Below are 144,179 nucleotides of genomic sequence, written 5' to 3' on the forward strand. Positions count from 1 at the left end.
CAGCCGTCTTCATCGACCTCGCCAAGGCTTTCGACTCTGTCAATCACCATATTCTTATCGGCAGACTCAGTAGCCTCGGTTTTTCGGATGACTGCCTTGCCTGGTTCACCAATTACTTTGCAGACAGAGTTCAGTGTGTCAAATCGGAGGGCATGCTGTCCGGTCCTCTGGCAGTCTCTATGGGGGTGCCACAGGGTTCAATTCTCGGGCCGACTCTTTTCTCTGTGTATATCAATGATGTTGCTCTTGCTGCGGGCGATTCCCTGATCCACCTCTACGCAGACGACACCATTCTATATACTTTCGGCCCGTCTTTGGACACTGTGCTATCTAACCTCCAAACAAGCTTCAATGCCATACAACACTCCTTCCGTGGCCTCCAACTGCTCTTAAACGCTAGTAAAACCAAATGCATGCTTTTCAACCGGTCGCTGCCTGCACCTGCATGCCCGACTAGCATCACCACCCTGGATGGTTCCGACCTAGAATATGTGGACATCTATAAGTACCTAGGTGTCTGGCTAGACTGCAAACTCTCCTTCCAGACTCATATCAAACATCTCCAATCGAAAATCAAATCAAGAGTCGGCTTTCTATTCCGCAACAAAGCCTCCTTCACTCAAGCCGCCAAGCTTACCCTAGTAAAACTGACTATCCTACCGATCCTCGACTTCGGCGATGTCATCTACAAAATGGCTTCCAACACTCTACTCAGCAAACTGGATGCAGTCTATCACAGTGCCATCCGTTTTGTCACTAAAGCACCTTATACTACCCACCACTGCGACTTGTATGCTCTAGTCGGCTGGCCCTCGCTACATATTCGTCGCCAGACCCACTGGCTCCAGGTCATCTACAAGTCTATGCTAGGTAAAGCTCCGCCTTATCTCAGCTCACTGGTCACGATGGCAACACCCATCCGTAGCACGCGCTCCAGCAGGTGTATCTCACTGATCATCCCTAAAGCCAACACCTCATTTGGCCGCCTTTCGTTCCAGTACTCTGCTGCCTGTGACTGGAACGAATTGCAAAAATCGCTGAAGTTGGAGACTTTCATCTCCCTCACCAACTTCAAACATCAGCTATCTGAGCAGCTAACCGATCGCTGCAGCTGTACATAGTCTATTGGTAAATAGCCCACCCTTTTCACCTACCTCATCCCCGTACTGTTTTTATTTATTTACTTTTCTGCTCTTCTGCACACCAATATCTCTACCTGTACATGACCATCTGATCTTTTATCACTCCAGTGTTAATCTGCAAAATTGTAATTATTTGCCTACCTCCTCATGCCTTTTGCACACATTGTATATAGACCCCCCCTTTGTTTTCTACTGTGTTATTGACTTGTTAATTGTTTACTCCATGTGTAACTCTTTGTTGTATGCTCACACTGCTATGCTTTATCTTGGCCAGGTCGCAGTTGCAAATGAGAACTTGTTCTCAACTAGCCTACCTGGTTAAATAAAGGTGAAATAAAAAAAAAAAAAAAAAAAATATGCATACGTATATACTGTACTCTATATCATCGACTGCATCCTTATGTAATACATCTATCACTAGCCACTTTGACTATGCCACTTGTTTACATACTCATCTCATATGTATATACTGTACTCGATACCATCTACTGTATCTTGCTTATGCTGCTCTGTACCATCACTCATTCATATATCCTTATGTACATATTCTTTATCCCCTTACACTGTGTATAAGACAGTCGTTTTGGAATTGTTAGTTAGATTACTTGTTGGTTATTACTGCATTGTCGGAACTAGAAGCACAAGCATTTCACTACACTCACATTAACATCTGCTAACCATGTGTATGTGACAAATAAAATTTGATTTGATTTGATTTATTCTTTGGTCGTAAATTCTTTTTGGAATCTGACAACGCAGTTAGATTAAAAAGAAGTTAAGCTTTTAAATGATATAAGACACTTGTATGGTCATGAATGTTTAATATTACAAATATTTACTTGAATTGGGCGCCCTCCAATTTCACCGGATGTTGTCGGCTTTGTCCCGGGACACCTAGCCCTAATTAGCAAACATAACCATATAACCTGCATACAGATTCATATGAAGGGATTTAATACAAAGACCAATATTATTAATATGAATAGTAAAGAGAACTGGTCCCAATACTAACCCCTGTGGTACACCTAATATCCTGGAAACTAGACTCAACACCATCAGAACGCACACATTGTGTCCTGTCTGTCAGATAGCTCTTAAACCATTTGCAAGACTTATTGTCTGGCCATGCCTTCCTCCTGGCTACTCCAACCTCGGCCAACAGCTCCGCCCCCCCCGCAGCTACTCGCCCAAGCCTCTCCAGCTTCTCCTTTACCCAAATCCAGATAGCAGATGTTCTGAAAGAGCTGCAAAACCTGGACCCGTACAAATCAGCTGGGCTTGACAATCTGGACCCTCTATTTCTGAAACTATCCGCCACCATTGTCGCAACCCCTATTACCAGCCTGTTCAACCTCTCTTTCATATTGTCTGAGATCCCCAAGGATTGGAAAGCTGCCGCAGACACCCTGGACCCAAACTGTTACAGACCTATATCCATCCTGCCCTGCCTATCTAAGGTCTTCGAAAGCCAAGTGAACAAACAGATCACTGACCATCTTGAATCCCACCGTACCTTCTCCGCTGTGCAATCTGGTTTCTCTCAAGGTTCTAAAGATATCATAACCGCCATCGATAAAAGACAGAACTGTGCAGCCGTCTTCATCGACCTGGCCAAGGCTTTCGACTCTGCCAATCACCATATTCTTATCGGCAGACTCAGTAGCCTCGATTTTTCTAATGACAGCCTTGATCCCGGATCTGGTATAATTATCATCAGCAACGCTGAATAGCATAGCGCCACAGTCAAATAATATTACTAGAACATATTCATATTCATGAAATCACAAGTGCAATATTGCAAAACAAAAAACACAATTTTGGAAACTTTAGAGTGTTTCCTATCCTAATCTGTCAATTATATGCATATTCTAGCATCTGGTCCTGAGAAATAGGCTGTTTACTTTGGGAACAATATTTTTCCAAACTTAAAAATAGTGCCCCCTAGCCTCAAGAGGTTTTAAGATCTTTGTGGATGGAGCCTCCTGAGTGGCGTGGTAGTCAAAAACACTGCAGTGCAAATTGTGTTGCCACAGATGCTGGTTCAAGACCTGTGTTGTAGCTGGGGAGAGTGTGTTCCACCTGCTGATATCACAGTATTGTGTTGCTACAGATGTTGGTTCAAGACCTGTGTTGTAGCTGGGGAGAGTGTGTTCCACCTGCTGATATCACAGTATTGTGTTGCTACAGATGTTGGTTCAAGACCTGTGTTGTAGCTGGGGAGAGTGTGTTCCACCTGCTGATATCACAGTATTGTGTTGCTACAGATGCTGGTTCAAGACCTGTGTTGTAGCTGGGGAGAGTGTGTTCCACCTGCTGATATCACAGTATTGTGTTGCTACAGATGTTGGTTCAAGACCTGTGTTGTAGCTGGGGAGAGTGTGTTCCACCTGCTGATATCACAGTATTGTGTTGCTACAGATGTTGGTTCAAGACCTGTGTTGTAGCTGGGGAGAGTGTGTTCCACCTGCTGATATCACAGTATTGTGTTGCTACAGATGCTGGTTCAAGAACTGTGCCGCCACCAGGACACCCATGAAGTGATGCACAATTGGAGTCGTCTGAGTTAGGGAAGGGTTTGGTCGGCAGGGATGTCCTTGTCCCATCACTCTTTAACAACTCTTATGGCTGGCTGGGGGCATGCACACTGACACTGCTGAAAACACAGTATGGTGTTGTAGCTGGGGTGAGTGTGTTCCACCTGCTGATACCACAGTATGGTGTTGTAGCTGGGGAGAGTGTGTTCCACATTCAAGATGAACATTCAAAAGGACATGGATCTTCAACTCTCAGACTCCTTACTACACACCATAGTTTACTGTGGTACTGTGTCTGGTGAGTCCACATGTATTAGTTGAGCTGTAACTCCACCTACAGGAAAGACATGATATCATACCATACTGTATCATGGTCTCCTGTATATCAGAGGGAACCTCCCTTTCTGTTAGACCAGCTGGTGAGTGTTTTGGCATTGAATCAGAGTCAGATACAGTGTGATGTTAATACAGGTGTGATTAGTCTACAGTACACCAGTGAGGAGGTTTTTGTAGAGCAGAGAGGGAGATCTAAGGCACTGTGTAAACTAGCAGCACAGTAATACACAGCACTGCTATTTGGAGTTAGTTGTTTGATGGTTAAGGTGCTGGTACCACCTGCACTAGCATCTCCTACTATATCAAATCCAGCCTCAGGAGATCCAGATGTCCCGATCATGTATCCTAAAAACACAAATTCTCTGTTTGATTGCTTGTACCAGAGGATACGATTGTAGCCTGATATACTATGTGAACACTCCATTCTAGCTGACTCTCCCTGGTTCTTGTACAGGTCTGCAGGTGTTTGGTGAACCTGATTACTGAGAGAAGAACCTTTAGGGAGAGAAAGAGAGAGAGAGAAAGAGAGAGAGAAAGAGAGAGAGAGAGAGAGAGAGAGAGAGAGAGAGAGAGAGAGAGAGAGAGAGAGAGAGAGAGAGAGAAAGAGAAAGAGAGAGAAAGAGGTGAAACAACAAATAAAGAAAATGTTCACTTAAAACACGATCAAGTGAAGATATTAGTAGTTGATTAAATCAATGATCTGAATACCTGCAGCCCAGGCTGTGTAACCCATGGTGATGGAGATAAGAATTCTGATCATGTTGACTCACTGTTAAGGAGACAGAAAGAATGAGACAGACAAACCACTCTACATGAATTAGAGGTGGCTTCTCATCAACTCATCTCAGTGATCTTATAGAGGGATGCTGCCTCCTTATGAGAACATCTAAAACATCAGAGACCTGAGATGAACCCTGCAGGAGGAGTCTATGTGGGACAGGAAGCAGGGTTTAGTAGAGCAGAGAGGGAGATCTGATGCACTGATATCTGGAGGTAGTTGATTGATGGTTAAAGGAAATATTCACCCATTCTGAATGTTCTATTATTTTATCTCTGAGTGAGGTCCTATCGATGCCATGGGTCATTTCATGTTTTAATGTGTATCTGAGTTGTTGGCATTCAAGCAGGCAGACATTGGTCTGGTATGACGAAGTACTGTGATAAAGTGATAAAGAGTGGCCCACCTCCCGGCCCGCTCAGTGATCACTTGGCTACACAGCTGATGCCTTCCGGACTCTTCCCCAACACTGCATGAACTACACTAGTCCACCGGATCCTTGCAGTAAGCTCTGGACGGTTGCATCGGATCATCGCTGTGGCTAACACCCCTGTCCTGAAGCTAGCACCAGTTAGCCGTGAGCCAGGCGCATCTCACAGCTAGCAAACAAAATTACTACAACCACAATACTTCTTTCGCCAATTGGCCTGAACCCTTTGTCGACACGAAGCCCCGCCGTTCCACCACAACTGGTCTGCCGACGTAACTCCATCCGCTGTGCCCCCAACCGGCCTTTGCCAGACGTCGGAGCAGGCGCTTCTACTAGCCCCAGCCTGCTAACTTTAAACGCTGTGTCTCCCGCTTGCTAGGTAGTAACGACTACCCAGCGGCTTCCCTGTTCCATCTATTGCTGTTCACTGGACCCTATGATCACTTGGCTACATAGCTGATGGCTGCTGGACTGTTCATTAATCACAGTACTCCATTTTGTTTATTTGTTGTTTATCTGTTGTCCCCAGCCTCCAACTCAGGCCCTGTGTGTAGTTAACTGACCCTCTCTGCTCTTTCATCTCCATTTTACCTGTTGTTGTTGTCTTAGCTGATTAGCTGCTTTGGTCTTACTCGTTGTTGTCTTAGCAAATTAGCTGCTTTTGTCTTAGCCGTTGTTGTCTTAGCTAGCTCTCCCAATCAGCAGCTGTGATTGCTTTATGCCTCGCATTATGTCTCTCTCAAATGTCAACATTCCTTGTGTATTGTTGTTTAGGATAGTTATCATTGTTTTAGATTACTGTGGAGCGCCTAGTCCAACTCAACATGACTCTGATACCTCCTCCCAGCCATACTCATGTCTCTACCTCTCATTCATCCTCAGGTCTCTACTACTCAGCCATCCTCAGGTCTCTACTACTCAGCCATCCTCAGGTCTCTACTACTCAGCCATCCTCAGGTCTCTACTACTCAGCCATCCTCAGGTCTATACTACTCAGCCATCCTCAGGTCTCCACCACTCAGCCATCCTCAGGTCTCCACCACTCAGCCATGATATGGTCTCTACTACTCAGCCATCCTCAGGTCTCTACTACTCAGCCATCCTCAGGTCTCTACTACTCAGCCATCCTCAGGTCTCCACCACTCAGCCATCCTCAGGTCTCTACCACTCAGCCATCCTCAGGTCTCTACCACTCAGCCTGGCCCAGGTTCCCTAGGTGCCTCCCATACCACATTCCATAGCCCAGGCCACCTAGGGCCCTCCAACACCACCGGCACTGCCTCAGGCCCCATAGGGCCCTCCAATACTACCAGCCCTGGTCCAGGCACCCATACCTAAACCATCTAAACTAGCCACTTATAACAGTATCATTACCATCTGTCTGATATCTAATGGTTCATAGCAAAGTGTTGTTGAAGTGGTTGAAGACAGGTGCAGGTGTATAGAGCTGTAGTCAGTATTATATGAGAGGATCAGAGAGGGTTTTTGTAGAGGAGAGAGGGTATAGTGAAACACTGTGCTTCACTAGCAGCACAGAAATACACTGCACTGTCTTCAGCTTCTGTGACTTTGGGAAAATGTAGATACGCCATTTTATTAGCTGCAGCATCTCCACTGACATCAAAACGCCCTTTAAAGGAATCTTCCACTGTTAGACTGGTGAATCTCACATACCCAATGAGTTTCAGAGCAGTGTTTTGGCCTGCCTGTTGGTACCACAGTATCATGTAGTAATTTGAATCAGTGTGGCTGCAGGTGAGATTAACTTTGTCTTCAGGTCCTTTTAGTATTGCAGTAGGAGTCTGGTGAACTTTGTCTGTTTGTGACAGCCCTGTGGATGAAAACAGACCATCTGAAATATACAGTATTACTCAGCATATTGACAGCAATATATTTCAGTAGTAAATCTATCTTTCATGAGGGATTTAGTACCTGTCACCCATAGTGGTAGAGTTGCTACATGTATGAGAAGCTTGATCATGTTGATGGTTCTGGAGAGAAGAGTCACATGGACAAGGAGAAAGGGTTTTCAGATAGTCAGAGATGTCATGTCATCTAGTGGGAGTGTCAAACGTATGCCAGCATCCCAAATGGCACCCTATTCCCTTTCTAGTGCACTACTTTAGACCAGAGCCCATAGGGGGGAGAGGAGAATAAGTCAACAGAGAAGGGCAGCTGAACTGAGCTGCTGGAGGGGAAGGAAATGACATCACTTTGATGTCAGAACTTGTGTTGATATTCAAGCAGATCCCTTGTTCACCTACAGGTCTCCTGTTCAACTTAAAGGTGTATTGTGGAACATACCGGTATCTACATCATTAAAGGATTTCTCTTTTTATATAGATAGAAATGGAGCAATAGAATTGACATTGTAACATTGCATAATGTATGTTAATGAGTGGTGACAGTAAACTATAAATACTGGTATACTGTACCAGGACAGATATCACCTTATGCCATCATCCATCTGTGTTTATTTATTGGCCCTGAGTCAAAGTCAAACCTCAGATGCAGGTGTTCTGAGCCGTGGTCTAATATTACCATCAGACAGGGTTTTAGTAGAGAACAGGAGGAAGTCTACATCACTGTGTTGGCTGGATGCACAGTAATAAACTGCACTGTGTTCAGGTCCTCTCAGACTCACTAGATGAAGATAAGCCTCTTTCCCACCATCTCCACTCACATTGAAGTGCTTTTCAAATGATTTCTCCATGGTTATTGACTTGGTATATGCATAACCAATGAGTTTCATAGCAGTGTCTCCTGCTGACTGTTTGTACCATAGTATCACGTAGTAGTTAGGGATCGTATGGCTGCAGGTGAGTTGAACGTCTCCTCCAGGACCTTCTGTTAGTGCCACAGGCCTCTGATGAACCATGCTACTAAACAACTGCCCTGTGGACAGAGAGAGAGAGGAGATAGTAGAGAGGGAGAAGGTGACCGAAGGAGAGGAGATACGGAGAGAGAGAAGAGAGGTTAGAGAAGGTGACAGCGAGAGAGAGGAGAGAGAGAGGAGAGAAGGTGATGAAGAGAGAGAAACATAGAGAGAGAAGATGCGAGAGAAAGGATATTTTATTCAGTTTGATGACATTCGTAGCATCGTTAGGCTTCTCAACTTAAGTGATTTAATACCTTTAACCCAGAGTGGTAGAGCTGCCAGGTGAATCAGAATTCTGAATATTATGATGAAGAAAAAGATAATGATGAAGATGATGAATATGCTGAGGAAGACGATGATGATGTGATATGAGTGTCTCCTGGATGAAGCTCTGAGGTAAAAGGAGATTGGCTGTTGTAGTAGCATGTTTCCTTCAGGGTGGTGGATAGTGACAGTGTTAGAGGGAGTGTCAGGAAGCCTGTACTGTAAAGCTTGCTCATAGGACCTCACTGTGAACATGACTGATTACATGATCATGACAATGAAACCATCAGACATTAGAAGAACTAGAGTTAGAGGTCCCCCTACAGAATGTGATGAGACCATCAGACATTAGAACAACTAGAGTTAGAGGTCCCCCTACAGTATGTGATGAGACCATCAGACATTAGAAGAACTAGAGTTAGAGGTCCCCTGCAGTATGTGATGAGACCATCAGACATTAGAAGAACTAGAGTTAGAGGTTCCCCTACAGTATGTGATGAGACCATCAGACATTAGAAGAACTAGAGTTAGAGGTCCCCTACAGTATGTGATGAGACCATCAGACATTAGAAGAACTAGAGTTAGAGGTCCCCCTACAGTATGTGATGAGACCATCTCTTTACATATTATATTACATCCTTTTGAAATACTGGGGTTTGTGTGCAGCTGTACATGTTGTCTGTATCACTGTGTTCACTCACAGCACAGAAGTACATTCCACTGTCTCCTGTCTCCAACTTCTTCACTGTGAAAGATCCACTCTTAGCTGTAGTTTTAACTTTTGGATATTTGTCTTCACTGAAGGCTCCATAGTCTGGTGTGTTATAAGTACTTGTGTAAACTACCTGCTTCATTCCCTCTCCTGGAAGCTGTCTGTACCAGTACATCTGGTAGTAGCTAGATCCCTTAGTGTGACTGCAGTTCATCAGAGCATCACTGTCTTTCAGTTTCCAGAGTATGGTGGGTGTCTGAGTGACTTCACTCCCCTCAACAAGACCTGTAAGGACACAGTGGGAATGAAATCAATAGAGTTAGGTACAGTTAGACCTGAATACATCAAGACTCAGGTGTAGTGAACATACGCTTGGAAACATCAATATCAATAACTAGAGAAGTCCTTCATTGTAAATAATCATGTTGTTCTTAACTTTCCTGGTTAAATAAATGAAACCTTATGAAACTACCTGCAGCACAGAGCAGTGAGACAGTAACAGAGAAGAGACATGTGAACATGTTTGATCACGTTATATGTGAGAGTGCTGGAAAGAGTCTGGTATCAATGTATATAAAACAAGAGGAGTGTCACATAGATGAATAGATGACAATCAGTAGACCAGGTTCCACCATATTCAACATGTCAGTGAAGTGGGAGGGACTGATGATCTGAATACATCATGCTAATTAGTGGTTCAGACTGTAGAGACATTCACATTATTAAAGTTAGAGGTCCCCCTACAGTCCATGATGAGACCATCAGCTCTTTACATATTATATTCTATCCTATTTTTATTTTATTTTATTTCACCTTTATTTAACCAGGTAGGCTAGTTGAGAACACCTTTATTTAACCAGGTAGGCTAGTTGAGAACAAGTTCTCATTTGCAACTGCAACCTGGCCAAGATAAAGCATAGCAGTGTGAGCATACAACAAAGAGTTACACATGGAGTAAACAATTAACAAGTCAATAACACAGTAGAAAACAAAGGGGGGGTCTATATACAATGTGTGCAAAAGGCATGAGGAGGAAGGCAAATAATTACAATTTTGCAGATTAACACTGGAGTGATAAATGATCAGATGGTCATGTACAGGTAGAGATATTGGTGTGCAGAAGAGCAGAAAAGTAAATAAATAAAAACAGTATGGGGATGAGGTAGGTGAAAAGGGTGGGCTATTTACCAATAGACTATGTACAGCTGCAGCGATCGGTTAGCTGCTCAGATAGCTGATGTTTGAAGTTGGTGAGGGAGATAAAAGTCTCCAACTTCAGCGATTTTTGCAATTCGTTCCAGTCACAGGCAGCAGAGTACTGGAACGAAAGGCGGCCAAATGAGGTGTTGGCTTTAGGGATGATCAGTGAGATACACCTGCTGGAGCGCGTGCTACGGATGGGTGTTGCCATCGTGACCAGTGAGCTGAGATAAGGCGAAGCTTTACCTAGCATAGACTTGTAGATGACCTGGAGCCAGTGGGTCTGGCGACGAATATGTAGCGAGGGCCAGCCGACTAGAGCATACAAGTCGCAGTGGTGGGTGGTATAAGGTGCTTTAGTGACAAAACGGATGGCACTGTGATAGACTGCATCCAGTTTGCTGAGTAGAGTGTTGGAAGCCATTTTGTAGATGACATCGCCGAAGTCGAGGATCGGTAGGATAGTCAGTTTTACTAGGGTAAGCTTGGCGGCGTGAGTGAAGGAGGCTTTGTTGCGGAATAGAAAGCCGACTCTTGATTTGATTTTCGATTGGAGATGTTTGATATGAGTCTGGAAGGAGAGTTTGCAGTCTAGCCAGACACCTAGGTACTTATAGACGTCCACATATTCTAGGTCGGAACCATCCAGGGTGGTGATGCTAGTCGGGCATGCAGGTGCAGGCAGCGACCGGTTGAAAAGCATGCATTTGGTTTTACTAGCGTTAAAGAGCAGTTGGAGGCCACGGAAGGAGTGTTGTATAGCATTGAAGCTTGTTTGGAGGTTAGATAGCACAGTGTCCAGAGACGGGCCGAAAGTATATAGAATGGTGTCGTCTGCGTAGAGGTGGATCAGGGAATCGCCCGCAGCAAGAGCAACATCATTGATATACACAGAGAAAAGAGTCGGCCCGAGAATTGAACCCTGTGGCACCCCCATAGAGACTGCCAGAGGACCGGACAGCATGCCCTCCGATTTGACACACTGAACTCTGTCTGCAAAGTAATTGGTGAACCAGGCAAGGCAGTCATCCGAAAAACCGAGGCTACTGAGTCTGCCGATAAGAATATGGTGATTGACAGAGTCGAAAGCCTTGGCAAGGTCGATGAAGACGGCTGCACAGTACTGTCTTTTATCGATGGCGGTTATGATATCGTTTAGTACCTTGAGTGTGGCTGAGGTGCACCCATGACCGGCTCGGAAACCAGATTGCACAGCGGAGAAGGTACGGTGGGATTCGAGATGGTCAGTGACCTGTTTGTTGACTTGGCTTTCGAAGACCTTAGATAGGCAGGGCAGGATGGATATAGGTCTGTAACAGTTTGGGTCCAGGGTGTCTCCCCCTTTGAAGAGGGGGATGACTGCGGCAGCTTTCCAATCCTTGGGGATCTCAGACGAGATGAAAGAGAGGTTGAACAGGCTGGTAATAGGGGTTGCGACAATGGTGGCAGATAGTTTCAGAAATAGAGGGTCCAGATTGTCAAGCCCAGCTGATTTGTACGGGTCCAGGTTTTGCAGCTCTTTCAGAACATCTGCTATCTGGATTTGGGTAAAGGAGAACCTGGAGAGGCTTGGGCGAGGAGCTGCGGGGGGGGGGGCGGAGCTGTTGGCCGAGGTTGAAGTAGCCAGGCGGAAGGCATGGCCAGCCGTTGAGAAATGCTTATTGAAGTTTTCGATAATCATGGATTTATCAGTGGTGACCGTGTTACCTAGCCTCAGTGCAGTGGGCAGCTGGGAGGAGGTGCTCTTGTTCTCCATGGACTTCACAGTGTCCCAGAACTTTTTGGAGTTGGAGCTACAGGATGCAAACTTCTGCCTGAAGAAGCTGGCCTTAGCTTTCCTGACTGACTGCGTGTATTGGTTCCGGAATTCCCTGAACAGTTGCATATCACGGGGACTATTCGATGCTATTGCAGTCCGCCACAGGATGTTTTTGTGCTGGTCGAGGGCAGTCAGGTCTGGGGTGAACCAAGGGCTGTATCTGTTCTTAGTTCTGCATTTTTTGAACGGAGCATGCTTATCTAAAATGGTGAGGAAGTTACTTTTAAAGAATGACCAGGCATCCCCAACTGACGGGATGAGGTCAATGTCCTTCCAGGATACCCGGGCCAGGTCGATTAGAAAGGCCTGCTCACAGAAGTGTTTTAGGGAGCGTTTGACAGTGATGAGGGGTGGTCGTTTGACTGCGGCTCCGTAGCGGATACAGGCAATGAGGCAGTGATCGCTGAGATCCTGGTTGAAGACAGCAGAGGTGTATTTGGAGGGCCAGTTGGTCAGGATGACGTCTATGAGGGTGCCCTTGTTTACAGAGTTAGGGTTGTACCTGGTGGGTTCCTTGATGATTTGTGTGAGATTGAGGGCATCTAGCTTAGATTGTAGGACTGGCGGGGTGTTAAGCATATCCCAGTTTAGGTCACCTAACAGAACAAACTCTGAGGCTAGATGGGGGGCGATCAATTCACAAATGGTGTCCAGGGCACAGCTGGGAGCTGAGGGGGGTCGGTAGCAGGCGGCAACCGTGAGAGACTTATTTCTGGAGAGAGTAATTTTCAAAATTAGTAGTTCGAACTGTTTGGGTATGGACCTGGAAAGTATGACATTACTTTGCAGGCTATCTCTGCAGTAAACTGCAACTCCTCCCCCTTTGGCAGTTCTATCTTGACGGAAGATGTTATAGTTGGGTATGGAAATCTCGGAATTTTTGGTGGCCTTCCTGAGCCAGGATTCAGACACAGCAAGGACATCAGGGTTAGCAGAGTGTGCTAAAGCAGTGAGTAAGACAAACTTAGGGAGGAGGCTTCTGATGTTGACATGCATGAAACCAAGGCTTTTTCGATCACAGAAGTCAACAAATGAGGGTGCCTGGGGACATGCAGGGCCTGGGTTTACCTCCACGTCACCCGCGGAACAGAGAAGGAGTAGTATGAGGGTGCGGCTAAAGGCTATCAAAACTGGTCGCCTAGAGCGTTGGGGACAGAGAATAAGAGGAGCAGGTTTCTGGGCATGGTAGAATATATTCAGGGCATAATGCGCAGACAGGGGTATGGTGGGGTGCGGGTACAGCGGAGGTAAGCCCAGGCACTGGGTGATGATGAGAGAGGTTGTATCTCTGGACATGCTGGTAGTAATGGGTGAGGTCACCGCATGTGTGGGAGGTGGGACAAAGGAGTTATCAGGGGTATGAAGAGTGGAACTAGGGGCTCCATTGTGAACTAAAACAATGATAACTAACCTGAACAACAGTATACAAGGCATATTGACATTTGAGAGAGACAATCAGCGAGGCATACAGTAATCACAGGTGTTGAATTGGGAAAGCTAGCTAAAACAGTAGGTGAGACAACAGCTAATCAGCTAGCACAACAACAGCAGGTAAAATGGCGTAGACTAGGCAACGGGGCCAACAGATAAAACAAACAAGCAGAATGGAGTACGGTGATTAATGGACAGTCCAGCGTGCATCAGCTATGTAGCCAAGAGATCAGTGTCCAGGGGGCAGCGGTGGATGGGGCAGGGAAGCTGGACTGGCGAGTGTTATCCATGTAAAAAAACTAACAATGACTAAATAGCTTGTAGCTAGTTAGCTGGTTAGCTTCTGGAGGTTCTTGAGTGTGTTCTAAAAATAAATAAAAAATAATAGCGATTCCGTATCACATTGGGTGAGGCAGGTTTCCGGAAGGTATAAACAAATTAAAAGTCAAAAGAGATAGAAAGTAAATATGGGTCCGGTGGGCGTTTGGGACGCGGCGATTCAGGCGGTTAGCAGGCCTGTGCTAACAAGCTAACAGTTTGTAGGCCCGGGCTAGACAAGGTAGCAGTTAGCGGACCGGAGATGGACAAGCTAGCAGTTAGCAGGCCGAATTAGCAAGCAGGGAGATAGCGAGGGCTAGAGAGTTAGCCTTTGGGGGACGTCGCGATGGGGTGAGTCTGTTTATTCCTCTTCATGCGGTGACATCGATAGACCGGTCGTGGGCCCGGGTATTGTAGCTCAGGAGTATGCTACGGTGGTAGCGCAGGCCGGGCTAGCTTCAAGCTAAGTGGGTGGAAACGCTAGCCAGGGGTAATCATCCGGGGTTGCGGTTTAGCTAGATAGCTAGTTGTGAAGATCCAGCGTATTTGGAAGCTTAGGTTTAGCAAAATGTTTTTAAAGGGATAGCTATGTAAAAAACGAAAAATAAACGAAAAATAAACGAAATATACAGGGACACGACACGACAGGACGACAGGACGACAGGACGACTTACTGCTACGCCATCTTGGATGGTCCATCCAAGTCAAGTCAAGAGCTCGCCAGCTTGTAGTCCTAAAACACTGAAATGAGTCAGCATTTTCTACCTCTGGTTTGTTGACCATTGCTATGGGAGAAATGAAGGGGAAAATAATGGGGTTTTGGGATATAAGGTCTGAAGTTAACACAGGCTTTGGAGATCTTGTACGTTTTGGTCTGTACAATAACTTCACATTTTTTCAGCAGTACAGTAACCTAAAACACAAGGCCAGATCTACACTGGAACGTACCTTTCAGCAGTACAGTAACCTAAAACACAAGGCCAAATCTACACTGGAGTTGCTTTGCTTACCAAGAGTACAGATAATGTTCCTGAGAAGCCAAGTTACAGTTTTGACATAAATCTGCATGAAAATCTATGGCAAGATCTGAAAATGGTTGTCTAGCATTGATTAACATGAAGAAGGAACAGTGATGCCGAAACGTTTGTAAATCCCCAATAAATGACTGGGAGATTATATATGGAGTGTGAGACTCAGGGGTGTTGATACAGAAAAATCTAATTTACATAAGTATGTCATTTACAATGCATTTGCAAACATTTCTAAAAACATGTTTTCACATTGTCATTAAGGGGTAATGGGTGCACATGGGTGAGAAGAAAAATCTATTTAGTCCATTTTGAAATCAAGCTCTTACACAACAAAATGTGGAAGAAGTCAAGGGGTATAAATACTTTCTGAAGGCACTGTAGCTTTAACGGTCAGTTCTATGGCATACATAACCATATCATCTGCATACAGATTAATATGAAGGGATTTAATACAAAGACCAATATTATTCATATGAATAGTAAAGAGAACTGGTCCCAATACTAACCCCTGTGGTACACCTAATATCCTGGAAACTAGACTCAACACCATCACACACATTGTGTCCTGTCTGTCAAATAGCTCTTAAACCATTTGCAAGACTTATTGTCCAGGCCCATTACAGATAGTTTATGAATGAGTAGGGAATGGTCAATGGTGTTGAATGCCTAGGGAAAGTCTATTTTCCCCGAAAGTATGTAATGTCACGTATTACTTATGGCTAGGATGTGGGGATTGATATCGGGCTGATTCCGGTGAGAGTAATCTGGCCCAAATGTATTACTTGGTGCTCGGGCATTTCATTATTTATTTTTCCATATTTTCTCATTGTCTCTGTGATCCAAAATAACAATTAACATTTCAATTAAATTCTTTAAGAGTCCTGTGTAGTATTTTAGTATGTTGATACGTTGAGCAAGGCAATTGATAAACATTAAGAACTTTTTGGAGTGAGCCTCCCGAGTGGTGCAGCGGTCTAAGACACTGCTATCAGTCTCTAGGTTTACCCCATCATGGTAGATATATCAGAGCAGCTTCACCTGCCGATACCACAGTATGGTGTTGTAGCTGGGGAGAGTGTGTTCCACCTGCCGATACCACAGTATGGTGTTGTAGCTGGGGAGAGTGTGTTCCACCTGCCGATACCACAGTATGGTGTTGTAGCTGGGGAGAGTGTGTTCCACCTGCCGATACCACAGTATGGTGTTGTAGCTGGGGAGAGTGTGTTCCACCTGCTGATACCACAGTATGGTGTTGTAGCTGTGGAGAGTGTGTTCCACCTGCTGATACCACAGTATGGTGTTGTAGCTGTGGAGAGTGTGTTCCACCTGCTGATACCACAGTATGGTGTTGTAGCTGGGGAGAGTGTGTTCCACCTGCCGATACCACAGTATGGTGTTGTAGCTGGGGAGAGTGTGTTCCACCTGCTGATACCACAGTATGGTGTTGTAGCTGTGGAGAGTGTGTTCCACCTGCTGATACCACAGTATGGTGTTGTAGCTGTGGAGAGTGTGTTCCACCTGCTGATACCACAGTATGGTGTTGTAGCTGGGGAGAGTGTGTTCCACCTGCTGATACCACAGTATGGTGTTGTAGCTGGGGAGAGTGTGTTCCACCTGCTGATACCACAGTATGGTGTTGTAGCTGGGGAGAGTGTGTTCCACCTGCTGATACCACAGTATGGTGTTGTAGCTGGGGAGAGTGTGTTCCACCTGCTGATACCACAGTATGGTGTTGTAGCTGGGGAGAGTGTGTTCCACCTGCTGATACCACAGTATGGTGTTGTAGCTGGGGAGAGTGTGTTCCACCTGCTGATACCACAGTATGGTGTTGTAGCTGGGGAGAGTGTGTTCCACCTGCTGATACCACAGTATGGTGTTGTAGCTGGGGAGAGTGTGTTCCACCTGCTGATACCACAGTATGGTGTTGTAGCTGGGGAGAGTGTGTTCCACCTGCTGATACCACAGTATGGTGTTGTAGCTGGGGAGAGTGTGTTCCACCTGCTGATACCACAGTATGGTGTTGTAGCTGGGGAGAGTGTGTTCCACCTGCTGATACCACAGTATGGTGTTGTAGCTGGGGAGAGTGTGTTCCACCTGCTGATACCACAGTATGGTGTTGTAGCTGGGGAGAGTGTGTTCCACCTGCTGATACCACAGTATGGTGTTGTAGCTGGGGAGAGTGTGTTCCACCTGCTGATACCACAGTATGGTGTTGTAGCTGGGGAGAGTGTGTTCCACCTGCTGATACCACAGTATGGTGTTGTAGCTGGTGGTATATGGGGCTTTGGTGACAAAACGGATGGCCCTGTGATAGACTGCATACAGTTTGCTGAGTGGAGTGTTGGAGGCTTTTTTGTAAATCACATCACGGAAGTCGAGGATTGGTAGGACTGTCAGTTTTACGTGGGTATGTTTGGCAACATGAGTGAAGGAGGCTTTGTTACGAAATAGGAAGCCGATTCTAGATTTAATTTTGGATTGGAGAAGCTTAATATGAGTCTGGAAGGTGAGTTTAAAGTCTAGCCAGACACCTAGGTATTTGTAGTTGTCCACAGATTCTAAGTCAGAACCGTCCAGAGTAGTGATGCTAGTCGGGCGGCCGGGTGCGGGCAGAGATCGGTTGAAGAGCATGCATTTAAATTTACTCGCGTTTCAGAGCAGTTGGAGGCCACGGAAGGAGTGTTGTATGGCATTGAAGCTCGTTTGGAGGTTTGTTAACACAGTGTCCAAAGAGGGGCCAGATGTATACAGAATGGTGTCGTCTGCGTAGAGGTGGATCAAGGAATCACCCGCAGCAAGAGCGACATCATTGATGTATACAGAGAAGAGAGTCGGCCCGAGAACTTAACCCTGCGGCACCCCTATAGAGACTGCCAGAGGACCGGACAACAGGCCCTCCGATTTGACACATTGAATCCTATCTGAGAAATAGTTGGTGAACCAGCCGAGGCAGTCATTTGAGATACCAAGGCTGTTGAGTCTGCCGATAAGAATGTGGTGATTGACAGAGTCAAAAGCCTTGGCCAGGTTGATGAAGATGGCTGCACTGTCTTTTATCGATGGCGGTTATGATATCGTTTAGGACCTTGAGCGTGGCTGAGGTCCACCCGTGACCAGCTTGGAAACCGGATTGCACAGCGAAGAAGGTAAGGTGGGATTCGAAATGGTCAGGGATCTGTTTGTTAACTTGGCTTTTGAAGACTTTAGAAAGGCAGGGCAGGATGGATATAGGTCTGTAACAGTTTGGGTCTAGATTGTCACCCCCTTTGAAGAGGGGGATGACCAGCTTTCCAATTTTTTGGGAATTTCAGACGATACGAAAAAAAGGTTGAACAGACTAGTAATAGGGGTTAGAACAATGGCGGCGGATAATTTTAGAAAGAGAGGGTCCAGATTGTCTAGCCCAGCTGATTCACACAGGTCCAGGTTTTGCAGCTGTTTCAGAATATCTGCTATCTGGATTTGGGTGAAGGAGAAGCTGGGGAGGCAAGTAGCTGCGGGCGGTGCAGGCCTGTAGACCGGGGTAGGGGTAGCCAGGAGGAAAGCATGGCCAGCCGTAAAGAAATGCTTATTGAAATTCTCGATTATCATGGATTTATCGGTGGTGACAGTGTTTCCTAGCCCTAGTGCAGTGGGCATCTGGGATGAGGTGCTCTTATTCTCCATGGACTTTACAGTGTCCCAGAACGTTTTGGAGTTAGAGCCACAGGATGCAAATTTCTGTTTGAAAAAACATGCCTTTGCTTTCCTAACTGACTGTGTGTATTGGCTCCTGACTTTCCTGAAAAGTTGCATATCACGGGGGCTATTCGATGCTAGTGCAGTACGCCACAGGATGTTTTTGTGCTGTTTGAGGGCAGTCAGGTCTGGAGTGAACCAAGGGCTATATCTGTTCTTAGTTCTACATTTTTTGAAAGGGGCATGCTTATTTAAGATGGTCAGGAAGGCACCACTGCAAACTGTATGCTCTCGTTGGCTGGCCCTCGCTTCATAATTGTCGCCAAAGACACTGGCTCCAGGTCATCTATAAGTCTTTAATAGGTAAAGCCCCGCCTTATGTCAGCTCACTGGTCACCATAGCAGCAACCACCCGTAGCATGCGCTCCAGCAGGTATATTTCAACGGACACACCCAAAGCCAATTCCTCCTTTGGCCGCCTTTCCTTCCAGTTCTCTGCTACCAGTGACTGGAACGAATTGCAAAAATCGCTGAAACTGGAGACTCCTTCCTGTTGGAAGGTGAGCCTTTTCCCCAGTCTGAGGTCCTGAGCGCTCTGAGGCAGGTTTTCATCACTTTCTTTTTTTTCTATTGAGTTATTGTACGCTTGTTTAACTCTGTGTTGTTGTTTCTGTCATACTGCTTTGCTTTATCTTGGCCAGGTCGCAGTTGAAAATGAGATCTTGTTCTCAATTAGCTTACCTGGTTAAAAAAAGGTGAAAAAAATAAAATAAATAAATAAATACAGCATCTTCTAAATGTGTGTTGAGAAACACTCCCTCCTGGTGGAGAACTGAGGAAGTGCACCTAAACCATCTAAACTAGTCACTTATAACAGCATCATTACCATCTGTCTGATATCTAATGGTTCATAGCAAAGTGTTGTTGAAGTGGTTGAAGACAGGTGCAGGTGTATAGAGCTGTAGTCAGTATTATATGAGAGGATCAGAGAGGGTTTTTGTAGAGGAGAGAGGGTATAGTGAAACACTGTGCTTCACTAGCAGCACAGAAATACACTGCACTGTCTTCAGCTTCTGTCACTTTGGGAAAATGTAGATACGCCATTTTATTAGCTGCAGCATCTCCACTGACATCAAAACGCCCTTTAACGGAATCTTCCACAGTTGGACTGGTGTTCCACACATACCCAATGAGTTTCAGAGCAGTGTTTTGGGCTGACTGTTGGTACCACAGTATCATGTTGTAATTTGAAACAGTGTGGCTGCAGGTGAGATTAACATTGTCTTCAGGTCCTTTTAGTATTGCAGCAGGAGTCTGGTGAACTTTGTCTGTTTGTGACAGCCCTGTGGATGAAAACAGACCATCTGAAATATACAGTATTACTCAGCATATTGACAGCAATATATTTCAGTAGTAAATCTATCTTTCATGAGGGATTTAGTACCTGTCACCCATAGTGGTAGAGTTGCTACATGTATGAGAAGCTTGATCATGTTGATGGTTCTGGAGAGAAGAGTCACATGGACAAGGAGAAAGGGTTTTCAGATAGTCAGAGATGTCATGTCATCTAGTGGGAGTGTCAAATGTATGTCAGCATCCCAAATGTCACCCTATTCCCTTTCTAGTGCACTACTTTAGACCAGAGCCCATAGGGGGGAAAGGAGAACAAGTCAACAGAGAAGGGGAGCTGAACTGAGCTGCCGGGGGGGAAGGAAATGACATCACTTTGACGTCAGAACTTGTGTTGATATTCAAGCAGATCCCTTGTTCACCTACAGGTCTCCTGTTCAACTTAAAGGTGTATTGTGGAACATACCGGTATCTACATCATTAAAGACTTTTTTAGTCTTTAGATCTGATCTGTGTTATAGATTCTGCAGCCTTCAAACTAGACACAGGATGTAATTTGAGGTTTGATATCAACTTCCTCCATGTGCTCAGACATCTACAGCGGTGGACAGCAGGTGTGCTGGGTGTTGATGTACACTGCAGTTATGGAGGAAAGGATCAGAAGGGGCTTTTGGAGAAGAGAGAAGGGGATCTACATCACTGGACTGACTTCAGATCAGAACAGTAATACACTGCACTGACTTCAGGTCAGAACAGTAGTACAATGCACTGACTTCAGACCAGAACTGTGAGAGTGAGAGAGAGAGAGAGATAGAGAGAGAGAGAGATAGGGGAGAGATAGAGTGAGAGAGAGAGAGAGAGATAGAGACCCTCTTCAACATATATATCAACGAATTGGCGAGGGCACTAGAAAAGTCTGCAGCACCCGGCCTCCCCCTGCTAGAATCCGAAGTCAAATGTCTGCTGTTTGCTGATGATCTGGTGCTTCTGTCACCAACCAAGGAGGGCCTACAGCAGCACCTAGATCTTATGCACAGATTCTGTCAGACCTGGGCCCTGACAGTAAATCTCAGTAAGACCAAAATAATGGTGTTCCAAAAAAGGTCCAGTCACCAGGACCACAAATACAAATTCCATCTAGACACTGTTGCCCTAGAGCACACAAAAAACTATACATACCTTGGCCTAAACATCAGCACCACAGGTAACTTCCACAAAGCTGTGAACGATCTGAGAGACAAGGCAAGAAGGGCATTCTATGCCATCAAAAGAAACATACATTTCAACATACCAATTAGGATTTGGCTAAAAATACTTGAATCAGTCATAGAGCCCATTGCCCTTTATGGTTGTGAGGTCTGGGGTCCGCTCACCAACCAAGACTTCACAAAATGGGACAAACACCAAATTGAGACTCTGCACGCAGAATTCTGCAAAAATATCCTCCGTGTACAACGTAGAACACCAAATAATGCATGCAGAGCAGAATTAGGCCGATACCCACTAATTATCAAAATCCAGAAAAGAGCTGTTAAATTCTACAACCACCTAAAAGGAAGCGATTCACAAACCTTCCATAACAAAGCCATCACCTACAGAGAGATGAACCTGGAGAAGAGTCCCCTAAGCAAGCTGGTCCTGGGGCTCTGTTCACAAACACAAACACACACTACAGAGCCCCAGGACAGCAGCACAATTAGACCCAACCAAATCATGAGAAAACAAAAAGATAACTACTTAACACATTGGAAAGAATTAACAAAAAAACAGAGCAAACTAGAATGCTATTTGGCCCTACACAGAGAGTACACAGCGGCAGAATACCTGACCACTGTGACTGACCCAAAATTAAGGAAAGCCTTGACTATGTACAGACTCAGTGAGCATAGCCTTGCTATTGAGAAAGGCCGCCGTAGGCAGACATGGCTCTCAAGAGAAGACAGGCTATGTGCTCACTGCCCACAAAATGAGGTGGAAACTGAGCTGCACTTCCTAACCTCCTGCCCAATGTATGACCATATTAGAGAGACATATTTCCCTCAGATTACACAGATCCACAAAGAATTCGAAAACAAATCCAATTTTGAAAAACTCCCATATCTACTGGGTGAAATTCCACAGTGTGCCATCACAGCAGCAAGATTTGTGACCTGTTGCCACGAGAAAAGGGCAACCAGTGAAGAACAAACACCATTGTAAACACAACCCATATTTATGCTTATTTATTTTATCTTGTGTCCTTTAGCCATTTGTACATTGTTAGAACACTGTATATATATATAATATGACATTTGTAATGTCTTTACTGTTTTGAAACTTCTGTATGTGTAATGTTTACTGTTAATTTTTGTTGTTTTTCACTTTATATATTCACTTTGTATGTTGTCTACCTCACTTGCTTTGGCAATGTTAACACATGTTTCCCATGCCAATAAAGCCATTGAATTGAATTGAATTGAGAGAGAGGGGAGAGATAGAGAGAGAGGGGAGAGATAGAGAGAGAGAGAGGGGAGAGATAGAGAGAGAGAGAGAGAGAGAGAGAGAGAGAGAGAGAGAGAGAGAGAGAGAGAGAGGGGAGAGATAGAAATGGAGTAATGGAATATGACATTGTAACATTGCATAATGTATGTTAATGAGTGGTGACAGTAAACTGTAAATACTGGTATACTGTACTAGGACAGATATCACCTTATGCCATCATCCATCTGTGTTTATTCATTGGCATTGAGTCAAAGTCAAACCTCAGATGCAGGTGTTCTGAGCCGTGGTCTAATATTACCATCAGACAGGGTTTTAGTAGAGAACAGGAGGAAGTCTACATCACTGTGTTGGCTGGCTGCACAGTAATAAACTGCACAGTGTTCAGGTCCTCTCAGACTCAATAGATGAAGATAAGCCTCTTTCCCACCATCTCCACTCACATTGAAGTGCTTTTCAAATGATTTCTCCATGGTTATTAACTTGGTATATGCATAACCAATGAGTTTCATAGCAGTGTCTCCTGCTGACTGTTTGTACCATAGTATCACGTAGTAGTTAGGGATCGTATGGCTGCAGGTGAGTTGAACGTCTCCTCCAGGACCTTCTGTTAGTGCCACAGGCCTCTGATGAACCATGCTACTAAACACCTGCCCTGTGGACAGAGAGAGAGAGAGAGAGGAGAGGGAGAGAGAGGGAGAGAGAGAAGAGGGGAGAGAAGGAGAGAGAGAGGAGAGAGAGGGAGAGAGAGAGACAGAGAGAGGAGAGAAGGTGATAGAGAAAGAGAGGAGAGACGGAGAGAGGAGAGAAGTTGAGAAAGATGGAGCAAGAGAAAGGATATTTTATTCAGTTTGATAACATTCGTAGTATCGTTATGCTTCTCATCTTAAGTGATGTAATACCTGTCACCCAGAGTGGTAGAGCTGCCAGGTGAATCAGAACTCTGAACATCATGATGAAGAAAAAGATAATGATGAAGATGATGAATATGCTGAGGAAGACGATGATGATGTGATATGAGTGTCTCCTGGAGGAAGCTCTGAGGTGAAAGGAGATTGGCTGTTGTAGTAGCATGTTTCCTTCAGGGTGGTGGATAGTGACAGTGTTAAAGGGAGTGTCAGGAAGCCTGTACTGTGAAGCTTGCTCATAGGACCTCACTGTGAACATGACTGATTACATGATCATGACAATGAACCCATCAGACATTAGAAGAACTAGAGTTAGAGGTCCCCCTACAGTATGTGATGAGACCATCAGACATTAGAAGAACTAGAGTTAGAGGTCCCCCTACAGTATGTGATGAGACCATCAGACATTAGAAGAACTAGAGTTAGAGGTCCCCCTACAGTATGTGATGAGACCATCAGCCATTAGAAGAACTAGAGTTAGAGGTCCCCCTACAGTATGTGATGAGACCATCAGACATTAGAAGAACTAGAGTTAGAGGTCCCCCTACAGTATGTGATGAGACCATCTCTTTACATGTTATATTACATCCTGTTGAAATACTGGGGTTTGTGTGCAGCTGTACTTGTTGTCTGTATCACTGTGTTGACTCACAGCACAGAAGTACATTCCACTGTCTCCTGTCTCCAACTTCTTCACTGTGAAAGATCCACTCTCAGCTACAGCCTTTCTGGCTGAGAATTTGTCTTTACTGAATTCCCCTGAATAGTCAGGTTGAGAACTGGGAGTAATGAAGACTACCTGCTTCATTCCCTCTCCTGGAAGATGTCTGTACCAGTACATCTGGAAGTAGCTAGATCCCTTAGTGTGACTGCAGTTCATCAGAGCATCACTGTCTTTCAGTTCCCAGAGTATGGTGGGTGTCTGAGTGACTTCACTCCCCTCAACAAGACCTGTAAGGATACAGTGAGAATGAAATCAACAGAGTTAGGTACAGTTAGGCCTGAACAAATCAAGACTCAGTTGAAGTCCACATATGCTTGGAAACATCAATATCTATAACTAGAGAAGTCCTTCATTGTAAATAAGAATTTTGTTCTTAACTTTCCTTGTTAAATAAATGAAACCTTATGAAACTATACCTGCAGCACAGAGCAGTGAGACAGTAACAGAGAAGAGACATGTGAACATGTTTGATCACGTTATATGTGAGAGTGCTGGAAAGAGTCTGGTATCAATGTATATAAAACAAGAGGAGTGTCACATAGATGAATAGATGACAATCAGTAGACCAGGTTCCACCATATTCAACATGTCAGTGAAGTGGGAGGGACTGATGATCTGAATACATCATGCTAATTAGTGGTTCAGACTGTAGAGACATTCACATTATTAAAGTTAGAGGTCCCCCTACAGTCCATGATGAGACCATCAGCTCTTTACATATTATATTCTATCCTATAGAGCTCACCAGCTTGTAGTCCTAAAACACTGAAATGAGTCAGCATTTTCTACCTCTGGTTTGTTGACCATTGCTATGGGAGAAATGAAGGGTGAAAATAATGGGGTTTTGTGATATAAGGTCTGAAGTGAACACAGGCTTTGGAGATCTTATACGTTTTGGTCTGTGAAATATCTTAAAACCTCTCTGGTCTAGGGTCTAGTTTCCTGAATATCAGTAAATCAATCTTTTGGCGTGCGAGCAGATGTTGCGCTAATGAATTTGCCTTTCCTATTGAACATACTTCTTTCCGTATGAAACATTATATTTTATTTAAATTTTAGATAGATGAACAGAAACATCGTTTGACTTGTTTGGACGAAGTTTAGTGGTTGCTTTTTGGACTCCTTTGTCTGTCTGTTGAGAATTACTGAAATCAATGCCGCCAACTAAATTGACTTTTTGGGATATAAAGATGGATTTTATCGAACAAAACAACCATTCAGGTTGTAGCTGGGACCCTTGTGATTGCAAACAGAGGAAGATCTTCAGAGGTAAGTGATTTATTTTATAACTATTTGTGATTTTGTGAAGCTTGTGCTGGTTGAAAAATATGTTGATGTGGGGCACCGTCAACAGACAATTGCATATCTCAATAGATAGATAACAATAGATGCAATCACACAAGCAGGATTAAAAGTAAAATAATTCACTAACCTTTTGAAAATCGTATATTCTGTACTCTATATCATCGACTGCATCCTTATGTAATACATCTATCACTAGCCACTTTAACTATGCCACTTTGTTTACATACTCATCTCATATGTATATACTGTACTCGATACCATCTACTGTATCTTGCCTATGCTGCTCTGTACCATCACTCATTCATATATCCTTATGTACATATTCTTTATCCCCTTACACTGTGTATAAGAAAGTAGTTTTGGAATTGTTAGTTAGATTACTTGTTGGTTATTACTGCATTGTCGGAACTAGAAGCACAAGCATTTCGCTACACTCACATTAACATCTGCTAACCATGTGTATGTGACAAATAAAATTTGATTTGATTTGATTTATTCTTTGGTCGTAAATTCTTTTTGGAATCTGACAACGCAGTTAGATTAAAAAGAAGTTAAGCTTTTAAATGATATAAGACACTTGTATGTTCATGAATGTTTAATATTACAAATATTTACTTGAATTGCGCACCCTCCAATTTCACCGGATGTTGTCGGCTTTGTCCCGGGACACCTAACCCTAATTAGCAAACATAACCATATAACCTGCATACAGATTCATATGAAGGGATTTAATACAAAGACCAATATTATTAATATGAATAGTAAAGAGAACTGGTCCCAATACTAACCCCTGTGGTACACCTAATATCCTGGAAACTAGACTCAACACCATCAGAACGCACACATTGTGTCCTGTCTGTCAGATAGCTCTTAAACCATTTGCAAGACTTATTGTCTGGCCATGCCTTCCTCCTGGCTACTCCAACCTCGGCCAACAGCTCCGCCCCCCCCGCAGCTACTCGCCCAAGCCTCTTCAGCTTCTCCTTTACCCAAATCCAGATAGCAGATGTTCTGAAAGAGCTGCAAAACCTGGACCCGTACAAATCAGCTGGGCTTGACAATCTGGACCCTCTATTTCTGAAACTATCCGCCACCATTGTCGCAACCCCTATTACCAGCCTGTTCAACCTCTCTTTCATATTGTCTGAGATCCCCAAGGATTGGAAAGCTGCCGCAGACACCCTGGACCCAAACTGTTACAGACCTATATCCATCCTGCCCTGCCTATCTAAGGTCTTCAAAAGCCAAGTGAACAAACAGATCACTGACCATCTTGAATCCCACCGTACCTTCTCCGCTGTGCAATCTGGTTTCTCTCAAGGTTCTAAAGATATCATAACCGCCATCGATAAAAGACAGAACTGTGCAGCCGTCTTCATCGACCTGGCCAAGGCTTTCGACTCTGCCAATCACCATATTCTTATCGGCAGACTCAGTAGCCTCGATTTTTCTAATGACAGCCTTGATCCCGGATCTGGTATAATTATCATCAGCAACGCTGAATAGCATAGCGCCACAGTCAAATAATATTACTAGAACATATTCATATTCATGAAATCACAAGTGCAATATTGCAAAACAAAAAACACAATTTTGGAAACTTTAGAGTGTTTCCTATCCTAATCTGTCAATTATATGCATATTCTAGCATCTGGTCCTGAGAAATAGGCTGTTTACTTACTTAATTTTTCCAAACATAAAAATAGTGCCCCCTAGCCTCAAGAGGTTTTAAGATCTTTGTGGATGGAGCCTCCTGAGTGGCGTGGTAGTCAAAAACACTGCAGTGCAAATTGTGTTGCCACAGATGCTGGTTCAAGACCTGTGTTGTAGCTGGGGAGAGTGTGTTCCACCTGCTGATATCACAGTATTGTGTTTCTACAGATGTTGGTTCAAGACCTGTGTTGTAGCTGGGGAGAGTGTGTTCCACCTGCTGATATCACAGTATTGTGTTGCTACAGATGTTGGTTCAAGACCTGTGTTGTAGCTGGGGAGAGTGTGTTCCACCTGCTGATATCACAGTATTGTGTTGCTACAGATGCTGGTTCAAGACCTGTGTTGTAGCTGGGGAGAGTGTGTTCCACCTGCTGATATCACAGTATTGTGTTGCTACAGATGTTGGTTCAAGACCTGTGTTGTAGCTGGGGAGAGTGTGTTCCACCTGCTGATATCACAGTATTGTGTTGCTACAGATGCTGGTTCAAGAACTGTGCCGCCACCAGGACACCCATGAAGTGATGCACAATTGGAGTCGTCTGAGTTAGGGAAGGGTTTGGTCGGCAGGGATGTCCTTGTCCCATCACTCTTTAACAACTCTTGTGGCTGGCTGGGGGCATGCACACTGACACTGCTGAAAACACAGTATGGTGTTGTAGCTGGGGTGAGTGTGTTCCACCTGCTGATACCACAGTATGGTGTTGTAGCTGGGAAGAGTGTGTTCCACCTGCTGATACCACAGTATGGTGTTGTAGCTGGGGAGAGTGTGTTCCACATTCAAGATGAACATTCAAAAGGACATGGATCTTCAACTCTCAGACTCCTTACTACACACCATAGTTTACTGTGGTACTGTGTCTGGTGAGTCCACATGTATTAGTTGAGCTGTAACTCCACCTACAGGAAAGACATGATATCATACCATACTGTATCATGGTCTCCTGTATATCAGAGGGAACCTCCCCTTTCTGTTAGACCAGCTGGTGAGTGTTTTGGCATTGAATCAGAGTCAGATACAGTGTGATGTTAATACAGGTGTGATTAGTCTACAGTACACCAGTGAGGAGGTTTTTGTAGAGCAGAGAGGGAGATCTAATGCACTGTGTAAACTAGCAGCACAGTAATACACAGCACTGCTATTTGGAGTTAGTTGTTTGATGGTTAAGGTGCTGGTACCACCTGCACTAGCATCTCCTACTATATCAAATCCAGCCTCAGGAGATGCAGATGTCCCGATCATGTATCCTAAAAACACAAATTCTCTGTTTGATTGCTTGTACCAGAGGATACGATTGTAGCCTGATATACTATGTGAACACTAAATCTTAGCTGACTCTCCCTGGTTCTTGTACAGGTCTGCAGGTGTTTGGTGAACCTGATTACTGAGAGAAGAACCTTTAGGGAGAGAAAGAGAGAGAGAGAAAGAGAGAGAGAAAGAGAGAGAGAGAGAGAGAGAGAGAGAGAGAGAGAGAGAGAGAGAGAGAGAGAGAGAGAGAGAGAGAGAGAAAGAGAAAGAGAAAGAGAGAGAAAGAGGTGAAACAACAAATAAAGAAAATGTTCACTTAAAACACGATCAAGTGAAGATATTAGTAGTTGATTAAATCAATGATCTGAATACCTGCAGCCCAGGCTGTGTAACCCATGGTGATGGAGATAAGAATTCTGATCATGTTGACTCACTGTTAAGGAGACAGAAAGAATGAGACAGACAAACCACTCTACATGAATTAGAGGTGGCTTCTCATCAACTCATCTCAGTGATCTTATAGAGGGATGCTGCCTCCTTATGAGAACATCTACAACATCAGAGACCTGAGATGAACCCTGCAGGAGGAGTCTATGTGGGACAGGAAGCAGGGTTTAGTAGAGCAGAGAGGGAGATCTGATGCACTGATATCTGGAGGTAGTTGATTGATGGTTAAAGGAAATATTCACCCATTCTGAATGTTCTATTATTTTATCTCTGAGTGAGGTCCTATCGATGCCATGGGTCATTTCATGTTTTAATGTGTATCTGAGTTGTTGGCATTCAAGCAGGCAGACATTGGTCTGGTATGACGTAGTACTGTGATAAAGTGATAAAGAGTGGCCCACCTCCCGGCCCGCTCAGTGATCACTTGGCTACACAGCTGATGCCTTCCGGACTCTTCCCCAACACTGCATGAACTACACTAGTCCACCGGATCCTTGCAGTAAGCTCTGGACGGTTGCATCGGATCATCGCTGTGGCTAACACCCCTGTCCTGAAGCTAGCACCAGTTAGCCGTGAGCCAGGCGCATCTCACAGCTAGCAAACAAAATTACTACAACCACAATACTTCTTTCACCAATTGGCCTGAACCCTTTGTCGACACGAAGCCCCGCCGTTCCACCACAACTGGTCTGCCGACGTAACTCCATCCGCTGTGCCCCCAACCGGCCTTTGCCAGACGTCGGAGCAGGCGCTTCTACTAGCCCCAGCCTGCTAACTTTAAACGCTGTGTCTCCCGCTTGCTAGGTAGTAACGACTACCCAGCGGCTTCCCTGTTCCATCTATTGCTGTTCACTGGACCCTATGATCACTTGGCTACATAGCTGATGGCTGCTGGACTGTTCATTAATCACAGTACTCCATTTTGTTTATTTGTTGTTTATCTGTTGTCCCCAGCCTCCAACTCAGGCCCTGTGTGTAGTTAACTGACCCTCTCTGCTCTTTCATCTCCATTTTACCTGTTGTTGTTGTCTTAGCTGATTAGCTGCTTTGGTCTTACTCGTTGTTGTCTTAGCAAATTAGCTGCTTTTGTCTTAGCCGTTGTTGTCTTCGCTAGCTCTCCCAATCAGCAGCTGTGATTGCTTTATGCCTCGCATTATGTCTCTCTCAAATGTCAACATTCCTTGTGTATTGTTGTTTAGGATAGTTATCATTGTTTTAGATTACTGTGGAGCGCCTAGTCCAACTCAACATGACTCTGATACCTCCTCCCAGCCATACTCATGTCTCTACCTCTCATTCATCCTCAGGTCTCTACTACTCAGCCATCCTCAGGTCTCTACTACTCAGCCATCCTCAGGTCTCTACTACTCAGCCATCCTCAGGTCTATACTACTCAGCCATCCTCAGGTCTCCACCACTCAGCCATCCTCAGGTCTCCACCACTCAGCCATGATATGGTCTCTACTACTCAGCCATCCTCAGGTCTCTACTACTCAGCCATCCTCAGGTCTCTACTACTCAGCCATCCTCAGGTCTCCACCACTCAGCCATCCTCAGGTCTCTACCACTCAGCCATCCTCAGGTCTCCACCACTCAGCCATCCTCAGGTCTCTACCACTCAGCCTGGCCCAGGTTCCCTAGGTGCCTCCCATACCACATTCCATAGCCCAGGCCACCTAGGGCCCTCCAACACCACCGGCACTGCCTCAGGCCCCATAGGGCCCTCCAATACTACCAGCCCTGGTCCAGGCACCCATACCTAAACCATCTAAACTAGCCACTTATAACAGTATCATTACCATCTGTCTGATATCTAATGGTTCATAGCAAAGTGTTGTTGAAGTGGTTGAAGACAGGTGCAGGTGTATAGAGCTGTAGTCAGTATTATATGAGAGGATCAGAGAGGGTTTTTGTAGAGGAGAGAGGGTATAGTGAAACACTGTGCTTCACTAGCAGCACAGAAATACACTGCACTGTCTTCAGCTTCTGTCACTTTGGGAAAATGTAGATACGCCATTTTATTAGCTGCAGCATCTCCACTGACATCAAAACGCCCTTTAAAGGAATCTTCCACAGTTGGACTGGTGTATCTCACATACCCAATGAGTTTCAGAGCAGTGTTTTGGCCTGACTGTTGGTACCACAGTATCATGTAGTAATTTGAATCAGTGTGGCTGCAGGTGAGATTAACTTTGTCTTCAGGTCCTTTTAGTATTGCAGTAGGAGTCTGGTGAACTTTGTCTGTTTGTGACAGCCCTGTGGATGAAAACAGACCATATGAAAGATACAGTATTACTCAGCATATTGACAGCAATATATTTCAGTAGTAAATCTATCTTTCATGAGGGATTTAGTACCTGTCACCCATAGTGGTAGAGTTGCTACATGTATGAGAAGCTTGATCATGTTGATGGTTCTGGAGAGAAGAGTCACATGGACAAGGAGAAAGGGTTTTCAGATAGTCAGAGATGTCATGTCATCTAGTGGGAGTGTCAAATGTATGCCAGCATCCCAAATGGCACCCTATTCCCTTTCTAGTGCACTACTTTAGACCAGAGCCCATAGGGGGGAAAGGAGAACAAGTCAACAGAGAAGGGGAGCTGAACTGAGCTGCCGGAGGGGAAGGAAATGACATCACTTTGACGTCAGAACTTGTGTTGATATTCAAGCAGATCCCTTGTTCACCTACAGGTCTCCTGTTCAACTTAAAGGTGTATTGTGGAACATACCGGTATCTACATCATTAAAGGATTTCTCTTTTTTAGTCTTTAGATCTGATCTGTGTTATAGATTCTGCAGCCTTCAAACTAGACACAGGATGTAATTTGAGGTTTGATATCAACTTCCTCCATGTGCTCAGACATCTACAGCGGTGGACAGCAGGTGTGCTGGGTGTTGATGTACACTGCAGTTATGGAGGAAAGGATCAGAAGGGGCTTTTGGAGAAGAGAGAAGGGGATCTACATCACTGGACTGACTTCAGATCAGAACAGTAATACACTGCACTGACTTCAGGTCAGAACAGTAGTACAATGCACTGACTTCAGACCAGAACTGTGAGAGTGAGAGAGAGAGAGAGATAGAGAGAGAGAGAGATAGGGGAGAGATAGAGTGAGAGAGAGAGAGAGAGATAGAGACCCTCTTCAACATATATATCAACGAATTGGCGAGGGCACTAGAAAAGTCTGCAGCACCCGGCCTCCCCCTGCTAGAATCCGAAGTCAAATGTCTGCTGTTTGCTGATGATCTGGTGCTTCTGTCACCAACCAAGGAGGGCCTACAGCAGCACCTAGATCTTATGCACAGATTCTGTCAGACCTGGGCCCTGACAGTAAATCTCAGTAAGACCAAAATAATGGTGTTCCAAAAAAGGTCCAGTCACCAGGACCACAAATACAAATTCCATCTAGACACTGTTGCCCTAGAGCACACAAAAAACTATACATACCTTGGCCTAAACATCAGCACCACAGGTAACTTCCACAAAGCTGTGAACGATCTGAGAGACAAGGCAAGAAGGGCATTCTATGCCATCAAAAGAAACATACATTTCAACATACCAATTAGGATTTGGCTAAAAATACTTGAATCAGTCATAGAGCCCATTGCCCTTTATGGTTGTGAGGTCTGGGGTCCGCTCACCAACCAAGACTTCACAAAATGGGACAAACACCAAATTGAGACTCTGCACGCAGAATTCTGCAAAAATATCCTCCGTGTACAACGTAGAACACCAAATAATGCATGCAGAGCAGAATTAGGCCGATACCCACTAATTATCAAAATCCAGAAAAGAGCTGTTAAATTCTACAACCACCTAAAAGGAAGCGATTCACAAACCTTCCATAACAAAGCCATCACCTACAGAGAGATGAACCTGGAGAAGAGTCCCCTAAGCAAGCTGGTCCTGGGGCTCTGTTCACAAACACAAACACACACTACAGAGCCCCAGGACAGCAGCACAATTAGACCCAACCAAATCATGAGAAAACAAAAAGATAACTACTTAACACATTGGAAAGAATTAACAAAAAAACAGAGCAAACTAGAATGCTATTTGGCCCTACACAGAGAGTACACAGCGGCAGAATACCTGACCACTGTGACTGACCCAAAATTAAGGAAAGCCTTGACTATGTACAGACTCAGTGAGCATAGCCTTGCTATTGAGAAAGGCCGCCGTAGGCAGACATGGCTCTCAAGAGAAGACAGGCTATGTGCTCACTGCCCACAAAATGAGGTGGAAACTGAGCTGCACTTCCTAACCTCCTGCCCAATGTATGACCATATTAGAGAGACATATTTCCCTCAGATTACACAGATCCACAAAGAATTCGAAAACAAATCCAATTTTGAAAAACTCCCATATCTACTGGGTGAAATTCCACAGTGTGCCATCACAGCAGCAAGATTTGTGACCTGTTGCCACGAGAAAAGGGCAACCAGTGAAGAACAAACACCATTGTAAACACAACCCATATTTATGCTTATTTATTTTATCTTGTGTCCTTTAGCCATTTGTACATTGTTAGAACACTGTATATATATATAATATGACATTTGTAATGTCTTTACTGTTTTGAAACTTCTGTATGTGTAATGTTTACTGTTAATTTTTGTTGTTTTTGACTTTATATATTCACTTTGTATGTTGTCTACCTCACTTGCTTTGGCAATGTTAACACATGTTTCCCATGCCAATAAAGCCATTGAATTGAATTGAATTGAGAGAGAGGGGAGAGATAGAGAGAGAGGGGAGAGATAGAGAGAGAGAGAGGGGAGAGATAGAGAGAGAGAGAGAGAGAGAGAGAGAGGGGAGAGATAGAAATGGAGTAATGGAATATGACATTGTAACATTGCATAATGTATGTTAATGAGTGGTGACAGTAAACTGTAAATACTGGTATACTGTACTAGGACAGATATCACCTTATGCCATCATCCATCTGTGTTTATTCATTGGCATTGAGTCAAAGTCAAACCTCAGATGCAGGTGTTCTGAGCCGTGGTCTAATATTACCATCAGACAGGGTTTTAGTAGAGAACAGGAGGAAGTCTACATCACTGTGTTGGCTGGCTGCACAGTAATAAACTGCACAGTGTTCAGGTCCTCTCAGACTCAATAGATGAAGATAAGCCTCTTTCCCACCATCTCCACTCACATTGAAGTGCTTTTCAAATGATTTCTCCATGGTTATTAACTTGGTATATGCATAACCAATGAGTTTCATAGCAGTGTCTCCTGCTGACTGTTTGTACCATAGTATCACGTAGTAGTTAGGGATCGTATGGCTGCAGGTGAGTTGAACGTCTCCTCCAGGACCTTCTGTTAGTGCCACAGGCCTCTGATGAACCATGCTACTAAACACCTGCCCTGTGGACAGAGAGAGAGAGAGAGAGGAGAGGGAGAGAGAGGGAGAGAGAGAAGAGGGGAGAGAAGGAGAGAGAGAGAGGAGAGAGAGGGAGAGAGAGAGACAGAGAGAGGAGAGAAGGTGATAGAGAAAGAGAGGAGAGACGGAGAGAGGAGAGAAGTTGAGAAAGATGGAGCAAGAGAAAGGATATTTTATTCAGTTTGATAACATTCGTAGTATCGTTATGCTTCTCATCTTAAGTGATGTAATACCTGTCACCCAGAGTGGTAGAGCTGCCAGGTGAATCAGAACTCTGAACATCATGATGAAGAAAAAGATAATGATGAAGATGATGAATATGCTGAGGAAGACGATGATGATGTGATATGAGTGTCTCCTGGAGGAAGCTCTGAGGTGAAAGGAGATTGGCTGTTGTAGTAGCATGTTTCCTTCAGGGTGGTGGATAGTGACAGTGTTAAAGGGAGTGTCAGGAAGCCTGTACTGTGAAGCTTGCTCATAGGACCTCACTGTGAACATGACTGATTACATGATCATGACAATGAACCCATCAGACATTAGAAGAACTAGAGTTAGAGGTCCCCCTACAGTATGTGATGAGACCATCAGACATTAGAAGAACTAGAGTTAGAGGTCCCCCTACAGTATGTGATGAGACCATCAGACATTAGAAGAACTAGAGTTAGAGGTCCCCCTACAGTATGTGATGAGACCATCAGCCATTAGAAGAACTAGAGTTAGAGGTCCCCCTACAGTATGTGATGAGACCATCAGACATTAGAAGAACTAGAGTTAGAGGTCCCCCTACAGTATGTGATGAGACCATCTCTTTACATGTTATATTACATCCTGTTGAAATACTGGGGTTTGTGTGCAGCTGTACTTGTTGTCTGTATCACTGTGTTGACTCACAGCACAGAAGTACATTCCACTGTCTCCTGTCTCCAACTTCTTCACTGTGAAAGATCCACTCTCAGCTACAGCCTTTCTGGCTGAGAATTTGTCTTTACTGAATTCCCCTGAATAGTCAGGTTGAGAACTGGGAGTAATGAAGACTACCTGCTTCATTCCCTCTCCTGGAAGATGTCTGTACCAGTACATCTGGAAGTAGCTAGATCCCTTAGTGTGACTGCAGTTCATCAGAGCATCACTGTCTTTCAGTTCCCAGAGTATGGTGGGTGTCTGAGTGACTTCACTCCCCTCAACAAGACCTGTAAGGATACAGTGAGAATGAAATCAACAGAGTTAGGTACAGTTAGGCCTGAACAAATCAAGACTCAGTTGAAGTCCACATATGCTTGGAAACATCAATATCTATAACTAGAGAAGTCCTTCATTGTAAATAAGAATTTTGTTCTTAACTTTCCTTGTTAAATAAATGAAACCTTATGAAACTATACCTGCAGCACAGAGCAGTGAGACAGTAACAGAGAAGAGAAATGTGAACATGTTTGATCACGTTATATGTGAGAGTGCTGGAAAGAGTCTGGTATCAATGTATATAAAACAAGAGGAGTGTCACATAGATGAATAGATGACAATCAGTAGACCAGGTTCCACCATATTCAACATGTCAGTGAAGTGGGAGGGACTGATGATCTGAATACATCATGCTAATTAGTGGTTCAGACTGTAGAGACATTCACATTATTAAAGTTAGAGGTCCCCCTACAGTCCATGATGAGACCATCAGCTCTTTACATATTATATTCTATCCTATAGAGCTCACCAGCTTGTAGTCCTAAAACACTGAAATGAGTCAGCATTTTCTACCTCTGGTTTGTTGACCATTGCTATGGGAGAAATGAAGGGGGAAAATAATGGGGTTTTGGGATATAAGGTCTGAAGTTAACACAGGCTTTGGAGATCTTATACGTTTTGGTCTGTACAACAACTTCACATTTTTTCCCCTCAAAAATGAATAATCTTTGAAATGCAAGACAAATGCCATAGTTTCAGATTGGAGTCTAGCTGTTATTTGGATTTTTGCCACCAGATGGCAGTTGTGTGTGTGCAAAGTTTCAGACTGATCCAGTGAAGAATTACATTACTGCACAATATTTTCTATCAAGTCTGTCAGGAGTTTGACCGAATGTGCCATTTCAATGTGCCATTGATACATTTTCAAGTACATAACTATAGAGATCATAGAACAATTATATGGTAATAACAACTGTAAGTTTACAGACTCCCAGAAATGTCATACATGATGGATCATTAGCTTATACACTAACACATCTAGATGGCCGGACGGGGTGGGTTTGGAGCCAGAGACAGCAATGGGGTCAAACTGTCGAACATAAAACTGGATTTTATCAAACAAACCTATTCTATATTTTATCTCTGGGACCCTCAGGATGAACAATCAGAGATAGATTACTCAATGTAAGTACATTATTTACCTCCAGAGGTGAGCGTATCAAACCAGTTGCTGTGATAGAAGTGTTTTGTTGTTGTGGACTCTCCTCAAACAGTAGCATGGTATTTTTTCACTGTAATAGCTGCTGTTAATTGGACACTGTGGTTAGATTAACAATAATTTAAGCTTTCTGCCAATATAAGACATGTCTATGTCCCGGAAAGTTGGCTGTCATATACAACGTCATTCTAGTCACATTAGAGCACGATAGCAACAACCGTGTCATGTTTGGGGCAAATCCAAATAATACACATTACTGAGTACAACTCTCCATATTTTCAAGCATAGTGGTGGCTGCATCATGTTATGGGTATGCTTGTAATCATTAAGGACTGGGGAGTTTTTCAGGATAAAAATAAACGGTGTGGAGCTAAGCACTCACAAAATCTTAGAGGAAAATCTGGTTCAGTCTGCTTTCCACCAGACACTGGGAGCTGAAACGTACCTTTCAGCAGTACAGTAACCTAAAACACAAGGCCAGATCTACACTGGAACGTACCTTTCAGCAGTACAGTAACCTAAAACACAAGGCCAGATCTACACTGGAACGTACCTTTCAGCAGTACAGTAACCTAAAACACAAGGCCAAATCTACACTGGAGTTGCTTTGCTTACCAAGAGTACAGATAATGTTCCTGAGAAGCCAAGTTACAGTTTTGACATAAATCTGCATGAAAATCTATGGCAAGATCTAAAAATGGTTGTCTAGCATTGATTAACATGAAGAAGGCACAGTGATGCCAAAATGTTGGTAAATCCCCAATAAATTACTGGGAGTTTACATATGGAGTGTGCGACTGTCTTTATTTGATAGTTTATAGCATTGATTAACAACCAATTTGACAGAGCTTGAAGATTTTTGAAAATGATAATGGGAAAATATTGCACAATATGTTGTGGATTGTAGAGAGTTACCTAGAAAGAATCACAGCTGTAATTGCTGCCAAAGTTGCTTCTACAAAGTACTGATACCTAGAAATACTCAAAGCTGTAAGGTGCTTTTACAAAGTATTGATTCAGGGGTGTGGATACTTACGTAACTGGGATATTTCATTTTCAATGCTTTTGCAAAATATTTCTAAAAACATGTTTTCGCTTTTTCTTTAAGGGGTAACGTGTGTAGATGGGTGCAAAACAAAATATATTTAGTCCATTTTGAATTCAGGCTCTTACACAACTAAATCTATTTAGTCCATTTTGAATTCAAGCTCTTACACAACAAAATGTGGAAGAAGTCAAGGGGTATGAATACTTTCTGAAGGCACTGTAGCTTTAACGGTCAGTTCTATGGCAATTATTAATATGAAGAGTAAAGAGAAATGGTCCCAATACTGAGCCCTGTGGTACACCTAATATTGAGAAAACAAGACTCAACACCATCACACACATTGTGTCCTGTCTGTCAGATAGCTCTTAAACCATTTGCAAGACTTATTGTCCAGGCCCATTTCAGATAGTTTAGAATGGTCAATGGTGTTGAATGCCTAGGGAAAGTCTATTTTCCCCTAAGTATGTAATGTCACGTATTACTTATGGCTAGGATGTGGGGATTGATCTCGGGCCGATTCCGGTGAGATTAATCTGGCCCAAATGTATTACTTTGCTCGGGCATTTCATAATTTTTTTTCTCCATATTTTCCCATTGTCTCTGTGATCAAAAAATACAATTAACATTTCAATTAAATTCTTTAAGAGTCCTATGTAGTATTTTAGTATTTTGATACTTTGAGCAAGGCAATTGATAAACACTAACAACTTTGTGGAGGGAGCCTCCCTAGTGGGGCAGCGGTCTAAGACACTGCTATCAGTCTCTAGGTTTACCCCATCATGGTAGATATATCAGAGCAGCTTCAGTCTCTAGTATACCCCATCATGGTAGATATATCAGAGCAGTTTCACCTGCCGATACCACAGTATGGTGTTGTAGCTGGGGAGAGTGTGTTCCACCTGCTGATACCACAGTATGGTGTTGTAGCTGGGGAGAGTGCGTTCCACCTGCAGATGCCACAGTATGGAGTGTGTGAACAGGACAGCAGTTTCTCCAGAACTCTGAAATACTGAAGATGGAGACTGAAGAACGCTGGAACAGAGCAGTTCACCTATTACAGAAGAGGAGAGAGAGACCTGTTTGTTATAACTACTGTAGTCATTCAGGAAATATATGGAATTATACATTATTTTAGACGGTATCTAATCTGTACAGTGAAAGATTGTTAGTTCAAGATGAACATTCAAAAGGACATGGATCTTCAACTCTCAGACTCCTTACTACACACCATAGTTTACTGTGGTACTGTGTCTGGTGAGTCCACATGGATTAGTTGAGCTGTAACTCCACCTACAGGAAAGACATGATATCATACCATACTGTATCATGGTCTCCTGTATATCAGAGGGAACCTCCCTTTCTGTTAGACCAGCTGGTGAGTGTTTTGGCATTGAATCAGAGTCAGATACAGTGTGATGTTAATACAGGTGTGATTAGTCTACAGTACACCAGGGAGGAGGTTTTTGTAGAGCAGAGAGGGAGATCTGATGCACTGTGTAAACTAGCAGCACAGTAATACACAGCACTGCTATTTGGAGTTAGTTGTTTGATGGTTAAGGTGCTGGTACCACCTGCATTAGCATCTCCTTCTATATCAAATCCAGCCTCAGGATATCCAGATGTCCCGATCATGTATCCTAATAGCACAAATACTCTGTAGTTGGACTGCTTGTACCAGAGGACGCGATCATAGCCTGATATACTATGTGAACACTTCATCTTAGCCGACTTTCCCTGGATCTTGTAAAGCGATGCAGGACTCTGGTGAACCTGGTTACTGAGAGAAGAACCTTTAGAGAGAGAGAGAGAGAGAGAGAGAGAGAGAGAGAGAGAGAGAGAGAGATAGAGAGAGACAGAGAGAGAGACAGAGAGAGAGACAGATGGAGAGAGAGAGAGAGAGAGGTGAAACAACAGATAAAGAAACCTATTCACTTAAAACAAAAAAACTATCAAATGAGGATATTATTAGTTGATGAAATCAATGATCTGAATACCTGCAGCCCAGGCTGTGTAACCCATGGTGATGGAGATAAGAATTCTGATCATGTTGACTCACTGTTAAGGAGACAGAAAGAATGAGACAGATAAACCACTCCACATGAATTAGAGGTGGCTTCTCATCAACTCATCTCAGTGATCTTATAGAGGGATGCTGCCTCCTTATGAGAACATCTAAACCATCAGAGACCTGAGATGAACCCTGCAGGAGTAGTCTGTGTGGGACAGGAAGCAGGGTTTAGTAGAGCAGAGAGGGAGATCTGATGCACTGCTATCTGGAGGTAGTTGATTGATGGTTAAAGGATAATATTCACCCATTCTGAATGTTCTATTATTTTTATCAGTAAGAAATTCGGTGGGTAGTGCTGTGGTAAAGTCTCTCTCAGTATGACGTAGTACTGTGGTAAAGTCTCTCGCAGTATGACGTAGTACTGTGGTAAAGTCTCTCTCAGTAGTACTGTGGTAAAAGGTCTCTCAGTATGACGTAGTACTGTGGTAAAATCTCTCTCAGTATGACGTAGTACTGTGGTAAAGTCTCTCTCAGTATGACGTAGTACTGTGGTAAAGTCTCTCTCAGTAGTACTGTGGTAAAGTCCCTCTCTCAGTATGACGTAGTACTGTGGTAAAGTCTCTCTCAGTATGACCTAGTACTGTGGTAAAGTCTCTCTCAGTAGTACTGTGGTAAAGTCCCTCTCTCATTATGACGTGGTACTGTGGTAAAGTCTCTCTCAATACACTGGAAGTTAATAGGAATATGAATTGGAGATCACTAAAACGTCTATCATACATGTCAGATCACAATACTGGCTGATGTCATCACTCAGGAGAATGTCTTCTCTAAAATGAGCCGTTGATCATATTTTTTGGCGCTATTCCTACCTGGAGAGATGTGTAATTTACCGTGTCATTTCTCCTGCACATTTCTCCTATTTGTCTGTCTCTTCAGTCCAGGGTGCATTGCATGGCGCCGCTGCCAAAGATATTAGAGAAAGGAGATAGGAATCCCATTGGGCAATGAATGGAGGAACGTATATCACCCCACCCAGCAAACTGTCGATTGGTCTGGACGCTTTTACTGCCGACATGGAGCCCCGCCGATCCATCACGACTGGTCTGCCGACGTAACCGTACGAGGGGGTTTCTACAGGCTCTTCGGTTGCGATGTCGCCCGCAAGCCCCATCTGCTAGACTGCTAGCCATAGCCTGCTAGCTGTTACCGTGTCTCCAGCTCGCCTAGCTACTCACTGGACCTTATGATCACTCGGCTACACATGCCCATCCCTAATGCCTTGTCTATTTCTGTTTTGGTTAGTGATTATTGTCTTATTTCACTGTAGAGCCTCCAGCCCTGCTCAAAATACCTTAGCTAACCCTTTAGTTCCACCTCTCACACATACGATGACCTCACCTGGCTTAAATGGTGCCTCTAGAGACAAAACCTCTCTCATCATCACTCAATGCCTAGGTTTACCTCCACTGTATCCACATCCTACCATATCTTTGTCTGTACATTATGCTTTGAATCTATTCTATCGCACCCAGATGTCTGCTCCTTTTACTCTCTGTTCCGAACGCACTAGACAACCAGTTCTTATAGCCTTTAGCCGTACCCTTATCCTACTCCTCATCTGTTCCTCTGGTGATGTCGAGGTTAACCCAGGCCCTGCAGCCTTCTGTAACCATAAAAGCCTTGGTAAAAGCGTAAAAGCCTTGGTTTCATGCATGTTAACATTAGAAGCCTCCTCCCTAAGTTTGACCCGGATCCTAGCCGTGTCTGAATCTTGTCTTAGGAAGCCACCAAAAATCCTGAAATTTCCATCCCTAACCATAACATTTTCCGACAAGATAGAACTGCCAAAGGGGGCGGAGTTGAAATCTGCAGAGATAGACTGCAAAGTTCTGTCATGCTATCCAGGTCTGTGCGCAAACAATTCGAGCTTCTACTTTTAAAAATCCACCTTTCCAGAGACAAGTCTCTCACCGTTGCCACTTGTTGTTATAGACCCCCTTCAGCCCCCAGCAGTGCCCTGTACACCATATGTGAATTGATCACCCCCATCTATCTTCAGAGTTCGTACTGTTAGGTGACCTAAACTGGGACATTTAACACCCCGGCCATCCTACAATCTAAGCTAAATGCCCTCAATCTCAAACAAATGATCAAGGAACCTACCTGGTACAACCCTAAATCCTTAAACAAGGGCACCCTCTTAGATATCATCCTGACCAAATTGCCCTCTAAATACACCTCTGCTGTCTTCAACCAGGATCTCAGCGATCACTGCCTCATTGCCTGCGTGCGTAATGAGTCCGCAGTCAAACAACCACCTCTCATCACTGTCAAACACTCCCTAAAACATTTCAGCTATCAGGCCTTTCTAATCAACTTGGCCCGGGGATCCTTGAAGGATATTGACCTCATCCTGTCAGTAGAAGGTGCCTGGTTACTCTTCAAAAGTGCTTTCCTCACCATCTTAAATTTATTTCACCTTTATTTAACTAGGTAGGCTAGTTGAGAACAAGTTCTCATTTGCAACTGCGACCTGACCATGATTAAGCATAGCAATTTGACACATACAACAACACAGAGTTACACATGGAATAAACAAAACACAGTCAATTATACAGTACAAAAAAAGAAAACCAGAAGTCTATATACAGTGAGTGCAAATGAGGTAAGTTAAGGGAGTTAAGGCAATAAATAGGCCATGGTGGCGAAGTAATTACAATATAGCAATTAAACACTGGAATGGTATATGTGCAGAAGATGAAGGTGCAAGTAGAGATACTGGGGTGCAAAGTAGCAAGATAAATAAATAAATACATTAGGGGGATGAGGTAGGTAGATAGATGGGATGTTTACAGATGGGCTATGTACAGGTGCAGTGATCTATGAGCTGCTCTGAAAGCTGGTGCTTGAAGCTAGTGAAGGAGATATGAGTCTCCAACTTCAGAGATTTTTGCAGTTCATTCCAGTGATTCCAGTGATTGACAAAGTCGGAAGCCTTGGCCAGGTCAGTAATGCACAGTAATGTCTCTTATCGATGGTGGTTATGATGTCGTTTAGAACCTTGATCGTGGCTGAGGTGCACCCATGACCAGCTCTGAAACCAGATTGCATAGCGGAGAAGGTATGGTGGGATTCGAAATGGTCGGCAATCTGTTTGTTAGCTTGGCTTTCGAAGACCTTAGAAAGAAGACCTTAGGGTAGGATAGATATAAGGCTGTAGCAGTTTGGGTCTAGAGTGTCACCCCCTTTGAAGAAGGGGATGACAGCAGCAGCTTTCCAATCTTTGGGAATCTCAGATGATACGAAGAGAGGTTGAACAGGCTAGTAATAGGGGTTGCAACAATTTCGGCAGATAATTTTAGAAAGAGAGTGTCCAGATTATCTAGCCCTGCTGATTTGTAGGGGTCCAGATTTTGCATCTCTTTCAGAACATCAGCTATCTGTATTTGGGTGAAGGAGAAATGGTGGGGGCTTTGGCGGATTGCTGTGGAGGGTGCCGGGCAGTTGACCGGGGTAAGGGTAGCCAGGTGGAAAGCATGGCCAGCCGTAGAGAAATGCTTATTGAAATTCTCAATTATAGTGGATTTATTGGTGGTGACAGCCTCAGAGCAGTGGGCAGCTAGGAGGAGGTGCTCTAATTCTCCATGAACTTTACAGTGTCCCAGAATTTAAAAAAAATAATACTACAGGATGCAAATTTCTGTTTGAAAAAGCTAGCCTTAGCTTTCCTAACTGCCTGTGTATATTTGTTCCTAACTTTTTTAAAGGGGCATGCTTATTTAACCTGTCTGGGGACGGGGTTCCACTAGCCCCTCGAAAATTCCAAAAAGTTTGATTACTGGTCGTAGAAACACATCAAACGATGTATAGAATCAATATTTAGGATGTTTTTATCATACATGTTCAATAATGTTCCAACTGGAGAATTCCATTGTCTGTAGAAAAGCCATGGAACGAGAGCTTACTCTCTCGTGACCGCGCGTCATGAGTCTGTAACACTCTGCCAGGCCACTGACTCAAAGAGCCATTATGAGCCCCTCCTTTATAGTAGAAGCCTAACACAAGTTTCTAAAGAAATTTGACATCTAGTGGAAGCCTTAGGAAGTGCAAATTGACCCCATAGACACTGTGTTTTCGATAAGCCAAGCTTTGAAAAACTACAAACCTCAGATTTCCCACATTCTGGTTGGATTTTTCTCAGGTTTTCACCTGCCATATGAGTTCTGTTATACTCACAGACATCATTCAAACCGTTTTAGAAACTTTAGAGTGTTTTCTATCCAAATCTACTAATAATATGCATATATTAGCATCTGGGACTGAGTAGGAGGCAGTTTACTCTGGGCACGCTTTTCATCCAAAAGTGAAAATGCTGCCCCCTATCCCAAAGAAGTTTTAAAAGTGCCTTCCTCACCATCTTAAAGAATAGCCAGGCATCATCTACTGACGGGATGAGGTCAATGTCATTCCAGGATATCCCGGCCAGGTCGATAAGCATGCCCCAAATAAGCATGCCCCATTCAAAAAATGTAGAACTAAGAACAGATATTGCCCTTGGTTCACCCCAGACTTGACTGCCCTTGACCAGCACAAAAATATCCTGTGGTGTTCTGCATTATCATCGAATAGCCCCCGCGATATGCAACTTTTCAGGGAAGTCAGGAACCAATATACTCAGTCAGTTGCTTGTGGACTCTCCTCAAACAATGGCATGGTATTTTTTCACTGTAATATCTACTTTTAATTGGAGACTGCAGTTAGATTAACAACAATTTAAGCTTTCTACCAGTATAAGACATGTCTATGTCCCGGAAAGTTGGCTGTTGTATACAACGTCATTCTAGTCACATTAGAGGACGATAGCAACAACCGTCCCGATTTAGGGACACAGATCCCATAGAGGATAATGTTAGTCAGTTAACATGACCTTTATGAATTATGAAGCCTTTCTGTGCTCAAAATAAGCATGTTGTTAACGGGTCACTAACTGTCAAAGAAATGGAACAACCACATTAGTCACACTATTTTCACATCAATACGCTGACCACGCAAACTAGTCTTCTACAGTCTTCCAAAAAGCTAGTTAACTTAGTTAGTTCCTTCGAACGAAAATGCAAAGATGGTACTGTAAACTGTTTTGTTCCAAGTTGCAACCATAACTCTCCAGAGGAAAGGTGCTCATTTTATCAGTTTCTGATTAATAAAACTGTGTTTTGTTGTATTATATCAACACTGGGGGTTTAGTGCAGATGTTCTTGTTATATTCTATCAACACTGGGGGTTTAGTGGATTTATTTAGGATCCAGATTAGTTCCTGCCAAGGCAGCAGCTACTCTTCCTGGGGTTTATTGTGGATCCCCATTAGTTCCTGCCAAAACAGCAGCTACTCTTCCTGGTGTTTATTATGGATCCCCATTAGTTCCTGCCAAAACAGCAGCTAGTCTTCCTGGGGTTTATTATGGGTCCCCATTAGATCATCCCATGGCAGCAGCTACTCTTCCTGGGATCCAGCAAAATTAAGGCAGTTATTTACAATTAAAAACATGACATTACATTTCATAACAGATTTCACAGCACATTAAGTGTGAGCCGTCAGGCCACTACTTTGCTACAACACACACTATGTGTGACTCATTTCAGGAAACTAGGTGTATGTCACGCGTCATTTCCTGACATGAGAGGCATTTGAAAGTATACATTTTTTTTCAATCAATTATTTTCATTTATTTTACTATATCAGGGCTCGCCGCCATTGGACTCTGGAGCAGTGGAGGGATGGAAGTGATTCATATGTAGACTGTGCCTTTAAACAGCTTGGAAAATTCAAGAAAATTATGTCATGGCTTTAGAAGCTTCTGATAGGCTAATTGACATCATTTGAGTCATGTGTTTGTATGATTTTTTTTAAACCCTGAACTACCAAAAAGGTGACTCTCCCAATTCTCTGAAAAGGTTTCCGTAGTAAGAGTTTAAACACATAAATGCATTGCTTTTACTTTCACATATTCAGGGCTCTCTGTTTTAGAGGTCATTTAAGAGTAATGGTTAGACATATTATCAAGACAAACAAAAGAAAAAAGAAAAGTATTAAATGTGGTAACACTACTCCCACATTAATTTGCCTTTTTACATGAATGATAGATTGTCAAGTGTACAAGCCGAACGGTTTTTTTCTTCACATTTGTGTCTTCCCTTAATTATTCAGCCTTGAACATACAGGGTAAACATAAACGGCCTAATTCAGGGTAATATACAGTTAGTCGGTTAGTCGGAAGTTTACATACCCTTAGGTTGGAGTCATTAAAACTCATTTTTCAACCACTCCACAAAATGTCTTGTTAACTAACAAACTATAGTTTTGGCAAGTTGTTTAGGACATCTACTTTGTGCATGACACAAGTCATTTTTCCAACAATTGTTTACAGACATATTATTTCACTTATAATTCACTGTATCACAATTCCAGTGGGTCAGAAGTTTACATACACTAAGTTGACTGTGCCTTTAAACAGCTTGGAAAATTCAAGAAAATTATGTCTTGGCTTTAGAAGCTTCTGATAGGCTAATTGACATAATTTGAGTCAATTGGAGGTACCTGCCTCTTTGCTTGACATCATGGGAAAATCACAAGAAATCAGTCAAGACCTCAGGAAAAAGAATTGTAGACCTCCACAATCTGGTTCATCCTTGGGAGCAATTTCCAAATGCTTGAAGGTACCAAGTTCATCTGTATAAACCATAGTTGGCAAGTATAAACATCATGGGACCACGCTCAGGAGGGAGACGTGTTCTGTCTCATAGAGATGACCGTACTTTGGTGTGAAAAGTGCAAATCAATACCAGAACAACAGCAAAAGACCTTGTGAAGGATGCTGGAGGAAACAGGTACAAAAGTATCTATATCCACAGTAAAACGAGTCCTATATCGACATAACCTGAAAGGCTGCTCAGCCTAGAAGAAGCCACTGCTCCAAAACCACCAATAAAAAGCCAGACTACAGTTTGGCACTGCACCTGGGGACAAAGATCATACTTTTTGGAGAAATGTCCTCTGATCTGATGAAACAAAAATCGAACTGTTTGGCCATAATGATCATCGTTATGTTTGGAGGAAAAAGGAGGATGCTTGCAAGCTGAAGAACACCATCCCAACCGTGAAGCACGGGGGTAGCAGCATCATGTTGTTGGGGTACCTTGCTACAGGAGGCACTGGTGCACTTCACAAAATAGATGGCATCATGAGGTAGAATATTATGTGGATATATTGAAGCAACATCTCAAGACATCAGTCAGGAAGTTAATGCTTGGTCGCAAATGGGTCTTCCGAATGGACAATGACCCCAAGCATAATTCCAAAGTTGTGGCAAAATGGCTTAAGGACAACAAAGTCAAGGTATTGGAGTGGCCATCACAAATCCCTGACCTCAATCCTTTCGTAAATTTGTGGGCAGAACTTATAAAGCATGTGTGAGCAAGGAGGCCTACAAACCTGACTCAGTTACATCAGCTCTGTCAGGAGAAATGGGCCAAAATTCACCCAATTTATTGTGGGAAGCTTGTGGAAGGCTACCCAAAACGTTTGACCCAAGTTAAACAATTGAAAGGCAATGCTACCAAATACTAATTGAGTGTATGTAAACTTCTGACCCACTGGGATTGTAATGAAATAAATAAAAGCTGAAATAAATAATTATCTACTGTTATTCTGACATTTCACATTCTTAAATAAAGTGGTGATCCTAAATGACCTAAGACAGGGGATGTTTACTAGGATTAAATGTCATGAATTATGACAAACTGAGTTGAAATGTATTTGGCTAATGTGTATGTAAACTACTGACTTCAACAGTAAATGCCTGGATTATTTTAATTTCGGTGAATCTCTTGGGTTACAGCAGCCCCAAGTGTAAAATAGGAAATAATGGTTAACTTTCAGAAAGTATTGAGTTTTTAAGAGGAGTACAACAAGGCTGTCCATTGTCTCCATTCCGATTTATTATGGCCATTGAAACGCTAGCTATTTAAATGAGATCCAACAAGAACATAAAGGGGTTAGAAAACAAAAGTGTCAGTGTATTATGTATTGGATTGTTAAAATACAGTTTTTACACTACCTTGTAGTTTACCAATAAAATGGGCGGATGGTGAAGTAAACATACTGGGCATTCATATCTCAAAAAACATAAACGAACTTCAAGTCAATTTTAATAGAAAGTTAGCAAAAATTTAAGAAATAATCTGCAACCATGGAGAGGTAATTACGAGTCTGTTTAAGGAAAAATCACATCGATTCACTCTTTGCTCCTATCATAGTTCCCTTACAGTGGGGCAAATAAGTATTTAAGCAGCCACCAAAAGTGCAAGTTCTCCCACTTAAAAACATGAAAGAGGCCTGTAATTTTCATCATAGGTACACTTCAACTATGACAGACAAAATTAGGAAAAGAAATACAGAAAATCACATTCTAGGATTTTTAATTAATTAATTTGCAAATTATGGTGTAAAATAAGTATTTGGTCGACAAAAGTTAATCACAATACTTTGTTATATACCCTTTGTTGGCAATGACAGAGGTCAAATGTTTTCTGTAAGTCTTCACAAGGTTTTCACACACTGTTGCTGGTATTTTGGCCCATTCCTCCATGCAGATCTCCTCTAGAGCAGTGATGTTTTGGGGCTGTTGCTGGGCAACACGGACTTTCAACTCCCTCCAAAGATTTTCTATGATTTTCTACTTACTACTGGCGCTGCCTACTCCAGACGGCTAATTTTTGAAATCGTATAAGCAAAAAATATTTCACTTTATCTGGAATGCTAAGCCAGAAAAAATTAAATGTGTATATTTAAAAATATGCCGGAATCAGTTGAGGACAAAAATGTTTACAGCTGCGCCATGAAGGTGAAAAATAAATGGAAAGAGATTTTGAATGTACCAATTCCATGGCACATGGTATAAAAACTGATACAAATACAACACTTGATTCAACACTTTCAATTTAAATTATTATACGAAATCCTTGCCACCAACAGAATGCTTTATATATATTGCGCATACAACAATCTTAGCTCGGGTAGATTTTACTGAGAAGAGACAGAATCACTGGATAATTTATTCTGGTATTACCCCCATGTAGCTGGTTTCTGATCATAGGTTCAGGAATGGTTAAAAAAAAACATTCACTCAAAATGAACCTTACAATTTGCAGTGTTGGGCGATTTGGAAAGACATAGTCAGTCAATAAATATATATATGGCACATGGAAACCAAATGAGGGTGGTCTATGGTGATAGGTGGGATGGGCTGAGTGGCTGAGGGACGGGATTAAAGAGCTGAGGTCTATGGTGATAGGTGGGATGGGCTGAGAGTGGCTGAGGGGCGGGATTAAAGTGCCGAGGTCTATGGTGATAGGTGGAATGGGCTGAGAGAGGCTGAGGGGGCTGGATTAAAGAGCTGAGGTCTATGGTGATAGGTGGGTTGGGCTGAGAGTGGCTGAGGGGCGGGATTAAAGAGCTGAGGTCTATGGTGATAGGTGGGATGGGTTGAGGGGTGGGATTAAAGAGCTGAGGTCTATGGTGTTAGGTGGGATGGGCTGAGAGAGGCTGAGGGGCGGGATTAAAGAGCTGAGGTCTATGGTGTTAGGTGGGATGGGCTGAGAGAGGCTGAGGGGCGGGATTAAAGAGCTGAGGTCTATGGTGATAGGTGGGATGGGCTGAGAGAGGCTGAGGGGTGGGATTAAAGAGCTGAGGTCTATGGTGTTAGGTGGGATGGGCTGAGAGAGGCTGAGGGGCGGGATTAAAGAGCTGAGGTCTATGGTGATAGGTGGGATGGGCTGAGAGAGGCTGAGGGGCGGGATTAAAGAGCTGAGGTCTATGTGTTAGGTGGGATGGGCTGAGAGAGGCTGAGGGGCGGGATTAAAGAGCTGAGGTCTATGGTGATAGGTGGGATGGGCTGAGAGAGGCTGAGGGGCGGGATTAAAGAGCTGAGGTCTATGGTGTTAGGTGGGATGGGCTGAGAGAGGCTGAGGGGCAGGATTAAAGAGCTGAGGTCTATGGTGATAGGTGGGATGGGCTGAGAGAGGCTGAGGGGTGGGATTAAAGAGCTGAGGTCTATGGTGATAGGTGGGATGGGCTGAGAGTGGCTGAGGGGCGGGATTAAAGAGCTGAGGTCTATGGTGATAGGTGGGATGGGCTGAGAGTGGCTGAGGGGCGGGATTAAAGAGTTTATGTTTGGTAATGAATTATTGTTTTGTGATTGCTGTATATAAAAGTCCCATCCATGCTGTATCACATCTGGCCGGGATTGGGAGTCCCGTAGGGCGGTGCACAATTGGCCCAGCATCATCTGGGTTTGGCCGGGGTAGGCCGTCATTGTAAATAAGAATTTGTTCTTAACTGACTTGCCTAGTTAAATAAAGGTTCAATAAAAAATAAGCAATTATGTAAGTAAAACATGTATGTAAAACGTCATGTAAAATGTATGTACTGTATGTGCAGCAGAAAAGCTGTAAAAATCTATCAAGATATGTGTCATCCGAAGAGGGGGGTTGGTGGATGGGTTAATAAAAAATAAAAAAAAAGGCCCTTTCCTGTTTCAGCATGACAATACCCCTGTGCACAAAGTGAGGTCCATACAGAAATGGTTTGTTGAGATCGGAGTGGAGGAACTTGACTGGCCTACACGAGCCCTGACCTCAACCCCATCGAACACCTAGGATGAATTGGAACGCCGACTGCGAGCCAGGCCTAATCGCCCAACATCAGTGCTTGAGCTCACTAATGCTCTCATTGCTGAATGGAAGCAAATCCCTGCAGTAATGTTCCAACATCTAGTGGAAAGCCTGCACAGAAGAGGGGAGGCTGTTATAGCAGCAAAGGGGGGACTAACTGCAAATAATCAGCTTGCATCAAGAACATTTTGATTGAAAAGAGTTAAGAACAGAGGTTCTCTACCAGCTGTGAGTCAATCCCAGCAGTTGTTTACCTTTCACTACTTGCCAAAATGTGGAAGGATTAATCATATTATCAGCAGTAGATTAGAGGTAGTGATCTGCTTTCAGCTTTCAGGTCCTAGCCTCACCCTGATTCAGAAGGCAGTAGAGGTAGTGGTCTAATTCCAGGTCATAGCCAGACTCTGATTCAGAAGGCAGTAGAGGTAGTGGTCTGATTTCAGGTCCTAGCCTCATCCTGATTCAGAAGGCAGTAGAGGTAGTGGTCTAATTCCAGGTCATAGTGACACCCTGATTCAGAAGGCAGTAGAGGTAGTGGTCTGATTTCAGGTCCTAGCCTCACCCTGATTCAGAAGGCAGTAGAGGTAATGGTCTGATTTTAGGTCATAGTGACACCCTGATTCAGAAGGCAGTAGAGGTAGGGGTCTGATTTCAGGTCATAGCCAGACTCTGATTCAGAAGGCAGTAGAGGTAGTGGTCTGATTCCAGGTCCTAGCCTCACCCTGATTCAGAAGACAGTAGCGGTAGTGATCTGATTTCAGGTCATAGTGACACCCTGATTCAGAAGGCAGTAGAGGTAGTGGTCTGATTCCAGGTCATAGTGACACCCTGATTCAGAAGACAGTAGAGGTAGTGATCTGATTTCAGGTCATAGTGACACCCTGATTCAGAAGGTAGTAGAGGTAGTGGTCTGATTCCAGGTCATAGTGACACCCTGATTCAGAAGGTAGTAGAGGTAGTGATCTGATTTCAGGTCATAGTGACACCCTGATTCAGAAGGTAGTAGAGGTAGTGATCTGATTTCAGGTCATAGTCACACCCTGATTCAGAAGGTGTTTAAAAGCCAGCCAATCATAGTCCACACAGCATTCAGGGGTTGTCTCTGCCCTTCATTCTGTATTGCTTGAAAGGGGCATTTATTTTTGCATATATCCTGGAATGCTTTGTGGAAGTAAGAAAAGGCACATTCAACATCAGGGATGAATGCAACTGTATTCCAGGCAATGTTAATTAAAAACATAATGTAAAAAACCTTGAATATCAAACTGTTTCCCGTTTATTATCATGATGATACATAGAGGTAGTTTAGTGATCACAGCGATCACTTCTGTGTTTAGACCAGAAGCATTAAAACGAGTGTTGGTTAAAACAAGCTTAATCAAAGAGGATTTTAGAAGACACTTTTCATTCAACCTGGTCACATTGTTAACCTGAGTTGTTAACAACCTGAGTAAGATTCTAGATATTACATAAATTGTTGAGTTGGTCAGAGTTAGATGTCAACCAGACTAGGTTCAGGTCAGTTGCAAACGAGAGTTTCTATTGGACAAATTCAGGTATGTTTATCCCCATTTCGTTCCATGTGCTTCCTTTTAATAAGAACTTTTTTTTTTCAACAGAATCGACGGAATGAATACACCCCTGATCACCCGCAAACACAGTTCACTGTCATAGCAGCCACATACAAATAGCATGATCCCAGAAAACAAAATTCAAGCCAAACCTTCATATTGTAACTGCTAAGTGCTACACACAGCCTACATCTTTGTCACCATATTAGCTAACATCGTAGTCAACATAGCTACTAGAACTAACGTGTTATTAAACCCACTACAATCAAGCAGTATACAGCAAGCAGTACAGTATACAGCAAGCAGTTACCAGCAGGCCCCATTTTTTTATTTTTTTATTTTACCTTTATTTAACTAGGCAAGTCAGTTAAGAACAAATTCTTATTTTCAATGACGGCCTAGGAACAGTGGGTTAACTGCCTGTTCAGGGGGCAGAACGACAGATTTGTACCTTGTCAGCTTGGGGGTTTGAACTTGCAACCTTCCGATTACTAGTCCAACGCTCTAACCACTGGGCTACCCTGCCGCCCCAGTGGCAGTAAATGAATTAAACCAAAAGCTTACCTTGACTTGGAAGACTTCCAGTGTTGGAGAACCATAGCCAGCTAGGTAACATAGCATCCCTCTCTGTTTAAGCTGGATGTTTGAGTAGGCTAAACTAACTAGCTGCATTCGCTAGCTAAGTAAGTGAAAGTGAAAAAAAAGACAACTAAATATAGCTATCTCTCAATCTGACTTGCTTCTCCTTCATTATTTTTGAATTTGTTCAAAACTGTTAAACTATTGTCTTTCTCTCTCTTTGAGTCAACTATACAACACATTTTATGCACTGCAGTGCTAACTAGCTGTAGCTTATGCTTTTAGTACTAGATTAATTATCTGATTCTTTGATTGGGTGGACAACATGTCAGTTCATGCTGCATGAGCTCTTATAGGTTGGGTGACGTCCTCCGGAAGTTGTTATTATTACTGTGTAAGTCTATGGACTGGGGTGAGAACCATTAGCCTCCTGGGTTTTGTATTGAAGTCAATTTAACCAGAGGAGGATGGAAGCTAGCTGTCCTCCGGCTACACCATGGTGCTACCCTACAGAGTGCTTCTGAGGCTACTGTAGACATTCAGTGCAAAACAGTGTGTTAATCAATTATTTGGTGACGTGAGTATATTTAGTATAGTTAATAGTACAGTCTGTGTCGCTTCGCTGAGGGGTCTGGTGACGTGTTGTGATGGGATTTTCCATCGCTGGGCCTAACAGTGGCCAGTCTTTCCTCCGTCACCTGGTAGTATGCAGGGTGACAATGCGGAGAAGCCCACTAAACACACTAATTTAGAACTAGAAAGCATTTGTTTTAGAAAAACAAATCGGCGAAGAGGCAGGTTAGTGAGTGTTTTGCTTCAGTCAGCATGCTAGCATTAGTATTAACAAGCGTTTTTGTGCTTCTTCAGTTTGGTGTGAAACGTGTCATCAGGGGAGATTCTCTACGCGATGTGATAGGAGTTGTTTTGGTAGAGGTAGGTCTACAGACATGGCCCATTATAAATCAGCTAGGCTTTATAACATCATTCCCCCGAAGGCCTCGGTTACAGCATAACGGGCATCATGTAAAGAGAATAAGTACGCAGCAGCACCATCCATGCATGTAAAATAGGCACTAGATATTCCCTCACCTAGACAGACAGATTGCATCACTCTTAAGCCCTGGACAAAGATGGCCTGATTTATAATCCTACTGATTACTATTCACTCCATTCCTCTACATTAATCATTCCCCCATCCCCCCTCCATCCCTCCACCCCTCCATCCCTCTGTCCCTCCATTCATCCATCCATTGGTTGACCCGTCAGAGGACCAGCTATGGTTGACCCGTCTGATACAGAGGATCAGACCAAGGGGAAAGGCCCACAGATGGATGTCCCAATGGTGGCCTCTGAAGCCCAAAGACTACCAGACCAGGCCTCTGCACCCACAAGACCAGACCTCTGTACCCACCAGACCAGGACTTTGTACCCACAAGACCAGGCCACAGTACCCTCCAGACTACCAGACCAGGACTCTGTACCCACCAGACGATCAGACCAGGCATCTGTACCCACCAGACTAGCAGACCAGGCCTCGATACCCACCAGACTGCCAGATCAGACCTCTGTACCCACCAGACCAGGCCTCTGTACCCTCCAGACTACCAGACCAGGCCTCTGTACCCACCACACCAGGCCTCTGTACCCTCCAGACTACCAGAGCAGGCCTCTGTACACACCAGACTACCAGACCAGGCCTCTGTACCCACCAGACCATGCCTCTGTACCCACCATACTACCAGACCAGGCCTCTGTACCCTCCAGACCACCAGACCAGACCTCTGTACCCACCAGACCAGGACTCGTGTACCCACACCAGACTACCAGACCAGGCCTCTGTACCCACCAGACAACCAGACCAGGCCTCTGTACCCACCAGACAACCAGACCAGGACTCTGTACCCACCAGACTACCAGACCAGGCCTCTGTACCCTCCAGACCAGGCCTCTGTACCCACCAGACCAGACCTCTGTACCCACCATACTACCAGACCAGGCCTCTGTACCCACCAGACTACCAGACCAGGCCTCTGTACCCACCAGACTACCAGACCAGGCCTCTGTACCCACCAGACTACCAGACCAGGCCTCTGTACCCTCCAGACCAGGCCTCTGTACCCACCAGACCAGGCCTCTGTACCCACCATACTACCAGACCAGGCCTCTGTACCCTCCAGACTACCAGACCAGGCCTATGTACCCACCAGACTACCAGACCAGGCCTCTGTACCCACCAGCCTACCAGGCCAGACCTCTGTACCCACCAGACCAGGCCTCTGTACCCACCAGACCAGGCATCTGTACCCACCAGCCTACCAGACCAGGCCTCTGTACCCTCCAGACTACCAGACCAGGCCTCTGTACCCACCAGCCTACCAGGCCAGGCCTCTGTACCCACCAGACTACTAGACCAGGCCTCTGTACCCACCAGACCAGGCCTCTGTACCCTCCAGACTACCAGACCAGGCCTCTGTACCCACCATACTACCAGACCAGGACTCTGTACCCACCAGACTAGCAGACCAGGCCTCTGTACCCACCAGACCAGGCCTCTGTACCCTCCAGACTACCAGACCAGGTCTTTGTACCCACCAGACTACCATACCAGGCCTCTGTACCCACCAGACTACCAGACCAGGCCTCTGTACCCACTAGACCAGGCCTCTGTACCCTCCAGACTACCAGACCAGGCCTCTGTACCCACCATACTACCAGACCAGGACTCTGTACCCACCAGACTACCAGACCAGGCCTCTGTACCCACCAGACTAGTAGACCAGGCCTCTGTACCCACCAGATTACCAGACCAGGCCTCTGTACCCACTAGACTAGAAGACCAGGCATCTGTACCCACTAGACTAGCAGACCAGGCATCTGTACCCTCCAGATTACCAGACCAGGCCTCTGTACCCTCCAGATTACCAGACCAGGCCTCTGTACCCTCCAGACTACCAGACCAGGCCTCTGTACCCACCAGACTACCAGACCAGGCCTCTGCACCCACAAGACGATCAGACCAGGCCTCTGTACCCACCAGACTACCAGACCAGGACTCTGTACCCACCAGACTAGCAGACCAGGCCTCTGTACCTACCAGACCAGGCCTCTGTACCCTCCAGACTACCAGACCAGGTCTCTGTACCCACCAGACTACCATACCAGGCCTCTGTACCCACCAGACTACCAGACCAGGCCTCTGTACCCACTAGACCAGGCCTCTGTACCCTCCAGACTACCAGACCAGGCCTCTGTACCCACCATACTACCAGACCAGGACTCTGTACCCACCAGACTACCAGACCAGGCCTCTGTACCCACCAGACTAGTAGACCAGGCCTCTGTACCCACCAGATTACCAGACCAGGCCTCTGTACCCACTAGACTAGCAGACCAGGCATCTGTACCCACTAGACTAGCAGACCAGGCATCTGTACCCTCCAGATTACCAGACCAGGCCTCTGTACCCTCCAGATTACCAGACCAGGCCTCTGTACCCTCCAGATTACCAGACCAGGCCTCTGTACCCTCCAGACTACCAGACCAGGCCTCTGCACCCACAAGACGATCAGACCAGGCCTCTGTACCCACCAGACTACCAGACCAGGACTCTGTACCCACCAGACTAGCAGACCAGGCCTCTGTACCCACCAGACCAGGCCTCTGTACCCTCCAGACTACCAGACCAGGCCTCTGTACCCACCATACTACCAGACCAGGACTCTGTACCCACCAGACTACCAGACCAGGCCTCTGTACCCACCAGACTAGTAGACCAGGCCTCTGTACCCACCAGATTACCAGACCAGGTCTCTGTACCCACTAGACTAGCAGACCAGGCATCTGTACCCACTAGACTAGCAGACCAGGCATCTGTACCCTCCAGATTACCAGACCAGGCCTCTGTACCCTCCAGATTACCAGACCAGGCCTCTGTACCCTCCAGATTACCAGACCAGGCCTCTGTACCCTCCAGACTACCAGACCAGGCCTCTGCACCCACAAGATGATCAGACCAGGCCTCTGTACCCACCAGACTACCAGACCAGGACTCTGTACCCACCAGACTAGCAGACCAGGCCTCTGTACCCACCAGACCAGGCCTCTGTACCCTCCAGACTACCAGACCAGGTCTCTGTACCCACCAGACTACCATACCAGGCCTCTGTACCCACCAGACTACCAGACCAGGCCTCTGTACCCACTAGACCAGGCCTCTGTACCCTCCAGACTACCAGACCAGGCCTCTGTACCCACCATACTACCAGACCAGGACTCTGTACCCACCAGACTACCAGACCAGGCCTCTGTACCCACCAGACTAGTAGACCAGGCCTCTGTACCCACCAGATTACCAGACCAGGCCTCTGTACCCACTAGACTAGCAGACCAGGCATCTGTACCCACTAGACTAGCAGACCAGGCATCTGTACCCTCCAGATTACCAGACCAGGCCTCTGTACCCTCCAGATTACCAGACCAGGCCTCTGTACCCTACAGACTACCAGGCCTCTGTACCCACCAGACTACCAGACCAGGCCTCTGCACCCACAAGACGATCAGACCAGGCCTCTGTACCCACCAGACTACCAGACCAGGCCTCTGTACCCACCAGACTACCAGACCAGACCTCTGTACCCACCAGACTACCAGACCAGGCCTCTGTGCCCACCAGACTACCAGACCATGGTGAAGGGAAAGCAACAGAGGAGGGTGAGGGTGTGGGTGGCAGTGACGTAGAGACCACATCTATACACTTTGGGTTGGGAAGAGGATGTCAGCCCCTCCCCCAGTTGGACAGGAGTCCAGCCCTCCCAGTCCATTCACCCAGCCCCAGCTTCGTAGCCCTCCAGACAGGCAGCTTCAGCCTCCTCCAGTCCTACAGCCACCCCCTCCACACACCCAGCTTCAGTCTCCTCCCCCTCCAGACACCCAGGTTCAGCCTCCTCCCCTCCCCCTCCAGACTTCCCCCACCCTCCTCCTTAGAGCCCTCCGGTCTGTCAGGAGACAGCAACCCCCACTCTAGACATCAGCCAGCCTCCGAGCCCAGCACATCCAGACCTCAAGCCTCCTAGCAGCGACCCAGAGCCCAGAGAAAAATCCCCAGGCTGCACCTGGACCTGTATAACTTTGACACCCCAGAGGGAAGTGGCTACGTCCTGACCAGTCTTCGCTCCCTGGAGGCCTCGGCCCGCTGTGGGGTCAAACCTGTGGATCATATAAAAGTCTCTACCCTGGTCCTGGTCCTACTAAACGTCCTAAAACCTCCTCGTCCTCAGAGCTAACCAAGGCACCCCGTCCTGTCTCAGGTCCACCACCGGTAGTCAGAAAGGTTCCCAGCAGCACTAAAGCCTCCAACACTTCCCTAGATCAGCCTGCAAACCCTCTACCGTCCTGTCTCAGGTCCACCACCGGTAGTCAGAAAGGTTCCCAGCAGCACTAAAGCCTCCAACACTTCCCTAGATCAGCCTGCAAACCCTCTACCTTCCCCTGACCAGCCTCCAAACCCTCTTTCTTCCCCAGATCAGCCTCCAAACCATCTTCCTTCCTCAGATCAGCCTCCAAACCCTCTTTCTTCCCCAGATCAGTCTCCAAACCCTCTTCCTTCCCCAGATCAGCCTCCAAACCCTCTTCCTTCCCCAGAACAATTGCCCCTATGACCTCCACCATATCCAAAAGTTCCATGCAGAGCCCAGTCACCCGGACTACAGCAGTTCTCATTGGCTGGGGGTTTAGGAGGGCCCATCACTCTCCACATTGGCCATCCTCCACCCCATCCGGAAGGCAGAGGAAATATCCTTAGAGTCCTTGCAGACTGGATACCATCTCCACCTCCACTACCATATCCACATCATTTCCCTTCCTCATGATGCCATCTATTTTGTGATGTGTACCAGTTCCTCCTGCAGCAAATTGATTTTCACTTTTCGCACCAAAGTACGTTCATCTCTAGGAGACAGAACGCGTCTCCTTTCTGAGCGGTATGACGGCTGCGTGGTCCCATGGTGTTTATACTTGCGTACTATTGTTTGTACAGATGAACATGGTACCTTCAGGCATTTGGAACTTGCTCTGAAGGATGAACTAGACTTGTGGAGGTCTTGGCTGATTTATTTGGATTTTCCCATGATGTCAAGCAAAGAGGCACTGAGTTCGAAGGTAGGCCTTGAAATACATTAACTCAAATTATGTCAATTAGCCTATCAGAAGCTTCTTAAGCCATGACATAATTTTCTGAAATTTTCCAAGCTGTTTAAAGGCACAGTCAACTTAGTGTATGTAAACTTCTGACCCACTGGAATTGTGATACAGTGAATTATAAGTGAAATAATCTGTCTGTAAACAATTGTTGGAAAAAATACTTGTGTCAAGAACAAAGTAGATGTCCTAACCGACTTGACAAAACTATAGTTTGTTATTAACAAGAATATTGTGGAGTGGTTGAAAAACGAGTTTTAATGACTCCAACCTAAGTGTATGTAAACTTCCGATTTCAACTGTACATATAGTAGCAGCTGGAATCCTCCTCTTTTTAGCAGCAACCATCAAAACACTGCTTTCACAACAACTGTACTACCACTGGTGGAAACACGTCTTTGTCTGTGCAGCTGTCCGACACGTGCGTGAATAAACTTGGTTTGAGCTTTACTACTACTTTACTGTGGAACTTTAGAACTGTTTTACTTTAGAACCTACCATATAATACATGTGTTCAGTAATATTATTCCTCCTCACTATATTCTTGACCAAACACACACCACACACACACACGCGCTACACACACACACACACAAACACAACCTGACATTGTAGCCAATAGGCTTTAGAGGCCTGTGTACTAATCCCCAATCTCTGATTAAAACAGAAAGAGAAATACAAATGAGGTTGCTTTGGCCTCTGATGTAGGAGGTACCATGGTAACAGCACCAGGGGATTGAGCGGAGCTGAGGGTTAGCAGAAGTTGGTGAGAGCGAGGGAGGGAGGGAAAGAGAGAGAAGCAAAAAAAACATAGCAAACTTCAATGCTATTTGGCCCTAAACAGAGAGTACACAGTGGTATAACACCTGACCACTGTGACTGGTACAAAATTAAGGAAATATTTGACTATGTACTGTCGTGTCTTTGGCTATGCCGGATGAAGTGATATGACATGCTATTCTATAAAATCCTTTCTCTGTAATTAATATTACCTGATTGAGCTAATCATGTAAAATGTAATTAACTAGAGAGTCGGGGCACCACAAAATAATATTTATAGAGCTGTTACCTTCCAAATAAACTCTTAAAGACCTGGTAATATTTTACATCAATAGCAGTCAATATTAATCGTCACCTTAATTCAGTCTCATCTGAAAGTTGTAAATTCTTGGTTATCTTCACGAACCCTGGCTAACAAGTTGAATCAGCTGGTTACACAAAAGAAAAGGGCTGGGTTTGAGTGAAAGAGCGCGAAGACTGAGGGGCAAAGCTAGAAGCTGTGCTATCGTAAATACAGTATCTTATGCATTCTAAATTACCGCCCATTTGGAAAATGAAAATGCAATAAATATTTACTCTGAGCTGCGCTTCGGTAGATTGGTTGGTGGTAGATGGAAGGCCGTGTTGCCAAACTGAGTCCTTTGAAGAATGTCTCTGGTGGTCAATTGGATACGTTGTAGTAACCTTGTTGTGTGATAGACGGGATACTCTGTCTGTTCCTTCCTAACCCTCGTTTGCAGCTGCTGTCGCTAACTCAACGGCTAGGAGGTATCACTTCTGTAGTGAATAAGAATTCAAAGTTCATACCATTCGCAACCAGAGCTCACGCTGAGGTTGGCTTAGTTCTGTAGTTGACATGTTCGTCATTTTAACGCAGAGGCTGCAGACCTCACGTACTTGGAACAGGAGGTTACATTTTCGTCAAGGGCTTATTTTAGAAGCTAAAATAACATTTCATCCCATCACAAATAATTTCATATTCAAACATTTAAATTGAACAACAATTCCATGTGAATCCGATAACTCTGATGTGTAGACTTTCCACTGTAGAGTTTGTCATCTTATCATTGATGAGAATGTCTCAGATGACAACCGAACTGACATCATATTCATTAAGTACCTCCGCATATGTTCAATTGGTTTACCAGAATATAGTTCATTTCCCCCACCTTCTGATGTTCCCAGAATCTCTATGTTAACCAAGTGGTTTTCAAATGTAACATCATTAGGGTAGAGAGAGGAAAAGGGGGGGAGAGGAATTTATGACTGTCATAAACTTACCCCCAGGCCAACGTCATGACAGTACAGACTCAGTGACCATAGCCTTGCTATTAACAAAGGCTCTCAAGAGAAGACAGGCTATGTGCACACTGCCCACAAAATGAGGTGGAAACTGAGCTGCACTTCCTAACCTCCTGCCAAATGTATGACCATATTAGAGACACATATATAACTTAGATTACACACACCCACAAAGAATTCGAATAACAAATCCAATTTTGATAAACTCCCATACCTACTGGGTGAAATACCCAGTGTCCATCAGAACAGCATGATTTGTGACCTGTTGCCACAAGAAAAGGGCAACCAGTGAAGAACAAACAAATACAACCAATATTTATGTTAATTTATTTTACGTTCTGCTTTTCTGATGTATCAAATACTTATGTCATGCAATCAAATGCTAACTAATTACTTAAAAATCATATAATGTGAATTTCTGGATTTTTGTTTTAGATTCCGTCTCTCACAGTTGAAGTGTACCTATGATAAAAATTACAGACCTCTACATACTTTGTAAGTAGGAAAACCTGCAAAATTGGCAGTGTATCAAATACTTGTTCTCCCCACTGTATCTAAACTTGTAGTAATCATGGCCAAATACAGACCGGGTACGCAGGGCTCATGCCCAGGGACCCCTGACCTCCAGTTGGCACTGACCTCCAGGGGGCCCAGACCTCCAGGTGGCCCTGACCTCCAGGTGACCCCTCCAGGGGGCCCAATTGATTTTGTTAGTAACTCTCACTCACCTACAGTGGGCCCTGACCTCAAGGGGGCCCTGACCCCTGACCTCCAGGTGGCCCTGACCTCCAGGGGGCCCTGACCCCTGACCTCCAGTTGGCACTGACCTCCAGGGGGGCCGGACCCCTGACCTCCAGGTGGCCCTGACCTCCAGGTGGCCCTGACCCCTGACCTCCAGGTGGCCCAATTGATTTAGTTAGTAACTCTCACTCAGATATCATTAACATGGCATAAGCCAAGGCAAAATGCATAGAATTACATGAAATTCATTTTTAAACTTTTTAAAATTTCTCTCCAACTCATGGCAAAATGAGTAAAATTGCATGAAATTTGTTAAAAAATTACACACCTTTTTTCTGCCCATTGGCAAAATGTGTAGAACTGTAGAAAAGCTTGCTTTAAAATTGCAACATGTTGTCTATGCCCCCTAATGTGTTGACTTGCAGGAAATGTACTTTAAAACATCAAAAATATGCCCGCTTGTTGGGCCCCCCCCCCCCAACCAAATCTCGCTTAGGGCCCTAAAAAGGCTAGAGCCTGGCAGGCTGGAAAGAGAGGGAGGGCATTTCATTTCAGCACACAGCAGAACGTGTGCTTCTCCCAACTGGCATACAGCTGCAGATTTCTCTCATCTAGCTAGCGCCCCAAGAGGACCCCTATTCTCTATTTAGTGCACTACCGTTGACCAGGGCCAATGGGACTCTGGTCAAAAGTAGTGCACTATGTGGGGAATAGGGTGCCATTTTGGACACATCCCGATAGCTAGCAGATTCCTAAAGGACATTTATTGGAGACAAGGCAAGCTAATAGTGCAATAATCATATTGACATGTGTGGCTCTCTCTCAGCTCTCTCGCTCTCAGCTCCCTCTCAGCTCCTGCCAACCATTATCAACATTGTAAATACTGAGAAAAATCTGCCCAAAAAGTTTGTGAGCTGTTCCCTGCAGCATTAGGCCGGCCTGGCAGAGAGAACTGTGCTAGGCTTACTGCAATGAACGCAGATCTCTGTTTACATCCCAAATCAAACCCTATTTAGTGAATCACTTTTAATCAGGGCCCATAAGGCTCTAATCAAAAGTAGTGTACTATGTAGGGAATAGGGTGTTCTTTAGCTAGCCGTCGGTGAGGTGAGGTGAAATGGAAGAATTAGAAACGTGAGCTTTTTATCTGCCTGTGAGAAAAATATATTTAAAGGGAACATCATGTTATATTCAGTATTAAATGTCATAATGAGGTGTTGATGCGTTACAGATCCTGGCGAGGGTGGAAAGGGCGATGACTTCCTCCACCTGCCTACTGGCCCCACCACCACCTACAATGGCCTACAGAACACTACAGTTACCAAGATAACTATGTCCTACAGAACACTACAGTTACCAAGAGAACTATGTCCTACAGAACACTACTGTTGCCAAGATAACTATGTCCTACAGAACACTACAGTTACCAAGAGAACTATGTCCGACAGAACACTACTGTTACCAAGAGAACTATGTCCTACAGAACACTACTGTTACCAAGAGAACTATGTCCTACAGAACACTACTGTTACCAAGAGAACTATGTCCTACAGAACACTACTGTTACCAAGATAACTATGTCCTACAGAACACTACTGTTACCAAGATAACTATGTCCTACAGAACACTACAGTTACCAAGATAACTATGTCCTACAGAACACTACTGTTACCAAGAGAACTATGTCCTACAGAACACTACAGTTACCAAGATAACTATGTCCTACAGAACACTACTGTTGCCAAGAGAACTATGTCCTACAGAACACTACAGTTACCAAGATAACTATGTCCTACAGAACACTACTGTTACCAAGAGAACTATGTCCTACAGAACACTACTGTTGCCAAGAGAACTATGTCCTACAGAACACTACAGTTACCAAGATAACTATGTCCTACAGAACACTACAGTTACCAAGAGAACTATGTCCGACAGAACACTACTGTTACCAAGAGAACTATGTCCTACAGAACACTGACCTAATGTAGGGGGTCATGTAGGGTTCTCATGTAGGGTTCTAATGTAGCGGGTCATATAGTGGTCTAATGTAGGGGGTCATGTAGGGTTCTCATGTAGGGGGTCATGTAGGGGGTCATATAGTGGTCTAATGTAGGGGGTCATGTAGGGTTCTCATGTAGGGTTCTAATGTAGGGGGTCATGTAGGGTTCTCATGTAGGGTTCTAATGTAGGGGGTCATGTAGGGTTCTAATGTAGGGTTCTAATGTAGGGGGTCATATAGGGGTCTAATGTAGAGGGTCATGAAGGGTTCTAATGTAGGGGGTCATATAGTGGTCTAATGTAGGGGGTCATATAGGGTTCTAATGTAGGGGGTCATATAGTGGTCTAATGTAGGGGGTCATATAGTGGTCTAATGTAGGGGGTCACATAGTGGTCTAATGTAGGGGGTCATATAGTGGTCTAATGTAGGGGGTCATATAGGGTTCTAATGTAGGGGGTCGGTCATATAGGGGTCTACTGTATAGTACCAGACCAGAACAAGGCCTCGTTTAGGTTTAGGGTTATAGAGCTGTAGAGTATAGTACCAGACCAGAACAAGGCCTCGTTTAGGGTTATAGAGCTGTAGAGTATAGTACCAGACCAGAACAAGGCCTCGTTTAGGGTTAGAGAGCTGTAGAGTATAGTACCAGACCAGAACAAGGCCTCGTTTAGGGTTATAGAGCTGTAGAGTATTATACAAGACCAGAACAAGGCCTCGTTTAGGGTTATAGAGCTGTAGAGTATTATACAAGACCAGAACAAGGCCTCGTTTAGGGTTAGAGAGCTGTAGAGTATAGTACCAGACCAGAACAAGGCCTCGTTTAGGGTTAGAGAGCTGTAGAGTATAGTACCAGACCAGAACAAGGCCTCGTTCAGGGTTAGAGAGCTGTAGAGTATAGTACCAGACCAGAACAAGGCCTCGTTTAGGGTTAGAGAGCTGTAGAGTATTATACAAGACCAGAACAAGGCCTCGTTTAGGGTTATAGAGCTGTAGAGTATTATACAAGACCAGAACAAGGCCTCGTTTAGGGTTAGATAGCTGTAGAGTATAGTACCAGACCAGAACAAGGCCTTGTTTAGGGTTAGAGAGCTGTAGAGTATTATACAAGACCAGAACAAGGCCTCGTTTAGGGTTAGAGAGCTGTAGAGTATAGTACCAGACCAGAACAAGGCCTCGTTTAGGGTTATAGAGCTGTAGAGTATAGTACCAGACCAGAACAATGCCTCGTTTAGGGTTAGAGAGCTGTAGAGTATAGTACCAGACCAGAACAAGGTTTAACACAGCTTTAATAACAAGGCATTTCGTTTCATTACTACAACAATATTAAGTTTTGCTGCCCAAATACATGAGGACATATTTTCCACAGGGCCACGTGTTGAATAATATTGGTTAATCTTTTCCACAGAGCCACGTGTTGAGATATATTGGTTAATCTTTTCCACAGAGCCACGTGTTGAGATATATTGTTTGTGTTGTCTTGCCAACTCCTATGGTCATTACCTAGCCTGGTCCCAGATCTGTGTGTGCTGTCTTGCCAACTCTTATGGTCGTTACCTAGCCTGGTCCCAGATCTGTGTGTGTTGTCTTGCCAACTCCTATGGTCAATGTCAAGGAAGACAGAGCAAACCGATCTGGGACCAGGCTAACCTGGTTTCAAATCAGATAAAAACATCCATATCATATGGAGCAGTTTCATCAACCTGCAAATAAACTACAGTTTTTAAACGAACCAAAGCCATCTGTGTAAATACAATCAACACTTACAGTCACATTTTCTGACATTTTGTGTCGACTTGCAGTGTGTGTGTGTGTCGACTTGCAGTGTGTGTGTGTGTCGACTTGCAGTGTGTGTGTGTCGACTTGCAGTGTGTGTGTGTCGACTTGCAGTGTGTGTGTGTCGACTTGCAGTGTGTGTGTGTGTGTGTCGACTTGCAGTGTGTGTGTGTGTGTCGACTTGCAGTGTGTGTGTGTGTGTCGACTTGCAGTGTGTGTGTGTGTGTGTGTGTGTGTGTGTCGACTTGCAGTGTGTGTGTGTGTGTGTGTGTGTGTCGACTTGCAGTGTGTGTGTGTGTGTGTCGACTTGCAGTGTGTGTGTGTGTGTGTTGACTTGCAGTGTGTGTGTGTCGACTTGCAGTGTGTGTGTGGGTCGACTTGCAGTGTGTGTGTGGGTCGACTTGCAGTGTGTGTGTGGGTCGACTTGCAGTGTGTGTGTGGGTCGACTTGCAGTGTGTGTGTGTGTCGACTTGCAGTGTGTGTGTGGGTCGACTTGCAGTGTGTGTGTGGGTCGACTTGCAGTGTGTGTGTGGGTCGACATGCAGTGTGTGTGTGTCGACTTGCAGTGTGTGTGTGGGTCGACTTGCTGTGTGTGTGTCGACTTGCAGTGTGTGTGTGGGTCGACTTGCAGTGTGGGTGTGGGTCGACTTGCAGTGTGTGTGTGGGTCGACTTGCAGTGTGTGTGTCGACTTGCAGTGTGTGTGTGGGTCGACTTGCAGTGTGTGTGTGTGTGTCGACCTGCAGTGTGTGTCGACTTGTAGTGTGTGTGTGTGTCGACTGCAGTGTGTGTGTGTCGACCTGCAGTGTGTGTGTGTGTGTGTCGACTTGCAGTGTGTGTGTGGGTCGACTTGCAGTGTGTGTGTGGGTCGACTTGCAGTGTGTGTGTGGGTCGACTTGCAGTGTGTGTGTGGGTCGACTTGCAGTGTGTGTGTGGGTCGACTTGCAGTGTGTGTGGGTCGACTTGCAGTGTGTGTGTCGACCTGCAGTGTGTGTGTGTCAACTTGCAGTGTGTGTGTGTGTGTGTGTGTCGACCTGCAGTGTGTGTGTGTCGACTTGCAGTGTGTGTGTGTGTGTGTCGACTTGCAGTGTGTGTGTGGGTCGACTTGCTGTGTGTGTCGACTTGCAGTGTGTGTGTGGGTCGACTTGCAGTGTGTGTGTGGGTCGACTTGCAGTGTGGGTGTGGGTCGACTTGCAGTGTGTGTGTGGGTCGACTTGCAGTGTGTGTGTGTGTGTCGACTTGCAGTGTGTGTGTGGGTCGACTTGCAGTGTGTGTGTGGGTCGACATGCAGTGTGTGTGTGTGTCGACTTGCAGTGTGTGTGTGTGTCGACTTGCAGTGTGTGTGTGGGTCGACTTGCAGTGTGTGTGTGGGTCGACTTGCAGTGTGGGTGTGGGTCGACTTGCAGTGTGTGTGTGGTGTCGACTTGCAGTGTGTGTGTCGACCTGCAGTGTGTGTGTGTGTGTGTGTGTCAATTTGCAGTGTGTGTGTCGACCTGCAGTGTGTGTGTGTGTGTTGACTTGCAGTGTGTGTCTGTCGACCTGCAGTGTGTGCGTGTGTGTGTGTGTCGACTTGCAGTGTGTGTGTCGACCATATGGTTGATTTACAATTGAATTCCTATTTTAAAGGGTACATCTTTGGTGTTACCCAGGGTCAGGTTTAAGGCTTCTGCCTGTGCTGTACTGTAAACCATCACATTGTCATATCGTGTTGGTTCAATAACTATATGCATTATTTTTCCGACCGTCCTCCAAGCTGTAGGACAGTAAAGAGAGCTGCTACATCTTTAACAATAAACATTAATTTTGTTTGAATAAAAATATTTTGCATAAAAGTCTTGTAATGCAGTTTGAACACAACCAGGCTGTTGAAGAGATGACATCATGTTGAAGAGATGACATCATGTTGAAGAGATGACATCATGTTGAAGAGATGACATCATGTTGAAGAGATGACATCATGTTGAAGAGATGACATCATGTTGAAGAGATGACATCATGTTGAAGAGATGACATCATGTTGAAGAGATGACATCATATTGAAGAGATGACATCCTAAAGATAATCCTGACCCAGCTACAACACCGTGGGAGCAGACGACAGGACTTGACACTATTACACTGAGGAATCAGTCTCTCTCTCTCTCACACACACACACACACAATCCCTCCCGCAATCCATCCCTCCCTATCTCTGTCAGTCATCTTTCTTGGCGGAGGCCTCCTGGTCGTGGCGTGTGATGATCTTGTAGACGCTCTTCCTGAAGCAGCTGTCGGAGGTCAGTCGCCGGGCAGTCTCCCTCAGGTCCTCCATGCTGGCGCCGTCGCCACGGGCAACCACAAATGACTGGGAGTGTTTCACTGCAGAGGAAAAGACATGAGTGTTTGTGTGTGTGTGTGTGTGTGTGTGTGTGTCACAGGAGTTTGGTGGCACCTTAATTTGGGAGGACGGGGTTGTGGTAATGGCTGGAGGGAAATTAGTGGAATGCTATCAAACACATCAAACGCATGGTTTCCATGGTTTCCCTGTGTTTGATGCCATTCCATTCGCTCCGGTCCAGACATTATTATGAGCCGTCCTCGACCTCAGCAGCCTCCATGCATATGTGTGTACTCACACCAGTGGTGTTTGGAGGCGCGTCTCTGGATCCGACAGCTCTTAATGCGTCGTGCTGTAGCCTTGTGGAGATACACAGCATTCTTCATTATAGAAGGGAGCTTGGCCTCGATCTCTGCAGCACAGATACACTCCTCAAAGAACTCTGGGTGAAGAACGCACACACACACACATATCCCATGTAGCTATACTGAACAAATATTAAACACAACACGTAAAAGGTTGTTCCCATGTTTCATGAAATAAAAGATCACAGAAATGTTCCACACGCACAAAAAGCGTATTTCTCTCAAGTGTTTGTGCTCAAATATGTTTACATCGCTGTTAGTGAACATTTCTCCTCATTTCTCCAAGATAAGACACCTGATAGGTGTGGCATATCAAGAAGCTGATTAAACACATTTTGGGCTGGGGACAAAAAAAAGGCCACTCTAAAATGTGCAGTTTTGTCACACAACACAATGCCACAGATGTCTCAAGTTTTGGTGCAGCAAGCAATTGCATTTCTCTACCAAATGCCGCCTCCAAACGTTACTTTAGACAATTTAGCAGTACGTCCAACCGGCCTCAAAACTGTAGACCTCATGTAACCACGCATGCCCAGGACCTCGGCTTATTAGTTATTTTCCACCATAATTTGCAAATAAATTCATTAAAAATCCTACAATGTGATTTTCTGGATTATTGTCTGTCATAGTTGAAGTGTACCTATGATGAAAATTACAGGCCTCTCTCATCTTTTTGAGTTGGAGAACAATTGGTGGCTGACTAAATACTTTTTTGCCCCACTGTATGTGTGTGTGTGTGTGTGTGTGTGTGTGTGCAGTAAGTGTAACTCACTCCTGAGGTTGTTGACGTCTCCCTTCATCTTGTCATCCTTCTCTTTGGAGCGTTCCAGAGAGCTCAGACCTTTCTCCAGGTTCCGTAGAGCCTCCTCAGCCTGCTTCAGCCTCCGCTCCAGCTCCATACGAGACTCAATCTCCACCTGGGACACAACAGGAGGTCAGGGCCCGTATTCACAAAGCATCTCAGAGTAGGAGGCCTGATCTAGGATCAGCCTTTTGGATAATAATGTGTTCTGTTAACCTCTTGAAGCTATGGGGGCGCTATTTCATTATTGGATTAAAAAAAAACGTGCCCGTTTTAAGCGCAATATTTTGTCACGAAAAGATGCTCGACTATGCATATAATGGACAGCTTTGGAAAGAAAACACTCTGACGTTTCCAAAACTGCAAAGATATATCTGTGAGTGCCCCAGAACTGATGCTACAGGCGAAACCAAGATTCAACTTCAAACCGGAAGTGAGCAAAATTTGAGGCGCTGTTTTCCATTGTCTCCTTATATGGCTGTGAATGCGCCAGAAACGAACCTACACTTTCTGCCATTTCCCCAAGGTCTCTGCAGCATTGTGACGTATTTGTAGGCATATCATTGGAAGATTGGCCATAAGAGACTACATTTACCAGGGGTCCGTCTGGTGTCCTTTGTCTAAATTGGTGCGCAATCTTCAGCTGCAAGCATTTTTCCATGGGATTCAGAGGAGAAAGCACACTTCCAAGAACGATATATCATCGAAGAGATATGTGAAAAACACCTTGAGGATTGATTCTAAACAACGTTTGCCATGTTTCAGTCAATATTATGGAGTTCGGCGTTTTGATGACTGAATTTTCTGTTTTTTTTGGTAGCCAAACGTGATGTACAAAACGGAGCGATTTCTCCTACACAAAGAATCTTTCAGGAAAAACTGAACATTTACTATCTAACTGAGAGTCTCCTCATTGAAAACATCCGAAGTTCTTCAAAGGTAAATGATTTTATTTTCTTGTTTTTGTGAAAATGTTGCCCACTGAATCCTACGCTAAATGCTACGCTAGCTATCAATAATCTTACACAAATGCTTGTTTTGCTATGGTTGAAAAGCATATTTTGAAAATCTGAGATGACAGTGTTGTTAACAAAAGGCTAAGCTTGAGAGCTAGCATATTTATTTCATTTCATTTGCGATTTTCCTGAATAGTTAACGGTGCGTTATGGTAATGAGCTTGAGGCTGTATTCACGATCCCGGATCCTGGATTTAACAATGAAAAATTAAAATCTCTTCTTGAATAGGATCTTAACATTTTTATCCATATATTGACGTCATTTTTTTGGTCTACGAGGAGGAACGAGAGAAGAGCTGTAAAATCGAATTAGCATAATTAAAACATCCCCATAAAAATCTGTCAGTTTAAGCTATCTGTTGTTTTTTTTTAAATTGGATGTGTTACAATCCACAGACGTGGCACGAGGGCAGGGGGCCACAGAGACACAGAAGACAGACCTATTTTGGTTTCAGTGCATTTTCTTTAAATGTATATTGCCTATCAATATGTAGGCATACTGTGTAATAAAATCAATAAATAAATAAAGGTGTACTAAAAACGTGAATGTGTTTTTGCAGAGCGTACAACCATGCCAGAGATCAGTGGACAAAGAGCTGGACAACAGGGCCGTGCCGAAAAAACGTATGGTTGCCAAGAAAGCTGTTCGTTTTGCTAGATTCTTAAAATGTGCACGCAGCATTTGTGTGAAATCCTCCCTTTGCTCTGCAAGGGCCGCGGCTTTTGTGGAGCGATGGGTAACGATGCTTCGTGGGTGACTGTTGCTGATGTGTGCAGAGGCCAAACATCAGTCATGTTACCTCATTGGCTAGCTAGCTAACAACCTGGTAACTTGACCAGTATATCCAAACATCAGTCATGTTACCTCATTGGCTAGCTAGCTAATCAACCTCTGCACACATCAACAACAGTCACTAGCTAGCTAACAACCTGGTAACTTGACCAGTATATCCAAACATCAGAGCAGCATGTGTGAAATCCTCTGAATTCAAAAGTTGCAAGTTCAAATCCAGCGATAGAAAGTTGTTTTTGAGATTTTCGTTTTTAGCCTATCCAAAACCTTAACCCTTACCATAACCAATCAGAGTTAGACTTAACCTTAAAAACTTTGAAATGTTACGCTGAACGTGGATGAGCGTCTAATTCTGACATGAGACTGTGAGAGCTAGTTGCGTATGTGAAACGGCTAGCTTAGTTAGCGGTGGTGCGCGCTAAATAGCGTGTCAATCGGTGACGTCACTTGCTCTGAGACCTTGAAGTAGTGGTTCCCCTTGCTCTGCAAGGGCCGCGGCTTTTGTGGAGCGATGGGTAACGATGCTTCGTGGGTGACTGTTGCTGATGTGTGCAGAGGCCAAACATCAGTCATGTTACCTCATTGGCTAGCTAGCTAACAACCTGGTAACTTGACCAGTATATCCAAACATCAGTCATGTTACCTCATTGGCTAGCTAGCTAATCAACCTCTGCACACATCAACAACAGTCACTAGCTAGCTAACAACCTGGTAACTTGACCAGTATATCCAAACATCAGTCATGTTACCTCATTTGCTAGCTAGATAACAACCTGGTAACTTGACCAGTATATCCAAACATCAGTCATGTTACCTCATTGGCTAGCTAGCTAACAACCTGGTAACTTGACCAGTATATCCAAACATCGGTCATGTTACCTCATTGGCTAGCTAGCTAAGAACCTGGTAACTTGACCAGTATATCCAAACATCAGTCATGTTACCTCATTGGCTAGATAGCTAACAACATGGTAACTTGACCAGTATATCCAAACATCAGTCATGTTACCTCATTGGCTAGCTAGCTAACAACCTAGTAACTTGACCGGTAATGTAAACTCACCCCATTCCATACAAATGTGCGCAACCGCAACATTCAAACAAGGCAACAAAGAAAACGAATGGGACTGTAGCGACTGTGTTGACTTCAAAATCGGGGGTGTGAACTAGGTTTCTATTCAAGCGTAGATCGACATAGTAATGGCTCTATAGTTTTGGAGAAAAGTTGAAAAAAACAGACCCTGCGTTACATACTGACGTGTCATGTCGTAACGTACAGCACGCATAAAGCAACTATTTCTGTCTTACCACCTCTCTTCACCAGGTGTAGCACTTTTCTCATCGTTTAAAAACAAGAAATGGACAGTGATGGGGGTCAGGGGGGGATACCTACTCATATTTTGAGTCATCATTACATGCGATCATCATTCTCAAAGCCGCTGTTTACTTCTAAGATCACTTTAGCATCGCCCTAAACCCGATTCAAATTCGACACAAACCTTCCAATAGGTTGTAATGACACATGATATAAACTCTTTAATAGGTATGTAATGACACATGATATAAACTCTTTAATAGGTATGTAATGACACATTATATAAACTCTTCCAATAGGTATGTAATGACACGTTATATAAACTCTTTATAGCGTTTTATTTACATTTTAGAGCCGATAAGGTGATAAGTTGGACAGATTGAGTGAAAAAAAAGCATTTTTCCCCCGCAACATCTCTCCTTCTCACTATCACGCATTAGTTTCGCTTCCCAACCCGCCATTTTCAAAAAGACCCAACGGGGCTCATTGCCTGCTTGAATTATGCAGAGACGGGCAGTGTTTAGGTCATGTAATTGATTCTGTTGGAAAGGGGAAAAATTGTGCTTTACAATAGTATTGACATTACAGTTGATCTGGAAGTATTACGTTTTTTGGGGCGCTAAAATAAGGTAAATTGTACGGACAAAGGCGATGTACAGAAGTAAGTGAGTGAGTTTACGTTATATCAAACATCTGATGACACAGAAAGGAAAATAGATATCTTCTTCAGGAGATCAATGATCACAGCAATGAATGAATGACTGATCACTTGCATGTTGTCATCACAAACCTGACGTTTTTAAAGAGACAGTGTACAATTTTAAATGTAATGAATCTCAATAGCAAAATAGTGCTTTTACACAGAAACATAATATTCTACAAATTACTTTAACTTCCTTGACAGGCATTCCTATCAAACATTTATATTTTATAATATTTACATATATTTATATATTTATATATATTTACATATTAGTTGTATTTACAGTGTTACATATTAGTTTCTAGGGCACAACATGTGCTTCAAAAGTAGCTAGAATTCATATAGATCAAATATTCCCGGAGTGTACAAAACATGCCCTTTCCATGACATTGACTGACCAGGTGAAAGCTACGATCCCTTGTTGATTTCAACTAAATCCACTTCAATCAGTGTAGATGAAGGGGAGGAGACGGGTTAAAGAAGGTTTTATAAGCTTTGAGACAATCGAGACATGAATTGTGTATGTGTGCCATTCAGAGGGCGAATGGTTAGTCAACTCACATTCCAGTACAACATGTGTGCCCAAACTAAACAATGCACAACTCGTCGTACCTTGACACAAATGGGCTATGGCAGCCGACGATCTTACAGGGTTCCACTTCACAAGTTCCACTTGTGTTTTCATGGCACATATTGGGCACCTGGATAAAAAGTGGACCAACGTTTGAATGCCACAGGATATCGAACCATCATCGCTAATCAGGTTCATCCCTTCATGGCAGCAGTGTATCCATCTGAGATGGATTTTTTTCAGCAGGATAAATCCCCCATGCCACAAGGTTAGGATCGTCCAGGAATGGTTCCACGAACATGACAGTGAATTCAGTTTACTGCAGTGGCCTGTCCAGACACCAGATCTCAATCCAATTGAACATCGGCGGAATGAGATGGAACGAGCTATTCGGAGTAGAGATCCACTACCAGCCAACACGGGCATCCTTGTGGAACGCATTCTACACTTCGTAGAGTCCAAATTAATTGAGGCTGTTCTGAGGGCAAAAGGGGGTGCAACTCAATATTAGGAAGGTGTCCTTGTCATGCCTTGGTCATGGTGTTTTGTGTTTTCATTATATATTTTGGTCAGGCCAGGGTGTGACATGGGTTATGTGTTGTGTTTTGTATTGGGGTTTTGTAGGATTTGGGATTGCTATGATTAGGGGTGTGTCTAGTTAGGCTTGGGCTGCCTGAGGCGGTTCTCGATCAGAGTCAGGTGATTCTTGTTGTCTCTGATGGGGAACCGTATTTAGGTAGCCTGGGTTTCGCTTTGTATTTCGTGGGTGATTGTTCCTGTCTCTGTGTAGTTTCACCAGATAGGCTGTAATTAGGTTTCACGTTCCGTTTGTTGTTTTTTGTATTCATAAGTTATTTCATGTATCGTCACTATTTCATTAAAATCATGAGTAACCACTACGCTGCATTTCGGTCCGACTCTCTTTCAACAAACGAAGAACGCCGTTACAGAATCACCCAAACACACACGGACCGAGCGGCGTGGTAACAGGCAGCGACCGCAGGAAAAGCGAAAGGAGGAATGGACATGGGAAGACGTATTGGATGGCAAAGGTTGTTACACTTGGGAGGAGATACTGGCTGGAAGAGATCGCCTCCCATGGGAACAGGTGGAAGCACTGAGGAGAGCAGAGGCAGCCGGAGATAAGAGCCGACGATACGAGGGAACACGGTTGGAAAGGAAACCCGAAAAGCAGCCCCAAAAATGTATTGGGAGGGGGGCTCAGAGGGAGAGTGGATGAGTCAGGTGTCAGACCTGAGCCAACTCTCCCTGCTAATCGTGAAGAGCAGTTGCAGTGGGAGAGGCTGCATCACTTGGAGAATTGGACATGGGAGGAGGAACTGGACGGAAAAGGACCCTGGGCTCAGCCTGGAGAATATCGCCGTCCCAAGGAAGAACTAGAGGCGGCTAAAGCGGTGAGGCGCTGGTATGAAGAGGCAGCACGGCGACGCGGATGGAAGCCTGAGAGTCGGCCCCAAAAATGTATTGGGGGGGGGGCTTACATGGAGTATGGCTATGCCAGGTAGGAGACCTGCGCAAACTCCCTGTGCTTACCGGGGGGCTAAAGAGACCGGGCAGGCACCGTGTTATGCTAGTGAGCGCACGGTGTCTCCAGTGCGGGTGCATAGCCCGGTACGGTTCATACCAGCCCTTCGTATTGGCCGGGCTAGAGTGGGCATCGAGCCAGGTAAGCTTGGGCAGGCTCGGTGCTCAAGAGCTCCAGTACGCCTGCACAGTCCGGTCTATCCAGTGCCACCTCCACACACCAGTCCTCCGGTAGCAGCTCCCCGCACCAGGCTTCCTGTGCGTGTCCTCGCTCCAGTATCACCAGTGCCAGCACCACGCATCAGGCCTACAGTGCGCCTCGCCTCTCCTGCGTTCTCCTCTCCTGCGCTACCGGAGTCTCCTGTCTGTGCAGCGCTATCAGAGCCTTCCTTCCCTCCTGCGCTGTCGGAGTCTCCCGCCTGTTCAGCGCTATCAGAGCCTTACTCCTCTACAGCGCTGCCGGAGCCTCCTGCCTGTTCGGAGCAGCCTGTGCTGTCAGTCTGCAAGGAGCTGCCAGTCTGCAAGGTGCTGCCAGCCTGCATGGAGCAATCAGAGCTGTCAGCCTGCATGGAGCAGTCAGAGCTGTCAGTCTGCATGAAGCAGCCTAAGTTGCCAGTCTGCAGGGAGCTGTCAGTATGCATGAAGCAGCCAGAGATGTCAGTCTGCAAAGAGCTGTCAGTCTGCAAGGAGCTGTCAGTCTGCAAGGAGCTGTCAGTCTGCAAGGAGCTGCCAGTCTGCAGGGTGCTGTCAGCCTGCATGGAGCAGTCAGAGCTGTCAGTCTGCAAGGAGCTGCCAGTCTGCAGGGTGCTGTCAGCCTGCATGGAGCAGTCAGAGCTGTCAGTCTGCATGAAGCAGCCAGAGCTGCCAGTCTGCAAGGAGCTGTCAGCCTGCATGGAGCAGTCAGAGCTGTCAGTCTGCATGAAGCAGCCAGAGCTGCCAGTCTGCAAGGAGCTGTCAGCCTGCATGGAGCAGTCAGAGCTGTCAGTCTGCATAGAGCAGCTAGATCCACCAGTCAGCCATGATCTTCTAGATCTGCCAGTCAACCAGATTCTTCCAGATCAGCCTGTCAACCAGATTCTTCCAGATCAGCCTGTCAACCAGAATCTTCCAGATCTGTTAGTCAGCCATGATCTTCTAGATCTGCCAGTCAACCAGATTCTTCCAGATCAGCCTGTCAACCAGAATCTTCCAGATCTGCTAGTCAACCAGAATGTTCCAGATCTGCTAGTCAACCAGAATCTTCCAGATCTGCTAGTCAACCTGAATCTTCCAGATCCGCCAGCCAGCCAGGATCTACCGGAGCCTACTACCTACCTGAGCTTCATCTCAGTACTGGGCTTCCTCTCAGTACTGGGCTTCCCCTCAGTACCGGGCTTCCCCTCAGTTCCGGGCTGCCCCTCAGTTCCGAGATGCCCCTCAGTTCCGAGATGCCCCTCAGTTCCGAGATGCCCCTCAGTCCCGAGATGCCCCTCAGTCCCGAGATGCCCCTCAGTCCCGAGATGCCCCTCAGTCCCGAGATGCCCCTCAGTCCCGAGATGCCCCTCAGTCCCGAGATGCCCCTCAGTCCCGAGATGCTCCTCAGTTCTGTGGGGTTCTGGGTGAGGACTATTAGGCCATGGTCGGCGGCGAGGGTGGATTATCCCAGGACGCGAAGGGGAGGAACTATGACATTTATGGAGTGGGGTCCACGTCCCGAGCCGGAGCCGCCACCATGGACAGACGCCCACCCGGACCCTCCTTATGGTTTTGAGGTGCGTCCGGGAGTCCGCACCTTGGGGGGTGGGGGTTTCTGTCACGCCTTGGTCATGGTGTTTTGTGTTTTCATTATAGATTTTGGTCAGGCCAGGGTGTGACATGGGTTATGTGTTGTGTTTCGTATTGGGGTTTTGTAGGATTGCTATGATTAGGGGTGTGTCTAGTTAGGCTTGGGCTGCCTGAGGCGGTTCTCGATCAGAGTCAGGTGATTCTTGTTGTCTCTGATGGGGAACCGTATTTAGGTAGCCTGGGTTTCGCTTTGTATTTCGTGGGTGATTGTTCCTGTCTCTGTGTAGTTTCACCAGATAGGCTGTAATTAGGTTTCACGTTCCGTTTGTTGTTTTTTGTATTCATAAGTTATTTCATGTATCGTCACTTTTTTCATTAAAATCATGAGTAACCACTACGCTGCATTTCGGTCCGACTCTCTTTCAACAAATGAAGAACGCCGTTACAGTCCTAAGGTTTTGTACACTCAGTTTTGGCTGTACCTACGTCAAAAAATTCTAACAATCTTATTTTCTGATGCTCCTAAATTTTATGCCGTGCTCCGAACCTTTGGAAGCACCAGTGGTAATTGAGGGAGCTTTTTTTACTTATTTAGAGCCCTGTTTGAATGCCAGAATTACTGTAGCTGTAGTCAATGTAGATAGTCAGTGTAGCTTTTGTTGAACTATTTAGTAGTCTTATGGCTTGGGGGAAGAAGCTGTTCGGGGTCCTGTTGGTCCCAGACTTGTTGCATCGGTACCGCTTGCCGTGTAGTAGCAGAGAGAACAGCCTGTGACTTGGGTGGCTGGAGTCCTTAACAATTTTTTTAGAGTCTTCCTCTGAACCGACCTGGTATATTGGTCCTGGATGGCAGGCAGCCTGGCCTCAGTGTTGTACTGGGCCATACGCACCACCCTCTGTCAAGCCTTACGGTCAGATGCAGATCAGTTGCCATACCGGGTGGTGATGCTCTCGATGGTGCAGCTGTAGAGATCCTTGAGGATCTCGGGACCCATGCCAAATATTTTCAGTCTCTCGAGGGGGAAAACTGTGTTGTCGTGCCCTCTTCACAACTGTCTTGGTGTGTTTGGACCATGATCATTTGTTGGTGATGTGGACACAAAGGAACTTGAAACTCTCGACAAGCTCCATGACAGCCCCGTCGATGTGAATGGGGACCTGTTCGGCTCTCCTTTTCCTGTAGTCTACGATCATCTCCTTTGTCTTTCTCACATTGAGGGAGAGGTTGTTGTCCTGGCACCACACTGCCGGGTCCCTGACCACCTCCCTATAGGCTGTCTCATCGTTGTCGGTAATCAGGCCTACCACTGTTGTGTCTTCAGCAAACTTAATGATGGTGTTGGAGTCATGCTTGGCCGCATAGTCATGGGTGAACAGGGAGTACAGTAGGGGACTAAGCACGCACCCCTGAGGGGTCCCAGTGTTGAGGGTCAGCGTGGCAGATGTGTTGTTACCTACCCTTACTATCTAGCAAGAACTCTCTTGGTCTTCAGCTTATCATGAGGTACTCTACCTCAGGTGAGCTTTTATCTCAAGACTTCTTTAATATTAGACATAGCACATCATGTTTTTGACAAATGGACACACCCCCTCCCACCCCTCGTCTTACCAGACGTAGCTGCTCTGTCCTGCTGATGCACAGAAAACCCAGCCAGCTCTATTTTATCCGTGTCGTCGTTCAGCCACGACTTGGTGAAACATAATATATTACAGTTTTTAACGTCCCGTTGGTAGGATAGTCTTGACCATAGATCATCCAGTTTATTCTCCAGTGATTTGCTAATAGAACTGATGGTAGTGGTGATTTAATCACTCACCTATGTCCAGATGCTCTTTCCGGTCATAAGAGATGGTAGCAGCAGCTTTATGTACAAAATAAGTTACAAACAAAAAAGTAGTGCACTAATATAGGGAATAGGGTGTCATAGCTCTGGCCAAAAGTAGTGCACTATATAGGGAATAGGTTGCCATAGCTCTGGCCAAAGGGTGCCATAGCTCTGGCCAAAAGTAGTGCACTATATAGGGAATAGGGTGCCATAGCTCTGGCCAAAAGTAGTGCACTATATAGGGAATAGGGTGCCATAGCTCTGGCCAAAGGGTGCCATAGCTCTGGCCAAAAGTAGTGCACTATATAGGGAATAGGCTGCCATAGCTCTGGCCAAAAGTAGTGCACTATATGGGAGAGTCTCATTGATTGTGTCGGAGTGTTTGTATCGACAGAAATCCCTCAATAGAGAACTGTGATCAATCAAGAAAACCTACTCCTGGCTCGTTTATTCCACCTTTCCTCTTTAGAGTAACACCAAATTACTTGGTCTGCTCACAATAGGGAATAGGATGCCTTGGGGCTCTAGCCAAAATGTGTATGCTAGTGTGTGAGGCTCAGGTCAAAAGTAGTGTACATTTTAGGGCAGGGCTCTCCAACCCTGTTCCTGTACCCTATTGCAGATTAATCGCTCCAACCCCGGCCATCACATGGCTGCTCAGTGAAATTACCTGTCCTGATTTGTCATAGACGCTTGCTTAAAATCTTTAATGAGTAAACCTTCCTTCATGTGTTGGACTCTGTAAAATGGTATATAATCAGCTTGATCCCCTCTGTCGAAGACGCTTGGACCTTCTTTAAAAAAAATATTTTCAGTGGTATTGTTAACGAACACGCCTCTATGGTAATCGCTCCTCTTTTACCCCAGCTGCCAAACTAACACTGATTCAGATGACCATCCTACCCACGCTAGATTACGGAGACATAATTTATAGATTGGCAGGTAAGGGTGGTCTCGAGTGGCTAGATGTTCTTTACCCTTCGGCCACCAGATGTGTCACCAATGCTCCTTATAGGACCCATCACTGCACTCTATACTCCTCTGTAAACTGGTCATCTCTGTATACACGTCGTAAGACACACTGGTTGATGCTTATTTATAAAACCCTCTTAGGCCTCACTCCCCCCTATCTGAGATATCTACTGCAGCCCTTATCCTCCACATACAACACCCGTTCTGCCAGTCACATTCTGTTAAAGGTCCCCAAAGCACACACATCCCTGGGTCGCTCCTCTTTTCAGTTCGCTGCAGCTAGCGACTGGAACGAGCTGCAACAAACAGTCAAACTGGACAGTTTTATCTCAATCTCTCATTTAAAGACTTAGTCATGGACACTCTTACTGACAGTTGTGGCTGCTTTGTGTGATGTATTATTGTTTCTACCTTCACCTGTGTGCTGTTGACTGTGCCAAATAATGTTTCTACCATGTGTTGCCAATAATGTTTGTACCATGTTGTTGATATGTTGTGTTGCTACTATGCTGTGTTGTCATGTGTTGTCGTCTTAGGTCTCTTTATGTAGTGTTGTGTTGTCTCTCTTGTTGTGATGTGTGTTTTGTCCTACATTTATATTGTATTGATTTATTTTAATCCCAGCCCCCGTAGGCGGCCTTTTGATAGGCCGTCATTGTAAATAAGGATTTGTTCTAATTAGCCTCTACTGACTCCCCATCCCGCATGCGGGAGCGTAATCATCGCCTGACACTAATTAGCATAACGCAATGGACATAAATATCCCTATAAAATATTCCTATTCATGAATATCAAATGAAATATATTGAGACACAGCTTAGCCTTTTGTTAATCACCCCGTCATCTCAGATTTTCAAAATATGCTTTACAGTCAAAGCTAGACAAGCATTTGTGTAAGTTTATCGATAGCTAGAAGCAGGTAACTTGGTCACGGAAATCAGAAAAGCAATCCAATTAAATCGTTTACCTTTGATGAGCTTCGGATGTTTTCACTCACGAGACTCCCAGTTAGATAGCAAATGTTCCTTTTTTCCAAAAATATTATTTTTGTAGGCGAAATAGCTCCGTTTGTTCTTCACGTTTGGCTGATAAATCGGCCGGATATTGCAGTCACGAAAACGGCGAAAAATATTCCAAATTAGCTACATAATATCAACAGAAACATGGCAAACGTTGTTTATAATCAATCCTCAAGGTGTTTTTCAAATATTTATTCGATAATATATCCATCGGGACAATTCGTTTTTCAGTAGGACCGATTGGAGTAATGGCTACCTCTGTATTTTACACGAGAATCTCTCTGGGGGCATCAGGTGACCACTTGCGCAATGTAGCCGCTTACGGCTATTATTCAATATAAATGCGTAAAACTACGACACAATGCTGTAGACACCTTGGGGAATACGTAGAAAGCGTAATCTGGTTGATAGCACATTCACAGCTCAATAGGGAATCATTGGAACGCAGCGCTTTCAAAATATGGGGCACTTCCGGAGTGGATTTTTCTCAGGCTTTCGCCTGCAACATCAGTTCTGTTATACTCACAGACAATATCTTTACAGTTTTGGAAACGTTAGAGTAGCTCTGGTTAAAAGTAGTGCACTATGTAGGGAATAGGGTGCCATTGGAGAGGCAGTGTGGTTTACCTTGAGTTCCACCTCAGTTTGCTTCTTGTCCACAGTGAGCTGTGTGAGGGACTGCTGTAGAGTCCTGGACTGACAGGAGTAGAACTCTCTTTCCTGTTGCAGAACTGTGGCACGCTGCTCATTCTCCGTTTGCCTGCAGGGGGAGCCAGAGAACACAGACAGTCATGTTAAACTGTGTTACGCTGCTCATTCTCCGTTAGCCTGCAGGGGGAGCCAGAGAACACACAGTCCTGTGCACCCTCGACTTGCACGCACACACATAGTCTGTCAGAGGAGAGGTACAAAACACACACACACACACAGTAACATACAGCTAGAGCGTGCACACACACACACACACACACACACACACATTGCCAGACACACAGTTCGAGGAAAGGTACTGTGCATACTAACACAATCCTGCAGTCCAATCCCCATCCACAGCAGGTCAATACTAGGCTAAGTGTTTAAAAGCCTTCAGCCCTGGGCATTTATATCACTTACCTCTTACCCAACCTCTTACCCAACCTCTTACCTAATGAAGGAATTTGGTAGGATAATGTATCACAAGGGGATGTTAATATCAGACACAAGCACAAGCAATGATCTGTTATAGGACAGAAGAAAGTCGTTCTGTAGGTCCAAATTTCCAGGGAATTCCCTGTGGGAAATTACAGAGGGCCTTGTTGCAGAGCTCTGCATTGGGGACACTTGATTGAGAGACACCCTCATTAGGCTTCACCATGGGGCTCTTCAATGTGACTCCGCCTTGAGAGACCCACAGTAGGCCTCACTGTGGAGCTCTGCAGTGGGGCCCGCCATTGACAGATACACTGCATTTTTTTTATACAACACTGTCATGTCTTTGGCATCATTAAACTGAAGATTAATCTTTATCAAAAATTCTCTGTAATTATTATTACGTGATTAAACTACTTAATCATGTAACTGTAATTAACTAGGAAGTCGGGGAACCAAGGAAAATATTCAGATTACAAAGTTAGAATTCTCCTAATATAACTTTCAGATATTTTAATATCTGATAACTTAGTCTTCTGATTAATTAATTATTCTTTACCTCACGTTAGTCTCATTCCAAACATTGTAAATTGTTGGTTATCTGCACGAACCCAGTCTTCACTATGAGTCATCCATTCATCAATTGTCTTACATAATTTATTTATTAACTAACTAAATCGTCACAGAAAGGCATAAACAAACAGTAGATGGTTACAAGGAAATGAAAGCGGATGTGCCCTAGTGGGTTAAACCGGCATCGCGGCTTGATGTACAAAAGGGAAGTGGTGGTCGACTGAGATAAGACGACACACAGTTGATAATTATAACAATTGAAATGCTAATCCTTTGCACATGAACGCTCACTCATTCGGGAACCATTGCAATCAATAAATATATTTACACTCAGTGTGTTGTCGGGATCGCTGTTGAAAAGTTTATTTCTGTCGGAGAGTTTGTCCGCCCTCTCTCTCTCTCTCTGCCGTGGTTAGAATGGATAGTTCAGAGTAACATTCATTCATGTTGTTATAGAATAGATGTTTCGGCGGTTGTCGGCCTTCACATTCAATGATACCAAATTCCTAGCTGCAGACTAGTAATTAATATCAAAGACTTGTTCTTATTCTGTCGGTATCAATAGTCTAAGAGTTTAACCACGTGGGATGGTTAAAAGATTCAGCAATCTACTCAAACCTTATTTCCCTCTGTGATAGAGGTACTGGTTTGTTCTCAACCCTTAGCCCTCTAGTAATGGAGGTAAGCTGGTCTGAAATGGAAAAACCCAGGGTTTTCTTCGGAACATAGAAAGGGGCTGTTATACAACAATTAGATGTAAGCCTCATAACTGAGAATGTTGTTTAAACAGGATTATGGTAATGTTGCTGTATTGTCCCTCATAGGTTTCACAAAAATGTACCAAACGGACCAGTTTGTAGCTCGTTACTTCACCGATCTTTTATACATTCTCCAGAACATAAATATTCTTCGGACCACTAGTTCTGTGAGGTGGAAGAAATTCCTTTGTTCTCTCTATGAAAAATTACTCTCTCTCTATACTGTCTGGCCATGAGGAAGATTCTCCTCTAGAAATGTACAACCTCTCTGACAGAGCCTGGTGTAAGGAGTATAGAGAGGGAGATGGTGCTCACTGTACCCAAAGAGGGCAACGTCATGACAACACTCATGCCCTCTGGTCAACACCAGTTTCCCATCACATCCTGATCCCAGTCACTGGTGCTTGTCGTTGGTTTGTCTGTTGAGGAATCAATGCACATTTCCACTTTAATGGTTTTTCTCACCTTCATTAAACTCTTAGGCAGCCACAGGGTAGTCAGCTGTGATCAGACACAGGCAGGCTAACTTTCTGAAGGCGGACCAGCCGGCCCGGTCACATTCAGGATGAATCTGAGGTCAGATCCTCTCTAATCTCTCGGCTGCTTCATGTGTCTTTTATATGGTAGCATACGTTTTTTGTTTTTTTACAAACTTCTGAACTTATCACACAAGACTGGACAAAAATAAGATCCATGTTCCTGGTCCTCTCACCTCTCCTCAGCCTGCTCCTTCTCTCTCTGCAGTTCCCTCATCTGCTCTTCAATGTGTCTCAGCTCCGATCGCAGTCCCGTGTCACCAGGCTGCACCTCCTGCTCCTCGTCCTTCTCTGGATGCTCAGCCCCCTGCTCAAGCTCCTTCTCCCTCAACAACTCCAGGGTTCGCTGCTTCTCATGGGACAGCTCCTGGAGGACCAGATCATGGATGTAATGAAGGTGTGTGTGTACCTGAGTGTGTGTGTGTGTGTGTGTTTCTCCTCAAATTAATTTGAAATACCTCAATAGATTTCTGAAGAAGTGTTGTTAAACTGTTCAGCGCCTCTTTTTCAGACTCCACACCTTTCAGAGACTGTGCTGTGCCGTCCAAGTCCCTGTCAACAACACGGTACACCACACAGTGTAATAGCAACACTCTCCACACTGAGAGCAGCATCAAACCCACAACAGATGGACCTGAGGATCAGAGTCTTAAGGCTAAGTTAAAGCAGTGGATAAAGACGGAGATACGAGCTACATTCCTTATATTAAATGCTCGTTAAAAGTATTACATGCATCTTTCTTTCTCATATGTGGGGATTACTGTATTTTATTATTACTGTATATTATTATTACTGTATATTATTATTACTGTATATTATTATTACTGTATATTACTATTACTGTATATTACTATTACTGTATATTATTATTACTGTATATTATTATTACTGTATATTATTATTACTGTATATTACTATTACTGTATATTACTATTACTGTATATTATTATTACTGTATATTATTATTACTGTATATTATCTATTACTGTATATTATTTATTACTGTATATTATCTATTACTGTATATGATCTATTACTGTATATTATCTATTACTGTATATTATTTATTACTGTATATTATCTATTACTGTATATTATCTATTACTGTATATTATCTATTACTGTATATTATCTATTACTGTATATTATTTATTACTGTATATTATCTATTACTGTATATTATCTATTACTGTATATTATTTATTACTGTATATTATCTATTACTGTATATTATTTATTACTGTATATTATCTATTACTGTATATTATTTATTACTGTATATTATCTATTACTGTATATTATGTATTGCTGTATTTATTATTGTAAATATCCCAGTTTGTGTTCTCCATAGCTCTCTCTTACAGTTTGATCTGATCCTGCTCTGCTCTAAGCTCCGTCACCAGCTCCTCAAACTTCTGCTTCTCCTCCTCCAGAACCAGGTTCAGACGTTCCAGATGCTCCTTCTGTTCTCGCTGTAGGCTCAGTTCTTCTGTCTCCTCCATCAGCTTATCTGGGGTGACAAAACAGCCTGATCACTTGTTGTATATGGCCATTGTCTCCATGTGGGACTGTAAGCATCAAAACTAAAGAACAAAATTACTTTCAGCCCCTCGGACCTGCCACCCTGACCCATACCTGCCCATGTCCCCTCTCACCCATTCCCTCCTCTCTCCCCTGAACCAGGCCTTATGCCTCCACAGTCCCTCTTCTTACCCAGGTACTCTTGCTTCTCCTTGGCCAGCTGCAGTCCCTGGGCTTCCAAGCTCTCTATCATGGCTTCTCCCAGTTGGGCGTTCTTCCAGGTGCTGGAGGTTTTAGACACTAGGTGTTTAACAGCTTTAACACAGCATGTGGCCATATAGGTTTTATACAGCATGATCACCACCAGTACCACACAACAGTAGGTCACATATTCCACTATACAATTGCAGACCTGTGCAGCTCCTCCATACATGTCTGAAGAGACTAAAGTCCCCCCTCTAAGGTGGACCCTTTACTTAGAGTTAGACTTATAGACTTAACCCCTGCTGCCCCTGATAAGAGTTAGTGGGGTCAGTTGGATTTAAAGAGGCAGTGTGGTCAGTTGGATTTAAAGAGGCAGTGTGGTCAGTTGGATTTAAAGAGGCAGTGTGGTCAGATGGATTTAAAGAGGCAGTGTGGTCAGTTGGATTTAAAGAGGCAGTGTGGTCAGTTGGATTTAAAGAGGCAGTGTGGTCAGTTGGATTTAAAGAGGCAGTGTGGTCAGTTGGATTTAAAGAGGCAGTGTGGTCAGTTGGATTTAAAGAGGCAGGTGGTCAGTTGGATTTAAAGAGGCAGTGTGGTCCGTTGGATTTAAAGAGGCAGTGTGGTCAGTTGGATTTAAAGAGGCAGTGTGGTCAGTTGGATTTAAAGATGCAGTGTGGTCAGTTGGATTTAAAGAGGCAGTGTGGTCAGTTGGATTTAAAGAGGCAGGTGGTCAGTTGGATTTAAAGAGGCAGTGTGGTCAGTTGGATTTAATTGCCAAGAATAGACTGACGAGTTTCAGAAGAAAGTCCTTTGTTTCTAGCCATTTTGAGCCTGTAATCGAACCCACAAATGCTGATGCTCCAGACACTCAACTAGTCTAAAGAAGGTCAGTTTTATTGCTTCTTTAAATCAGGACAACAGTTTTCAGCTGTGCTAACATAATTGCAAATGGGTTTTCTAATGATCAATTAGCCTTTCAAAATGATAAACTTGGATTAGCTAACACAACGTGCCATTGGAACACAGGAGTGATGGCTTCTGATAATGGGCCTCTGTACGCCTATGTAGATATTCCATAAAAAATTCTGCCATTTCCAGCTACAATAGTCATTTACTACATTAACAATCTCTTCACTGTATTTCTGATCAATTTGATGTTATTTGTTTACAGTTGCAGTTTGTACAGCTAGATTTAAAGAGGCAGTGTGTAGTTTCAGTTTGTTGACGGTTACATTTAAAAAGGCAGTTTGAACAGCTAGATTTAAAGAGGCAGTGTGTAGTTTCAGTTTGTTTACGGTTACATTTAAAAAGGCAGTTTGAACAGCTAGATTTAAAGAGGCAGTGTGTAGTTTCAGTTTGTTGACGGTTACATTTAAAAAGGCAGTTTGAACAGCTAGATTTAAAGAGGCAGTGTGTAGTTTCAGTTTGTTTACGGTTACATTTAAAAAGGCAGTTTGAACAGTTAGATTTAAAGAGGCTTTATGTGGTAAATAGTGACTCACACTCTGCCAGACTCCTGCAGCATGTCCAGCCACTGGTTTTGTTCTGCCTCATTCTCTGCAGCCAGGACAATGTTACCCTGAGGGAGTAATAGAGCATCATCACATGATAATATACAATAGCATACATTATCATCACATGATAATATACAATAGCATACATTATCATCACATGATAATATACAGTAGCATACATTATCATCACTAGATATTATACAGTAGCATACACTATCATCACATGATCATATACAGTAGCATACATTATCATCACATGATAATATACAGTAGCATACATTATCAACACTAGATATTATACAGTAGCATACACTATCATCACATGATCATATACAGTAGCATACATTATCATCACAAGATAATATACAATAGTATATATTATCATCACATGATAATATACAGTAGCATACACTATCACATGATAATATACAGTAGCATACATTATCATCACTAGATAATATACAGTAGCATACATTATCTTCACATCATGCATATATCCCGTGTGGCTCAGTTGGGCATGACACTTACAATGCCAGGGTTGTTGGTTCGATTCCCACAGGGGACCAGTACGAACAACAACAAAACAGTATGAAAACATATGCACTGAATAAGAGTCTGCTAAATTACAAAGAAATGTAATTTAAAAAAAGATCACATCACAAACAGTAGCGTGATTATCACATGAGATATACAGTAGCATGCATTATCACATGATATACAGTAGCATACATTATCACCTGAGATATACAGCAGCATGCATTATCACATGTGATATACCGTAGCACACATTATCACATGAGATACACTGTGGCATGCATTATCACATGGTATACAGTAATACACATTATCACATGAGATATACAGTAGCATGCATTATCATATCAGATATACGATAGCATACATTATCACATGAGATATACAGTAGCACGCATTATCACATGAGATACAGTAGTGTGCATTATTACATGAGATATACGGTAGTGTGCATTATCACATGAGATATACAGTAGCATGCATTATCGCATGGTACAGTAGCACGCATTATCACATGAGATATATGATAACATACATTATCACATGAGATATACAGTAGCATGCATTGTTACATGAGAAATACAGTACTATGCATTATCACATGAGATATACAGTAGCACACATTATCACATGAGATATACAGTGACGTGCATTATCACATGAGATATGCCATAGTGTGCATTATCACGTGAAATATACAGCAGTGTGCATTACCACATGAGATATACAGTGGTGTGCATTATCACATGAGATATAGTTGTGTGCATTATCACATGATATATACAGTGGTGTGCATTATCACATGAGATATGCCGTAGTGTGCATTATCACATGTGATATACAGTAGTGTGCATTATCACATGAGATATACAGTGGCATGCATTATCACATGAGATATGCAGTGGTGTGCATTATCACATGAAATATACAGTGGTGTGCATTATCACATGGGATATACAGTGGTGTGCATTATCACATGATATATAGTTGCGTGCATTATCACATGCTACATACAGTAGTGTGCATTATCACATGAGATATGCCGTAGTGTGCATTATCACATGAGATATACAGTGGCGTGCATTATCACATGAGATATGCAGTAGTGTGCATTATCATATGAAATATACAGCGGTGTGCATTATCACATGAGATATACAGTGGTGTGCATTACCGCATGAGATATAGAGGCGTGCATTATCACATGATGTATACAGTTGTGTGCATTATCACATGAGATATGCCGTAGTGTGCATTATCACATGAGATATACAGTGGCGTGCATTATCACATGAGATATGCAGTAGTGTGCATTATCACTTGAAATATACAGCGGTGTGCATTATCACATGAGATATACAGTGGTGTGCATTATCACATGAGATATACAGTAGCATGCATTATCACATGAGATATACAGTAGCATGCATTATCACATGAGATATACAGTGGCGTGCATTATCACATGAGATATACAGTAGTGTGCATTATCACATGAGATATACAGTAGCGTGCATTATCACATGAGATATACAGTAGCATGCATTATCGCATGCGATATGCAGTAGTGTGCATTATCATATGAGATATACAGTAGCGTGCATTATCACATGAGATATGCAGTAGCATGCATTATCACATGAGATATACAGTAGTGTGCATTATCACATGAGATATACAGTAGCATGCATTATCACATGAGATATACAGTAGCGTGCATTATCACATGAGATATGCAGTAGTGTGCATTATCACATGAGATATACAGTAGTGTGCATTATCACATGAGATATACAGCAGCATGCATTATCACATGAGATATACAGTAGCATGCATTATCACATGAGATATACAGTGGCATGCATTATCACATGAGATATACAGTAGCGTGCATTATCACATGAGATATACAGTAGCGTGCATTATCACATGAGATATGCAGTAGTGTGCATTATCACATGAGATATACAGTAGCATGCATTATCACATGAGATATGCAGTAGTGTGCATTATCACATGAGATATACAGTGGCATGCATTATCACATGAGATATACAGTAGCGTGCATTATCACATGAGATATACAATAGCATGCATTATCACATGAGATATGCCGTAGCATGCATTATCACATGAGATATACAGTAGCATGCATTATCACATGAGATATGCAGTAGTGTGCATTATCACGTGAGATATACAGTAGCATGCATTATCACATGAGATATGCAGTAGTGTGCATTATCACATGAGATATACAGTAGCGTGCATTATCACATGAGATATGCAGTAGCATGCATTATCACATGAGATATACAGTAGTGTGCATTATCACATGAGATATACAGTAGTGTGCATTATCATATGAGATATACAGTAGCATGCATTATCACATGAGATATACAGTAGCATGCATTATCACATGAGATATACAGTAGCATGCATTATCACATGAGATATACAGTGGCGTGCATTATCACATGAGATATGTCGTAGTGTGCATTATCACATGAGATATACAGTAGCATGCATTATCACATGAGATATACAGTAGCATGCATTATCACATGAGATATACAGTAGCATGCATTATCACATGAGATATACAGTAGTGTGCATTATCACATGAGATATACAGTAGCATGCATTATCACATGAGATATACAGTAGCATGCATTATCACATGAGATATACAGTACCGTGCATTATCACATGAGATATACAGTAGTGTGCATTATCACATGAGATATACAGTAGCATGCATTATCACATGAGATATACAGTAGCATGCATTATCACATGAGATATACAGTAACTGCCTGATAAATACAGAGATGCAGATTTCAAGTATCTATTATTAAAACGTTTATATTATTGTCTAAGTGCTTACAGTGAAGTCGTCATGATTTATAACCATGGCGAATGGCATGCCCTGGTCTTCCTTTGGATCCACAACACAGCCTCCTAAGGGGATCACCCCCTGGGACAGACAGGATGAATACAACATAATGCATCAACTTCTCATAGTTGTTGTATATATATATATATATACACACACACACGTCATCATACATATGAGATATAATGTGAGAATATTGCAGACCTTTTGAGGTTAACACATGCACCATGTTGAGTAAAGCTCACCTTGGGGTGGATGTTAAAGTGTTTGTTGGTCTCAAAGCTTCTCTTCTCATTCTCCGCATAGTAGAGCAGGAAACTGTCTTTGATGATGAAGAATCTAGGAGGATGGAGAAAGTGTCATTAGTTGGAGGAGAATGAGCTACGGCAACACTGGGCTAAAAAAAAGAGACAGACAAACAGACAGGCAAGCAGAGGCCCATAGACTGCATCCTGACTGGATCATTCTGGATAACTATGTACTGTAGGTACAAAAAACAACCAGGCAAGCACCAGCCTAGATAACCCACGCCACCAAGTCATACCAGCAGAGTCTGACAGAGGTTTACTAGCTAACCCGCAACACCAAGTCATACTAGCAGAGTCTGACCGAGGTTTACTAGATAACACACAACATCAAGTCATACTAGCAGAGTCTGACAGAAGTTTACTAGATAACCCACAACATCAAGTCATACTAGCAGAGTCTGACAGAGGTTTACTAGCTAACCCACAACACCAAGTCATACTAGCAGAGTCTGACCGAGGTTTAACTATGTCGTGTCTTTACGATCATTAACTGAAGACTTATAGTTTTTATCAAAGATTCTCTGTAATTAGCATTTCGTGATGAACTAATCAGGCAAATGTAATTAACTAGGAAGTCGGGGCACCAAGGAAAATATTCAGATTACAAAGTTATAATTTTCCTAATACAACTTTTCAGATATTTTAATATCTGATCAATTAGTCTTCTGATTAATGACTTACTCTTTATTTTACCTCACTTTAGTCTCATTCCAAATGTTGTAAATTGTTGGTTATCTGCACGAACCCAGTCTTCACTATGAGTCATCCATACATCAATTGTCTTAAATAATTTATTTACTAACTAAGTAATTCACAGAAATGCATAAACAAACAGTAGATTGTTACAAGGAAATGATAAGGGAGTTTCCCTGGTGGGATAAACCGGCATCGCGTATTGGTGTACAAAAAGGAAGTGGGGGTCGACTGAGATAAGACAACACACAGTTGATAATTATAACAATTGAAATGCTAATCCTTTGCACATGAACGCTCACTCATTTGGGAACAATTGCAATCAATATATATATTTACGCTCAGTGTGTCGTCGGGATCGCTGTTGAAAAGTCTCTCTCTCTCTCTATATATATATATATATAGTTCAGAGTGACATTCATTCATATCGTTATAGAATAGATGTTTCGGCGGTTGTCGGTCTTCGCATTCAATGATACCGGATTCCTAGCTGCAGACTAGTAATTAATATCAAAGACTTGTTATTATTCTGTCGGTATCGATAGTCTAAGAGTTTAACCACGTTGGATGTTTAAAAGATTCTGCCATCTACTCAAACCTTGCCACTCTCATTATCGAGGTAAGCTGGTCTGCAACCTTTGTCCTCTCGTAATTGAGAGAAACATGGTCTGTTGAGAAATTTTCAAGGTGGGAGTTTTATTTGGAAGAGCAGAAAAAGGCTGTCTCATGACGCCAGTTCCTAACTGTGCTCATGGGGGCGTGCCAGTGACTTAAGTGAAACTTTACACAGAAATACAATTGTCTCACATTACATCATTACATAGCATCCCATAATTTCACAAATAGTTTAATCTTTCCTCATTCATCCTGTACAACAATTAGATGTAAGCATCATATCTGAAGCTATTGTATAAACAGCATTATGGTAATGTGGCAGTATCGTCGACCATGTGTTTCACAAAATTGTACCAAACGGACCAGTTCGTAGCTGGATTCTTCACCGATCTTTTATACATTCTCCAGAACATAAATGTTGTTCGGACTCTCTATGAAAACTCACTCTGTCTCTATACTGTGGCCATGAGGAGATAATCTCCTCCAGGAATTTACGATCTCTCTCTGACCACAGCAGCCTGGGTGTAGGAGACAGGGGGGTAGGGGGATAGAAAAGGGCTGGTTATGTAGCTATACTGAAAAAAAATGTAAACACAACATGTAAAGTGTTGGTCAAATGTTTCATGAGCTGAAATAAAAGATCGCAGAAATGTTCAATATGCACCAAAAGCTTAGTTCTCTCAAATTTTCTGCACAAACTTGTTTACCTCCCTGTTAGTGCGCATTTCTCCTTTCCCACAATAATCCACCTGACAGTATGTTCAACCGGCCTCACAACCGCAGACCATGTGTAACCACGTCAGCCCAGGATCTCCACATCTGGCTTCTTCACCAGCGGGATCCCCTGGGGGAGGGGGGTGCTCAGGAGTAATTCTGTCTGTAATAATGCCATTTTGTGGGGAAAAACTGATTATGATTGCCTGGGCCTGGCTCCACCCACGCCTGCACCTCTGCTCAGTCGTAGATTAGGGCCTAATGTATTTATTTCAATTGACTGATTTCCTTATATGAACTGTAACTCAGTAAAATCGTTGAAAATGTTGCATGATGCGTTTATATTTTTGTTCGGTCTCACATGTATTTATTTTGATAATCATTATCACTATCATCGTTAGCATAGCTGCCGTTAGCTAGCTAGCTACCCAACTTGCTAGAGTTACCTAAATAGCTAGCTACCTATATAGCTGACGTTAGCCTGTCTCAATACGATAATATATTTATTTTTTTAAGAGAGAAAAATACTTAGTAAGAAAACCTTTTATCATCATTGTGATGTCCCCAGATTGACCTCAGATGCAGTAGAACTTTAGCCAGCTAACTAAGATGAATGGAACCACCGTATTTTAGCTAGCTAACATTAGCATTGCTAGCAATTTGCTAGTAACAGTAATGGAAACATGGCCATTTCTTTAAAAATACATTTGACAATTATTTGTCTACTTTAGCAATGTCCTTGTATTTCCAATCTCGAGCCAGTCGGTCTACATCTGTAAAGCATAGAAGAAGAAGTAGCGGTCTACATCTGTAAAGCATAGAAGAAGAAGTAGCTTCCAAATGAGATTACGTCATTTCTCGAGCTATGGTTATATTTGAGGGATGTAGACAATCATCAACCCTGTTTTTCTGTCAGACAGTGCACAGTTGGGTGCCAGATTTATCCCCTTGTCAGGAACAGATGACCAGAAGGAGCAAAGGTAATGTGACTGCAATGTCATGAACAGATGCCAGATTGCAATGGCCATGAACAGATGCCAAAGACCTACCAGAAGGAGCAGAGGTAATGTGATTGCAATAGTTTAGCGACCAACTAAAAATAATTTCATTTACTTTTCACTTGCTGTTTTTACAGCTTGTCAGGCAAGACCTCAGAATAAAAGTGTCATGCCACAGAAGTATCCTTGTGACACCTCCTCCATTGTGACCAGTCTCCCTCAACTCCTATGATAGAAGTACCGTAGTGACACCTCCTCCGTTGTGACCAGTCTCCCTCGACTCCTATGATAGAAGTATCCTTGTGACACCTCCTCCGTTGTTGCCAGTCTCCCTCGACTCCTATGATAGAAGGACCGTTGTGACACCTCCTCCGTTGTGACCAGTCTCCCTCGACTCCTATGATAGAAGGACCGTTGTGACACCTCCTCCGTTGTGACCAGTCTCCCTTGACTCCTATGATAGAAGTATCCTTGTGACACCTCCTCCGTTGTGACCAGTCTCCCTCGACTCCTATGATAGAAGTACCCTTGTGACACCTCCTCCGTTGTGACCAGTCTCCCTCGACTCCTATGATAGAAGTACCCTTGTGACACCTCCTCCGTTGTTGCCAGAGTCTCCCTCGACTCCTATGATAGAAGGACCGTTGTGACACCTCCTCCGTTGTGACCAGTCTCCCTCGACTCCTATGATAGAAGTATCGTAGTGACACCTCCGTTGTTGCCAGAGTCTCCCTCGACTCCTATGATAGAAGGACCGTTGTGACACCTCCTCCGTTGTGACCAGTCTCCCTCAACTCCTATGATAGAAGTACCGTTGCGACCATATAATACCGCTGATCACCATATAATGTCCAGGGTATAACCTAGCCTGGTGGAACCAGCCTGATCACTGTGTTCACCATATAATGTCCAGGGTATAACCTAGCCTGATGACCATATAATGTCCAGGGTATAACCTAGCCTGATGACCATATAATGTCCAGGGTATAACCTAGCCTGGTGGAACCAGCCTGATCACCATATAATGTCCAGGGTATAACCTAGCCTGGTGGAACCAGCCTGATCACCATATAATGTCCAGGGTACTTCCGGCGCCGACAGAGATGGCCGCCTCGCTTCGCGTTCCTAGGAAACTATGCAGTTTTTTGTTTTTTTACGTGTTATTTCTTACATTAGTACCCCAGGTCATCTTAGGTTTCATTACATACAGTCGAGAAGAACTACTGAATATAAGATCAGCGTCAACTCACCATCAGTACGACCAAGAATATGTTTTTCCCGACGCGGATCCTGTGTTCTGCCTTACAAACATGACAACGGAGTGGATCCCATGCAGCGACCCAAAAAAACGACTCCGAAAAAGAGGGAAACGAGGCGGTCTTCTGGTCAGACTCCGGAGACGTGCATCACTCCCTAGCATTCTTCTTGCCAATGTCCAGTCTCTTGACAACAAGGTTGATGAAATCCGAGCAAGGGTAGCATTCCAGAGGGACATCAGAGACTGTAACGTTCTTTGCTTCACGGAAACATGGCTCACTGGAGAGACGCTATCCGAGGCGGTGCAGCCAACGGGTTTCTCCACGCATCGCGCCGACAGAAACAAACATCTTTCTGGTAAGAAGAGGGGCGGGGGCGTATGCCTTATGGCTAACGTGACATGGTGTGATGAAAGAAACATACAGGAACTCAAATCCTTCTGTTCACCTGATTTAGAATTCCTCACAATCAAATGTAGACCGCATTATCTACCAAGAGAATTCTCTTCGATTATAATCACAGCCGTATATATCCCCCCCCCAAGCAGACACATCGATGGCTCTGAACGAACTTTATTTAACTCTTTGCAAAATGGAAACCATTTATCCGGAGGCTGCATTCATTGTAGCTGGGGATTTTAACAAGGCTAATCTGAAAACAAGACTCCCTAAATTTTATCAGCATATCGATTGCGCAACCAGGGGTGGAAAGACCTTGGATCATTGTTACTCTAACTTCCGCGACACATATAAGGCCCTGCCCCGCCCCCCTTTCGGAAAAGCTGACCACGACTCCATTTTGTTGATCCCTGCCTAAAGACAGAAACTAAAACAAGAGGCTCCCACGCTGAAGTCTGTCCAACACTGGTCCGACCAAGCTGACTCCACACTCCAAGACTGCTTCCATCACGTGGACTGGGATATGTTTCGTATTGCGTCAGATAACAATATTGACGAATATGCTGATTCGGTGTGCGAGTTCATTAGAACGTGCATTGAAGATGTCGTTCCCATAGCAACGATTAAAACATTCCCTAACCAGAAACCGTGGATTAATGGTAGCATTCGCGTGAAACTGAAAGCGCGAACCACTGCTTTTAATCAGGGCAAGGTGTCTGGTAACATGACCGAATACAAACAGTGCAGCTATTCCCTCCGCAAGGCTATCAAACAAGCTAAGCGTCAGTACAGAGACAAAGTAGAATCTCAATTCAACGGCTCAGACACAAGAGGCATGTGGCAGGGTCTACAGTCAATCACGGACTACAGGAAGAAATCCAGCCCAGTCACGGACCAGGATGTCTTGCTCCCAGGCAGACTAAATAACTTTTTTGCCCGCTTTGAGGAAAATACAGTGCCACTGACACGGCCTGCAACGAAAACATGCGGTCTCTCCGTCACTGCAGCCGAGGTGAGTAAGACATTTAAACGTGTTAACCCTCGCAGGGCTGCAGGCCCAGACGGCATCCCCAGCCGCGCCCTCAGAGCATGCGCAGACCAGCTGGCCGGTGTGTTTACGGACATATTCAATCAATCCCTATACCAGTCTGCTGTTCCCACATGCTTCAAGAGTATATACATATGAGATGAGTATGTAAACAAAGTGGCATAGTTAAAGTGGCTAGTGATACATGTATTACATAAGGATGCAGTCGATGATATAGAGTACAGTATATACGTATGCATATGAGATGAATAATGTAGGGTAAGTAACATTATATAAGGTAGCATTGTTTAAAGTGGCTAGTGATATATTTACATAATTTCCTATCAATTCCCATTATTAAAGTGGCTGGAGTTGAGTCAGTGTCATTGTCAGTGTGTTGGCAGCTCCTCTGGAGAGCCTTACGGTTGAGGGCGGAGCAGTTGCCGTACCAGGCGGTGATACAGGCCGACAGGATGCTCTCGATTGTGCATCTGTAGAAGTTTGTGAGTGCTTTTGGTGACAAGCCGAATTTCTTCAGCCTCCTGAGGTTGAAGAGGCGCTGCTGCGCCTTCTTCACGATGCTGTCTGTGTGAGTGGACCAATTCAGTTTGTCCTTGATGTGTATGCCGAGGAACTTAAAACTTGCTACCCTCTCCACTACTGTTCCATCGATGTGGATAGGGGGGTTTTCCCTCTGCTGTTTCCTGAAGTCCACAATCATCTCCTTAGTTTTGTTGACGTTGAGTGTGAGGTTATTTTCCTGACACCACACTCCGAGGGCCCTCACCTCCTCCCTGTAGGCCGTCTCGTCGTTGTTAGTAATCAAGCCTACCACTGTTGTGTCGTCCGCAAACTTGATGATTGAGTTGGAGGCGTGCGTGGCCACGCAGTCATGGGTGAACAGGGAATACAGGAGAGGGCTCAGAACGCACCCTTGTGGGGCCCCAGTGTTGAGGATCAGCGGGGAGGAGATGTTGTTGCCTACCCTCACCACCTGGGGGCGGCCCGTCAGGAAGTCCAGTACCCAGTTGCACAGGGCGGGGTCGAGACCCAGGGTCTCGAGCTTGATGACGAGCTTGGAGGGTACTATGGTGTTGAATGCCGAGCTGTAGTCGATGAACAGCATTCTCACATAGGTATTCCTCTTGTCCAGATGGGTTAGGGCAGTGTGGTTGAGATCGTCTGTGGACCTATTTGGGCGGTAAGCAAATTGGAGTGGGTCTAGGGTGTCGGGTAGGGTGGAGGTGATATGGTCCTTGACTAGTCTCTCAAAGCACTTCATGATGACGGATGTGAGTGCTACGGGGCGGTAGTCGTTTAGCTCAGTTACCTTAGCTTTCTTGGGAACAGGAACAATGGTGGCCCTCTTGAAGCATGTGGGAACAGCAGACTGGTATAGGGATTGATTGAATATGTCCGTAAACACACCGGCCAGCTGGTCTGCGCATGCTCTGAGGGCGTGGCTGGGGATGCCGTCTGGGCCTGCAGCCTTGCGAGAGTTAACACGTTTAAATGTTTAACCCACCTCGGATGCAGTGAAGGAGAGACCACATGTTTTCGTTGCAGGCTGTGTCAGTGGCACTGTATTGTCCTCAAAGCGGGCAAAAAAGTTATTTAGTCTGCCTGGGAGCAAGACATCCTGGTCCGTGACTGGGCTGGATTTCTTCCTGTAGTCCGTGATTGACTGTAGACCCTGGCACATGCCTCTTGTGTCTGAGATTCTACTTTGTCTCTGTACTGTTCTGGGAATGTTTTAATCGTTGCTATGGGAACGACATCTTCAACGCACGTTCTAATGAACTCGCACACCGAATCAGCGTATTCGTCAATATTGTTATCTGACGCAATACGAAACATGTCCCAGTCCACGTGATGGAAGCAGTCTTGGAGTGTGGAGTCAGCTTGGTCGGACCAGCGTTGGACAGACCTCAGCGTGGGAGCCATCTACTGTATCTTGCCTATGCTGCTCTGTACCATCACTCATTCATATATCCTTATGTACATATTCTTTATCCCCTTACACTGTGTATAAGACAGTAGTTTTGGAATTGTTAGTTAGATTACTTGTTGGTTATTACTGCATTGTCGGAACTAGAAGCACAAGCATTTCGCTACACTCGCATTAACATCTGCTAACCATGTGAATGTGACAAATAACATTTGATTTGATTTGATTTGAGGGTGTAACCTAGCCTGGTGGAACCAGCCTGATCACCATATAATGCACAGGGTATAACCTAGCCTGGTGGGAACCAGCCTGATCACTATATAATGTCAAGGGTATACCCTAGCCTGGTGGGAACCAGCCTGATGCTGTAAATAAACATGTACAGTGCCCTCGGAAAGTACTCAGACCCCTTGACTTTTTCCACATTTTGTTATGTTACAGCCTTATTTTAAAATGGATTAAATAAAAATAAACCCTCAGCAATCTACACACAATACCCCATAATGACATCACAATACCCCATAATGACATCACAATACCCCATAATGACATCACAACACCCCATAATGACATCACAATACCCCATAATGACATCACAATACCCCATAATGACATCACAACACCCCATAATGACATCACAATACCCCATAATGACAAAGTGAAAACAGGCACATTTATTTATATTTTAAAAAAATGGATTTCCATCAGTATTCAGGCCCTTTGCAATGACACTCGAAGTTGAGCTCAGGTGCATCCGGTTTCCATTGATCATCCTTGAGGTGTTTCTGCTGTGGTAAATTTAATTGGTTGGACATGATTTGGAAAGGCCTGTCTATATAAGGTCCCACAGTCGACAGTACATGTCAGAGCAAAAACCAAGCCATGAGGTCGAAGGAATTGTCCGTAGAGCTCAGAAACAGAATTTTGTCCAGGCACAGATCTGTGGAAGGGTACCAAAAAATGTCTGCAGCACTGAAGGAAGAAGTTTGGAACCACCAAGACTCTTCCTAGAGCTGGCCGCCTGGCTAAACTGCGCAATCAGGGGAGAAGGGCCTTGGTCAGGGAGGTGATCAAGAACCCGATGGTCACTCTGACAGAGCTCTGGATTTCCTCTGTGGAGATGGGAGAACCTTCTAGATGGACAACCATCTCTGCAGCACTCCACCAATCAGGCCTTTATGGTAGAGTGGCCAGATGGACGCCACTCCTCAGTAAAAGGCACATGACAGCACGCTTGGAGTTTGCCAAAAGGCACCTAAAATACTCTCAGACCATGAAAAACAAGATTGTCTGGTCTGATGAAACCAAAATTGAACTATTTGCCCTGAATGCCAACTGTCACGCCTGGAGGAAACCTGGCACCATCCCTACTGTGAAGCATGGTGGTGGCAGCATCATGCTGTGGGGATATTTTTCAGTGGCAGGGACTGGGAGACTAGTCAGGATCGAGGGAAAGATGAACAGAGCACAGTACAGAGAGATCCTTGATGAAAACCTACTCCAGAGCGCTCAGGACCTCAGACTGTGGCAAAGGTTCAGCTTCCAACAGGACAACGACCCTAAGCACACAGCCAAGACAACGCAGGAGTGGCTTCGGAACAAGTCTCTGAATGTCCTTCAGTGGCACAGCCAGAGCCTGGATTTGAACCCGATCCAACATCTCTGGAGAGACCTGAAAATATCGGTGCAGCAACACCCCCCAATCCAACCTGACAGAGCTTGAGAGGATCTGCAGAGAAGAATGGAAGAAACTCCCCAAATACAGGTGTGCCACGCTTGTAGTGTCATACCCAAGAAGACTGGAGGCTGTAATCTCTGCCAAAGGGCTTCAACAAAGTACTGAGTAAAGGGTCTGAATACTTATGTAAATGTAATATTTCTGTTTGACATTTTTTATAAACTGAGGGATCTTACAGATAATTGTATGTGTGGGGTACAGAGATGAGGTAGTCATTCAAAAAATACTGTTAAACACTATTATTGGACACAGAGTGAGTCCATTTAACTTATTATGTGACTTCTTAAGCACATTTTTACTCCTGAACTTATTTAGGCTTGGCATAACAAAGGGGTTGAATACTTATTGAATCAAGACATTTCAGCTTTTCATTTTTAACGAATTTGTAAAAATATTTCTGATAATACAGAATTTCAACTTTGACATTATGGGGTATTGTGGGTAGGCCAGTGATGATTCTTAAAAAAAAATCTACATTTAATCCATTTTAAATTCAGGCTGTAACACAACAAAAATGTGTAAAAAGTTCAGGGGTGTGAATACTTCCTGAAGGGAAAGCAGTCTCTGCACATCAGCTATGATGTCTTTGTTTAATGCCGATACTGTGTGGAATGTTTTATCGATGCGATAGTGCTATTCTGTGTAAGGCTAAGTGGTACGTGAGGATCCAATGAGAAACAGGACTCGGTTGTTCCGATTGTTGATCATAGATAGCACTTAATGTAGTGCGGGAAAATCTGAGCCAAGGATCTGAGCCAAGGGTTTGACTGTGAGCTTTTATCATGGCAGAAGTAGAGCACAACAGATTATTCTATTTGGGGGGACGAAGACTGTACTGAACTTGGAAGAGGCCAATCCCACAGCAGCCCAGTTGTCAGAGAGTAAATGGAACCATATTGTAGTTACTCCACAATACTAACCTGATTGAACATTACATAACAAATGATTAAATACCACTCTTCATATTTTCAAGCATGGTGGTGGTGGCTGCATCATGTTAAGAGTTTTTTGGGGATGAAAATGCACAGGCCAAATCCTAAGGGAAAACCCAGTTCAGTCTGCTTTCCAACAGACACTGGGAAACAAATGGCTGTCTAGCAATAATCAACAACCAAATTTGACAGAGTTTGAAGATTCTTTTTTTAAGAATCATTTGCACATATTGTACCATCCAGGTGTGCAATGCTCTTAGAGATTTACCCAGAAAGACCCACAGCTGTTGTCGCTGCAAAAGGTGAATCGAACATGTATCGATAGGGATGAACACTTATCTAATTAAGATATATTTGTGTTTTTTAACCTCAGGGACTATGCTGTTGTGTAAAATGCCTTTTTTTTTGTACACGATTAAAGTGTTCATCTGTTATCCAAAGTTAACATTGTCATTTTTTTCCACCTTCTATATACACTGCCAGTACTTGTGTCACCATGCCAGGCCCTACCTGCTGCTAGGTAGAAATAACCAGGCAGGCCCTACCTGCTGCTAGGTAGAATTAACTAAACAGGTGATAATGCCAGTCCCTACCTGCTGCTAGGTAGAAATAACTAGACAGGTGATAATGCCCTACCTGCGGGACCACTTGGCGGAGGACCGTCCGAAGGGCCTCTTCCAGAGCACCCCATGCAGCTGCACCTTGGTGCTAATGTCCAGCACTTCAGAGTCTGTCTGATCCATGGACGTCCAGTAGGAGAAGAGAGAGGGTTTGGAGGACGAGGAGAACATCGCTAACCCTCCTAACCCTTCCACAGAGGGGCGTGGAGTTGGACAAAATATCAATGGAACAAAAATAGAAATGAGGAACTAGGAAGTACACACACACACCCAATAACACACAAACACACACACACACACACACACACACACAGTTGTGGACACGACACACACTCACAGACAAAGTAACACACACATCCTGATAACAAACTCAGCGGGGTGGAATGATCAAGCTGCCAATACATCAGCATCAGCTGGAGGCAGACTACAGAGAGGAGGGGCAGAGAGGATGAAGAGAGACGGGTGAGGGAGGGCAGGAGAGAGAGAGAGGGCAGGAGAGATAGAGTGGGGGAGGGCAGGAGAGAGAGAGTGGGGGAGGGCAGGAGAGAGAGAGTGGGGGAGGGCAGGAGAGAGAGAGAGAGAGAGAGGGGGGAGGGTAGGAGAGAGAGAGGGGGGGAGGGTAGGAGAGAGAGAGAGAGGGGGGGGGAGGGCAGGAGAGAGAGAGAGAGAGAGAGAGGGGGCAGGAGAGAGAGAGAGAGAGAGAGAGAGAGAGCGAGAGAGAGAGAGGGGGAGGGCAGGAGAGAGGGGGAGGGCAGGAGAGAGAGAGAGAGAGAGAGAGAGAGAGAGAGAGAGAGAGAGAGAGAGAGAGAGAGGCAGAGGCTTTAGAAATTAGTTTTAGTAAATCTGTTGCTAGGTCAATACATCCCTGTCATCTCTCTCTCTCTCTCTCTCTCTCTGAGCAGCTTCCTGTAGAGAACAAAGTAGGGCACTATGGCACTATTCTACGGTTGACCAGTGCTCGTGGGAGTGTAAACTGATGCTCGGCAAGAACACGCACACTACTTTCTAGCAAAGAGCATGTTACATAGTAAAATGGAGATCACGATATGTTACTGTGTTGTTAAAGATTTCTACATATTTAGTGTGTGTGTGTGTGTGTTTTAATGGACAGGGTGTTCAAATCTATATGTCTCTGCAGCCATCCTATATGACCGCTATGTGGATTTGATTATGTTGATGAGGACAAGGCTGGAGATCACTCTGTCATGCTGATTGAGTTTGAATAACAGACTGAAAGCTTCAAAAGGAGGGTGGTGCTTTGAATCATTGTTCTTCCTCTGTCAACCATGTTTACCTGCAAGGAAACACGTGCCGACATCATTGCTTTGCACAAAAAGGGCTTCACAGGCAAGGATATTGCTGCCAGTAAGATTGCACCTAAATCAACCATTTATCGGATCATCAAGAACTTCAAGGAGAGCGGTTCAATTGTTGTGAAGAAGGCTTCAGGGCACCAAAGAAAGTCCAGCAAGCGCCAGGACCGTCTCCTAAAGTTGATTCAGCTGCGGGATCAGGGCACCACCAGTACAGAGCTGCTCAGGAATGGCAGCAGGCAGGTGTGAGTGCATCTGCACACACAGTGAGGCAAAGACTTTTGGAGGATGACCTGGTGTCAAGAAGAGCAGCATAGAAGTCACTTCTCTCCAGGAACAACATCAGGGACAGACTGATATTCTGCAAAGGGTACAGGGATTGGACTTCTGAGGACTGGGGTAAAGTCATTTTCTCGGACGAATCCCCTTTCCGATTGTTTGGGGCATCTGGAAAAAAGCTTGTCTGGAGAAGACAAGGTGAGCGCTACCATCAGTCCTGTGTCATGCCAACAGTAAAGCATCCTGAGACCATTCATGTGGAGTTGCTTCTCAGCCAAGGGAGTTTTTGCCTAAGAACACAGCCATGAATAAAGAATGGTACCAACACATCCTCAGAGAGCAACTTCTCCCAGCCATCCAGGAACAGTATGGTGACGAACAATGCCTTTTCCAGCATGATGGAGCACCTTGCCATAAGGCAAAAGTGATAACTAAGTGGCTCGGGAACAAAACATCGATATTTTGGGTCCATGGCCAGGAAACTCCCCCGACCTTAAAACCATTGACAAACAAAACAAACAAAAATCCACAAATTCTGACAAACTCCAAGAATCGATTATGCAAGAATGGGCTGAAATCAGTCAGGATGTGGCCCAGAAGTTAATTGACAGCATGCCAGAGGTGGATTGCAGAGGTCTTGAAAAAGAAGGGTCAACACTGCAAATATGGACTCTGCATCAACTTCATGTAATTGTCAATAAAAGCCTTTGACACTTATGAAATGCTTGTAATTATACTTCAGTATTCAATAGTAACATCTGACAAAAATATCTAAAGACACTGAAGCAGCAAACTTTTGGCCACAACTGTACCGTAGGCGTAATGACAGCGGTGGAGAAAGTACCCAACTGTCATACTTGAGTAAAAGTAAAGATACCTTAATAATAGAAAATGACTCAAGTAAAAGTCACCCAGTAAAATACTACTTGAGTAAAAGTCACCCAGTAAAATACTACTTGAGTAAAAGTCACCCAGTAAAATACTACTTGAGTAAAAGTCACCCAGTAAAATACTACTTGAGTAAAAGTCACCCAGTAAAATACTACTTGAGTAAAAGTCACCCAGTAAAATACTACTTGAGTAAAAGTCACCCAGTAAAATACTACTTGAGTAAAAGTCTAAAAGCATTTGGTTTAAAATATACTTCAGTATGAAAATTAAAAAGTATAAACAATTTCAAATTTCTTAACATTTATGGCACCAGAACACATAGGTAGGGCCTGCCTTTCAACCTGCGTGTCCTGGTTGCGTCTGGTGTGGGTGGACCAAATCAACATGGGTGTCCTGGTCGCGTCTGGTGTGGGTGGACTAAATCAACATGGGTGTCATGGTCGCGTCTGGTGTGGGTGGACTAAATCAACCTGTGCACGATGGCGGACGAGCGGTACGGTCAGCACGTAAGGTTTAGTAACCGGGTGGTAGCCTGCTAGTGGATGGCTATTTAGCCTCTCTGTGTTAGTGATGGCTGTTTAACAGTCTGATGGCCCTGAGATAGAAGCTGTTCTTCAGTCTCTCGGTCCCAGCCTGACCTCGCCTTTTGGATGATAGCGGGGTGAACAGGCAGTGGCTCTGTGGTTGATGTCCTTGATGATATTTTTGGCCTTCCTGTGACATTGGGTGGTGTAGGTGTCATGGAGGGCAGGTAGTTTGCGTTGGGCAGACCTCACCACCCTCTGGAGAGCCCTGCGTGGCCAGTTGTGGGATAGCTCAGGGGTGGGTTTGATCTGGCCAGGACAGGTGACCAAACAGTCAGAGTCGGGACACATTGCATCCATTCATTTTTATTTATTTAAATAAATCATAAAAACACAGTTTTGCAACAGATGAAAAAATGTCAGACTCCTTATGGAATGATCACATGACTATCCCAGAAGCATGATGTCTACTGCTAACCCCTGATGCCCCTCAACTCTCTCTCTCTCTCACACATACACACACGTCTTTCGACTAGAACCAAGAGGCTTCAAGAGATCCACTATTTCCCTAAGAACCAGTAGGGAGGATATCCCTTTAGAACAGACTTAGTTTGGTTCCATGAAATCTCATGAATAAAATAACAAACAGTCTGCAGCTGAAGGTACACAACCACCTCCACAACCACCACCACAACCACCTCCACAACCACCACCACAACCACCTCCACAACCACCTCCACCTCCACAACCACCACCACAACCACCTCCACCTCCACCACCACAACCACCTCCACCTCCACAACCACCACCACAACCACCTCCACCTCCACAACCACCACCACCTCCACCTCCACAACCACCACCACAACCACCACCACCACCTCCACCTCCACCTCCACCTCCACCTCCACAACCACCACCACAACCACCTCCACCTCCACCTCCACCTCCACAACTACAAAAGAGAAGAGAAGAGAGAGGGATAACTGGGCCCAGAATCTGTCTTCTCCAGCAGGTGGTGTTTCATATCAAATGTTTCACTCACTAAACCAGGAGGTTTTGTACAGAGGTTAATGAGTGTTAAATTTGGTTTTAAAGAAAAACAAAAAAACGTAAGGCTTATTTTCAACGTGTGGTTTATTTGATCGAATAGGGGCATTGAGTGGCATCTCTTTCAATTGTTAGAGATGCCACTCAACCATCTGGTCAATATAATAGATAACTCTGTGTGGGTAGACACGGACACCAGAGCTCACAAAATGAACATGCTTATTGCTGAGATTTTATAACATTGATAAAAGGACAGAAGATAAATTAAAAGCAAATCGAAATAAGAAAAAAGAAAACTAAAGTCATTATGTCAGAACTTGCTGTTTTGTTTGACCCAAATGCAAATAACTAAGTCCCTCTTCACAGACAGACACTAGGTGATCCAGACAAAGTTATCAGTCTGAACATCTACCGACGACTGTCTGTTGGTCTACACTCCATATTACTGGTCCCTCAGTTCAGAATTCATTATAATGCATCTATTGGTCTGACTACTCACTGAACAATGCCTAATGTCATGTACCCTAAAATCACCCAGTCTACCACCATCAAATAGACCAGTACCCAGTCTACCACCATCAAGTAGACCAGTCCCCAGACTACTTGTCATCAAGTAGACCAGTCCCCAGTCTACCACCATCAAATAGACCAGTACCCAGTCTACCACCATCAAATAGACCAGTACCCAGTCTACCACCATCAAATAGACCAGTACCCAGTCTACCACCATCAAATAGACCAGTACCCAGTCTACCACCATCAAATAGACCAGTACCCAGTCTACCACCATCAAATAGACCAGTACCCAGTCTACCACCATCAAATAGACCAGTACCCAGTCTACTTGTCATCAAGTAGACCAGTCCCCAGTCTACTTGTCATCAGGTAGACCAGTCCCCAGTCTACTTGTCATCAGGTAGACCAGTACCAGTCTACCACCATCAAATAGACCAGTCCCCAGTCTACTTGTCATCAAGTAGACCAGTACCCAGTCTACTTGTCATCAGGTAGACCAGTACCAGTCTACCACCATCAAATAGACCAGTACCAGTCTACCACCATCAAATAGACCAGTACCCAGTCTACTTGTCATCAGGTAGACCAGTACCAGTCTACCACCATCAAATAGACCAGTACCAGTCTACCACCATCAAATAGACCAGTCCCCAGTCTACTTGTCATCAAGTAGACCAGTCCCCAGTCTACTTGTCATCAAATAGACCAGTCCCCAGTCTACTTGTCATCAAATAGACCAGTCCCCAGTCTACTTGTCATCAAATAGACCAGTCCCCAGTCTACTTGTCATCAAATAGACCAGTCCCCAGTCTACTTGTCATCAGGTAGACCAGTAGCTATCCTGCAATCACTCAGGAAAACAGGTCTGAAAAGAACCACATTTTAAACAACATTTTAAACGTGAAAGAAAGCAGGGTAATTCATGGGTTGATATAAGTTTAGATTTTATGGTGTATGTAGAGGCTGGTCCTGGGGCCAGGGCTTCCATTACAGTGTATAATTTAGAGGCTGGTCCTGGGGCCAGGGCTTCCATTACGATGTATAATTTAGAGGCTGGTCCTGGGGCCAGGGCTTCCATTACAGTGTATAATTTAGAGGCTGGTCCTGGGGTCAGGGCTTCCATTACGGTGTATAATTTAGAGGCTGGTCCTGGGGTCAGGGCTTCCATTACGATGTATAATTTAGAGGCTGGTCCTGGGACCAGGGCTTCCATTACAGTGTATAATTTAGAGGCTGGTCCTGGGACCAGGGCTTCCATTACGGTGTTTAATTTAGAGGCTGGTCCTGGGACCAGGGCTTCCATTACAGTGTATAATTTAGAGGCTGGTCCTGGGGCTTCCATTACGGTGTTTAATTTAGAGTCTGGTCCTGGGGCCAGGTCTTCCATTACGGTGTATAATTTAGAGGCTGGTCCTGGGGCCAGGGCTTCCATTACAGTGTATAATTTAGAGGCTGGTCCTGGGACCAGGGCTTCCATTACGGTGTATAATTTAGAGGCTGGTCCTGGGACCAGGGCTTCCATTACGGTGTATAATTTAGAGGCTGGTCCTGGGGCCAGGGCTTCCATTACGGTGTATAATTTAGAGGCTGGTCCAGGGCTTCCATTACGGTGTATAATTTAGAGGCTGGTCCAGGGCTTCCATTACGGTGTATAATTTAGAGGCTGGTCCTGGGTCCAGGGCTTCCATTACAGTGTATAATTTAGAGGCTGGTCCTGAGGCTTCCATTACGATGTATAATTTAGAGGCTGGTCCTGGGGCCAGGTCTTCCATTACAGTGTATAATTTAGAGGCTGGTCCTGGGGCTTCCATTGTGAGGCTGAAGCAAGACAGTCATCCTTCAAGCTGTTTACCCAACAGAGTCAACAACAGAGTCTGTGGACAGCAGTCTTATAGACAACATGTCTCTCAGATGTCTAATGTCCTTTAACAGCACGGTAGATTAATAAATAGCCTATAGATCAGGCCAAAAGTCATAGAAGTGCAACTACTCACATGTAAACGTCTAATTAGTTACTGATTGCACTAGCAAGAATTTAAATATAGACTACATTTCATCTCACAGTAAGAACACCGTGTGTCAGAGTGCAAGCTCAACGTAGCACATAAACAATGCTCTGAAAAGTGAGAGTGAAAAATCACTTTAAAACCTTTACTTTTACTGCAAGATGTCACAAATATCTCTTCATGTCTCACAGCCCTCAGTCCTCAGCAACAAAACAAAAGCTGGTACATTAACATGAGTTCAGGAGTTGACAGTTCATTTGTAGCACTGAAACAGGATACAACAATGACCAACTCCCCTGCTGTCTGTAAAGCCTACCTAGAGAGAAATATAAATGTCTGCTTAAAAGAAGCAGAAACCATGGTAGCAGTCTTGTCATCAGTATCAGCAGATAAGCACTTCCTTTAGAGTGTTGAACAAGTGGGAGGTCCTTATTACTATGGTTATGACATCATCATCATCATCATCCCTTTGTGTTGTCCAGCGCGGTTCCGATTCCACCCGCAGGTCGTTGTCCAGGCAACGAGGACACAACAACCGCAATCCAACCAAATCAGAAGTCCATCAATAGAACAGGTCCATAAGACATTTGAGATGTGTGATAGAGATGTCTGTTAGGCTGCTTTCCCTCTAAACCCACTCTTCCTCTCTTTACATCCCTCCTTTCCTCTCCTCCCCTCGGTCTCCTCTGTGTCTACTAGCGGTGTGTGTCTAGTGGTGGTGTCCCACAGACAGCACCAGTGGTAGCAGACAGCCCAGAACCAGAGCCCCAACCTCCACCTTGCTCAGTCCCTTCGCTGTTTCCTTCCCCGGTGTGGGGGAGTGGCTGTGTCCGGTCCCGCCCACCTCAGGCAGAACGTGTACCGTGGCAACGTACAGGAAGGTCCCGGCAGAGAACAGCATGGCCACGCCTGTGGCGTTCACGTTGGACAGTGCCTCTTTACTGCTCTGGAGGTAGAGAGGACAAAACAATTGGGGGTAGTTAGAATAGGGAGGGGGTTGGCTGGGTATTGAAGAGGGGGGGGGGGGGGGGGGGGGGGGGGTAGTGGTAGTGGGGAGAAGGGGTATTGGGGAGGTGGTAGTGGGGATAAAAGGTAGTGGGGTATTGGAAGAGATCATAGACAACCAACTGACCTGGCTGAGTCCTACGAAGGTAACCATGGCGAGGACAGGTGCTGCCAGGGCGAAGGCCAGCAGGTGTTTACGGATCCGATTCCTCTCCAGACCAGCATGCATCAGGAAAGAGACCAGGCCAAAAGCTGCTGGGGCCTGGGGGGAACGAAAGAGACAGGGTTTAATTACGAGAGGAATTACAAAGAACAGACACACCTACAAATATAGACGGTGTGTACAAACAGTAAGAACAGCTGCTCTTTCCATGACAGACTGACCAGGTCAATCCAGGTGAAAGATATGATCCCTAATTGATGTCACCTGTTACATCCACTTCAAATCAGTGTAGATGAAGGGGAGGAGACGGGTTAAATAAGGATTTGTAAATCAGGAGAGTAGGTGGATTAGGGAGCTGACTAGTGGTGGCTATTCAGCAGTCTGATGGTCTGAAGGAAGAAACTATTGGCTAGTCTGACATGATGCTCCTGCGCTGCCCGTGTCTGAGTGATGGAAGCGGGGAGAACAGGCCTTGGCTCGGGTGGTTGAAGTCCCTGATGATCTTCTTGGTCTTCCGGCGACACCTGGTGATGTAGTTGTCCTGGAGGGCAGGCGGTGAGCAGGCAATGGAGCGTTGGGCTGAGCGTTCCACTCTCTGTAGCGCCATGCGGTCTGCGATGGTGGTTACTGTAGCAACAGCCCCTGAACAACACCGACGGCCCTCGGGGACAGAACACATTTCTTCAGCATCCTGATCTTGAGTAGTCGCTGTCCTGCGTTCTCCTCCACGATGTCAGTGCGGTTTGATATTTCAGCTCCTCGGAGACGTGTTCGCAAAGGAACTTGAGGGGGGGGAAAAAGAAGCTTGACGAGGGCCTTGAGGCCGATATGTAAAACTTATTAAAGAGCAGTGTTACTATCAAAAGCGGGTTTCTTATTTTCTCTCATTTTATTCAACCGTTATCAGGCACCTGCAAAAAAAGATCGCTCAGATGTGCAAATGCCTTTTGAATTACGCCCGTTGATGAGAAATGGGGGCGAGCCCGACATGGTTCCTCCTGAAGTCCACAATCCTCTCCTTTGTTTTGCTGAGGTCGAGGGTGAAGATGTTGACCTGGCACCACGCTGTCAGAGTATCTACCTCCTCCCAGTTAAATCAAAATAAATGGTTTTTTAAAGTTGGAACTGTGTCATGGGTATACTGGGAGTACAGGATTTCACCCTTGTGGGGCCCCCGTGTTGAGAATCAGTGTCGAGGTAGTAATGCTGCATAGGGAGGAAGTAGTCCAGGACAGTTGCATAGACAGGAAGTCCAGTCCAGGACAGTTGCATAGGGAGGAAGTCCAGTCCCAGGGGCCATGAGCTTTGTGGTGAGTTTAGAGGGCACTATGGTATTAAAGACGGAGTTGTCGTCGATGAACAGCATCCTCACATATGCATTCCTTTTATCCAGGTGGGTAAGGGCAGTGTGTAGTGCTTCAAATTTCCCAGCGGCCTAAAAAAATATCCATTCCTTGCGGTCAAAGCGGCTGTTGTGCTGAAAATAATCATAATAATTCCCTTCTCCCAGCTGCCAGACTTCTTTTATTTATTGTATTTAACGAGGCAAGTCAGTTAAAAACAAATTCTTATTTACAATGACGGCCAGACCCGGACAATACTGGGCCAATTGTGCGCCACCCTATGAGACTCCCGATCACCATCAGAAGCAGGACACACCGGAGCTCAATTTCGAGTCTCATAGCAAAGAGTCTGAAAATAAGATTTTTTTTCTTCTTTGTAATAAATGTTGAAAAATTTATAAAAAAACAGTTTTTCGCTTTTTCATTATGAGGTATTGTGATGTCATTATGGGGTATTGTGATGTCATTATGGGGTATTGTGATGTCATTATGGGTTATTCTGATGTCATTATGGGGTATTGTGATGTCATTATGGGGTATTGTGATGTCATTATGGGTTATTCTGATGTCATTATGGGGTATTGTGATGTCATTATGGGGTATTGTGATGTCATTATGGGGTATTGTGATGTCATTATGGGGTATTGTGATGTCATTATGGGGTATTGTGATGTCATTATGGGGTAGTGTGATGTCATTATGGGGTAGTGTGATGTCATTATGGGGTAGTGTGATGTCATTATGGGGTAGTGTGATGTCATTATGGGGTATTGTGATGTCATTATGGGGTAGTGTGATGTCATTATGGGGTAGTGTGATGTCATTATGGGGTAGTGTGATGTCATTATGGGGTAGTGTGATGTCATTATGGGGTATTGTGATGTCATTATGGGGTATTGTGATGTCATTATGGGGTATTGTGATGTCATTATGGGGTATTGTGATGTCATTATGGGGTATTGTGATGTCATTATGGGGTATTGTGATGTCATTATGGGGTATTGTGATGTCATTATGGGGTATTGTGATGTCATTATGGGGTATTGTGATGTCATTATGGGGTATTGTGATGTCATTATGGGGTATTGTGATGTCATTATGGGGTATTGTGATGTCATTATGGGGTATTGTGATGTCATTATGGGGTATTGTATGTAGATGGATGAGAAAAATGTTTTATTTAATCAATTTTTTAAACTAACGTAACATGAGGAAATAGGTGTCTGAATACTTTCCCGATTAAAAGTCTAATTAAAGTTTGTGTACATTTATATACACTTCCATACAATCTTAACAGAATAGCTAGTGTTTTCCAGGTTTAGAATCAATTTCAAATGGGCTTTTTTGGTTAATGACCTTGTTGCTCTAGCAGATGGGCCTTGTTGCACAGGCAGATTGGGCCTCTTTGAAAGCCAAATGAAAATGAGCAAAATCTTTAAACCACAGGCAGTTTGTCTCACTGTCAGAAGAGACAGAGTCGGGTAATGCAGATCTCCCCTACCACACAAACATGAGAGATGGCTGAGTTTGGGGAAGGTGCTTAAAAGGGTGTGGCACCTGAAGTCGGAGATTGCAGAGTTTTTTTTTTCAAATGAAAAGAAAATGTGGATTTCCCTCAACTGCAAGATGAAGAACGGTTGGTTGATTTTGCCTTCCCAGTGGACATCATGGCCTCATTCAACTCAATTACAAAATACAAGGGAAGGAAGGACCTTTTTATACATCAGATGTACAGCCTTGTCAAAGCCTTTAAGGGAAAATCACTCCTCCTGAACCGGCAAGTAGAAGCCAACAATCTGACCCACCTTCTGACACTACTAGTCTGTACCCTATCAGATGACCTTCTGACACTACTAGTCTGTTCCCTATCAGATGACCTGACACTACTAGTCTGTTCCCTATCAGACGACCTTCTGACACTACTAGTCTGTACCCTATCAGATGACCTTCTGACACTACTAGTCTGTTCCCTATCAGATGACCTCCTGACACTACTAGTCTGTTCCCTATCAGACGACCTTCTGACACTACTAGTCTGTTCCCTATCAGACGACCTTCTGACACTACTAGCCTGTTCCCTATCAGATGACCTTCTGACACTACTAGTCTGTTCCCTATCAGATGACACTACTAGTCTGTTCCCTATCAGATGACCTTCTGACACTACTAGTCTGTTCCCTATCAGATGACACTACTAGTCTGTTCCCTATCAGATGACACTACTAGTCTGTTCCCTATCAGATGACACTACTAGTCTGTTCCCTATCAGATGACCTTCTGACACTACTAGTCTGTTCCCTATCAGATGACCTTCTGACACTACTAGTCTGTTCCCTATCAGATGACCTTCTGACACTACTAGTCTGTTCCCTATCAGATGACCTTCTGACACTACTAGTCTGTTCCCTATCAGATGACCTTCTGACACTACTAGTCTGTTCCCTATCAGATGACACTACTAGTCTGTTCCCTATCAGATGACCTTCTGACACTACTAGTCTGTTCCCTATCAGATGACCTTCTGACACTACTAGTCTGTTCCCTATCAGATGACCTTCTGACACTACTAGTCTATTCCCTATCAGACGACCTTCTGACACTACTAGTCTGTTCCCTATCAGACGACCTTCTGACACTACTAGCCTGTTCCCTATCAGATGACCTTCTGACACTACTAGTCTGTTCCCTATCAGATGACCTTCTGACACTACTAGCCTGTTCCCTATCAGATGACCTTCTGACACTACTAGTCTGTTCCCTATCAGATGACACTACTAGTCTGTTCCCTATCAGATGACCTTCTGACACTACTAGTCTGTTCCCTATCAGATGACACTACTAGTATGTTCCCTATCAGATGACACTACTAGTCTGTTCCCTATCAGATGACACTACTAGTCTGTTCCCTATCAGATGACCTTCTGACACTACTAGTCTGTTCCCTATCAGATGACCTTCTGACACTACTAGTCTGTTCCCTATCAGATGACCTTCTGACACTACTAGTCTGTTCCCTATCAGATGACCTTCTGACACTACTAGTCTGTTCCCTATCAGATGACACTACTAGTCTGTTCCCTATCAGATGACCTTCTGACACTACTAGTCTGTTCCCTATCAGATGACATTCTGACACTACTAGTCTGTTCCCTATCAGATGACCTTCTGACACTACTAGTCTGTTCCCTATCAGATGACCTCCTGACACTACTAGTCTGTTCCCTATCAGATGACCTTCTGACACTACTAGTCTGTTCCCTATCAGATGACCTTCTGACACTACTAGTCTGTTCCCTATCAGATGACCTTCTGACACTACTAGTCTGTTCCCTATCAGACGACCTTCTGACACTACTAGTCTGTTCCCTATCAGATGACCTTCTGACACTACTAGTCTGTTCCCTATCAGATGACCTTCTGACACTACTAGTCTGTTCCCTATCAGATGACCTTCTGACACTACTAGTCTGTTCCCTATCAGATGACACTACTAGTCTGTTCCCTATCAGATGACCTTCTGACACTACTAGTCTGTTCCCTATCAGATGACCTTCTGACACTACTAGTCTGATATGGATGGAAGGAAGCTGTTAAACTAAACCTTATCATTACATCCACGCTGAGATGGATCGCTGAAAACACAAGATGGCAGATAACAAGATGAACTGCCACTGTACCTTGTGAAGCATGATGGCCACAAAGACAATGAGCTGAACGCTGGTCTGGGACGTTGAAGCCGCTGCTCCGAGAGCCACGCCGTCAGCTGGAAGATCAGAATCACCTTTATTTAACCAGCACACTGTGCAAAACATTAAGAACACCTGCTCTAAAGTTAGGGAAATTAGACGAACATTCGTTCTTTATATTAATGTAGTGTAGGCTATGCTGGAGCAAATGTAGACCGAACTGTCACAATAAAAAAAGTTACAATGATGAGATGATAGGTCTACAGGCATTGTGTACTGCTGCTCCACACTGAGACGGTCTGCCTGTCCCTCCCTCCCTCCACACTGAGACGGTCTGCCTGTCCCTCCCTCCACACCGAGAGGGTCTGCCTGTCCCTCCCTCCACACCGAGACGGTCTGCCTGTCCGTCCCTCCACACCGAGACGGTCTGCCTGTCCCTCCCTCCACACCGAGACGGTCTGCCTGTCCCTCCCTCCACACCGAGACGGTCTGCCTGTCCCTCCCTCCACACCGAGACGGTCTGCCTGTCCGTCCCTCCACACCGAGACGGTCTGCCTGTCCGTCCCTCCCTCCCTCCACACCGAGACGGTCTGCCTGTCCGTCCCTCCCTCCCTCCACACCGAGACGGTCTGCCTGTCCGTCCCTCCCTCCCTCCACACCGAGACGGTCTGCCTGTCCGTCCCTCCCTCCCTCCACACCGAGACGGTCTGCCTGTCCGTCCCTCCCTCCCTCCACACCGAGACGGTCTGCCTGTCCGTCCCTCCCTCCCTCCACACCGAGACGGTCTGCCTGTCCGTCCCTCCCTCCCTCCACACCGAGACGGTCTGCCTGTCCGTCCCTCCCTCCCTCCACACCGAGACGGTCTGCCTGTCCGTCCCTCCCTCCCTCCACACCGAGACGGTCTGCCTGTCCGTCCCTCCCTCCCTCCACACCGAGACGGTCTGCCTGTCCGTCCCTCCCTCCCTCCACACCGAGACGGTCTGCCTGTCCGTCCCTCCCTCCCTCCACACCGAGACGGTCTGCCTGTCCGTCCCTCCCTCCCTCCACACCGAGACGGTCTGCCTGTCCGTCCGTCCCTCCCTCCCTCCACACCGAGACGGTCTGCCTGTCCGTCCCTCCCTCCCTCCCTCCACACCGAGACGGTCTGCCTGTCCGTCCCTCCCTCCCTCCCTCCACACCGAGACGGTCTGCCTGTCCGTCCCTCCCTCCCTCCACACCGAGACGGTCTGCCTGTCCGTCCCTCCCTCCCTCCACACCGAGACGGTCTGCCTGTCCGTCCCTCCCTCCCTCCACACCGAGACGGTCTGCCTGTCCGTCCCTCCCTCCCTCCACACCGAGACGGTCTGCCTGTCCGTCCCTCCCTCCACACCGAGACGGTCTGCCTGTCCGTCCCTCCCTCCACACCGAGACGGTCTGCCTGTCCGTCCCTCCCTCCACACCGAGACGGTCTGCCTGTCCGTCCCTCCCTCCACACCGAGACGGTCTGCCTGTCCGTCCCTCCCTCCACACCGAGACGGTCTGCCTGTCCGTCCCTCCCTCCACACTGAGACGGTCTGCCTGTCCGTCCCTCCCTCCACACTGAGACGGTCTGCCTGTCCGTCCCTCCCTCCACACTGAGACGGTCTGCCTGTCCGTCCCTCCCTCCACACTGAGACGGTCTGCCTGTCCGTCCCTCCCTCCACAATGAGACGGTCTGCCTGTCCCTCCCTCCCTCCACACTGAGACGGTCTGCCTGTCCGTCCCTCCCTCCACACTGAGACGGTCTGCCTGTCCGTCCCTCCCTCCACACTGAGACGGTCTGCCTGTCCGTCCCTCCCTCCACACTGAGACGGTCTGCCTGTCCGTCCCTCCCTCCACACTGAGACGGTCTGCCTGTCCCTCCCTCCACACTGAGACGGTCTGCCTGTCCCTCCCTCCACACTGAGACGGTCTGCCTGTCCCTCCCTCCACACTGAGACGGTCTGCCTGTCCCTCCCTCCACACTGAGACGGTCTGCCTGTCCCTCCCTCCACACTGAGACGGTCTGCCTGTCCCTCCCTCCACACTGAGACGGTCTGCCTGTCCCTCCAAACACACTGAGACGGTCTGCCTGTCCCTCCCTCATTTAACATTTCCATTTCACACCATGCTGTTCATAGACATCATTTATAATAATAATTTTAATCCGTTTCTCTCAGTTATTTATCCCGTAAAAAGGGAGTGGTTTTGGGCAGTAAATCCCAGTAACCGGGTTCCCTCCATTCAACCCTAACAGACTGACCAGGTGAATCCAGGTGAAAGATATGATCCCTTATTGATGTCACCTGTTAAATCCACTTCAATCAGTGTAGATGAATGGGAGGAGACAGGTGGTTTAAGAAGGATTTTTAAGCCTTGAGACAATTGAGACATGGGTTGTGCTCGTGTGTCATTCAGAGGGTGAACGGGGAAGACAACATATTTAATTGTCTTTTGAACGGGGTTTAATAGTAGGTGCCAGGAGCACCGGTTTGTGTCAAGAACTGCAACGCTGCTGGGTTTTTCACACTCAACAGTTTCCTGTGTGTATCGAGAATGGTCCACCACCCAAAGGACATCCAGACAACTTGACAACTGTGGGAAGCCTTGGAGTCAACATGGACCAGAATCCCTTGGACGAATTTAGGCTGTTCTGAGGGCAAAACGGGGTGCAACTCAATATTCGGGAAGGTGTTCCTAATGTTTAGTATAGTCAGTGTATATGTACCAGGAATTTGACCTACTGAATAAAACAGAATATACACCCAAAATAATTGACAATCCACATACATTATGTACAGTAGATAGGATGCAGAATCCAGCTAAAAGCCTCCATAGACTTCCACTGTCTCTTGTTCCTAAAACATGTTGGTCTGAAACACTGCATCAGGAAGCCATCTTACCTGCTGCATGGACCACTAGTCCCAAGGTGGTGGTGATCTTTGAGCTGGCAACCCTCGCAGACTCTGGATCTAAACACACACACACACACACCAAATCAGACAGACACACACCAAATCAGACAGACAGACCAAATCAGACAGACAGACCAAATCAGACAGACCAAGTCAGTCAGACAGACAGACAGACAGTGTGTCTAGACTGACCGTCAGCACTGCTGTGTACGTGGGCGCTTCCTATCTGGTCGACCAGCAGCATGAAGACGAACCCCAGGACCAGAGAAACCCCGATGTAGGCATGGAGATGCTCATGGCTGTGGCTGTGCTCCCCACTGACCCCCAGAGCTGCATCCACACCTTCCCTGGGCTCAGACACCCCCACCCCCTCCACCTGGCCAGGGGCGTGGTGCACACCTACACAGAGAGAGAGACTGAGACCCTATCCCAGACAGTAGAGACTGAGACCCTAACAGTAGAGACAGAGACCCAGACAGTAGAGACAGAGACCCAGACAGTAGAGACAGAGACCCAGACAGTAGAGACAGAGACCCAGACAGTAGCGACAGAGACCCAGACAGTAGCGACAGAGACCCAGACAGTAGAGACAGAGACACTATCCCAGACAGTAGAGACAGAGACCCTAACAGTAGAGACTGAGACCCAGACAGTAGCGACAGAGACCCAGACAGTAGAGACAGAGACACTATCCCAGACAGTAGAGACAGAGACCCTAACAGTAGAGACTGAGACCCAGACAGTAGAGACTGAGACCCAGACAGTAGAGACAGAGACCCTATCACAGACAGTAGAGACAGAGATGCCCACAGGAGAGACTGAGATCCAGACAGTAGAGACTGAGACCCAGACAGTAGAGACAGAGACCCTATCACAGACAGTAGAGACAGAGATGCCCACAGGAGAGACTGAGATCCAGACAGTAGAGACTGAGACCCAGACAGTAGAGACAGAGACCCAGACAGTAGAGACTGAGACCCAGACAGTAGAGACTGAGACCCAGACAGTAGAGAGAGAGACACTATCCCAGACAGTAGAGACAGAGACCCTAACAGTAGAGACTGAGACCCAGACAGTAGAGACTGAGACCCAGACAGTAGAGACAGAGACCCTATCACAGACAGTAGAGACAGAGATGCCCACAGGAGAGACTGAGATCCAGACAGTAGAGACTGAGACCCAGACAGTAGAGACAGAGACCCAGACAGTAGAGACTGAGACCCAGACAGTAGAGACAGAGACCCAGACAGTAGAGACTGAGACCCAGACAGTAGAGACAGAGACCCTATCACAGACAGTAGAGACAGAGATGCCCACAGGAGAGACTGAGATCCAGACAGTAGAGACTGAGACCCAGACAGTAGAGACAGAGACCCAGACAGTAGAGACTGAGACCCAGACAGTAGAGACTGAGACCCAGACAGTAGAGACAGAGATCCAGACAGTAGAGACTGAGACCCAGACAGTAGAGACTGAGACCCAGACAGTAGAGACAGAGATCCAGACAGTAGAGACTGAGACACTATCCCAGACAGTAGAGACTGAGACCCAGACAGTAGAGACAGAGACCCAGACAGTAGAGACAGAGACCCAGACAGTAGAGACAGAGACCCAGACAGTAGAGACAGAGACCCAGACAGTAGAGACAGAGACCCAGACAGTAGAGACAGAGACCCAGACAGTAGAGACAGAGACCCAGACAGTAGAGACAGAGACCCAGACAGTAGAGACAGAGACCCAGACAGTAGAGACTGAGACCCAGACAGTAGAGACTGAGACCCAGACAGTAGAGACTGAGACCCAGACAGTAGAGACAGAGACCCAGACAGTAGAGACAGAGACCCAGACAGTAGAGACTGAGACCCAGACAGTAGAGACTGAGACCCAGACAGTAGAGACAGAGACCCAGACAGTAGAGACTGAGACCCAGACAGTAGAGACTGAGACTAGCTAGCTAACGTTGGACCAGTATTTTTATTTTTTATTACCTTTATTTAACTAGGCAAGTCAGTTAAGAACAAATTCTTATTTTCAATGACGGCCTGGGAACAGTGGGTTAACTGCCTGTTCAGGGGCAGAACGACGACCTTGTCAGCTCGGGGATTTGAACTTGCAACCTTTCGGTTACTAGTCCAACGCTCTAACCACTAGGCTACCCTGCCGCCCCAAAGGGAATAGGGTTCCATTTGGTATGCAGATTGAGTCTCACCCTCCAGGACCTCCTCATACAGGGCATGGACCCCCTCGGGGATGATGACAGCCAGGGCAGTACCACACAGCAGCCCTGCTCCCAGGACCGTCACCAGCTTCAGCTTCTCCTGCAGGACCAGACAACCAGGACAGGGGGTTCATCAACAGGACAACCAGGACAGGGGGGTTCATCAGCAGGACAACCAGGACAGGGGGGTTCATCAACAGGACAGGGGGGTTCATCAGCAGGACAACCAGGACAGGGGGGTTCATCAACAGGACAGGGGGGTTCATCAGCAGGACAACCAGGACAGGGGGGTTCATCAACAGGACAACCAGGACAGGGGGGTTCATCAGCAGGACAACCAGGACAGGGGGGTTCATCAGCAGGACAACCAGGACAGGGGGGTTCATCAGCAGGACAACCAGGACAGGGGGGTTCATCAACAGGACAACCAGGAGAGGGGGGTTCATCAACAGGACAACCAGGACAGGGGGGTTCATCAACAGGACAACCAGGACAGGGGGGTTCATCAACAGGACAACCAGGACAGGGGGGTTCATCAACAGGACAACCAGGACAGGGGGGTTCATCAACAGGACAACCAGGACAGGGGGGTTCATCAGCAGGACAACCAGGACAGGGGAGGGGTAGGTCAACACATTAACTTTGGCCACGGAATAGCAATTATTAGGCTAGCTAACATCACTGAATGGATGTTACTGGTTGCATGTTACGGTTAGAACAGTCTGATTGATACACTAAAATCAAAATCAAATCTTATGTCACATACACATGGTTAGCAGATGTTAATGCGAGTGTAGCAAAATGTGTGCCTTTATATGCATAGTGATCTCAGTAGCTAAGGACTTCAGCTGAAGTCTCCACTTCAAGTTCAATTTGGTCACTCAGCAAAGTTTGAGTGCTACTCACCTCTGAGAAGTTGACAGCCAGAGGAATGGTTCCAGACACATAACATCCCACTAGCATTGCCAGGGACAGCAGGCTGATCGAAGTGAAGTCGTCCATAGACATAATTGCAGCTGTGCTTTGCTATGCAACAATTAGCCTGACTATTGGAAAGTGGTAGCTAGAGCGGTAAACAGACTAGTCTGAATCCAGAAACTGACTAGCTAGATAGGTTGGCAAGCTTGATTTCTAGACAGATAACGCCAAGTATAAAAAATAACAATAAATCAAATGGTACTTCTCTTTTCCCACTAGCACTGCCTTTGGTGATAAATACTTTGTTGGGGGAAAATTTAACGTGATGTGTCGTCTCACCTAACTATCTTAAAACAAATTCATGAATTGTAAGTCGCTCTTATACTTAATGACTAAAATGTCAAACAATCATTGATCACAAGAATCGCCTTCGCAGCAATGATAGATAACTAAAACTATCTGCAGAGGTCTAAACAGCCATGTGGTCAGATCTGCTAAATAACTCTACAATTTAACCACTACGGCATTGACATTGAACACGGTTGTTTATGCAATCATGTCAATCTAGCTAATCTGCTTCTTACTTTTGCAGAAATCTAAACATCATCTAGTAGTAGCTACTGTAACGTTAGCAAAATTAGATAGCCTGCTAGGCTAACTATCTTCCCTCACAAAGTATTGTTGCCTACAGTTGACACGTTGTCATCTCTAGAAAGTGTATTGCCCATATCGTACTCTTCAATGTAGCTATTTTATTTATTTTTGAATAATTTTTGAACAAAACTAACTGCACTTAGCTATTATTCTTTATAGCTATCTAGCTCGAAATGTTTCTGCCAAATGTAGCACTTCCGGGTAACGCTCATTGTTCACGCCACGTAAACGTGCCACGTACAAAATCTGCATTCTTTCTCTGTTTACTTTTCTTCTCTGACTTTGTGGACCGATACAGCAGATGTTTCAAACATAAACCAATGTATTACATGTATAAAAAAAAAAGTACAACTGTTTTAGCTGGTTGTTGTTCATCTTTTCTTAGAAGTAGTCAGATATGTCTTCTATCTCCCTAAGCCCCATCTCCGCCAGGGGGGGCTTCTGTTGATGGACTGTTGGCGTACCCGTATGGAGAATGTGGCTAACTCCCACGACTACAACTTTCCAAATATATATATATATATATTTTTTTTAAAGCGTATTTAATCATATAATTTTATTTGTCCTTTAATCAACAAGGTAAGTCATTAGAACACATACTATTTTGCCATAATGACATGCACCCTTATGCCTCAAACACAGATGAATGGGTTGTTAAAATACTCTTTACATCAAAAGAGTGGAGCAGCGGTCTACGGCACTGCATCTCAGTGCTAAGGCATCACTACAGACACCCTGGTTCGAATCCAGGCTGTATCACAACCTGTCCGTGATTGGGAGTCCCATAGGGCAGCGCACAATTGGCCCGGTGTCGTCTGGGCTAGGATTTGGTCAGGGTAGGCTGTCATTGTAAATAAGAATTTGTTCTTAACTGACTTGACCTAGTTAAATAAAGGTTACATTAAAAAATAAATAATTAAAGTGTCTTTCATCATGTGACTTCCTCATCTCTGACTGACTGTGGTGAGTGACATCATGTTAGTTCTTCTGATTCCCTCTTGTAAAAACATTCCCATTGACAACCTGTGTACCTGTCCACTATGATAATGACAATATTATGAGTTAAATTGTGTACTATCTGATCATTATCTTATATTCTATTCTGTGCTATGCATAACTCATGAATGCGTTTCTCAAGGTTTAACTCATGTTTGTATTCCCCCTCTAAAGGCCTGTCTCCGAAGCAGCCTCCTGGTAAAGTTGGGGAAACGAGTCAATCTAAGTTATGTTCAAGACAACACCACCAAGACTGGCATGTACTACTGGACAAGTGGACTAACTCTGCATCTTCTGTTAGAAATATTTCAATTTGTGCCCTGTCCATATAGGTCCATTCCCCTGAGGGAAAAGGGTTAAAACTGTTTTATTTCACCAAAATAGTTATTTAATTCAAGCCAACCTTACCACGTATACTTTCTCTAACTGGTTCAATGTGTGTCTCTCAGTACCTTCTTCATTTGGCCATGCAGTGTTGATGGTAGATGTAGAGGCTGAAGGCTTCAGGTATAGACCCCTACCCTCCAGACTCAGCTGTCTCTCAGTACCTTCTTCATTTCATGCTGCGGTCATCCCCCTCTTCAAAAGGGGGGACACTCTTGACCCAAACTGCTACAGACCTATATCTATCCTACCGTGCCTTTCTAAGGTCTTCGAAAGCCAAGTCAACAAACAGATTACCGACCATTTCGAATCTCACCATACCTTCTCTGCTATGCAATCTGGTTTCAGAGCTGGTCATGGGTGCACCTCAGCCACGCTCAAGGTCCTAAACGATATCTTAACCGCCATCGATAAGAAACATTACTGTGCAGCCGTATTCATTGATCTGGCCAAGGCTTTCGACTCTGTCAATCACCATATCCTCATCGGCAGACTCGACAGCCTTTGTTTCTCAAATGATTGCCTCGCCTGGTTCACCAACTACTTCTCTGATAGAGTTCAGTGTGTCAAATCGGAGGGTCTGCTGTCCGGACCTCTGGCAGTCTCTATGGGGGTGCCACAGGGTTCAATTCTTGGACCGACTCTCTTCTCTGTATACATCAATGAGGTCGCTCTTGCTGCTGGTGAGTCCCTGATCCACCTCTACGCAGACGACACCATTCTGTATACTTCCGGCCCTTCTTTGGACACTGTGTTAACAACCCTCCAGGCAAGCTTCAATGCCATACAACTCTCCTTCCGTGGCCTCCAATTGCTCTTAAATAAAAGTAAAACTAAATGCATGCTCTTCAACCGATCGCTACCTGCACCTACCCGCCTGTCCAACATCACTACTCTGGACGGCTCTGACTTAGAATACGTGGACAACTACAAATACTTAGGTGTCTGGTTAGACTGTAAACTCTCCTTCCAGACCCATATCAAACATCTCCAATCCAAAGTTAAATCTAGAATTGGCTTCCTATTTCGCAACAAAGCATCCTTCACTCATGCTGCCAAACATACCCTTGTAAAACTGACCATCCTACCAATCCTCGACTTTGGCGATGTCATTTACAAAATAGCCTCCAATACCCTACTCAACAAATTGGATGCAGTCTATCACAGTGCAATCTGTTTTATCACCAAAGCCCCATATACTACCCACCATTGCGACCTGTACGCTCTCGTTGGCTGGCCCTCGCTTCATACTCGTCGCCAAACCCACTGGCTCCATGTCATCTACAAGACCCTGCTAGGTAAAGTTCCCCCTTATCTCAGCTCGCTGGTCACCATAGCATCTCCCACCTGTAGCACACGCTCCAGCAGGTATATCTCTCTAGTCACCCCCAAAACCAATTCTTTCTTTGGCCGCCTCTCCTTCCAGTTCTCTGCTGCCAATGACTGGAACGAACTACAAAAATCTCTGAAACTGGAAACACTTATCTCCCTCACGAGCTTTAAGCACCAACTGTCAGAGCAGCTCACAGATTACTGCACCTGTACATAGCCCACCTATAATTTAGCCCAAACAACTACCTCTTTCCCAACTGTATTTAATTTTTATTTATTTATTTATTTTGCTCCTTTGCACCCCATTATTTTTATTTCTACTTTGCACATTCTTCCATTGCAAAACTACCATTCCAGTATTTTACTTGCTATATTGTATTTACTTTGCCATCATGGCCTTTTTTGCCTTTACCTCCCTTCTCACCTCATTTGCTCACATTGTATATAGACTTGTTTATACTGCATTATTGACTGTATGTTTGTTTTTACTCCATGTGTAACTCTGTGTCGTTTTATCTGTCGAACTGCTTTGCTTTATCTTGGCCAGGTCGCAATTGTAAATGAGAACTTGTTCTCAACTTGCCTACCTGGTTAAATAAAGGTAAATAAATAAATACATTTGGCCATGCAGTGTTGATGGTAGATGTAGAGGCTGAAGGCTTCAGGTATAGACCCCTACCCTCCAGACTCAGCTGTCTCTCAGTACCTTCTTCATTTGGTCATGCAGTGTTGATGGTAGATGTAGAAGCTGAAGGCTTCAGGGAAGACAGGAGAGGAACCTCTCTGACTCTTGTCTGTGGACGAGACTCAGCTGTCTCTCAGTGTAGTGTACCAATGCAACATACAGGGTACCCAATGAACCCTGCACCTGGGGCCCTGGAAAAAAAAACACTTATAGAAGCAATCAGGCACAGAGCTGTGGAGGGTGTGTGTGTGTGCGTGCGTGGAAGTGTTGTGTGTGTGAGTGGGTGTGTGCGTGCGTGTGCATGCGTGCGTGTGGGTGGGGGTGTGGGTGGAAAATGAAAAGTTAGTTTCCTTCTATCTTGTGTATTGTATACTACTATGTATGTTTGTCACGTTCCTGATTGGTCTAATCTAATTATATTGTTATATTGACAAAGGAAACAATACAAATTAGAATAAAACAAAATAGCTGTCAAAACTAATGGCAACAAAATAGCTATTGATATAACACACAAACTGAATGACCAGTATAGACCCCTACACAGGTATAGACCCCTACCCTCCAGGTATAGACCCCTACCCAGGTATAGACCCCTACCCTCCAGGTATATGCCCCTACCCAGGTATAGACCCCTACCCAGGTATAGACCCCTACCCAGGTATAGACCCCTACCCTCCAGTTATAGACCCCTACCCAGGTATAGACCCCTACCCTCCAGGTATAGACCCCTACCCAGGTATAGACCCCTACCCAGGTATAGACCCCTACCCTCCAGGTATAGACCCCTACCCAGGTATAGACCCCTACCCTCCAGGTATATGCCCCTACCCAGGTATAGACCCCTACCCAGGTATAGACCCCTACCCTCCAGGTATATACCCCTACCCAGGTATAGACCCCTACCCTCCAGTTATAGACCCCTACCCTCCAGGTATATACCCCTACCCTCCAGGTATATACCCCTACCCTCCAGGTATAGACCCCTACCCTCCAGGTATAGACCCCTACCCTCCAGGTATATACCCCTACCCTCCAGGTATAGACCCCTACCCAGGTATAGACCCCTACCCTCCAGGTATATACCCCTACCCTCCAGGTATATACCCCTACCCTCCAGGTATAGACCCCTACCCTCCAGGTATAGACCCCTACCCTCCAGGTATAGACCCCTACCCAGGTATAGATCAGTATAACCCCCTACCCTCCAGGTATAGACCAGTATAGACCCCTACCCTCCAGGTATAGACCAGTGTAGACCCCTACCCTCCAGGTATAGACCAGTGTAGACCCCTACCCTCCAGGTATAGACCCCTACCCTCCAGGTATAGACCAGTTTAGCCCCCTACCCTCCAGGTATAGACCAGTTTAGCCCCCTACCCTCCAGGTATAAACCCCTACCCTCCAGGTATAGACCAGTTTAGCCCCCTAACCTCCACATATAGACCCCTACCCTCCAGATATAGACCCCTACCCTCCAGGTATAGACCCCTACCCTCCAGGTATAGACCAGTATAGACCCTTACCCTCCAGGTATAGACCCCTACCCTCCAGGTATAGACCAGTATAACCCCCTACCGTCCAGGTATAGCCCCCTACCCTCCAGGTATAGACCAGTATAACCCCCTATCCTCCAGGTATAGACCCCTACCCTCCAGGTATAGACCAGTTTAGCCCCCTACCCTCCAGGTATAGACCCCTACCCTCCAGGTATAGACCAGTTTAGCCCCCTATCCTCCAGGTATAGACCCCTACCCTCCAGGTATAGACCAGTATAACCCCCTACCCTCCAGGTATAGACCCCTACCCTCCAGGTATAGACCAGTATAGACCCTTACCCTCCAGGTATAGACCAGTATAACCCCCTACCGTCCAGGTATAGCCCCCTACCCTCCAGGTATAGACCAGTATAACCCCCTACCCTCCAGGTATAGACCCCTACCCTCCAGGTATAGACCAGTTTAGCCCCCTATCCTCCAGGTATAGACCCCTACCCTCCAGGTATAGACCAGTTTAGCCCCCTATCCTCCAGGTATAGACCCCTACCCTCCAGATATAGACCAGTTTAGCCCCCTACCCTCCAGGTATAGACCCCTACCCTCCAGGTATAGACCAGTTTAGCCCCCTATCCTCCAGGTATAGACCCCTACCCTCCAGGTATAGACCAGTATAACCCCCTACCCTCCAGGTATAGACCAGTATAACCCCCTACCCTCCAGGTATAGACCCCTACCCTCCAGGTATAGACCAGTATAGCCCCCTACCCTCCAGGTATAGACCAGTTTAGCCCCCTATCCTCCAGGTATAGACCCCTACCCTCCAGGTATAGACCAGTTTAGCCCCCTACCCTCCAGGTATAGACCAGTTTAGCCCCCTACCCTCCAGGTATAGACCAGTTTAGCCCCCTACCCTCCAGGTATAGACCACCCCGGGTACAAGTACAGAGCTCTCCCTTTCAAATCTAAGAGAGTAGCTTCTGGATTTGTGTCAATAACCATCAAACTCCTTAACTCTTGGAGTTTTGATTTGTATTTGTTTATACTCTATATGTATGGGGCGGCAGCGTAGCCTAGTGGTTAGAGCGTTGGACTAGTAACCGGAAGGTTGCGAGTTCAAACCCCCGAGCTGACAAGGTACAAATCTGTCGTTCTGCCCCTGAACAGGCAGTTTACCCACTGTTCCCAGGCCGTCATTGAAAATAAGAATATGTTCTTAACTGACTTGCCTGGTTAAATAAAGGTAAAATAAATAAAAAAAAATATATATATATATATATATATATAAAAAAATACCCTGGAATAGCATAGAATGGTTCTAATCCCTTATGCGGTAGCCTGCATGTTCTAGTGTTCTATGTTGTTGTTATATTATGGTATATTAAGTACCATTCATCATCACACATTAAGTTCCCTCCCAGGGAATAAAAGCTATTAGAATTGAATTGAAGAGGTGGAGGTGGAGGTGGAACACATCTGTCTCTGTCTGCTGCGGGGCCTAATCCAGCTGACTCCTCCTACATGATGGAAGATAAGGAACTGTGCCTCCTATAGTCATTGTGATGTCACTTCCTGACTCCTCCCTTGTTCGTGTAGCCAGTGTGTTCCAGAACGGCCACCTCTGTTACAACATAGAGTTTTAGTTGTCACCCAGGGCCGGATGCTGTAGCTGCAGCTGATATATTAGTCGCACATTACAAGACTAGTAAAACCTTTTCACAGATACAAATTACAACTATATGATCATTTATTTTGTTGTCATCATGATCCTTGTGGTCTTCTTAGTCTGCTCTCTATATCTGCCATGGACCAGGGGTGAGGAGAATAGTGAGATGAGACAGATTGATGTTGGACTGATGGTTTTCCCTGTGTTAAATACTTGTCCCTCTCCTCGTTCTGTTCGTTTCCTTTCTCTCTCTCTCTCTCTCTCTCTCTCTCTACCTCTCTCCCTATTTCCCTCTGTCTCTCTCAATTAAATTCAATTCAATGGGCTTATCTCCTCTCTCTCTCTTTACAGGTTCCTCTGCACATAAAGTTCACCAGTCTCCTTCTGCTCTTATCAAGAACCACGGAAGCTCTGTTGATCAGGAGATCCACTGTTCACACTCTATCGCCAACTATGATCGCATGCTCTGGTACAAACAAGACATAAGCAGGACTCTCAAACTACTAGGATATCTCAATCTGAATTATGCCTATTCAGAAGAATATGTGAAAGGGAAGATCCAAATCCAGGGGGATGGCCGTAGTTCTGGAAACGTCTCTATCTCTGGTCTGAAGCAGGAAGACAGTGCTGTTTATTTCTGTGCAGTATTACCACAGTGTTGTAAACTCCCTACTACCTCTACAAAAACCCTCCTCTGTCTGGGCCTATGTCTGTCTGGGCCCCCTCTCTCTCTCTATTTCTCTCAATTCAAATGAGCTTTATTGGCATGGGAAAAGTGTTTACATTGCCAAAGCAAGTCAAATAAACAATAAACAAAAGTGAGAATAAACTAATTTAACAACGTCAGAAAAAAATGAAGAAATTAACAGTAAACATTGCACTCAAAAAGGTTTACAAAATAAAGACATTTCAGGTGTTATATTATCAGTTAGCAATGTGCAAATAGCTGTAGTATGAATAGTAGGGGAAGATAAATAAACAGATACATATTGGTTGTGTTTACAATGTTGTTTATTCTCCACTGGCAACAAGTCACACCTTGCAGCTGTGATGGCACATTGTGGTATTTTGCCTAACAGATGTGTTCATTAATGTTTTATTTGTTTAACTAGGCAAGTCAGTTTAAGAACAAATTCTTATTTTCAATGACAGCCTAGGAACAGGGAGTTAACTGCCAGGGAGTTAACTGTCATGTTGAGTTGGACTAGGCGCTCCACAGTAATCTAAAACAATGACAAGGTATGTTGACATTTGAGAGAGACATAAAACGAGGCATAAAGCAATCACAGGTGTTGATTGGGAGAGCTAGCGAAGACAACAACGGCTAAGACAAAAGCAGATAATAAGCTAAGACAACAACAACAGGTAAAATGGAGATGAAAGAGCAGAGAGGGTCAGTTAACTACACACAGGGCCTGAGTTGGAGGCTAGGGACAACAGATAAACAACAAATTAACAAAATGGAGTACTGTGATTAATGAACAGTCCAGCAGCCATCAGCTATGTAGCCAAGTGATCATAGGGTCCAGTGAACAGCAATAGATGGAACAGGGAAGCCGCTGGGTAGTCGTTACTACCTAGCAAGCTGGGGACATAGCGTTTAAAGTTAGCAGTCTGGGGCTAGTAGAAGCACCTGCTCCGACGTCTACTACCTAGCAAGCGGGAGACACAGCGTTTAAAGTTACCAGGCCGGGGCTAGTAGAAGCGCCTGCTCCGACGTCCACTACCTAGCAAGCTGGGGACACAGCGTTTAAAGTTACCAGGCCGGGGCTAGTAGAATCGCCTGTTCCGACGTCTGGCAAAGGCCGGTTGGGGGCACAGAGGATGGAGTTACGTCGGCAGACCAGTTGTGGTGGAACGGCGGGGCTTCGTGTCGGCAAAGGGTCCAGGACAGTTGGCGAAAGAAGTATTGCGGTTGTAGTAATTTTGTTTGCTAGCTGTGAGATGCGCCTGGCTCACGGCTAACTGGTGCTAGCTTCAGGACAGGGGAGTTAGCCACAGCGATGATCCGATGCAACCGTCCAGAGCTTACTGCAAGGATCCGGTGGACTAGTGTAGTTCATGCAGTGTTGGGGAAGAGTCCGGAAGGCATCAGCTGTGTAGCCAAGTGATCACTGAGCGGGCCGGGAGGTGGGCCACTCTTTATCACTTTATCACAGTACTACGTCATACCAGACCAATGTCTGCCTGCTTGAATGCCAACAACTCAGATACACATTAAGACATGAAATGACCCATGGCATCGATAGGACCTCACTCAGAGATAAAATAATAGAACATTCAGAATGGGTGAATATTTCCTTCAACCATCAATCAACTACCTCCAGATATCAGTGCATCACATCTCCCTCTCTGCTCTACTAAACCCTGCTTCCTATCCCACATAGACTCCTCCTGCAGGGTTCATCTCAGGTCTCTGATGTTTTAGATGTTCTCATAAGGAGGCAACATCCCTCTATAAGATCACTGAGATGAGTTGATGAGAAGCCACCTCTAATTCATGTAGAGTGGTTTGTCTGTCTCATTCTTTCTGTCTCCTTAACAGTGAGTCAACATGATCAGAATTCTTATCTCCATCACCATGGGTTACACAGCCTGGGCTGCAGGTATTCAGATCATTGATTTAATCAACTACTAATATCTTCACTTGATCGTGTTTTAAGTGAACATTTTCTTTATTTGTTGTTTCACCTCTTTCTCTCTCTTTCTCTTTCTCTCTCTCTCTCTCACTCTCTCTCTCTCTTTCTCTCTCTTTCTCTCTCTCTTTCTCTCTCTTTCTCTCCCTAAAGGTTCTTCTCTCAGTAATCAGGTTCACCAAACACCTGCAGACCTGTACAAGAACCAGGGAGAGTCAGCTAAGATGGAGTGTTCACATAGTATATCAGGCTACAATCATATCCTCTGGTACAAGCAATCAAACAGAGAATTTGTGTTTTTAGGATACATGATCGGGACATCTGGATTTCCTGAGGCTGGATTTGATATAGAAGGAGATGCTAATGCAGGTGGTACCAGCACCTTAACCATCAAACAACTAACTCCAAATAGCAGTGCTGTGTATTACTGTGCTGCTAGTTTACACAGTGCATCAGATCTCCCTCTCTGCTCTACAAAAACCTCCTCCCTGGTGTACTGTAGACTAATCACACCTGTATTAACATCACACTGTATCTGACTCTGATTCAATGCCAAAACACTCACCAGCTGGTCTAACAGAAAGGGAGGTTCCCTCTGATATACAGGAGACCATGATACAGTATGGTATGATATCATGTCTTTCCTGTAGGTGGAGTTACAGCTCAACTAATCCATGTGGACTCACCAGACACAGTACCACAGTAAACTATGGTGTGTAGTAAGGAGTCTGAGAGTTGAAGATCCATGTCCTTTTGAATGTTCATCTTGAATGTGGAACACACTCTCCCCAGCTACAACACCATACTGTGGTATCAGCAGGTGGAACACACTCTTCCCAGCTACAACACCATACTGTGGTATCAGCAGGTGGAACACACTCACCCCAGCTACAACACCATACTGTGTTTTCAGCAGTGTCAGTGTGCATGCCCCCAGCCAGCCACAAGAGTTGTTAAAGAGTGATGGGACAAGGACATCCCTGCCGACCAAACCCTTCCCTAACTCAGACGACTCCAATTGTGCATCACTTCATGGGTGTCCTGGTGGCGGCACAGTTCTTGAACCAGCATCTGTAGCAACACAATACTGTGATATCAGCAGGTGGAACACACTCTCCCCAGCTACAACACAGGTCTTGAACCAACATCTGTAGCAACACAATACTGTGATATCAGCAGGTGGAACACACTCTCCCCAGCTACAACACAGGTCTTGAACCAACATCTGTAGCAACACAATACTGTGATATCAGCAGGTGGAACACACTCTCCCCAGCTACAACACAGGTTTTGAACCAGCATCTGTGGCAACACAATTTGCACTGCAGTGTTTTTGACTACCACGCCACTCAGGAGGCTCCACCACAAAGATCTTAAAACCTCTTGAGGCTAGGGGGCACTATTTTTATGTTTGGAAAAATATTGTTCCCAAAGTAAACAGCCTATTTCTCAGGACCAGATGCTAGAATATGCATATAATTGACAGATTAGGATAGGAAACACTCTAAAGTTTCCAAAATTGTGTATTTTGTTTTGCAATATTGCACTTGTGATTTCATGAATATGAATATGTTCTAGTCATATTATTTGACTGTGGCGCTATGCTATTCAGCGTTGCTGATGATAATTATACCAGATCCGGGATCAAGGCTGTCATTAGAAAAATCGAGGCTACTGAGTCTGCCGATAAGAATATGGTGATTGGCAGAGTCGAAAGCCTTGGCCAGGTCGATGAAGACGGCTGCACAGTTCTGTCTTTTATCGATGGCGGTTATGATATCTTTAGAACCTTGAGAGAAACCAGATTGCACAGCGGAGAAGGTACGGTGGGATTCAAGATGGTCAGTGATCTGTTTGTTCACTTGGCTTTCGAAGACCTTAGATAGGCAGGGCAGGATGGATATAGGTCTGTAACAGTTTGGGTCCAGGGTGTCTGCGGCAGCTTTCCAATCCTTGGGGATCTCAGACAATATGAAAGAGAGGTTGAACAGGCTGGTAATAGGGGTTGCGACAATGGTGGCGGATAGTTTCAGAAATAGAGGGTCCAGATTGTCAAGCCCAGCTGATTTGTACGGGTCCAGGTTTTGCAGCTCTTTCAGAACATCTGCTATCTGGATTTGGGTAAAGGAGAAGCTGGACAGGCTTGGGTGAGTAGCTGCGGGGGGGGGCGGTTGGAGTAGCCAGGAGGAAGGCATGGCCAGACAATAAGTCTTGCAAATGGTTTAAGAGCTATCTGACAGACAGGACACAATGTGTGCGTTCTGATGGTGTTGAGTCTAGTTTCCAGGATATTAGGTGTACCACAGGGGTTAGTATTGGGACCAGTTCTCTTTACTATTCATATTAATAATATTGGTCTTTGTATTAAATCCCTTCATATTAATCTGTATGCAGGTTATATGGTTATGTTTGCTAATTAGGGCTAGGTGTCCCGGGACAAAACCGACAACATCCGGTGAAATTGGAGGGCGCGCAATTCAAGTAAATATTTGTAATATTAAACATTCATGAACATACAAGTGTCTTATATCATTTAAAAGCTTAACTTCTTTTTAATCTAACTGCGTTGTCAGATTCCAAAAAGAATTTACGACCAAAGAATAAATCAAATCAAATCAAATTTTATTTGTCACATACACATGGTTAGCAGATGTTAATGTGAGTGTAGCGAAATGCTTGTGCTTCTAGTTCCGACAATGCAGTAATAACCAACAAGTAATCTAACTAACAATTCCAAAACGACTGTCTTATACACAGTGTAAGGGGATAAAGAATATGTACATAAGGATATATGAATGAGTGATGGTACAGAGCAGCATAGGCAAGATACAGTAGATGGTATCGAGTACAGTATATACATATGAGATGAGTATGTAAACAAAGTGGCATAGTTAAAGTGGCTAGTGATAGATGTATTACATAAGGATGCAGTCGATGATATAGAGTACAGTATATACGTATGCATATGAGATGAATAATGTAGGGTAAGTAACATTATATAAGGTAGCATTGTTTAAAGTGGCTAGTGATATATTTACATAATTTCCCATCAATTCCCATTATTAAAGTGGCTGGAGTTGAGTCAGTGTCAGTGTCAGTGTGTTGGCAGCAGCCACTCAATGTTAGTGGTGGCTGTTTAACAGTCTGATGGCCTTGAGATATGCAATTGTCTGTTGACGGTGCCCCACATCAACATATTTTTCAACCAGCACAAGCTTCACAAAATCACAAATAGGAATAAAATAAATCACTTACCTCTGAAGATCTTCCTCTGTTTGCAATCACAAGGGTCCCAGCTACAACATGAATGGTTGTTTTGTTCGATAAAATCCATCTTTATATCCCAAAAAGTCCATTTAGTTGGCGGCATTGATTTCAGTAATTCTCAACAGACAGACAAAGGAGTCCAAAAAGCAACAACTAAACTTCGTCCAAACAAGTCAAACGATGTTTCTATTCATCTATCTAAAATTTAAATAAAATATAATGTTTCATACGGAAAGAAGTATGATCAATAGGAAAGGCAAATTCGTAAGCGCGCAACATCTACTCGCACGCCAAAAGACTGATTTACTGAAATTCAGGAAACTAGACCCTAGCCCAGAGAGGTTTTAAATTATTGCACAGAACAAAACGTATAAGATCTCCTGTGTTAACTTCAGACCTTATAACCCAAAACCCATTATTTCACCCTTCATTTCTCCCATAGCAATGGTCAACAAACCAGAGGTAGAAAATGCTGACTCATTTCCATCTCTTAGGACTACAAGCTGGTGAGCTCTATAGGATAGAATATAATATGTAAAGAGCTGATGGTCTCATCATGGACTGTAGGGGGACCTCTAACTTTAATAATGTGAATGTCTCTACAGTCTGAACCACTAATTAGCATGATGTATTCAGATCATCAGTCCCTCCCACTTCACTGACATGTTGAATATGGTGGAACCTGGTCTACTGATTGTCATCTATTCATCTATGTGACACTCCTCTTGTTTTATATACATTGATACCAGACTCTTTCCAGCACTCTCACATATAACGTGATCAAACATGTTCACATGTCTCTTCTCTGTTACTGTCTCACTGCTCTGTGCTGCAGGTAGTTTCATAAGGTTTCATTTATTTAACCAGGAAAGTTAAGAACAACATTATTATTTACAATTAAGGACTTCTCTAGTTATTGATATTGATGTTTCCAAGCATATGTTCACTACACCTGAGTCTTGATGTATTCAGGTCTAACTGTACCTAACTCTATTGATTTCATTCTCACTGTATCCTTACAGGTCTTGTTGAGGGGAGTGAAGTCACTCAGACACCCACCATACTCTGGAAACTGAAAGACAGTGATGCTCTGATGAACTGCAGTCACACTAAGGGATCTAGCTACTACCAGATGTACTGGTACAGACAGCTTCCAGGAGAGGGAATGAAGCAGGTAGTTTACACAAGTAGTTATAGCGATCCAGAATATGGAGACTTCAGTAAAGACAAATATCCAACTGTTAAGGCTATAGCTGAGAGTGGATCTTTCACAGTGAAGAAGTTGGAGACAGGAGACAGTGGAATGTACTTCTGTGCTGTGAGTGAACACAGTGATACAGACAACAAGTACAGCTGCACAAAAACCCCAGTATTTCAATAGGATGTAATATAATATGTAAATAGATGGTCTCATCACATACTGTAGGGGACCTCTAACTCTAGTTCTTCTAATGTCTGATGGTTTCATTGTCATGATCATGTAATCAGTCATGTTCACAGTGAGGTCCTATGAGCAAGCTTTACAGTACAGGCTTCCTGACACTCCTTCTAACACTGTCACTATCCACCACCCTGAAGGAAACATGCTACTACAACAGCCAATCTCCTTTCACCTCAGAGCTTCACCCAGGAGACACTCATATCACATCCTCATCATCATCGTCTTCCTCAGCATATTCATCATCTTCATCATCATCATAATATTTTTCTTCATCATGATGTTCAGAGTTCTGATTCACCTGGCAGCTCTACCACTCTGGGTGACAGGTATTACATCACTTACGATAAGAAGCCTAACGACACTACGAATGTCATCAAACTGAATAAAATATCCTTTCTCTCGCATCTTCTCTCTCTATGTTTCTCTCTCTTCATCACCTTCTCTCTCTCCCTTTCTCCTCTCTCTCTCTCTGTCCACAGGGCAGTTGTTTAGTAGCATGGTTCATCAGAGGCCTGTGGCACTAACAGAAGGTCCTGGAGGAGACGTTCAACTCACCTGCAGCCATACGATCCCTAACTACTACGTGATACTATGGTACAAACAGTCAGCAGGAGACACTGCTATGAAACTCATTGGTTATGCATATACCAAGTCAATAACCATGGAGAAATCATTTGAAAAGCACTTTAATGTGAGTGGAGACGGTGGGAAAGAGGCTTATCTTCATCTAGTGAGTCTGAGAGGACCTGAACACAGTGCAGTTTATTACTGTGCAGCCAGCCAACACAGTGATGTAGACTTCCTCCTGCTCTCTACTAAAACCCTGTCTGATGGTAATATTAGACCACGGCTCAGAACACCTGCATCTGAGGTTTGACTTTGACTCAGGGCCAATAAATAAACACAGATGGATGATGGCATAAGGTGATATCTGTCCTGGTACAGTATACCAGTATTTATAGTTTACTGTCACCACCCATTAACATACATTATGCAATGTTACAATGTCAATTCTATTACTCCATTTCTATCTATATAAAAAGAGAAATCCTTTAATGATGTAGATACCGGTATGTTCCACAATACACCTTTAAGTTGAACAGGAGACCTGTAGGTGAACAAGGGATCTGCTTGAATATCAACAACAGTTCTGACGTCAAAGTGATGTAATTTCCTTCCCCTCCGGCAGCTCAGTTCAGCTCCCCTTCTCTGTTGACTTATTCTCCTCTCCCCCTATGGGCTCTGGTCTAAAGTAGTGCACTAGAAAGGGAATAGGGTGCCATTTGGGATGCTGGCATACATTTGACACTCCCACTAGATGACATGACATCTCTGACTATCTGAAAACCCTTTCTCCTTGTCCATGTGACTCTTCTCTCCAGAACCATCAACATGATCAAGCTTCTCATACATGTAGCAACTCTACCACTATGGGTGACAGGTACTAAATCCCTCATGAAAGATAGATTTACTACTGAAATATATTGCTGTCAATATGCTGAGTAATACTGTATCTTTCATATGGTCTGTTTTCATCCACAGGGCTGTCACAAACAGACAAAGTTCACCAGACTCCTACTGCAATACTAAAAGGACCTGAAGACAAAGTTAATCTCAGTTGCAGCCACACTGTTTCAAGCTACGACACGATACTGTGGTACCAACAGTCAGGCCAAAACACTGCTCTGAAACTCATTGGGTATGTGAGATTCACCAGTCCAACGGTGGAAGATTCCGTTAAAGGGCGTTTTGATGTCAGTGGAGATGCTGCAGCTAATAAAATGGCGTATCTACATTTTCCCAAAGTGACAGAAGCTGAAGACAGTGCAGTGTATTTCTGTGCTGCTAGTGAAGCACAGTGTTTCACTATACCCTCTCTCCTCTACAAAAACCCTCTCTGATCCTCTCATATAATACTGACTACAGCTCTATACACCTGCACCTGTCTTCAACCACTTCAACAACACTTTGCTATGAACCATTTCATATCAGACAGATGGTAATGATACTGTTATAAGTGGCTAGTTTAGATGGTTTAGGTATGGGTGCCTGGACCAGGGTCGGTGGTATTGGAGGGCCATACTGGGCCTGAGGCAGTGCCGGTGGCATGGGAGGGCCTTAGGGGGTCTGAGACAGGGCCGGTGGTGTTGGAGGGCTCTAGGTGGAATGTGGTAAGGCTCTATGGAATGTGTGGAATGTGGTATGGGAGGCACCTAGGGAGCCTGGGCCAGGCTGAGTGGTAGAGACCTTAGGATGGCTGAGTGGTAGAGACCTGAGGATGGCTGAGTGGTGGAGACCTGAGGATTCCTGAGTAGTAGAGACCTGAGGATGGCTGAGTAGTAGAGACCTGAGGATGGCTGAGTGGTGGAGACCTGAGGATGGCTGAGTGGTGGAGACCTGAGGATGGCTGAGTGGTGGAGACCTGAGGATGGCTGAGTGGTGGAGACCTGAGGATGGCTGAGTGGTAGAGACCTGAGGATGGCTGAGTGGTAGAGACCTGAGGATGGCTGAGTGGTAGAGACCTGAGGATGGCTGAGTGGTAGAGACCTGAGGATGGCTGAGTGGTAGAAACCTGAGGATGGCTGAGTGGTAGAGACCTGAGGATGGCTGAGTGGTAGAGACCTGAGGATGGCTGAGTGGTAGAGACATGAGGATGGCTGAATGGTAGAGACCTGAGGATGGCTGAGTAGTAGAGACCTGAGGAAGGCTGAGTGGTGGAGACATGAGGATGTCTTATTGTTCTAGACATGAGGATGGCTGAATGGTAGAGACCTGAGGATGGCTGAGTAGTAGAGACCTGAGGATGGCTGAGTGGTGGAGACCTGAGAATGGCTGGGAGGTGGGACAAAGGACGTATCAGAGGCATGCTGAGTGGGAATAGGGGCTCTGCGTAAACTAAACCAATTATAACTATCCTAAACGACAATTTTCAAGACATTTTGACATTTGAGAGAGACATATTGGGAGGCATAAAGCAATCACAGGTGTTGATTGGGAGAGCTAGCTAAGACAACAACAGGTAAGACAAAAGCAGCTAATCAGCTACGACAACAACAACAGGTCAAATGGAGTTGAAAAGCCAGAAAGTGCAGAAAGGGTCAGTTAACTACACACAGGGCCTGAGTTCGGGGCAAGGGGCAACAGATAAACAACAAATAAACAAATGGAGTACCGGTATTTAATGAACAGTCCAGCAGGCATCAGCTATGTAGCCAGGTGATCATAGGGTCCAGTGAACAGCAATAGATGGAACAGGGAAGCCACTGTGTAGTTGTTACTACCTAGCAAGCTGGAGACACTGCGTTTAAAGTTAGCAGTCTGGGGCTAGTAGAAGTGCCTGCTCCCACGTCTACTACCTAGCAAGCTGGAGACACAGCGTTTAAAGTTAGCAGTCTGGGGCTAGTAGAAGCACCTGCTCCGACGTCTACTACCTAGCAAGCTGGAGACACAGCGTTTAAAGTTAGCAGTCTGGGGCTAGTAGAAGTGCCTGCTCCCACGTCTACTACCTAGCAAGCTGGAGACACAGCGTTTAAAGTTAGCAGTCTGGGGCTAGTAGAAGCACCTGCTCCGACATCTACTTCCTAGCAAGCTGGAGACACAGCGTTTAAAGTTAGCAGGCCGAGGCTAGTAGAAACGCCTGCTCCGACGTCTGGCAAAGGCCGGTTGGGGGCACAGCGGATGGAGTTACGTCGGCAGACCAGTTGTGGTGGAACGGCGGGGCTTCGTGTCGGCAAAGGGTCCAGGACAGTTTGCGAAAGAAGTATTGTGGTTGTAGTAATTTTGTTTGCTAGCCGTGAGATAAGCCTGGCTAACATCTAACTGGTGCTAGCTTCAGGCCAACTTCAGGACAGGGGCGTTAGCCACTATAGCCACTCGGTAGCAGCTAGCTAGCAGCGATGATCCGATGTAAAGGTCCAGAGCTTACTGCAAGGATCCGGTGGACTAGTGTAGTTCATGCAGTGTTGGGGAAGAGTCCGGAAGGCATCAGCTGTGTAGCCAAGTGATCACTGAGCGGGACGGGAGGTGGGCCACTCTTTATCACTTTATCACAGTACTACGTCACACCAGACCAATGTCTGCCTGCTTGACTGCCAACAACTCAGATACACATTTAATACTTATTTTCCACCATAATTTCCAAATAAATTCATTAAAGAATCCTACAATGTGATTTTCTAGATTTTTTTTTCTTCTCATTTTGTCTGTCATAGTTGAAGTGTACCCATGATAAAAAATTACAGACTAAATTATGAGGAAAATGACAGGCCTCTCTCATCTTTTTAAGTGGGGGAACTTGCACAATTGGTGGCTGACTAAATATTTTTGGCCCCACTGTATCCTGAATGACTACAGTAGTTATAACAAACCGGTCTCTCTCTCCTCTTCTGTAACATGTGAACGGCTCTGTTCCAGCGTTCCTCAGTCTCCATCTTCAGTATTTCAGAGTTCTGGAGAAACTGCAGTCCTGTTCACACACTCTCCCCAGCTACAACACCATACTGTGGTATCAGCAGGTGGAACACACTCTCCCCAGCTACAACACCATACTGTGGTATGAGCAGGAGGAACACACTCTCCCCAGCTACAACACCATACTGTGGTATCAGCTGGTGGAACACACTCTCCCCAGCTACAACACCATACTGTGGTATCAGCAGGTGAAGCTGCTCTGATATATCTACCATGATGGGGTAAACCTAGAGACTGATAGCAGTGTCTTAGACCGCTGCCCCACTAGGGAGGCTCTCTCCAAAAAGTTGTTAATGTTTATCAATTGCCTTCCTCAACGTATCAACATACTAAAATACTACACAGGACTCTTAAAGAATTTAATTGAAATGTATTTTTTGATCACAGAGACAATGAGAAAATATGGGGGAAAAAAATCATGAAATGCCCGAGCCCCAAGTAATACATTTGGGCCAGATTACTCTCACCGGAATCGGCCCGAGATCAATCCCCACATCCTAGCCATACGTAATATGTGACATTATATACTTTCGGGGTAAATAGACATAGGCATTCAACGCCATTGACCATTCCCTACTCATTCATAAACTATCTGAAATGGGCCTAGACAATAAGTCTTGCAAATGGTTTAAGAGCTATCTGACAGACAGGACATAATGTGTGCGTTCTGATGGTGTTGTGTCTAGTTTCCTGGATATTAGGTGTACCACAGGGCTCAATATTGGGACCATTTCATTGCTGTCTCTGGCTCCAAACCCACCCCGTCCGGACATCTAGATGTATAAGCTAATGATCCATCATGTAACCATATAAATGTTCTATGATCTCTATAGTTATGTACTTGAAAATGTATCAATGGCACATTGAAATGGCACATTCGGTCAAACTCCTGACAGACTTGATACAAAATATTGTGCAGTAATGTAATTCTTCACTGGATCAGTCTGAAACTTTGCACACACACAACTGCCATCTGGTGGCAAAAATCCAAATAACAGCTAGACTCCAATCTGAAACTATGGCATTTGTCTTGCATTTCAAAGATTATTCATTTTTGAGGGGAAAAAATGTGAAGTTGTTGTACAGACCAAAACGTATAAGATCTCCAAAGCCTGTGTTAACTTCAGACCTTATATCCCAAAACCCCATTATTTTGCCCCTTCATTTCTCCCATAGCAATGGTCAACAAACCAGAGGTAGAAAATGCTGACTAATTACCGTGTTTTAGGACTACAAGCTGGTGAGCTCTATAGGATAGAATATAATATGTAAAGGGCTGATGGTCTCTTCATGGACTGTAGGGGGACCTCTAACTTTAATAATGTGAATGTCTCTACAGTCTGAACCACTAATTAGCATGATGTATTCAGATCATCAGTCCCTCCCACTTCACTGACATGTTGAATATGGTGGAACCTGGTCTACTGATTGTCATCTATTCATCTATGTGACACTCCTCTTGTTTTATATACATTGATACCAGACTCTTTCCAGCACTCTCACATATAACGTGATCAAACATGTTCACATGTCTCTTCTCTGTTACTGTCTCACTGCTCTGTGCTGCAGGTAGTTTCATAATGTTTCATTTATTTAACCAGGAAAGTTAAGAACAACATTATTATTTACAATGAAGGACTTCTCTAGTTATTGATATTGATGTTTCCAAGCGTATGTTCACTACACCTGAGTCTTGATGTATTCAGGTCTAACTGTACCTAACTCTATTGATTTCATTCTCACTGTGTCCTTACAGGTCTTGTTGAGGGGAGTGAAGTCACTCAGACACCCACCATACTCTGGGAACTGAAAGACAGTGATGCTCTGATGAACTGCAATCACACTAAGGGATCTACCTACACCCAGATGTACTGGTACAGACAGCTTCCAGGAGAGGGAATGAAGCAGGTAGTTTACACAAGTAGTTATAGCGATCCAGAATATGGAGACTTCAGTAAAGACAAATATCCAACTGTTAAGGCTATAGCTGAGAGTGGATCTTTCACAGTGAAGAAGTTGGAGACAGGAGACAGTGGAATGTACTTCTGTGCTGTGAGTGAACACAGTGATACAGACAACAAGTACAGCTGCACAAAAACCCCAGTATTTCAATAGGATGTAATATAATATGTAAATAGATGGTCTCATCACATACTGTAGGGGACCTCTAACTCTAGTTCTTCTAATGTCTGATGGTTACATTGTCATGATCATGTAATCAGTCATGTTCACAGTGAGGTCCTATGAGCAAGCTTTACAGTACAGGCTTCCTGACACTCCTTCTAACACTGTCACTATCCTCCACCCTGAAGGAAACATGCTACTACAACAGCCAATCTCCTTTCACCTCAGAGCTTCACCCAGGAGACACTCATATCACATCCTCATCATCATCGTCTTCCTCAGCATATTCATCATCTTCATCATCATCATGATATTTTTCTTCATCATGATGTTCAGAGTTCTGATTCACCTGGCAGCTCTACCACTCTGGGTGACAGGTATTACATCACTTACGATAAGAAGCCTAACGACACTACGAATGTCATCAAACTGAATAAAATATCCTTTCTCTCGCATCTTCTCTCTCTATGTTTCTCTCTCTTCATCACCTTCTCTCTCTCCCTTTCTCCTCTCTCTCTCTCTGTCCACAGGGCAGTTGTTTAGTAGCATGGTTCATCAGAGGCCTGTGGCACTAACAGAAGGTCCTGGAGGAGACGTTCAACTCACCTGCAGCCATACGATCCCTAACTACTACGTGATACTATGGTACAAACAGTCAGCAGGAGACACTGCTATGAAACTCATTGGTTATGCATATACCAAGTCAATAACCATGGAGAAATCATTTGAAAAGCACTTTAATGTGAGTGGAGACGGTGGGAAAGAGGCTTATCTTCATCTAGTGAGTCTGAGAGGACCTGAACACAGTGCAGTTTATTACTGTGCAGCCAGCCAACACAGTGATGTAGACTTCCTCCTGCTCTCTACTAAAACCCTGTCTGATGGTAATATTAGACCACGGCTCAGAACACCTGCATCTGAGGTTTGACTTTGACTCAGTGCCAATGAATAAACACAGATGGATGATGGCATAAGGTGATATCTGTCCTGGTACAGTATACCAGTATTTATAGTTTACTGTCACCACTCATTAACATACATTATGCAATGTTACAATGTCAAATTCTATTACTCCATTTCTATCTATATAAAAAGAGAAATCCTTTAATGATGTAGATACCGGTATGTTCCACAATACACCTTTAAGTTGAACAGGAGACCTGTTGGTGAACAAGGGATCTGCTTGAATATCAACACAAGTTCTGACATCAAAGTGATGTCATTTCCTTCCCCTCCGGCAGCTCAGTTCAGCTGCCCTTCTCTGTTGACTTATTCTCCTCTCCCCCCTATGGGCTCTGGTCTAAAGTAGTGCACTAGAAAGGGAATAGGGTGCCATTTGGGATGCTGGCATACATTTGACACTCCCACTAGATGACATGACATCTCTGACTATCTGAAAACCCTTTCTCCTTGTCCATGTGACTCTTCTCTCCAGAACCATCAACATGATCAAGCTTCTCATACATGTAGCAACTCTACCACTATGGGTGACAGGTACTAAATCCCTCATGAAAGATAGATTTACTACTGAAATATATTGCTGTCAATATGCTGAGTAATACTGTATATTTCAGATGGTCTGTTTTCATCCACAGGGCTGTCACAAACAGACAAAGTTCACCAGACTCCTACTGCAATACTAAAAGGACCTGAAGACAAAGTTAATCTCACCTGCAGCCACACTGATTCAAGCTACAACATGATATTGTGGTACCAACAGTCAGGCCAAAACACTGCTCTGAAACTCATTGGGTATGTGAGATACACCAGTCCAACTGTGGAAGATTCCTTTAAAGGGCGTTTTGATGTCAGTGGAGATGCTGCAGCTAATAAAATGGCGTATCTACATTTTCCCAAAGTGACAGAAGCTGAAGACAGTGCAGTGTATTTCTGTGCTGCTAGTGAAGCACAGTGTTTCACTATACCCTCTCTCCTCTACAAAAACCCTCTCTGATCCTCTCATATAATACTGACTACAGCTCTATACACCTGCACCTGTCTTCAACCACTTCAACACCAGTTTGCTATGAACCATTTGATATCAACCAGATGGTAATGATACTGTTATAAGTGACTAGTTTAGATGGTTTAGGTGCACTTCCTCAGTTCTCCACCAGGAGTGTTTCTCAACACACATTTAGAAGATGCTGTATTGTGGCACTTTATGGGCCTTGGTTAAGTGCCCTATATAGGGAATAGGGGGTCACTTGGGACAGTATTGGTGGTCTGAGACAGGGCCGGTGGTATGGGAGGGCCCTAGGGGGTCTGAGACAGGGCTGGTGGTATGGGAGGGCCCTAGGGGGTCTGAGACAGGGCTGGGGGTTTGTGAGGGCCCTAGGGGCTCTGAGGCATAGCCAGTGGTATGGGAGGGCCCTAGAGGGTCTGAGACAGGGCCGGTGGTGTTGGAGGGTTCTAGGTGGCCTGGGCTAGGGAATGTGGTATGGGAGGGACCTAGGGAGCCTGGGCCAGGGAATTTGGTGTGGGAGGGCCCTGGGGGCCAGAGCCAGGGAATGTGGTATGGGAGGGTCCTCATACTTTCTCTGTCCAGACATGATCAGATACAAGGGTTACATACTGTATTGAGTGACTGAGCATGGGTGAATGAGTGTGTGTGTATATGTGTATGTGAAGTGTGTCAGTATCAGTGTGTGTGGCTGAGTGGTAGAGACCTGAGGATGTCTGGGAGGTGGGACAAAGGAGGTATCAGAGGCATGCTGAGTGGGACCAGGGGCTCCGCAGTAATCTAAAACAATGATAACTATCCTAAAGGACAATATTCAAGGCAACAACGGGTAAGACAACAGCAGCTAATCAGCTAAGACAACAACAGGTAAAATCAAATCCATTTTATTTATATAGCCCTTCATACATCAGCTGATATCTCAAAGTGCTGTACAGAAACCCAGCCTAAAACCCCAAACAGCAAGATATGCAGGTGTAGAAGCAAGATGGCTAGGAAGAACTCCCTAGAAAGGACAAAACCTAGGAAGAAACCTAGAGAGGAACCAGGCTATGTGGGGTGGCCAGTCCTCTTCTGGCTGTGCCGGGTG

At 44.7% G+C, this 144,179-nt stretch overlaps 5 protein-coding genes across 5 annotated transcripts; 2 read left to right on the forward strand and 3 right to left on the reverse strand.

The window, feature by feature from the left end:
- Nucleotides 1-22,447: 22,447 nt before the first annotated feature.
- On the reverse strand, nucleotides 22,448-23,566 carry LOC116353322 (uncharacterized). Its single transcript, XM_031787663.1, has 2 exons — nucleotides 23,282-23,566; nucleotides 22,448-23,034 (listed from the first exon to the last, which is right to left on the reverse strand). Exons 1-2 carry the CDS (start codon nucleotides 23,544-23,546, stop codon nucleotides 22,637-22,639), a joined length of 663 nt encoding a protein of 220 aa, XP_031643523.1. The 5' UTR covers nucleotides 23,547-23,566; the 3' UTR covers nucleotides 22,448-22,636.
- A 30,154-nt stretch (nucleotides 23,567-53,720) lies between these two features.
- On the forward strand, nucleotides 53,721-57,516 carry LOC109883955 (adhesive plaque matrix protein-like). Its single transcript, XM_031787586.1, has 5 exons — nucleotides 53,721-54,011; nucleotides 54,097-55,260; nucleotides 55,362-56,084; nucleotides 56,358-56,810; nucleotides 56,920-57,516. The coding sequence occupies exons 1-5, from the start codon at nucleotides 53,721-53,723 to the stop codon at nucleotides 57,514-57,516; spliced, it is 3,228 nt and encodes a 1,075-aa protein (XP_031643446.1).
- Nucleotides 57,517-66,725: 9,209 nt separating this feature from the next.
- Nucleotides 66,726-101,344, reverse strand: plekhd1 (pleckstrin homology domain containing, family D (with coiled-coil domains) member 1). The gene is made up of 12 exons (XM_020475962.2): nucleotides 101,174-101,344; nucleotides 90,155-90,248; nucleotides 89,901-89,990; nucleotides 86,465-86,541; nucleotides 84,951-85,042; nucleotides 84,600-84,747; nucleotides 83,696-83,789; nucleotides 83,414-83,604; nucleotides 80,870-81,002; nucleotides 68,689-68,833; nucleotides 67,850-67,993; nucleotides 66,726-67,592 (listed from the first exon to the last, which is right to left on the reverse strand). The coding sequence occupies exons 1-12, from the start codon at nucleotides 101,326-101,328 to the stop codon at nucleotides 67,429-67,431; spliced, it is 1,527 nt and encodes a 508-aa protein (XP_020331551.1). The 5' UTR covers nucleotides 101,329-101,344; the 3' UTR covers nucleotides 66,726-67,428.
- A 3,939-nt stretch (nucleotides 101,345-105,283) lies between these two features.
- On the reverse strand, nucleotides 105,284-121,017 carry LOC109883956 (zinc transporter ZIP9). Its single transcript, XM_020475964.2, has 7 exons — nucleotides 119,970-121,017; nucleotides 119,055-119,163; nucleotides 117,038-117,244; nucleotides 116,834-116,902; nucleotides 113,925-114,010; nucleotides 108,869-109,003; nucleotides 105,284-108,682 (listed from the first exon to the last, which is right to left on the reverse strand). Exons 1-7 carry the CDS (start codon nucleotides 120,069-120,071, stop codon nucleotides 108,446-108,448), a joined length of 945 nt encoding a protein of 314 aa, XP_020331553.2. The 5' UTR covers nucleotides 120,072-121,017; the 3' UTR covers nucleotides 105,284-108,445.
- Nucleotides 121,018-134,520: 13,503 nt separating this feature from the next.
- On the forward strand, nucleotides 134,521-135,412 carry LOC116353306 (uncharacterized). Its single transcript, XM_031787588.1, has 2 exons — nucleotides 134,521-134,861; nucleotides 135,015-135,412. Exons 1-2 carry the CDS (start codon nucleotides 134,585-134,587, stop codon nucleotides 135,410-135,412), a joined length of 675 nt encoding a protein of 224 aa, XP_031643448.1. The 5' UTR covers nucleotides 134,521-134,584.
- Nucleotides 135,413-144,179: the final 8,767 nt, after the last annotated feature.

The sequence above is a fragment of the Oncorhynchus kisutch genome, linkage group LG14 (assembly GCF_002021735.2).
Source record: "Oncorhynchus kisutch isolate 150728-3 linkage group LG14, Okis_V2, whole genome shotgun sequence".
Classification (NCBI taxonomy): Eukaryota; Metazoa; Chordata; class Actinopteri; order Salmoniformes; family Salmonidae; genus Oncorhynchus; species Oncorhynchus kisutch.

Coding starts and splice junctions, on each gene's coding strand:
- plekhd1 (XM_020475962.2), bottom strand. CDS start 101,328: ATGTTCTCCTCGTCCTCCAAACCCTCTCTCTTCTCCTACTGGACGTCC. Junction 84,748..84,950: donor GGAGAAGCAAGAGTACCTGG/GTAAGAAGAGGG, acceptor TTGTCACCCCAG/ATAAGCTGATGGAGGAGACA. Junction 67,994..68,688: donor AGACGTCAACAACCTCAGGA/GTGAGTTACACT, acceptor TTCTTCACCCAG/AGTTCTTTGAGGAGTGTATC.
- LOC109883955 (XM_031787586.1), top strand. CDS start 53,721: ATGGTTGACCCGTCTGATACAGAGGATCAGACCAAGGGGAAAGGCCCA. Junction 56,085..56,357: donor GACTAGCAGACCAGGCCTCT/GTACCCACCAGA, acceptor TGTACCCTCCAG/ATTACCAGACCAGGCCTCTG. Junction 56,811..56,919: donor GATTACCAGACCAGGCCTCT/GTACCCACTAGA, acceptor CCAGATTACCAG/ACCAGGCCTCTGTACCCTAC.
- LOC109883956 (XM_020475964.2), bottom strand. CDS start 120,071: ATGTCTATGGACGACTTCACTTCGATCAGCCTGCTGTCCCTGGCAATG. Junction 116,903..117,037: donor CGTACACAGCAGTGCTGACG/GTCAGTCTAGAC, acceptor GTGTGTGTTTAG/ATCCAGAGTCTGCGAGGGTT. Junction 114,011..116,833: donor ACTAGTGGTCCATGCAGCAG/GTAAGATGGCTT, acceptor CTGATCTTCCAG/CTGACGGCGTGGCTCTCGGA.
- LOC116353306 (XM_031787588.1), top strand. CDS start 134,585: ATGTTCACAGTGAGGTCCTATGAGCAAGCTTTACAGTACAGGCTTCCT. Junction 134,862..135,014: donor TCTACCACTCTGGGTGACAG/GTATTACATCAC, acceptor CTCTGTCCACAG/GGCAGTTGTTTAGTAGCATG.
- LOC116353322 (XM_031787663.1), bottom strand. CDS start 23,546: ATGTTCACAGTGAGGTCCTATGAGCAAGCTTCACAGTACAGGCTTCCT. Junction 23,035..23,281: donor TCTACCACTCTGGGTGACAG/GTATTACATCAC, acceptor CTCTGTCCACAG/GGCAGGTGTTTAGTAGCATG.